The sequence below is a fragment of the Anser anser genome (genome assembly GCF_964211835.1).
Source record: "Anser anser genome assembly, chromosome: 28".
In the NCBI taxonomy this organism is placed as follows: Eukaryota; Metazoa; Chordata; class Aves; order Anseriformes; family Anatidae; genus Anser; species Anser anser.
Window position 1 is genome coordinate 2,382,653 of NC_139749.1, and position 134,627 is coordinate 2,517,279.

At 56.1% G+C, this 134,627-nt stretch overlaps 10 protein-coding genes across 19 annotated transcripts in view; 5 read left to right on the top strand and 5 right to left on the bottom strand.

The window, feature by feature from the left end:
- Nucleotides 1–4,446: 4,446 nt before the first annotated feature.
- On the bottom strand, nt 4,447–10,668 carry LOC310887661 (uncharacterized protein). 4 transcript variants are annotated; one of them, XM_083813820.1, is made up of 3 exons: nt 7,797–8,490; nt 6,550–6,862; nt 4,447–6,504 (listed from the first exon to the last, which is right to left on the bottom strand). In XM_083813820.1, exons 1-3 carry the CDS (start codon nt 7,819–7,821, stop codon nt 4,863–4,865), a joined length of 1,980 nt encoding a protein of 659 aa, XP_083669946.1. In that variant the 5' UTR covers nt 7,822–8,490; the 3' UTR covers nt 4,447–4,862. The 4 variants fall into 4 exon arrangements, with proteins under 4 accessions (XP_083669946.1, XP_083669944.1, XP_083669945.1 ...); XM_083813818.1 differs by lacking the exon at nt 7,797–8,490 and adding an exon at nt 10,529–10,668 and having other exon boundaries at nt 4,447–6,862; XM_083813819.1 differs by lacking the exon at nt 7,797–8,490 and adding an exon at nt 10,039–10,146 and having other exon boundaries at nt 4,447–6,862.
- A 10,282-nt stretch (nt 10,669–20,950) lies between these two features.
- On the top strand, nt 20,951–23,885 carry LOC310887662 (uncharacterized protein). The gene is made up of 3 exons (XM_083813821.1): nt 20,951–21,086; nt 21,567–21,726; nt 21,860–23,885. Exons 2-3 carry the CDS (start codon nt 21,589–21,591, stop codon nt 23,348–23,350), a joined length of 1,629 nt encoding a protein of 542 aa, XP_083669947.1. The 5' UTR covers nt 20,951–21,086; nt 21,567–21,588; the 3' UTR covers nt 23,351–23,885.
- An 18,949-nt stretch (nt 23,886–42,834) lies between these two features.
- On the top strand, nt 42,835–45,481 carry S100A11 (S100 calcium binding protein A11). Its single transcript, XM_083813849.1, has 4 exons — nt 42,835–42,938; nt 43,224–43,635; nt 44,765–44,914; nt 45,193–45,481. Exons 2-4 carry the CDS (start codon nt 43,633–43,635, stop codon nt 45,343–45,345), a joined length of 306 nt encoding a protein of 101 aa, XP_083669975.1. The 5' UTR covers nt 42,835–42,938; nt 43,224–43,632; the 3' UTR covers nt 45,346–45,481.
- A 462-nt stretch (nt 45,482–45,943) lies between these two features.
- On the bottom strand, nt 45,944–66,990 carry COPA (COPI coat complex subunit alpha). Its single transcript, XM_083813846.1, has 33 exons — nt 66,849–66,990; nt 65,951–66,064; nt 65,408–65,481; nt 65,051–65,131; nt 64,688–64,764; nt 64,032–64,141; nt 59,876–59,985; nt 59,260–59,359; nt 58,544–58,679; nt 58,023–58,105; nt 57,758–57,908; nt 57,360–57,426; nt 57,178–57,253; nt 55,012–55,094; nt 53,901–54,040; nt 52,903–52,988; nt 52,328–52,466; nt 51,826–51,988; nt 51,574–51,720; nt 51,088–51,277; nt 50,879–50,974; nt 50,415–50,503; nt 50,059–50,182; nt 49,670–49,759; nt 49,476–49,585; nt 49,196–49,273; nt 48,923–48,991; nt 48,565–48,701; nt 47,811–47,997; nt 47,613–47,723; nt 47,231–47,392; nt 46,936–47,130; nt 45,944–46,627 (listed from the first exon to the last, which is right to left on the bottom strand). Exons 1-33 carry the CDS (start codon nt 66,886–66,888, stop codon nt 46,568–46,570), a joined length of 3,675 nt encoding a protein of 1,224 aa, XP_083669972.1. The 5' UTR covers nt 66,889–66,990; the 3' UTR covers nt 45,944–46,567.
- Nucleotides 66,991–67,018: 28 nt separating this feature from the next.
- On the top strand, nt 67,019–80,549 carry NCSTN (nicastrin). The gene is made up of 17 exons (XM_083813847.1): nt 67,019–67,179; nt 67,684–67,788; nt 69,249–69,372; nt 69,881–69,999; nt 71,074–71,219; nt 71,407–71,557; nt 72,019–72,128; nt 72,963–73,115; nt 74,498–74,602; nt 74,792–74,869; nt 75,019–75,188; nt 76,430–76,532; nt 76,806–76,901; nt 77,399–77,486; nt 77,621–77,772; nt 78,092–78,304; nt 79,845–80,549. Exons 1-17 carry the CDS (start codon nt 67,053–67,055, stop codon nt 79,965–79,967), a joined length of 2,163 nt encoding a protein of 720 aa, XP_083669973.1. The 5' UTR covers nt 67,019–67,052; the 3' UTR covers nt 79,968–80,549.
- A 14,900-nt stretch (nt 80,550–95,449) lies between these two features.
- NHLH1 (nescient helix-loop-helix 1) lies at nt 95,450–96,130 on the top strand. Its single transcript, XM_083813848.1, has one exon. The coding sequence runs from the start codon at nt 95,594–95,596 to the stop codon at nt 95,990–95,992; it is 399 nt and encodes a 132-aa protein (XP_083669974.1). The 5' UTR covers nt 95,450–95,593; the 3' UTR covers nt 95,993–96,130.
- A 6,936-nt stretch (nt 96,131–103,066) lies between these two features.
- VANGL2 (VANGL planar cell polarity protein 2) lies at nt 103,067–118,868 on the top strand. 2 transcript variants are annotated; one of them, XM_083813050.1, is made up of 9 exons: nt 103,067–103,184; nt 109,765–109,923; nt 111,522–111,789; nt 111,873–111,993; nt 114,022–114,629; nt 115,047–115,183; nt 115,508–115,643; nt 116,108–116,339; nt 116,653–118,868. In XM_083813050.1, the coding sequence occupies exons 3-9, from the start codon at nt 111,719–111,721 to the stop codon at nt 116,911–116,913; spliced, it is 1,566 nt and encodes a 521-aa protein (XP_083669176.1). In that variant the 5' UTR covers nt 103,067–103,184; nt 109,765–109,923; nt 111,522–111,718; the 3' UTR covers nt 116,914–118,868. The 2 variants fall into 2 exon arrangements, with proteins under 2 accessions (XP_083669176.1, XP_083669177.1); XM_083813051.1 differs by lacking the exons at nt 103,067–103,184; nt 109,765–109,923; nt 111,522–111,789; nt 111,873–111,993 and adding an exon at nt 112,005–113,934.
- Nucleotides 118,869–120,124: 1,256 nt separating this feature from the next.
- On the bottom strand, nt 120,125–123,412 carry LOC310887283 (uncharacterized protein). 3 transcript variants are annotated; one of them, XM_083813053.1, is made up of 7 exons: nt 122,864–123,412; nt 121,851–122,057; nt 121,611–121,712; nt 121,203–121,241; nt 121,056–121,105; nt 120,825–120,923; nt 120,125–120,645 (listed from the first exon to the last, which is right to left on the bottom strand). In XM_083813053.1, exons 1-7 carry the CDS (start codon nt 122,922–122,924, stop codon nt 120,586–120,588), a joined length of 618 nt encoding a protein of 205 aa, XP_083669179.1. In that variant the 5' UTR covers nt 122,925–123,412; the 3' UTR covers nt 120,125–120,585. The 3 variants fall into 3 exon arrangements, with proteins under 3 accessions (XP_083669179.1, XP_083669178.1, XP_083669180.1); XM_083813052.1 differs by having other exon boundaries at nt 120,125–120,648; nt 122,864–123,410; XM_083813054.1 differs by lacking the exon at nt 121,611–121,712 and having other exon boundaries at nt 120,125–120,648.
- A 45-nt stretch (nt 123,413–123,457) lies between these two features.
- On the bottom strand, nt 123,458–131,090 carry LOC310887289 (SLAM family member 5-like). 4 transcript variants are annotated; one of them, XM_083813072.1, is made up of 9 exons: nt 130,176–131,090; nt 128,155–128,448; nt 127,800–128,063; nt 127,574–127,600; nt 126,938–127,033; nt 126,804–126,848; nt 125,429–125,481; nt 125,002–125,100; nt 123,458–124,712 (listed from the first exon to the last, which is right to left on the bottom strand). In XM_083813072.1, the coding sequence occupies exons 1-9, from the start codon at nt 130,222–130,224 to the stop codon at nt 124,671–124,673; spliced, it is 969 nt and encodes a 322-aa protein (XP_083669198.1). In that variant the 5' UTR covers nt 130,225–131,090; the 3' UTR covers nt 123,458–124,670. The 4 variants fall into 4 exon arrangements, 2 of the variants coding, with proteins under 2 accessions (XP_083669198.1, XP_083669199.1); XR_014575707.1 differs by lacking the exon at nt 123,458–124,712 and adding an exon at nt 125,583–126,426 and having other exon boundaries at nt 125,044–125,100; XM_083813073.1 differs by lacking the exon at nt 127,574–127,600.
- A 134-nt stretch (nt 131,091–131,224) lies between these two features.
- The window catches only part of LOC310887288 (signaling lymphocytic activation molecule-like), an 8,950-nt gene continuing 5,547 nt past the window's right edge, over nt 131,225–134,627 (bottom strand). The window contains exons 5-7 of the mRNA XM_083813071.1: nt 134,254–134,330; nt 133,617–133,784; nt 131,225–133,539 (exon numbers count right to left, since the gene is read on the bottom strand). Of these exons, the coding sequence (XP_083669197.1) occupies nt 133,483–133,539; nt 133,617–133,784; nt 134,254–134,330 (302 nt within the window). The 3' untranslated portion in view covers nt 131,225–133,482. The remainder of the gene's footprint in view (nt 133,540–133,616; nt 133,785–134,253; nt 134,331–134,627) is intronic.

Consider the following 134,627-nt stretch of genomic DNA (forward strand, 5'->3'; position numbering starts at 1 on the left):
TCCTCTCCATACTGCTGCCCTATTAACAGCATTCATGCTTGGCAATGCCAATGGTGACACAACTCCAGTCACCCTGAGGACCTCTTCAAGCCATTCGGGGCAAAACAGAGGGGCACACGTTTTAAAGGCCTATTTTTTCATTGCCAGAGCACTGTAAAGTGCTTCAGTTTAAGTGGATTTTAGGCCCAGAACTCCATGTTAGCTATTGAAATATTTTCCTAGTTGTGATATGTCACTCAGCTTCACAGCACAGAAAATCTTTATTTCTCCAAGATATTCCAATCACAGAGGTGGAATATGATCACTGGGCTACATTTAGGTGGCCAAATTCCCCAACTAGATCACTTACAAAACTGCTGAATGGGCGGAAAAAAACAGCAACAATCCATTCAACATGAGCAGTGCATCCTGTTTATACTAGACATCAGGAGTTCTGCTGGAGAATGACAGGCATCGGCGCCAATTCCTTTCTAGTGTTTACATGGGGGAACTGGAGTTCCTGACCTAAACTCATGTGAGCAGATTTGCATTGCTCTTGGCATCTTCCTGGGAGCACTTCATGGTTTGTTCATTCTTTCCACTCCTCTCTTCATTTGCAGCATAGACGTGCTGCATCATGTGCCTTTTTTCCCCCCAGACTTGCACCAGCAGCTTTTCTGGATGACAGGAATAGGGACTTGTAGAGTGGGTCTTGCTCATGTTACGTATCTGCTTCAGGGTGAGGAGGAAGAGCCATGACTGCAACAAATAGGCCCCACAGATGATAAAACATACTGAGAGCAACCAGATGAGATTTATGTGTCTAGTATTTTGATGGATAAACATCTCCCCATCTTCTCCACCTAGCACTAACCCTGCTATGCAATACCAGCAATTGCCCTCCAGCTCCTCTAGGTCCCCTCGCAGCAGCTACCTCCATCGCTTATCCTGCTGGGGGGGTTCTCTTGGCCTGGTTTGTACCGTTCATGCTTTCCTGGGGCTCCAGGCTCATTTCTGAAACCAATGGTGATGACTGGTTCTACGTCTCCCTTTCTATAGTGTGTTATTGTGAACCCTATTGTTATATTTGATTAGCAAGAAATTGTAACAACTTCCAGGAGAAATAGATATTTTAGGAGATATAAATTGATCTGCATTTGTAATATGTGGGAACACCAGAGGGATGGATTATTATTTTTAATTGACACTTATTTGTGGATCTCTATTATATTTATGAGCAATTTGGCTATTTGACTAGTCACATTAAGTTCAGTGAGTCAGGACTCCACAGCGACATCCGTTTACGGCCATCATCCTTTGGCAAAAGAACTGGAAAGAAATGATTTTCCAAAGCTGCAGCTCCTGGGATCTACTTAATTAAATGGTAGACATTAAGCTCACTTGCAGAAGCAGAGGCTGGTGCAATGAGTAGCTATTTGATGAAAAGAGGACAGCAGAGAGCAACCTGAACAAGAAGAGGTTCCTGGATCCCAGAAGGAGTCAGAGTGACACTTCTTCTACCCAGAGGTTTGGCTGGTGCTGCAGAAGAGGAGCCCCTTGGGCAAAGTACTCTGGTGTTCAGAAAAATGTTTATGAAGAAATCAGTAAAAAAAAAAAAAAAAAAAGGCGTAGTCAACACACTTGGTTCCCAATAATCCAAGAGAGACCTCATATCTCACCACCAAGAGCTACCAAAGATGGTGGCACATCCAGACTGGAGATCTCTTCCTATACCTATAAAAATTTTGCCTGCAGATGTGAAACACACCATGGTCACAGAGATGTGATTGTTAACACAAATACACAACTTCAATATCTGTAGATGTCGTAATTTTTGATGGAAACCTCCTAAACTGAAATTCTTCCCTGTGCAACTATTTCAGTATGCACTGCTTTGGGCTGTTAGCTGGATTTCTGCTAATGTAAAATAACTATTTCAAAAACTCCTAAACATGTCAAAAGTATGACACCTGTGGCTTTCTTTGAATCCTTTGGTTTACCCAAAAACTTCGTAAGTAAGATTTGTTCCTCTGTTGCATCCAGCACCGGCTGGCATTGGGGATTTCATATGAGACCCTGTACTAGAAGAAGCTTTGTGTATGCGCAACATCCCATATAGTACACTACCCACATTTGAGTGAACAAAGCATTTTCATAGAAATCAAAGATTCTCCCCCTGTTCTCAACATGGCAAGGCCTTCCCAGGACATTCCTGCACTTTGCTGCAATTAAATCTTAAAGTCCTTGGCGTCATTACACCTGACTTTCCCCTCTCATCATTCCCTACCACAACTGGGAACATGCACGGCACAGAGGGCAGCTTCCAGGGCGGGCCGGTCCCAGGCTGCCCGACCTCGCTCCAGCTTTGGAAATCCTCGCATAGCTGAGATGCCAGGAGTCTGAGTGCAGAATGCAATTAGCCTCACATGAAAACAAGTGGCTTGTCTAGTCCATGCCCTCGGGACTATTTGATCAAGTAATTACATCATTACTTCTGGGGCTGAGAGGATCCCAAACTGCACTATCCGCCTCTTTTCCTGTTTACTCAGGAAGGTGAGTGCTCCATGAAGAATGACAAGTGAGCATCTGAATGCAATTAAATCTGAAAAAGAGGAACTAGCTGTGGTTGACAAAAAATAACTCATCCATTGTATCTTTTGCCTTCCGACTACTGCAGGTATTTGCTCTGATTTCCCAACACTTTGGAATGGGAATCTGGATTTCTTTAGGACTTTTATTTTACTGAACAAAGCAGTGTCCTGATCTCTGAGGAATACATGTTAGAGCTCAGAGCATGTTGCCTGAGAGCAAAAACTGCAGGCCTTCTGTAGTTGTTCATGCTGAACTTCACTTTTCTCCCAAACGTTTATGATACTTTCATAGAGGTAGTGTAAATTTTCAGTGGTTCAGGAAGAAGGGTCTCTGTTCCTCGTCCTATGGCATAAACTTGCTATGCCCACCTAGCAATGAAGTGTCTGCTCTCTGCTACAAAGGCCCCATCCTTTTAAAACACTGAGTTTCCAAGTTCATATGTAGGATTAAAGATAATGCAAGATTCAGGCAATCAGAAGGATGCCTTAGAGAAAGATTTTAAGGAATAATCTTTTCTGAATGTTATTTTTTTCCATCTACAGTTTCTTATTTCCCAGAAGAGTGTTCCATTGGATTTGGGAGCAGGAGCAAAAGTAATATTTGCTTGCACAGAACATTTAAGTGAGTTTTAGAGGAGCCTTGGAGTCAAACCAGACCTCCACAGAGGGGTGATTAGGAAGCCTCAATTGCTTTGGTGTTTCTGTTGGGCAGCATTTGTGCTTAGGCAATGCCTTAGCCCTTGGCAAGGACCCTGCGCCCACAAGTGCTGCACAATCAGCAGGGAGAGCTGGGCTCTTCCACGACCCACTGGGAGGGGAGGATGGAAACAGGAGAGCCACGAGGGTGGGGTGATTTGCGCGAGGCCGGATCTCCCCAGCCGCGTGCAATGCCACGTCCGCCAGGTATGAGTTATCACGTCCCACTATTGGTCCATCTCCTCTACTAGAAAAAGCGAGACGGTGATAATTGCAGGTTAGTCACCAGCCTCGTGCCTCTGGGGCATCTTTAAAAAGAAGGCAGTGGGTGCTTGCAGACAGAGATGTGCCCACGTTGCTGCTTCAGCAGCTGGGCTGGCTGCCCCACACCTGCCTCCCCATCTTTCCTCCCTGCAGCAGCTGCTGCTGGCTCTGAGCCCACCCTGCACCATCTCCACTCGGGGAACCCACAGAACACAACCTTGGCACGCAGAACAGCATGACTTTGAGTCCTTGGGGACGTTGCTCATGCCTGGAGGAGAGCTTTGCAAGCAAATACAGTGCTAAGGAGGAAGCACTCAGATCCTTGTCAATAAATGTTCATGGAGGGCTACTAAAATTGTCCAAGATACCCTGCTAATACTGCTATCCTTTCTGCAGAATTCAGTGGTGAGCAAATCCATGTTGCTCTCCCCAGCTGATGAGACTTGCCCAATTGCCACCAGAGACAAGGAAGTGCAAGTCGATTGCAAAAGGCTGAGACAGAACCTCCTGCGCACAGGTGACAATGTCATAAGGCACAAGCAGTCTCCCAGCCCTGCTTGTCTTCCCCTCATTAGTGGCTCTTTTACCCATTGCTAGTAAGGGAATATTTTGTTTCTGCCTGTGGGACGCAAACACAGCTGGCCCTAAGCTCCTCCAGCTTCAGGAGCACTTCAGCTGCATTTTCAATGTCTTTCAGAACCATGGCAGAGCTGTGTTTCCTCGACACACACAACAAACACCCCCATCCCCAGGCATCATCTGGGGAACCCTGGCTATTGCCTTAGACCTTGCTATGTGTTCTAGCAAGAGCTGCCACTCTGCAGAGATCAGACTTTTAGGAATAAATTAAAAGGAGGAAGTGTGAGTCTGGGGGTGTGCAAAAGGGAAGGAAAACTTGCAGCCAGCTGTTGCCAAGATTAATTGTTTTTATTGCTTCATACAAGAAAAGGAGAAGATGGTGAGGAAGAACAAACAGGGAAATTCCTCCATCCACATCAATGCAGAAAAGAATTACAGAATCCCTCTCCCAGGCAATAATCCTGGGGGCACAAAATCAAGTGGTTCTGTGTTACAAGGAAAGGCATTGTGCTTTAGATAAATACATTAGAAACGATGCAGAATGCAAGGAAAACCATGTGTGGTTCTACCCTTCCTAGGGGAGGAAGGGCAGTAGGAAAGCCGAGAGGTGAGGAAGACGTCAACGGGTTCAGGGGTCTGCAAACCGTTTTCATTCCGTAGCTGTTGGGGACACCACAGAGCAGAGGAACCTCAGGGGGTCCCCTGGTGGCTCCCGCTGCAGGAGCCCCCTGCTCACAGCCGCTCAGGGAGCCATCACTTACGCAAACAGATATCGGCACAGCTGATGGAGTACTGCTGGCCGCAGACACTGGCGCACAGGGGGGTGGGCTGCATAAAGCAGGGCGCGCAGCAGGGATCCACACACGTGGTGGTGCATCTGGTCACATCCTGACAGCATGGATCTACACACGTGGTGGTGCACTTGGTCACATCCTGACAGCAGGGATCCACACATGTGGTGGTGCACTTGGTCACTTCCTCACAGCAGGGATCTACACATCTGGTGGTGCATCTGGTCACACCTCCACAGCAGGGATCTGCACACCTGGTGGTGCACCTTGTCACCTCCCCACAGCAGGGATCCCCACACGTGGTGGTGCACTTGGTCACTTCCTTGCAGCATGGATCCACACATCTAGTGGTACACTTGGTCACTTCCTTGCAACAGGGATCTACACATCTTGTGGTGCATCTGGTCACACCTCCACAGCAGGGATCCACACACCTGGTGGTGCACTTGGTAAACCTGCCACAGCATGGATCCACACACCTGGTGATACACTTGGTCACTTCCTTGCAGCACGGATCCACACATCTGGTGGTGCACTTGGTCACTTCCTCACAGCAGGGATCCACACATCTGGTGGTGCACTTGGTTACTTCCTCGCAGCATGGGTCCACACATCTAGTGGTACACTTGGTCACTTCCTTGCAGCAGGGATCCACACATCTGGTGGTACACCTGGTAAACCTGCCGCAGCATGGATCCACGCATGTGGTGGTACATTTGGTCACCGGTCTACAGCAGGGATCCACACACCTGGTGGTACACTTGGTCACTTCCTTGCAACAGGGATCCACACATCTGGTGGTGCACTTGGTCACTTCCTCACAGCACGGATCCACACATGTGGTGGTGCACTTGGTCACTTCCTTGCAGCACGGATCCACACATCTGGTGGTGCACTTGGTTACTTCCTCACAGCACGGATCCACACATCTAGTGGTACACTTGGTCACTTCCTTGCAGCAGGGATCCACACATCTGGTGGTGCACTTGGTTACTTCCTCACAGCATGGGTCCACACATCTAGTGGTACACTTGGTCACTTCCTTGCAGCAGGGATCCACACATCTGGTGGTACACCTGGTAAACCTGCCGCAGCATGGGTCCACATATGTGGTGGCACATTTGGTCACCGGTCTACAGCAGGGATCCACACACCTGGTGGTACACTTGGTCACTTCCTTGCAGCATGGATCCACACATCTGGTGGTGCACTTGGTCACTTCCTCACAGCAGGGATCTACACATCTAGTGGTGCACTTGGTCACTTCCTCACAGCACGGATCCACACAAGTGGTGGTGCACTTGGTCACTTCCTTGCAGCATGGATCCACACATGTGGTGGTGCACTTGGTCACATCCTCACAGCAGGGATCTACACATCTGGTGGTGCACTTGGTCACATCCTGACAGCATGGATCTACACACGTGGTGGTGCACTTGGTCACATCCTGACAGCAGGGATCCACACACGTGGTGGTGCACTTGGTCACGTCCTGACAGCAGGGATCCACACACGTGGTGGTGCACTTGGTCACGTCCTGACAGCAGGGATCCACACATGTGGTGGTGCACTTGGTCACGTCCTGACAGCAGGGATCCACACACCTGGTAGTGCACCTGTTCTGGTCCTGGCAGCAGGGATCCACACACCTGGTAGTGCACCTGTTCTGGTCCTGGCAGCAGGGATCCACACACGTGGGGATCCCGAACCAGCACGGATCCAGCGCAATGTGTCTCCTGCCAAGATTAGACAGGTTTATGTACGTGGTGGTGCCCCGAGGAACCCTGGCATAGTAGCAGGGATCCACACAGGGCGGCAAGCGCTCGATGTTACAGACGCCGCTGGAGGGACCAACGCTTCTATTCATGGGTAAGTTCCTCAAGAAGACGACGTGAGGAGGGAGGCAGGGCTGTCTGCGCTGGCAGTCATTTTGGCAAAGCATCTTTGAGGGAGGGAGAATGTCTGAAAGAGGGAAAGGAATACACTGTGTGGAAAACAGAGGCGTTCAGCTTTCCCAAGGCTATTTCACAGACTGAGTTAATCCGCACTTTTTCCAGTGGAACTCTGAGCCACATACTGGGGAAACAAACTGAAACCCATAGCAGGGCACTAACACCACATGAAAGCGTTTTAGGTTGTAGCCACCAGCTGCACGTATGTCACAAACAACTTCTCAAAAGAGGCGTGAGAAGCAGTGCCACTCGGACTTTGGTAGATTACGTGACGGGGTCTGAAGGCGCGACTGCCTCCACCTTCCCAGGGCTCCCCTCGGTTTAGGTTTACTTCTCTGCCACTACCTCCTGGTATCCGCCCAAGAGGGATACTTCCAGCCTCTGAAGGCTCCCTGTCCGCACACAGGCTGGAGGCCGAGCGGCGAGGCCCCGTGCTGGGATCCTCCCCCAGGACAGGGCCTGGCCCTCATGCGCCGCGGCTTCGCCGGCTCTCCCACAGAGCTCCTCGCAGCTCTCCCCACCCAGACACCCTTCCAGGCGCCGCTTACCCCTGCAGCCTGCCAGGCTCCACTTCTTATCTTCCCTCCCACTTTTTTGCCTTTGAAGTCCTTGCCTTGCCTTTTGATCTCTCTCAAACCCAACAATTTCCTGGTTAAAACCGGGCAACAGTGTCACTGGGGAAGGAGAGAGGCTGGGCCACTCTCGCCTACCCTGAGACGCACCTTGATGGAGAGCACGCAGCAATTGCAAAACATAAAGCAAACACAGGTTGGAAGAAGACGGAATGACCAGTCACCCTTAACTTAGCTGCTTGATAAGTACCACATACAAATCTCGCTAAGCAGAAGCACTTGTAAGTCTTCTAGCTTGCTTCTGCAGATAATATTTAAAACTAAATAACCCCAGCCCTTACATTACTTCCCAGTCAGCCAAGAGAGACTTACCCAATTCACCACCGGGAACTAGCATACGAAACCAAAATGGTTTGAGAAACACCACGATATGAACCCTTTTATACGATTTCAGTGTCCGTGTCCCCGGAAGTGAGACACCTCAGGGGTATGGAAATAAAATTTGTAATAATCCAGACCTGCTCCACCTCCAATCCTTAAATTACCTGCTTACATTATAATTTTTAATGAAACCTCTCCATTGAGGTGGTACATGCAACCTATGACATCTGCCTGCAAGCCTGAATTCCTCATCTACGTATTTCGTATGGGGGGTGGGGAGCAAAGAACAGGTGATACAGCATGGAAACAGTCCCCTTGGGATTAAATTGATCCTTCAATAAAAGTTAATTTAGTACATTTTCTTGCACCTTCTGCTGTGACACCCCGACCTGTACGTGGGATAGGACTCAGAACAGTTTTGTTCTGCTTTAGTGTCAGTTTCCATGCTCTTCCTTGTATACACTATCCCTCACACCAAAAAAATATTTTATTTTTTACAAAAATTATGTATTCCAGGTAACCTGGCCTTTCCTTTGTTGCCACATGCAGTCATTCTCTCCCACCCTGTCTCTGGGTGCCTCTGAGAAGAGCCTGTCTTCAACATTAATACCCTATGGATAGCTGCAGGGAACACAAGGATCTCCCCTAAGCCTCTTCCTCCCCAGGCTGAGCAGGTCCTTTGGCCTCCTCCCCACCCACCACCTGCTCCAGCCCCTGGACACCTTGGGGGTCCCTGCAGGACTTGCTCCAGTTTGTTGGAAGCCTTCTTGTACTGTGAGCCCCAGACTGGAGCACAGACATGTCTCAGGAGAGGAGCACTCAGACCCTGCACCTGAGGGTGAGCTCCTGAAAGAGCAGCAGAGCAATGGGAGGACCCACATCTTCTGGGTGGCTCCATAACATCAGCGCTCCTCAATCAAACTCAGTATTCCAGAAAAAATACATATATATATGTATATATATATGTGTGTATATATATATGTAGTCCCAAAGCTGGGAAAAAGACAAAGAAACCTTGAAGAAAATAGGGAGGCCTGTAGCTTGTGTAGTGTATAGTCTTTCTATAGCTTGTGTAGTCTTTTAGCTGAGAAAATAAGGAAAGAATGAAATTAATTTTTTAATTAAAAGGCCTTTGAGTGGATTCTGATTCTGTGGGCACTGCACACCGGGCACGAATCTATGGACAACATATATACATATATGTATATATATATATTCAGTATTCCAACATAAATTTGTTATGATTTTGGCAGCAAGCCAGCCAGGGAAGACTTCACTGTGCTAAGACCTTTAATGTCATTTAGGTTCCTCCTGCAGTCGCTATGGTAGGGCCCCTGTTTGATTTGCTGTGCTCACAATGTGGGCTAAAATGAGACCGAGATGCACCCTTCACAAGATAGCAAATGGTGTGTGACTGCAACAGCATGGAGCAGCTGGGTTCTGCCTGCCACAATTGTGGTCAAGTAACGAAATTCTCATTTGAAATCCCCTCACTATAAGGGAGAAGGGAGAGCCAGCGAGTGCATTGCCTCTGAGAGATCAAAGAGGCTGAGACTTCCTTCTCTACTCACTCCGAACTAGCCCTAAGTCACTCAGTGACACAAACATCGAACCAGTATTACTTGCGTGCAGAGACGAGCTCATACATCATCCAGAGACAAAGGTGCATGCTTGTGTCTGCGCTCTGACCTCCCTCTAAGTGTGTGGTGTACATGCTGCTGAGCATGGTGATGCCCCACATAGTGGCTTTTGGTTATTTAAATTGAAAGAAATAAATTCAGGATGCGTGACCACTTGGGTTGCCAATGTTCTTCCGACCACAGCGATTTGAGTAAACCTTTGGCGTAATTCATCTGCCTTTGGTAAACCAGTGGGCTGAAGGGGAAAGGGTGGTGGTCAATCCTCTTGTCAGCCCTCTGCTCTTGAGGGGTGCAACTGCACGGGGATAAAGGCAAAAACCTGGTGAAGGAATATTGTTTTGCTACCTGAGTCAGAGTTCTAGGAGAAAATGCAAAACATCACGAGACCGGCGATGATATAAGAGTTTCCAGAAGCACACCAGGACCCTACAACCAGTAGTGCCACATCCAAACAGGACAGGGGCAGTGACAGAAGCAGGTCAGATATGGCTAAAAGTAAAGGAATCTCCCACATCCCACATCCCACCCAGTCTCTAATGGCCCTCAATGATGTGTTGGGCTGGAGGATGTTTTACCGTCACAGAAAAACTGACCATGACAGGCTGACTATTTGACAGCAAGCCCTGAATCCATTCATTTCCCAAATTCTTCTCTGACGTCAGCCCTGCTGGAAGGACACGTGAATTCGCAAGCTATCTGGGCTCACTCGAGGTTATGCTGCAGCCACGGAAATAGATGGTTTCCATTAAAAATAATTAGGCAGGGCAGAGGCGGAGCAGGTCCATGTTAGCAAAGGGTTGCTTGTCTGTGTGCCTGAGGCACCTCATCTCCGGAGGCCAGGCTCTTGAATATACAAGGCAGATCCCAGGTTAAAGTTGCTGGGTCTGCTTGCTGGCTTTATTTGCTGATACTGAGCCGGGTAAGTATCTTCAGGATTTACAGATCTAAGCCTACTACTGGCGTGAAACTTCTGCTGAGATAGATTACTGCTACCCGCTGTGTAAGGAAAATTGTTTATTAGCTCTCACATCTCATTGGTGATAAGAGTCTGAAAGAGTAATAATCTTCTCCCTTCATGCTTACTTTGCTGTAACTCCCATGGATGCTCTGCAAAATGATTTCTGGCGTCCCAGCACTGGATTTAGAGGGCTAACACACCATCCTGCTCACCAAGGAGACGAAACTGCTGTGCATGTGGCTGTCATCTAAGCGGTGAAGTGACTACAGCATCGGTACGGCAGCGGCCAAGGTAAGAGCACCTGGCCCCATGGTAGGCAGCACGTCCTGGCTTTTTCCTGTTGAGCCTGTTGCTGCCTTTAGCAATGGCAAAGACAGGATGGTGACAGCTGCTCCTCTTGCAGCGGCTGCAAGATGGGTGTTCTGCAAGGGCAAACAGGGCAATTAGAAAATACCTGCAAAAGAGAGGAGAATATCTTGAAGTTTACAGCTCTGCTGAAAACGTTAATTAAATCCATCGCTATCTGTGCAAGGAAATACTACTAGGGTGGAATTGTTTGGCTGAAAACCAATTTTAAATAGAAAAGTTGAGTTTGGATGTTCATAAAGAAAAACAGCATGACCAAAGTTCTCTTTGTAAGGAATGGTTGCAGAATTTGAAATAACAAACAGCCAATTTTCTCTCTATTCCTTATGTCATGCCCACATTGTGGCACGAGCAGCAAGTACCTTGCTGAAGAATTCACCAGCCAAGAAAGCAAACAGTATGAAGTTTTGTGTTGCTGGACACCAAACTGATCTGTTTTCTTTCAGGCTTGCCTGCAGTGGTGAAAGATGTCTCACCCTCCTGCCTGCATGGGGGCGGCTGCGCTCACTGACGCGTGCCCATCGTGCTGTGCCGCAGTGGACCAAGACACCTGCCCCAAACAGGATATGCATCCCTGTCCGGAGCAGAGTTTTGAGGTGGATCCCTGCCAATGCCAGGGTGCAGCCCCGTGCCTGGATGTGTGCCTTCAGCTGGGTCCTGCCTGCGCACCCCCCACTGTCCCTGTGCCTGGGGACGCCTGCTGCCCCGAGCTGCCACCTGCCTGCAACTCTTGCACGTCTCCGTGTGTCACCGCCTGTGTGTGTCCAGCGGTTGTCCCCTGTGACCTCCAGCAAAGCCAGGGAGGGACCAGCTTCCCCCTGAAGCCCACAGCCTTGCCAATAGAATCCTGCAGCCCTGAGATCGTGGGGACATGCGGGGAGACCTTCCCTCACCAGCACCCCGTGTCACCGATGGAACCCTGCACCATCGAAGTGCTTGAGACCGGCATGGAGACCTTCCCCGTCGGTTGCACAGCCTTGCCGGTGGAGCCCTGCTATGCTCAGGCTGCGATCAGCAGTGATCCTTGCCCCGATCAGTGCCCAGTTACACACGTGGATCCCTGTACGCCTCTAAGCGTGGTTTGTGCAGAGCCGTGCATGCCCCAGAGCACTGCGGGACCCTGCGCACCCCAGAGCACCGGGGAACCTGCGGCCACCGACTCCACCAAGGGCACAAGCAAAGGTGCTGGTGCCTGCCCGTCCCCACGAGCACCTTTCCGCCTCAACACCCGCACCGCGGCCATCGTGGAGCGGTGCCTGTCCCGGTGTCAGAACTGGCTGCGAGGCAAGAACTGAGTGGCATCAGCAGCAGGCGCACCAGATAGGAAAGGATCCACTGCATCAACGAGACCTCTGCTGGTGAGTCTCTTAGTTTCTTGTGTATCAGCAGGAGAGAAAATTGCTTCACATTAAATAAAAAATACTTTTCAATCATCTGATAATTACAGCCCTTATTTTTATTGCCTAATATTAACTGCAATAATAATGGCAAAAGTGCAATGCACATATTAACTGAATTCACAGAGACCCGTTTCATCATCTTCAACCTTTTTACTTCCCACATATAAATAACTACTTTCACAATCTGCCTTAAATTCAGTTAGGATTTTGCCTTTGGGTTTTCTATCTTCTTTTTTAATGGTCTCTTAGATTGAAATTGTTATGAGAATATTGAGAAAAGTAGCTCAAAGGCATGATTTTAACATAGCTCGAGAAAGGTCTTTTAAGGAGATATAAAATGACAGAAGGTATTTCAGGTGAAGAAAGAGCAAATGCTGAATAGGAAGAACTTGCAGAAAACACCAGGCAAAGAATAATGCTGAGAAATGCAAGTTTTGTTGCACAACGTCCAGTTAAGACTGAGTAAAATGCTGCGTAATTAAAAGTTCCCCGCACGTAACATTCCCCAGAAATGGAGCTATATCTCTGAATACTAGCAGCAGCCTGATGCAGTAGATGGATAAAGCCTTAAAAAAATGAGTAATAGAAAGGCCAGGGGGAGAAGGATCCGCCAGTCGTTCTGCAGCTGCCCGCCGTGCAGATGGGGTACCACAGCCTGATGTCTCTTGCAGCCCCCTCCGGCTCAGCGCTGGCACCCCGGGCTCTCTGTGCTCCCAGGGGCACTCGCTCGCAGGCTTCTGCTTGCTGGCATGGCTGCTCACTGCAATCAAGCCCGCTCCCGGCTCAGGGCAGCCTGGAAAAATGATGGGAACAAGCTCAGGCATCCAAAACAGCTGCTCGATGAAAGCCGGTTTTATTGGATTATGGCTGGGTCTTTAATGTCTTCTGTTAGGAAGGATTTTTCTGCCTCCATATGCACATCAAATAAAACATCCCTACGTGTTAGTGCACTGCGTGCATTTGCAAAGAGATTAAATGAGTTCCTCATATTGTAGCAATAATTGCAGCTTACTGGATTGAGGGAATAAATTTTCATGAATCTGAAAAGTTTGTCAGCTATTTCCTCACCCACCCCACCTCCCTCCCATTAAATAAATCAACAGATTTCATTCTCAAGACACCGTGCCAGATTATCGTGCCTGGAACTATATATATTACCCATTATGTTGTAATACAATTCTTTTACGAGTTAGATTAGATCTGCAGTATCAGACTTCGGAAACAATTATAAATCAAACATTAGTGAAGATAGCCTATAGTAATGTAAAAATAACTAGGATGAACCAGAGGAATACTGTTTACTGTAGTCCCAAATGTGCGCTTGCAAAGTCAGATAAGCTCAGCTCATTGTTACAAGATAGATATTCCTTTGACACGGTATTAGTAAGCTGTCCTTTACAAATTGTTGTGCTCTCCAACATGATCTCAATTACCAAAATAACTTCTCATTACACACTCTCATCGTCCCGGTTGGCACTTCTCGTCGCAACCCCAGCATTTATGGCTATGCCAACAGAGCCTGCTCCGTGCCGGCGGGTTTGACACGCAAACACCCATCCTCTGATGCTCAGAGCTTGCTGGCATCATCCTGGGTGCTTCTGAGCACAAAACAACGACAACAAAACAAAATCTGGAGGCAGAGCCATTGCCCTCAGGAAGCTGGAGGAGTTCATCAAGACAAGCAAAGTTTTCTTTAGCTCTTCAGTTGGTGAGTCTACCCAGGGCCACAAGTATCGATAGTTTGTCATGTTTTATATGAAAATTAAGCCTGAAAAAAAAAAATCTCCTTTTTTGTTGTGCTCGACAGTTGTAACTTCAGTGAATATTTATTCATTCAAACAATCTGTGGCAGAGGGAGGCTTTGAGCATGGGCTGCAGTGCTGATGGCAAAGCAAGAAATCAAGAAGAGGACAAGATCCAGCTAGATCCTTTCACTGGTCCATGTTTTCTGGCAACGTGCTGCGTTTGCATCTCAGCACTCATGAACAGCCCTTTCATTGCCTTCCCCAGCTCTCTGTTCCTTTAGCAGTTCTCATGTTCCCCTCGCCATGATCTCCTCCCCTCACTTGTCTGTCATTATTCTGCCTTGTGACAGCTCATCATCATCAGGGTGGAGCGTAATTGGTACAGCTGGAAAAGAGGCATTAGGTGTGATTGTGGCATTCCGAACATATCAGCTAGCCATTTATCGCTTCCCTGCAGAGAGGAAGGAAAAGACAAAATGCCAGCTAGCCTGGCTTTGGCCGAACTTTGTTTGCAAACCCCAGGCAAAGGCCTCATTTCTCAGGCACAGCCAGTGCCGCTGAGAGCTGTCATACAGACCTCCCAGCTGCTCTCATTTTCACGGGGTGGGAGCTCAGCATTCTCGGGACATCTCTTAAATCCCATTTCCCAAAGCATCCAACAGGCAAGAGAGAAGCCTGGCACCAAATCCAGAACCCACAGCTGCCATAAGAAACCCCTGGGGGACGCACTGTTTTCAGGGAGCATGAGCCACTTGGTGGCAAGCTCCAACATCCTTCTCTTGGCCTTTCGGAGGGCAAATGTTTTTAATTCCCCAAATCAACTTCAGCCTGTGGGAACAGCAAGCATGAGCCGGGCTGCTACAAGTCCTCCCTGCCCACGATTCTCAAGCCAGAGGCAGGAGCATCGCTGTAATGACAGCTCTGCTGTCCCCAAGGCTGGGACTGCGTATCCCATGGAGCTAGGTGAGTCATTTGAGGAAGCCGATCCTTCAGAGCCGGTCAGCCGCTGCACGTCTGAACCTGAGCGGTGCCAGCCTGGAGTCCTCATTCCCCTGGCCTGAGTCACCAGCTCCGGAGGGGCTTCCAGGCACAGGGAGACCAGGAAGCAGGGCTACGAGGAGCATCTCCCAGCCGCTGCTGAAAGCAGAGAGCTCAGCACCCCGTTAGCATGCTTGGGAAACTCTTCACAGCACACCCAAGCTGCACAAAGTGAAGCATTTAACACAAATAGCATTCGGCCACCATCAGATTGGATCTGGATTCACCTTTTTTTTTTTTTTTTTTTTTAAAATCCTATTTTTCCCCTCTGGTTTTCAGGCTTCAGCTCAGCATCTCAGTGGATTCAGGGCCAGGTGGCTTTTGCCCATAGGCTGTGACCGGCTCCATTGCCATACAGCACAGCTCTGAACTTCAGCAGAAACATACAGCATGGGGAGAAGTTCCTGAGACTGGCTGGGAGCCTGCCAGAGCCCAGCTTCTTCCTCCGTGTTCATCTTCGCAGCGTAAACAAACAGAAACATGTCTCTGGAACAAGGCAGCCCACAGGCAGAACTGGTAGAGCCTGGTTTCCACCGTCTCTCCTGTGTCCAACTGCCCGACAAAGGGAGAACTGGCCCATCCTTTCTGCGGCGGCAGCATTAGCCAAAGCTATACTGCCTTTTTTTTTTTTTTTTTTGTAAAACTAGTAGAAGTTTAGCGTTTGTTTGAACCACACCGCTGTGTCAAATTTGTTTGCAAATAACAGGTTAGGGTATAAAAATTGGGAGCGTAGAAGTTGTCCTTCTTGGGAAAGTCAGGCTAAAGGAAGATCAATCCCAATGTTTAAGAGAAAGCTCGTGATTTCGCTGTCTATCCATCTCCTGGGAAAACAGGAGTGGAGTGGGCAGGGCAGTCAGGGATTGCCGTGCTGAAAGTGGCATGGGTAATGCAGCCAGGATGAGGGGCACCAGCCTGGCTTTACCCCCTGTGCCCCACTATCCCTCCTGACTTGTGCAGGCAGCTGCCTGCCCCACTCCTGCCACCGCACACGGGTCCCTGCCAGGTGAGCGCTGTCGTGCCCCAGAGCACCCGCTCCAGTGCTCGGCTGCCAGCCCAGCGCAATGCCTTGCTCCTCCCTGGCGCACCTCATCCAGCCAGCTCCTCCACCCCGCCGGCCTGCCCTTGGTGGGGTTTCCATCAGGTCGAGTTTCCCAACACGTCCTCGCTGCCCCCCCTCCCACCCCCTGCTGCAGACACGCTCCCATCCCTGCAGCACGGCTGCCTCCCAGCCCTTCCCCATCGCTTCCTCCCCACCCGCCCTGGATGCTCCCGCAGTCACTCCTTGGAGCTGCTGTTTGGGGCAGCAGAAAGCATCTTTCCACCCCAGCTAGAGAAAATCCATTCCCTGAAATCGCACCTTCCTTCTAAAACCAGCTAGCAAAAAAGAACCAAAACTCTCCCGCTGAAGTGCCGGGCAGCGAGGAAGGTAACGGGGAAAGGCACCGAAATCGTCCCCACCACCAAGGGGAGCAGCCCGAAGGAGCGCAGCAGTGACTCACTTCCACCGCGGCCGCAGGAGGTGACTCAGGTCTGCACCCAACCCTCAGCCTTCTCAGACAGAGCCAGGAGGGACCACAAGGGAGCTGCTGCCCCATCCCACCTGCCCCGCAGACAGCGTGAGGACAGCTTGCGGACAGGTGGGGACAAGCTGCTGCCGCCTCCATCCTGAGCCCAGCAGAAGCGCCGAGCTCAGCCGTGTGCAGCAGGGGAAGAAGAGCACAGAGGAGAGTTCCAGCCTTCTGCGCACTGCCACGAAAACCTGGTTAATGCTTAGAAGAGGATTTTCCAAAAATCCCCGTAGCTGGACGTGTCCAAGCAAGGTCTGGGGGTGGGCAGCAGACCCGGCGGGAGGGCTGGAGTCCTGGCTGACCACCCAAGCACACACAGCTGTGGTCGTGTGTGCACACACATTGCTGCACCTGCATCCTCCTGCAGGCAGGGAAAGGCAGGTGCCTGCAGAGGGAGGGGAGATTATCCCACATTTTCTGCTGTGAAGAATTATCTCATCTCACCTCTGCTTCCCTTAGCTTTATTCTTGATCTCTAATTACTAAAGGTTTGCTTAACATGAAATACAGAAATTCATATGTGCTCTCCATATAACACCATGCATGGCAGTGCACCTATCATCATTTACTTAAACAGCTCTGGGTATGGAAGAGGAAAGAAACTTAGGAGTCCCTTTGCCCCTTCAGAAAATAATTTACTTGAAGATGGCTTCTATATTTTGCATTAAAACAGCCATCTGGATAAGCCATGAGCAAATGAAGCACAGAAAAATCCTGCTGTCACAAGAAGGATCAAGGGGAATAAAATAATCTGAAATACCTGTGCCCCTTTGTGAGATCTGGGGTAGAAATGCAAAAGAAGGTTTTAATTAACTTCTCCGTAACTATGGTTAACATATGTATTAAAACTGCCTCAAAACAAAGTATCCTCGAAAGCTTTGTTTCAGCCAAGAGATTAATTCCTAATTTTAATTGTGGGATTATTCAAATGCAGAAAGTCTTTTAGATATTAAAGGCACTGCTAGCTGGCTTTCAGTGCATTACCACAGGGAGCCTCGGAATCCAATTATCTCTGAAGAAATGTTAAATATGCTCATTAACATGTAAGAAAGTAGAAATGTGTATTAGAGAAAAGCTGATGTATTACACTCCTTAATGTCACAATGAATTAGCAGTAAAGAAGGCAGCAACAGAAATAACTTGCTGAAATGCCTAGGCAGCATAGGAAAATAAAGCATTTTATTGCAATTAGCTTAATTCCTGATAATGACATAGATGTAGTGATAAAGCTCTCTGCATAATGGGCTCCAGCTCTGGGAAAGTTTGGGAATTGCGCTTTGTGTGTGCAATGAGGCAAGAAAAGGGAACCTCAGCATCAACTGCTCTCAGCAGACGAAAGAAAAAAAGGGGGAAAAACCAGGCAGAAAGTACAATAACTGCGGACAAACCTCTGGATCCTGTTGCTGCATACAGTGAAGACACTACAGCAGGCTTTTGCTTTTTCTTCTAACGTCCCAAAGCAAACCCCAACTCTTTCAAGCCCCCAAAACCTGCATTTAAACACTTTATCAGGTTAAACCTTCAGTGTAACACTTTCCCTCCTTCCTCAGCGCTAACCTACACCTCTGCTCTTCCCTGCCGAGCAGGAACAATCCCACTGACTCATGCAGGAACAAACAATAATTTCCTGCTCCTTTTTGTTGAGAAACCTGACCGCTGTGACCGAACCCGCACCCCCAGGCACCCCCGGTCCCAACACCAGCTCAACACCGGTCCCTGCTGTTACCGCCCAACGCCTGCTCGTTGCAACCCCAGAGCTAACAGCTGCTAAATTATTTAAAGCCTCTTGTGCAACCGTGCACACTTAGATTTTCCACGCCTTTCTTTTTTCCTGCCCACCTGACGAGAATCACGCTCCAAACGGCCACGCCAAGGTCACAGCATCGCCCCCAGCCCCCTGTGGCTGTGCAGGTCCCCAGCCCGGAGAACCCACAGCAGAAAGAAAGGCAGACTGGATGGATGAGGATAAAATTAGCGTCCAAACTCTTTAAAGAAAGCAACCAGAGTATTTTACAAACAGACCAAGTTTGAGTGCACACTGCCTAGCCAGAGGAGCTGGTTTGCCCATTGCCCCAGCACATTTTCTACCGGTGAGCTCAGGAGACAGAGCTCCTTTGGCAAACACGCCTCCAAAATCTGCGATTATCACTGCAGCTCAGTTGCCAAGCAAACAAGGCTGCAGCCTCGCTCACTGCCCCGCCACACCTTGCCCCGTCCCTCCGCGCCTCCCTGGCAAACCAGCCTCGGGAAGCCAGCCCAGATTAACGTGCATTTTGGCTGCTTCAAACGCAAGCTCCCAAAATATTTGCTGTTCTCATGAGCACGGGTGGCATCACAAGGGAAGGAGCAATCGCTCATGTTAAAGCAAGATCCTGCCCTGACATCAGAACTGTGGTGCGAACGCCTTCCCAGCACCGGCCTCTCACACACGGGGCACAGCCTCGAAGGCTGCCAGCCTCTTCTGATACTGGGGGAAAAACACAGAAACTGCAGCTCGTGCTTCACCTGAGCCAAATTGCACAAAAAGTTTAGGCTCTGCAGGCTGGCAGAGCAATTTTCCTGGCGAAGAGCAGCCGAAACACTGCTCCTGTGCTGCAGGAAGAGCTGTCGGAAAGCTCAGCTCCTTTCCAGCCACCAACCTCACCCCAGCCCTGTTTGAACCCCCCCCCAGGATTATTAGAAACCAGCTGCAAGCTCGTGCAAAGCCTCCCCCACACCTCTCACCGCAGCACCGCTGAGTTCCCGGGGATTTTGTTAACCAGAAGGACCTGCCCTCTGGGTTCCTCCTCATTTAGCTCCAGCTCTCCTGCAAGCAGTGCCTCCTGTTATGCCGTTCTCACTTCATTCTTTCAACTTCTTCACGTCCCATTTGACCCCCTGACCTTTTCTGCTTTGTAAAGCACGTATGAGGTCCTGCACAACCTAAACCTCTTATTGTCTATGGTTGTCTATGAGGGAGAAACGGCCCTGCCCAGGGTCTGGGTGATTTGGCCAGAAATAACTTCTGCAAGAACACCCTGAGCAATTCTGCCTCTCCAAGGCAACCCCAGTAATTGCCCCCCACCCTCCCTGCATCTTAATGGGATTAGCAGCAAATGTGCCCCGCCAGAGGAGAAGTGGTGTGCCCCCGCGCACATACAACAGACAGGTCGATAGATTAATAGAGAGGAATAAAAGCAGAATTATTGCTTCCAAGATTCAAATTCCCTTCCTTCATTCAGGTTCAAGCTGACTCTTTGTTCAGAGCCGAAGCTTGAGCATGGGAGAAGAACCAGAAGCCATCAGAAGAGGCTCCCAAAGGCCCCGAGCCTGCAGCTGGCAGCGCCTCGGGAACCGGGGGCAGCCGGTGCCCCTGCATGAGGGATGGAAGCGGGGATGGATCAGAAAATTCCCGGTTTAAGGAAAAGGCACGGCTTCAGACAGAGCTTGCTGGAGTAACAGGAACCAAGGCACAGGACAGCCACAAAGCCCTCCAGCTCTGCAGCACCCCCATTGCATTAGTGGGGCTCCTTGGCCCCCCAGTTTATCCTCTCCCAGTGCCCCTGCCCACCTGCCAGTATTTCACCCAAAATCACTGGTTCCCATTAACCCTCCCCATGCCAGGCACGGAGCAAGCTGGGGCACTTCCTGAAAGTCCTTTTCCTTACACAAAATTGGCTGTGTTTTATTGTCTGTGCCCGAAACACCTTGTACCTTACAAGCTACGTGCATTTCCAGCTGTATTTTTTTTCAGACTCTCTTACCGCCAAGAAAAGGACTTTTAAAAGCAGACAGCTAAAGCGAGGACACTTAAAAGTCTTGCACGAAACTGCCTAGGAAATAACTTCCATATCACACTGCAGCTGTAGCAGCAGGGGGGATATGGCAGTGCAAGGACATACAAAGGTGGAGCAGAAGCCCCTTCCTCGCACCGTGCCTCAGTTTCCCTGCCCGGTACCGCAGTGACTGCAGCCCCTGGCCACGCCGTGTCACCCCTCTGTCCCACCCCAAGTGCCACTTGGTGGCACTGTTGGAAAAGGTTTCTTCACTGGGTGCCTGCCTCCCTGTCGGGTTCCAGAAGTGGGAGTTTCTGGAAGGAATCACTTTAATCTTGGCATCACTATATCCTTATTTTTTCTACCTTTGTTTTATTTTCTCTTTATCCACCATGCAAGCGCCCCCGGGCAGCCTCCTCCCTGGTGTCAGTCACTCGGATCGCTTGCTCACCAAACACATTCGCCAAAGACAAGAGTCCCGGGCGTTGCTTGGGCATCACCTTAAACTAAATCCTGCAGCACTAAAAATAGCCTTTTCTACTTAATTCCTCTAAAATGCGTCTGCAGGTGGGGCGAGCTTAGGAAGGATCATGGCTTAACTCCAGAGAACAGCATCAGAGCCGAAGTTAATGAGAAAGAGACAAATGAAGACAGGGGGATGACAGTGTAATTGGGCGCGAGATGCGGCACCCTGCTGATGGGGTGTCTCCTCTGCGAGGTGCGGGCCGTGATTGACGACTGTATATAAGGCTGCTGAGAGCGGGGCCGCTCCAGATCGCGCTCCCGAGGCCAGCGCTCCTGCTCCTGCCCAGGTAAGCCTGGACAGACGCTGCTGGACTTCGCCACCACACTCACGCAAGAGCTTCTTCCTGGAGCTGAGCTCCTCTAGAGAAAAAATATGGAAAGGGGTTGGGAGTTATGCTGTTCTCTGGTTCTTTAGAGACACCCTGCATTCACGGCTCTGCTCCGGAGAAAGCCAAGTGGGATTTATTTTTTTTCTCCTCTCTCTGAGCCCCCAGCAGCTTGGCTCTTGCTGTCCCTCATCTCTCCGGCCACTGCTCGCCCATCCTTGCACCCAGCCGTCTCCATGGCGAGCTTCATTTTTTCAGGGATTTGCTTTCCTGCAAGTCTCTTCTTGCTCTCTCCTTTCCCTCCCTTATTCTGTATCATTTTATCTGTGTCCTTCTGGCTCGTCCTCCTCTCTGCCTGTCCAGCTGCATTGTTCAAGTGTAATTTACCTGAAAACCAAGCAAACAGACAAAAGCCCCTTTTTGCCCGTGTTTCTCTCGCAGGCTGCCTCAACTTTGTGGGGAGATGGCCCAGCTCCAGGAAAACATCAACGGCATCATCGCTGTTTTCTACAACTACGCCAGGAGGGACGGCGACTGCAGCGCCCTGAGCAGGGGGGAGCTGAGGCAGCTCATCGAGCAGGAGTTTGCGGACGTGATAGTGGTGAGGATCCAGCAAGGCGAGCCACAGGGAGGGGGGCACGGGGGTTGGCTCTGCCCCAAGACTGCTCAAGTAGTCCCAGAGAGATGTAGCAAAGGGCTCACGGGCTTTGCCAATGCTGTTTGTCTCCATGCAGAACCCCCGGGACCCCAACACCGTCGAGAAGGTGCTGCGCTTCTTGGATGAAGACAGCAATGGCAAGGTTGAGTTCAGTGAGTTTCTCAGCCTGGTTTTCCGGGTGGCCAAGGCTTGCTACAGGCAGCTCCAGCAGTGCCAGGCACCAGAAGATGGTCAGGAGACAACGGTGCAAGAGGAGGCAGGCAGGGAGCAGACGCCAGAGCCGCGCGTGGCAGGGCCGGTGTCCCCCCAACAGCAGGACCCTGAGCAGCGGGTGAGCAAACAGGTGCAGGAGGGTGCAGCAACCAAGCTGGAACGGGACACCCAACATACCCAGAAGACTGAGACACCGAAAAAGGATCAGGATGCTCAGGAGACCAAGAAGGGTGAGACACCAAAGAAGGACCAGGGCACCAATCAGGATACCAAGAAGGGTGAGACACCAAAGGACCAGAACACCAATCAGGATACCAAGAAGGGTGAGACACCAAAGAAGGACCAGGACACCAATCAGGATACCAAGAAGGGTGAGACACCAAAGAAGGACCAGGACACCAGTCAGGATACCAAGAAGGGTGAGACACCAAAGAAGGACCAGGACACCAATCAGGATACCAAGAAGGGTGAGACACCAAAGAAGGACCAGAACACCAATCAGGATACCAAGAAGGGTGAGACACCAAAGAAGGACCAGGACACCAGTCAGGATACCAAGAAGGGTGAGACACCAAAGAAGGACCAGGACACCAGTCAGGATACCAAGAAGGGTGAGACACCAAAGAAGGACCAGAACACCAATCAAGACAACAAGAAGGGTGAGACACCGAAGAAAGACCAGGACAACCATCAGGATACCAAGAGGACACCAAAGAAAGACCAGGATGACCATCAGGACACCAAGAAGGACGAGACACCAAAAAAGGGCCAGGACACCAATCAGGACACCAAGAAGGGAGAGACACCAAAGAAGGGCCAGGACACCCATCAGGATGACAAGACTAAGGCACCAGAAGGGGATCCAAAGAGAGGTGAGACCCGGTATACTGAGACCCCAGAGCAGGACAGAAATACGCATAAAGCTGCAAAGACACCAAAACAGAACCCAAAAAGTCACCAGGCCCAAGACACGAAGGCATCAAAGCTGGGTCCAAACCCCAATCAGAGCCCGCAGACAGAGCAAGCAGAGCAGAACCTGAGCTGTTCCTCTGAGACAGCAGGGAGAGACACAAACAAGACCCAGGTCTGCAAGACCTCTTGGCAGGATCCCAACCCAGGTGAGACCCAGAAGCTGCTGCCCCCAGGATGGGGTGGGAGCCCCCAGCCAGACCCCAGGCCCTGGGAAACGCACGACAACCAGGCTCGACCTGCATTCCCCGAACCCAAGGTGCAGGACAACAGGGGGGCCGAGGCTCAGCCTTTTCTGGGACAGCAGCAACAGGGCAGTCACGGCAAAGGACAACACCCTGTGGAGCAGCAGCACTTGCAGCCTCAGTGGCCACCACAGCAGTGAAGGCTGAAACCCTGTGTGACCAAGGCTGTTGCCCCCTGCAAGGTGGGACTTTTTGTCCAATGCCACCCTGATTTTACATTCCTATTTGTTATGTCTTGTCCCACTCTTTATTAACCCTGGGCTTCACACCCCTGGTTTGTATAGAATTATTCGAGGCTTGAGACCTTTTCTCTTATCCTGTATTAGACTGCCTCTGCCTGTGTAAGCAAATCAATAAAACTGAAGGCAAAACAGCACAGTGTCCCGGTGTTTTGCTGCAAGTGTGCCCTTGGCCCAGCTCTGAGCAGGCTGATGCGGTGCAGAGGACCCGGGCACCTGTCCCTTGCATGCCACACGGCCACATTGCCCCAGGGTGGCTGCAGGGAGGCAGCGTGCTTCGGGGACAAGCAGCCTGAAGGAGCTGCTGTTCACCTTTGCAATTTAGCCAAGGTGAACTGATCACTTCTCATGGGCAGGGATGTGACATCCTGGCTAGAGATGTCTTCAGAGAGGGTAGGTGTCTGGATTAATACAATGGCATGACCAGCCTCTGAACAGATCCCCTGCAGCATCCATCTGCTCTGGGCGTTGATCATGTCTGCTGTGAAAAGAATAAACAGCTGCTTAACACTCCATGGGAGGGATTTGTCCTATTTAACCTCATTTATTAATAATCTCAGAAGCAAGGGGAATGTGGAGCATGGTATGAAGATCAAAAAAACCTTGTTAGCTACAGAAGGTTACAAAGGAAGGAGTTGAGATATACTAAACAACAGAAAAAAATATTATTCAGGTACATGCAGTCCCAGCAACACCTGGGAGGCCAGCGACAAAAAGCTGACACGCAAACCAAGCACACGTGGAGTGGAGCCAACCTCAGACTCAGGTGGCTTGGGGTACCGGGTCCTGGGCACTCGTCCAGACGTGCATGTAGGAATGTGGGTAACTCTGCAGGCACGAGCAGCCCGGTGAAGTCAGTGGGGATTATTAGAGGGTTCGGACGTGCTGGACCACCAGGCAGGCCCAGGACTCCGCATCCCGCAGGGAGGGTGATGCTCAGCCTGTTTTTCCCCATACTATCTTTCACTTGCGACCTATCAGCCAAATCAGCAGACGACAAATGCACCCGCACCTCCTGCTCTGTGGCCGGTGACAAGCAGCACACAGAGACCTCACGAGGAAATAAAACGTCACTCCTCTGGGACACCCCAGAGTTTCACAATTTGCTGCACGCTGAATCAGAACTGAAAAACCAGCGTTTCAAAATGATCCCTAGAACACATGTTGCAAAAATGATTTGGCCTAAAAGTGCTGATGTCAAAGTTAAATGTGTTAGACACAAAATACACCAGTCTGCTCTACCGCTGATAAAACACCTTAGCAAAAACAGGTTCTGACCTACCTTAATGACAGCTGTGGACATTGTCAAAACGAAATGAGACAGTCAAGACTTAAATTTCATCACCTATCCATCAAAACTCCCAATCCGACTGATTCATTCCTTGAAACATTTCATTTTCCAGAAAAAAGAAAAAACAAAAACATTTTCCTTACAAAATAGATCGCAGCTGGAGGACTGTCAAATAGCTCTTTGCTACTTCTTAGCTCTGGGTGAGGGTCTAAAACCTCCAGACCCAGCCAGCCCCCTGTCCATCTGCCCATCCAGCAGCTGCTGCCTTTTGTAACTTCAATAAAAAACTGACCTCCCAGTTCAGCAGGCATTGAGCCCTGTTAGTGACGGGCTAATTATATGCTCTATTCTGAATATCGCTACTTTTGCCATCAGGAGTGTTGTATTTGAAGTTGGGGTGGATTATTTTTTTTGGTTCATTTTAAGGAGAACATTACAGCCCAATGAATATTATCCCACTGACACAAATACCTATTTAAGAAACCTGCAAGGCTGGGAGGTGTCAGAAGAGAAAAGGTCTTTTATATGTCTTGTGGGGAGCCCAGTTCCACCTTGATTAAATGCAACAGAGGTTTGGCCACCCTATAGAAATGGCAACGGGGATGGGCACAGAACTGGGTAGGAAGCAAGTGCCCACCCTGTTGGGTAACAGCTTTGAAAAACCAACTCGAGTCCCTGCTTTTGAGAGTGTCCTAGAGGAAAGCCAAGCCCTTAGAGACCTGGGGTGCTGGTGCTGCCCTGATGTACCTCTCCCGAAATCTGCCCAGTGTCTCCTGACGTCCCCAGCGCCCGCAGGGGATTGCAAACTGTTATAGGACACCGTGCGTACAAGCTCCAGCCGCACTGTAATGTTCTAATTTTAATAATAACTCCAATCTACCATAAAATTACAGTTTCCCAAGGGTATCATTATCCCACAGGTGGGGTATAATTTACACAAGTATAATTTAATCTTGAAAAAAAGCTCAAAAATGAAGTATGGTTAGTAACAATCCTCTGTGCGCACTTATATGAGTATCCCCAAGCTGTTACCAGCACTAATTAATTAGGCTCCTACACCCAGTATGATCTTACCTTACAGATGGGCCAGATCAGCAACTCACCCAAGGCTGCGTGACAGGTTCATGCTCCGGAGGCTCTCCGCAATGTCTCCAGCACGCTTGTCAAGGCAGCAGCCCAGCTCCAAAACCAAACGCAGGAGCCCAAGTGGCATGGCTGATGTCTCTCTTATTTGCTCCCTGCACACGGAAAGTTCAGAATGAATAAAGAAATCTGTTGGTCTCTAATTAATTTACACTTAAAAGATTTTAAAAAAAGAAAAAAAGAAGAAGATTGTACAGGTAATTACAGGAAAAGCTGCCTAGAGCAACCAGATGAAGCTTCAACATGAATTGACCTCCCAGCCAAAAGGTTTCTGCTTTCATTTTTAATTAAAGATCAAGCAAAGTGAAAATAGAAGTCATTCACAGAAGACAGTTAACATAAAAAATGCTTTATCACAATTTTTCTCAATGAAAAGTCATTGCTTATTTAATAGGCATTTTCTTGTAAATATATATATATATATTTTTGCAAACTTTACCATTTACAAATGTTTCGATTTGTTGCGGTTTTTTTTGTTTGTTTCATCAAAAACCTGCATAATACAATGAAAAGGCTCCTTAATAAGAAGTTATCAAAAAAAAAAAAGGATATTTTTGAGTACGTGCTACAAGGACACCACACAAGCCTAGACCTCCTGGAAGATTTTGGGATCTCTCTGCTGTGCACCTGCATTTCAACACGTTCAGAATGGTTAGGTCTTCATCTGTCCTTTCTCTATGAGCAAAAACCAGCCCCAAAGCCAAAGCACAAGGAAAAAGGAAGCACAAGTCACCTCTGGTGGTGCAACACCAAGCTGGAGGGCCATGCAGATCCCCTCTGTCCCCAGGGTGCTTACAACAACTCTGCAAACGTCAGCACTTCTATCGACATCCTCCAAATCTGGTACTACTTTTATGGGTGTGTATTACACATGTATAAGTGCATACCTATAAAAACGGGCATTCATAAAAAATACACCCTCCCATTAATACATATATATCTGCTTCATAGCTATTCTAGATATTTTTTTAAAAAAATCTGAAATACAATCACCTGTAAAATAACTTTACAGTCCGGATTAGGTGGAACCAGCTGATGCCTGAATTGCCACATGGCACCTGCTATTTCTGGGTTAAAATGATAGGTAAGGGGATGATAAGTTAAATAACCCGTTTGAGGACATGAAGGTGCAGCTGGGCTTGGCCAAAGATGAATCAGGACAACGTCCACAAAGGGTGGCTCCTTTCTGCTCCTCTGTCGGGGACCCTATATAAGCACCCAGGTCCTCTGATCACTCCGCACGGCTTCACAGGAATCCCACTTGATCCCGCTGGTGATTTGGGTAAGTCATTCCTTCTGAAATGCATACTTTGCTGGGTGAAAATGAGTTATTTCTATAGGATTCATCTTGGGTGACAATGGCATTCCTGCTTCAATATTTTCTGGGAGCCTTTCGGGTTTATCTGCAATTAAGTGCTATTTTGTGCAATTTGGCCACCTGCATGCTCTCCTTTGTTGGTGTGGCAAGGCGGCTTTCCTCCAAACAGAAAAGAGAGTGGGAGCCAGATTTGGTGCCTTACTTTGGTCTGCACTCATCTCCCAGCCAGGATGGACAGATTGCCGAAATTTTCAGTTTTCTACAGAAATGCCAAGAAACAGGGTTTCGTACACAGAGGTGCACACGCTCGCTCCTGCTTTGAGCTCATTACGGCGGCAGCGAGGCAGGCAGGGCACAGCTTCCCTGGCTGTGAGCTGAGATCCCAGCACTGATGTACCCGATAACAGGGTCAGGGATCCTGCGAGAAGGACAGAGGTAGCTTTCGAGGTTTCCAGACACAAAACTCGATCAGGAGCAGTGCTTTCTGCCCAGCAGATTGCAGTAAAATTAAATAAGTTTCTCTGACCTAGGTGATATGACAGGTCCCTCTTGGCCAAAATCTAGTTGTCAAGGATTCAGTGGTGTAAGGAAAGATTCATCAATTCATTTGCGTTACTACTGGCCACAGGAGGACTGGCCACAGGGCTTGTTTTACCTCTCTATGAGCACTCTAACTAACTGCCTCTGCCCTAGCATGGTCCTGTCTCAGGCCATGCCAGCGCTGTGTTAGACAACCTCTGACATGCTCCAGAGTAGCTGCTGTGTCTTGGCACCAACCAGAGATAGAAGCATGGAGCCTGGCGACTGAATGCCTGGGTAGAGCCCACGGAGACTGGTTCTTGGGGTGTCTCTTGAGTCACCACCCCCAGACCCCTCCCTGCGACCCACAAACACGGGCATCCTGCCATCCCATATCAAACATCATTCAAATACGTCAGCAGACAAGCTGGAGGACACTCCCCATCCCACCAAAACCCCTAAGCATTTGAATATCTTCCCAGTGCTCTGGTGAAGCCGAGCTCGCCATGGCAGACGAGTGGACACAGAGCTCACGGCACTCCGCATCTTGTTAGCTGGCCCCAGTGATTCTTCCCCCAGTTCCCACTCTCAGAGGCAAGCTAAGCTCCCATCCTTAGGTCTGCTACTTTTCTTGCAGGCTTCGTGAATCTGCAGGAAGATGTCTCGCTTCTTAGACAGCGTTTCCATCATCATTAGCACTTTTTGCAAACACGCAAAGGAAGATGGAGACCAGTCCAAACTCAGTCGAAGGAGGATGAAAGAGTTCATCCAGAAGGAGTTTGCAGATGCCATAGCGGTGAGTGCTGCAGCAATGGGGAGGGCTTGAGGCTGAGACTGGAGGTCGGGATCACAAAATGTCCTGGAGAGGGGGTAATTCATATGATCAGATCGAATAGGGATGGAGAGGCTTTTACCAAGGGTGAGCAGCAGATGTGTGCTTTTGCACTGTCCACGACAGCTCTTTTTTATCAATTTTGTAAAGAGCAAATGGGAAAAAAATGGAGAATGGACTGTGGAGAGGTGTGGTTACCTTCAAGGAGTGGAAGGAAATGTATCCAGTGGAGCAGTACAGCATCTCCCAAAAAGAGAGCTTGTTAGTTGTGGCCATCAGGAAAAAGGAGAACACAGACACGGAGGAGATGCAGAGCTATAAAAGAGAACCTGAGAGATGCAAGGAGAAAAGATGGCCATTATCCCTGAGTTTGCATTTCTCTGACGAGGAGCAGGAAGGCTAAAATCCCTTTTTTGTTTGCCTGTGTGTTTTTTTCCTGCAGAACCCACATGACCCTCAGACGATTGACAAGATTCTACAGTTTCTGGAGTGGGATGGGGATGGGGAAATAGATTTTAATGAGTTCCTGCTTTTGGTATTCAGAGTGGCTAAGGCCTGCTACTGGTACCTGCAGAAGGGACCATGCCTTCTGCAAAAAACAAAGCTGGTAACCAGTGGCAAGACACTGCAAGAGCCTGAAATTAAGAATAGAGGAAGCCGTCGGCAGCTGCAGGAAGAGGAACCACGAACCCGTGAGACCAATCGCCATCCCCCCTGCGAACCTGAGCCACAGCGAGACACCAGGATCCAGGAGCTTGAAACGCTAGAGGAGACGGAGAGTCATCACCAGCAACGGACCACACAAAGCAGAGACGATGCAAAACGAAGCACAAGGACAAGAGAGCTGATCCCTCAGGTACATGAAGAGAGAAGCCAAGAGCCATGCGACCAACATAACAGCCAGAGAAGACGTCAGCCACCTGAGCAGGACAGGCTAGAAGATTTACAACACCGCAAGTGCGGCAGCTCGAAGGCACGTCAGCCTGGACCACAGGCGGATGAGAGACAAAACCGAGAGGGGCCACAACCAGAACAACTGGCAGACGTGAAGAGTCACAGACATCCCTGTGAACCAAAACCACTGCCAGACCAGTGGAGTGGCCACCAGCCACGTGAGCCGGCACTACCAGCATATGATCAAAGAAACCATCAGCTACAACACCAACAAGCAGTGGCAAATGGAGGAAGAAGTCGTTGGCCACATGAACCAGAAGAAGCAGATAGGGGAAGTCACAAATGGCCACGTAAGCATGAATTACTCACAGATGAGAGAAGCCGCTACCACCTACGTGAGCTGGAACAAAAAGCACTTGAACAAAGCAGCCGCCAGCCATGTGAGTCTGAATGCCTGGATTCAGAAAGGCCCCATCAGTCATATATCCAGGAACCGCTAGAACTGGACAAAAGATACTTTGAGAAATGTGGGCAAAAAGAAACTGTCTATGAAGAAGAAAAGCAACAAGAAGATGAGAATGAATACAGACATACTCAGAGACGCAGCTATCAGGTGCACAAGTGTGAAGAACAAGATGATGCTAAGAGAAAGGATCAGCCAAGAAGACACCAAAGAGAAGAATATGAAACAGAAAGTAGTCTGCCACAAGAATATGAAAGAGATGGAACGAGAAACCGTGAAGCCGTGAGGTACGAAAGGACGCAGGAGACCACCGAGGTCTCCGCAGAAGCGGACGTGAAGGTCCACCGCGTGTCCCGGGAACTGCAGCCTCGTGACGAGGGAGAACGGAGGGACCGCTCCCGGGAGTGCGAGGAACCAGAGGACGAGACGAGGATTTGCCGCGCACGAGACAGGGAAGAGCCCGTGGTGCGCGAGAGGAGGCTCGAGCGCCAACGGGACCTGGAGGTGGAGGTCCACGAGCGCCGAAGCCGCCTCACTCGCGAGAGGGAAGAGCGAGGCGCCCCCAGAGAAGAACGGGAGGCCCACGATGGTCGTGAGTGTCGCACCCGGGAGCCCGAAGACGATGCCAGCAGACGCCGTGAAGCCGTGAGGTACGAAAGGACGCGGGAGACCACCGAGGTCTCCGCAGAAGCGGACGTGAAGGTCCACCGCGTGTCCCGGGAACTGCAGCCTCGTGACGAGGGAGAACGGAGGGACCGCTCCCGGGAGTGCGAGGAACCAGAGGACGAGACGAGGATTTGCCGCGCACGAGACAGGGAAGAGCCCGTGGTGCGCGAGAGGAGGCTCGAGCGCCAACGGGACCTGGAGGTGGAGGTCCACGAGCGCCGAAGCCGCCTCACTCGCGAGAGGGAAGAGCGAGGCGCCCCCAGAGAAGAACGGGAGGCCCACGATGGTCGTGAGTGTCGCACCCGGGAGCCCGAAGACGATGCCAGCAGACGCCGTGAAGCCGTGAGGTACGAAAGGACGCGGGAGACCACCGAGGTCTCCGCAGAAGCGGACGTGAAGGTCCACCGCGTGTCCCGGGAACTGCAGCCTCGTGACGAGGGAGAACGGAGGGACCCCTCCCGGGAGTGCGAGGAACCAGAGGACGAGATGAGGATTTGCCGCGCACGAGACAGGGAAGAGCCCGTGGTGCGCGAGAGGAGGCTCGAGCGCCAACGGGACCTGGAGGTGGAGGTCCACGAGCGCCGAAGCCGCCTCACTCGCGAGAGGGAAGAGCGAGGCGCCCCCAGAGAAGAACGGGAGGCCCACGATGGTCGTGAGTGTCGCACCCGGGAGCCCGAAGACGATGCCAGCAGACGCCGTGAAGCCGTGAGGTACGAAAGGACGCGGGAGACCACCGAGGTCTCCGCAGAAGCGGACGTGAAGGTCCACCGCGTGTCCCGGGAACTGCAGCCTCGTGACGAGGGAGAACGGAGGGACCGCTCCCGGGAGTGCGAGGAACCAGAGGACAAGACGAGGATTTGCCGCGCACGAGACAGGGAAGAGCCCGTGGTGCGCGAGAGGAGGCTCGAGCGCCAACGGGACCTGGAGGTGGAGGTCCACGAGCGCCGAAGCCGCCTCACTCGCGAGAGGGAAGAGCGAGGCGCCCCCAGAGAAGAACGGGAGGCCCACGATGGTCGTGAGTGTCGCACCCGGGAGCCCGAAGACGATGCCAGCAGACGCCGTGAAGCCGTGAGGTACGAAAGGACGCGGGAGACCACCGAGGTCTCCGCAGAAGCGGACGTGAAGGTCCACCGCGTGTCCCGGGAACTGCAGCCTCGTGACGAGGGAGAACGGAGGGACCGCTCCCGGGAGTGCGAGGAACCAGAGGACGAGACGAGGATTTGCCGCGCACGAGACAGGGAAGAGCCCGTGGTGCGCGAGAGGAGGCTCGAGCGCCAACGGGACCTGGAGGTGGAGGTCCACGAGCGCCGAAGCCGCCTCACTCGCGAGAGGGAAGAGCGAGGCGCCCCCAGAGAAGAACGGGAGGCCTACGATGGTCGTGAGTGTCGCACCCGAGAGCCCGAAGACGGTGCCAGCAGACGCCGTGAAGCCGTGAGGTACGAAAGGACGCGGGAGACCACCGAGGTCTCCGCAGAAGCGGACGTGAAGGTCCACCGCGTGTCCCGGGAACTGCAGCCTCGTGACGAGGGAGAACGGAGGGACCGCTCCCGGGAGTGCGAGGAACCAGAGGACGAGACGAGGATTTGCCGCGCACGAGACAGGGAAGAGCCCGTGGTGCGCGAGAGGAGGCTCGAGCGCCAACGGGACCTGGAGGTGGAGGTCCACGAGCGCCGAAGCCGCCTCACTCGCGAGAGGGAAGAGCGAGGCGCCCCCAGAGAAGAACGGGAGGCCCACGATGGTCGTGAGTGTCGCACCCGGGAGCCCGAAGACGATGCCAGCAGACGCCGTGAAGCCGTGAGGTACGAAAGGACGCGGGAGACCAGCGAGGTCTCCGCAGAAGCGGACGTGAAGGTCCACCGCGTGTCCCGGGAACTGCAGCCTCGTGACGAGGGAGAACGGAGGGACCGCTCCCGGGAGTGCGAGGAACCAGAGGACGAGACGAGGATTTGCCGCGCACGAGACAGGGAAGAGCCCGTGGTGCGCGAGAGGAGGCTCGAGCGCCAACGGGACCTGGAGGTGGAGGTCCACGAGCGCCGAAGCCGCCTCACTCGCGAGAGGGAAGAGCGAGGCGCCCCCAGAGAAGAACGGGAGGCCCACGATGGTCGTGAGTGTCGCACCCGGGAGCCCGAAGACGATGCCAGCAGACGCCGTGAAGCCGTGAGGTACGAAAGGACGCGGGAGACCACCGAGGTCTCCGCAGAAGCGGACGTGAAGGTCCACCGCGTGTCCCGGGAACTGCAGCCTCGTGACGAGGGAGAACGGAGGGACCGCTCCCGGGAGTGCGAGGAACCAGAGGACGAGACGAGGATTTGCCGCGCACGAGACAGGGAAGAGCCCGTGGTGCGCGAGAGGAGGCTCGAGCGCCAACGGGACCTGGAGGTGGAGGTCCACGAGCGCCGAAGCCGCCTCACTCGCGAGAGGGAAGAGCGAGGCGCCCCCAGAGAAGAACGGGAGGCTCACGATGGTCGTGAGTGTCGCACCCGAGAGCCCGAAGACGGTGCCAGCAGACGCCGTGAAGCCGTGAGGTACGAAAGGACGCGGGAGACCACCGAGGTCTCCGCAGAAGCGGACGTGAAGGTCCACCGCGTGTCCCGGGAACTGCAGCCTCGTGACGAGGGAGAACGGAGGGACCGCTCCCGGGAGTGCGAGGAACCAGAGGACGAGACGAGGATTTGCCGCGCACGAGACAGGGAAGAGCCCGTGGTGCGCGAGAGGAGGCTCGAGCGCCAACGGGACCTGGAGGTGGAGGTCCACGAGCGCCGAAGCCGCCTCACTCGCGAGAGGGAAGAGCGAGGCGCCCCCAGAGAAGAACGGGAGGCCCACGATGGTCGTGAGTGTCGCACCCGGGAGCCCGAAGACGATGCCAGCAGACGCCGTGAAGCCGTGAGGTACGAAAGGACGCGGGAGACCAGCGAGGTCTCCGCAGAAGCGGACGTGAAGGTCCACCGCGTGTCCCGGGAACTGCAGCCTCGTGACGAGGGAGAACGGAGGGACCGCTCCCGGGAGTGCGAGGAACCAGAGGACGAGACGAGGATTTGCCGCGCACGAGACAGGGAAGAGCCCGTGGTGCGCGAGAGGAGGCTCGAGCGCCAACGGGACCTGGAGGTGGAGGTCCACGAGCGCCGAAGCCGCCTCACTCGCGAGAGGGAAGAGCGAGGCGCCCCCAGAGAAGAACGGGAGGCCCACGATGGTCGTGAGTGTCGCACCCGGGAGCCCGAAGACGATGCCAGCAGACGCCGTGAAGCCGTGAGGTACGAAAGGACGCGGGAGACCACCGAGGTCTCCGCAGAAGCGGACGTGAAGGTCCACCGCGTGTCCCGGGAACTGCAGCCTCGTGACGAGGGAGAACGGAGGGACCGCTCCCGGGAGTGCGAGGAACCAGAGGACAAGACGAGGATTTGCCGCGCACGAGACAGGGAAGAGCCCGTGGTGCGCGAGAGGAGGCTCGAGCGCCAACGGGACATGGAGGTGGAGGTCCACGAGCGCCGAAGCCGCCTCACTCGCGAGAGGGAAGAGCGAGGCGCCCCCAGAGAAGAACGGGAGGCCCACGATGGTCGTGAGTGTCGCACCCGGGAGCCCGAAGACGATGCCAGCAGACGCCGTGAAGCCGTGAGGTACGAAAGGACGCGGGAGACCACCGAGGTCTCCGCAGAAGCGGACGTGAAGGTCCACCGCGTGTCCCGGGAACTGCAGCCTCGTGACGAGGGAGAACGGAGGGACCGCTCCCGGGAGTGCGAGGAACCAGAGGACGAGACGAGGATTTGCCGCGCACGAGACAGGGAAGAGCCCGTGGTGCGCGAGAGGAGGCTCGAGCGCCAACGGGACCTGGAGGTGGAGGTCCACGAGCGCCGATGCCGCCTCACTCGCGAGAGGGAAGAGCGAGGCGCCCCCAGAGAAGAACGGGAGGCCCACGATGGTCGTGAGTGTCGCACCCGAGAGCCCGAAGACGGTGCCAGCAGACGCCGTGAAGCCGTGAGGTACGAAAGGACGCGGGAGACCACCGAGGTCTCCGCAGAAGCGGACGTGAAGGTCCACCGCGTGTCCCGGGAACTGCAGCCTCGTGACGAGGGAGAACGGAGGGACCGCTCCCGGGAGTGCGAGGAACCAGAGGACGAGACGAGGATTTGCCGCGCACGAGACAGGGAAGAGCCCGTGGTGCGCGAGAGGAGGCTCGAGCGCCAACGGGACCTGGAGGTGGAGGTCCACGAGCGCCGAAGCCGCCTCACTCGCGAGAGGGAAGAGCGAGGCGCCCCCAGAGAAGAACGGGAGGCCCACGATGGTCGTGAGTGTCGCACCCGGGAGCCCGAAGACGATGCCAGCAGACGCCGTGAAGCCGTGAGGTACGAAAGGACGCGGGAGACCAGCGAGGTCTCCGCAGAAGCGGACGTGAAGGTCCACCGCGTGTCCCGGGAACTGCAGCCTCGTGACGAGGGAGAACGGAGGGACCGCTCCCGGGAGTGCGAGGAACCAGAGGACGAGACGAGGATTTGCCGCGCACGAGACAGGGAAGAGCCCGTGGTGCGCGAGAGGAGGCTCGAGCGCCAACGGGACCTGGAGGTGGAGGTCCACGAGCGCCGAAGCCGCCTCACTCGCGAGAGGGAAGAGCGAGGCGCCCCCAGAGAAGAACGGGAGGCCCACGATGGTCGTGAGTGTCGCACCCGGGAGCCCGAAGACGATGCCAGCAGACGCCGTGAAGCCGTGAGGTACGAAAGGACGCGGGAGACCACCGAGGTCTCCGCAGAAGCGGACGTGAAGGTCCACCGCGTGTCCCGGGAACTGCAGCCTCGTGACGAGGGAGAACGGAGGGACCGCTCCCGGGAGTGCGAGGAACCAGAGGACGAGACGAGGATTTGCCGCGCACGAGACAGGGAAGAGCCCGTGGTGCGCGAGAGGAGGCTCGAGCGCCAACGGGACCTGGAGGTGGAGGTCCACGAGCGCCGAAGCCGCCTCACTCGCGAGAGGGAAGAGCGAGGCGCCCCCAGAGAAGAACGGGAGGCCCACGATGGTCGTGAGTGTCGCACCCGGGAGCCCGAAGACGATGCCAGCAGACGCCGTGAAGCCGTGAGGTACGAAAGGACGCGGGAGACCACCGAGGTCTCCGCAGAAGCGGACGTGAAGGTCCATCGCGTGTCCCGGGAACTGCAGCCTCGTGACGAGGGAGAACGGAGGGACCCCTCCCGGGAGTGCGAGGAACCAGAGGACGAGACGAGGATTTGCCGCGCACGAGACAGGGAAGAGCCCGTGGTGCGCGAGAGGAGGCTCGAGCGCCAACGGGACCTGGAGGTGGAGGTCCACGAGCGCCGAAGCCGCCTCACTCGCGAGAGGGAAGAGCGAGGCGCCCCCAGAGAAGAACGGGAGGCCCACGATGGTCGTGAGTGTCGCACCCGGGAGCCCGAAGACGATGCCAGCAGACGCCGTGAAGCCGTGAGGTACGAAAGGACGCGGGAGACCACCGAGGTCTCCGCAGAAGCGGACGTGAAGGTCCACCGCGTGTCCCGGGAACTGCAGCCTCGTGACGAGGGAGAACGGAGGGACCGCTCCCGGGAGTGCGAGGAACCAGAGGACGAGACGAGGATTTGCCGCGCACGAGACAGGGAAGAGCCCGTGGTGCGCGAGAGGAGGCTCGAGCGCCAACGGGACCTGGAGGTGGAGGTCCACGAGCGCCGAAGCCGCCTCACTCGCAAGAGGGAAGAGCGAGGCGCCCCCAGAGAAGAACGGGAGGCCCACGATGGTCGTGAGTGTCGCACCCGGGAGCCCGAAGACGATGCCAGCAGACGCCGTGAAGCCGTGAGGTACGAAAGGACGCGGGAGACCACCGAGGTCTCCGCAGAAGCGGACGTGAAGGTCCACCGCGTGTCCCGGGAACTGCAGCCTCGTGACGAGGGAGAACGGAGGGACCGCTCCCGGGAGTGCGAGGAACCAGAGGACGAGACGAGGATTTGCCGCGCACGAGACAGGGAAGAGCCCGTGGTGCGCGAGAGGAGGCTCGAGCGCCAACGGGACCTGGAGGTGGAGGTCCACGAGCGCCGAAGCCGCCTCACTCGCGAGAGGGAAGAGCGAGGCGCCCCCAGAGAAGAACGGGAGGCCCACGATGGTCGTGAGTGTCGCACCCGGGAGCCCGAAGACGATGCCAGCAGACGCCGTGAAGCCGTGAGGTACGAAAGGACGCGGGAGACCACCGAGGTCTCCGCAGAAGCGGACGTGAAGGTCCACCGCGTGTCCCGGGTACTGCAGCCTCGTGACGAGGGAGAACGGAGGGACCGCTCCCGGGAGTGCGAGGAACCAGAGGACGAGACGAGGATTTGCCGCGCACGAGACAGGGAAGAGCCCGTGGTGCGCGAGAGGAGGCTCGAGTGCCAACGGGACCTGGAGGTGGAGGTCCACGAGCGCCGAAGCCGCCTCACTCGTGAGAGGGAAGAGCGAGGCGCCCCCAGAGAAGAACAGGAGGCCCACGATGGTCGTGAGTGTCGCACCCGGGAGCCCGAAGACGATGCCAGCAGACGCCGTGAAGCTGTGAGGTACGAAAGGACGCGGGAGACCACCGAGGTCTCCGCAGAAGCGGACGTGAAGGTCCACCGCGTGTCCCGGGAACTGCAGCCTCGTGACGAGGGAGAACGGAGGGACCGCTCCCGGGAGTGCGAGGAACCAGAGGACGAGACGAGGATTTGCCGCGCACGAGACAGGGAAGAGCCCGTGGTGCGCGAGAGGAGGCTCGAGCGCCAACGGGACCTGGAGGTGGAGGTCCACGAGCGCCGAAGCCGCCTCACTCGCGAGAGGGAAGAGCGAGGCGCCCCCAGAGAAGAACGGGAGGCCCACGATGGTCGTGAGTGTCGCACCCGGGAGCCCGAAGACGATGCCAGCAGACGCCGTGAAGCCGTGAGGTACGAAAGGACGCGGGAGACCACCGAGGTCTCCGCAGAAGCGGACGTGAAGGTCCACCGCGTGTCCCGGGAACTGCAGCCTCGTGATGAGGGAGAACGGAGGGACCGCTCCCGGGAGTGCGAGGAACCAGAGGACGAGACGAGGATTTGCCGCGCACGAGACAGGGAAGAGCCCGTGGTGCGCGAGAGGAGGCTCGAGCGCCAACGGGACCTGGAGGTGGAGGTCCACGAGCGCCGAAGCCGCCTCACTCGCGAGAGGGAAGAGCGAGGCGCCCCCAGAGAAGAACGGGAGGCCCACGATGGTCGTGAGTGTCGCACCCGGGAGCCCGAAGACGATGCCAGCAGACGCCGTGAAGCCGTGAGGTACGAAAGGACGCGGGAGACCACCGAGGTCTCCGCAGAAGCGGACGTGAAGGTCCACCGCGTGTCCCGGGAACTGCAGCCTCGTGACGAGGGAGAACGGAGGGACCGCTCCCGGGAGTGCGAGGAACCAGAGGACGAGACGAGGATTTGCCGCGCACGAGACAGGGAAGAGCCCGTGGTGCGCGAGAGGAGGCTCGAGCGCCAACGGGACCTGGAGGTGGAGGTCCACGAGCGCCGAAGCCGCCTCACTCGCGAGAGGGAAGAGCGAGGCGCCCCCAGAGAAGAACGGGAGGCCCACGATGGTCGTGAGTGTCGCACCCGGGAGCCCGAAGACGATGCCAGCAGACGCCGTGAAGCCGTGAGGTACGAAAGGACGCGGGAGACCACCGAGGTCTCCGCAGAAGCGGACGTGAAGGTCCACCGCGTGTCCCGGGAACTGCAGCCTCGTGACGAGGGAGAACGGAGGGACCCCTCCCGGGAGTGCGAGGAACCAGAGGACGAGACGAGGATTTGCCGCGCACGAGACAGGGAAGAGCCCGTGGTGCGCGAGAGGAGGCTCGAGCGCCAACGGGACCTGGAGGTGGAGGTCCACGAGCGCCGAAGCCGCCTCACTCGCGAGAGGGAAGAGCGAGGCGCCCCCAGAGAAGAACGGGAGGCCCACGATGGTCGTGAGTGTCGCACCCGGGAGCCCGAAGACGATGCCAGCAGACGCCGTGAAGCCGTGAGGTACGAAAGGACGCGGGAGACCACCGAGGTCTCCGCAGAAGCGGACGTGAAGGTCCACCGCGTGTCCCGGGAACTGCAGCCTCGTGACGAGGGAGAACGGAGGGACCGCTCCCGGGAGTGCGAGGAACCAGAGGACGAGACGAGGATTTGCCGCGCACGAGACAGGGAAGAGCCCGTGGTGCGCGAGAGGAGGCTCGAGCGCCAACGGGACCTGGAGGTGGAGGTCCACGAGCGCCGAAGCCGCCTCACTCGCGAGAGGGAAGAGCGAGGCGCCCCCAGAGAAGAACGGGAGGCCCACGATGGTCGTGAGTGTCGCACCCGGGAGCCCGAAGACGATGCCAGCAGACGCCGTGAAGCCGTGAGGTACGAAAGGACGCGGGAGACCACCGAGGTCTCCGCAGAAGCGGACGTGAAGGTCCACCGCGTGTCCCGGGAACTGCAGCCTCGTGACGAGGGAGAACGGAGGGACCGCTCCCGGGAGTGCGAGGAACCAGAGGACGAGACGAGGATTTGCCGCGCACGAGACAGGGAAGAGCCCGTGGTGCGCGAGAGGAGGCTCGAGCGCCAACGGGACCTGGAGGTGGAGGTCCACGAGCGCCGAAGCCGCCTCACTCGCGAGAGGGAAGAGCGAGGCGCCCCCAGAGAAGAACGGGAGGCCTACGATGGTCGTGAGTGTCGCACCCGGGAGCCCGAAGACGGTGCCAGCAGACGCCGTGAAGCCGTGAGGTACGAAAGGACGCGGGAGACCAGCGAGGTCTCCGCAGAAGCGGACGTGAAGGTCCACCGCGTGTCCCGGGAACTGCAGCCTCGTGACGAGGGAGAACGGAGGGACCGCTCCCGGGAGTGCGAGGAACCAGAGGACGAGACGAGGATTTGCCGCGCACGAGACAGGGAAGAGCCCGTGGTGCGCGAGAGGAGGCTCGAGCGCCAACGGGACCTGGAGGTGGAGGTCCACGAGCGCCGAAGCCGCCTCACTCGCGAGAGGGAAGAGCGAGGCGCCCCCAGAGAAGAACGGGAGACCCACAAAGAGGAGGAAAGGAAGAGCCTCTATCAAACAGTTGATGTTGATAGTGGAGACCTCTGTCCCCCTGGGGAAATTTCATCTGTTACCGACATGAGGGTCCGTTATATACCTGCTGACCCTGACATACAGCCAGAGGTTCAGGTCCTCCCTGGTCCCTGCGAGCCTCAGACCATCGCGTACCTGATCCATGTAATCCAGAACCTGAATGATCCCAATGCTACCACTTATGAGATTGTCTGTCATCAGCCCCACAACCTGGAGCAGCCTATCTATGTGCGAAAATGCTATGTGTCACCCCAGGCACCAGCTGTGCCATGCGTAGAGAGCAGTGTCCCAAAGGCAGAATCCTGTAAGGACGATGGCAAAACACGCGAGGCTGAAGAGCCACAGCACAAGGACATGTGCAGGATGAAACTAGGTATGGATGAGTGTCAAAAACGGCAGCTGCCAGCTTCCAGCTCCCAGGAAAACTCAGAGGAGCTTGATGAGCCTCAGAAAGCTGAATTGAAAGACGGGTCTGCAGTAGGGGTGAAGGTAGCATCTCAGCAGGCTTCTGCCCCCGAATCAGATGGTGTGAAGAGTGATAATCACCAGGTTGAGCCCAGGGAGGATGGGAGTGACAACCAGCACCCCAGAATGCCCGATGCAGAAGAAAAGAAGTACCAGTGCCAGGGTGATGGATCAAAAGCCAACAGGGAGAAGGTCCCACAGGAGTCTGAATCCAGCTGCCAGGTGAGCAAAGACAGGGAGGCCAAGAGCTGCCTGCCTCTATCACAGGCTCCAGAGCCACAGAAAGCTCATGAGCCAGGCCAGCGAGCTGTAGAAGAGCAATGTCCCCAGCCACCCCGAAGGGATGAAGCTGACTGCTGCCAAGAGGATGAAGAGCTTCCCCCACCAGAGAGGAGCTGCCAGCCACGAGAGGAGGAAAACATCAAGAAGAGCCCACAGCAAGAAAGCAGTGACCAGCCTCAACAGGAAGAGGAACCCCGTCTTCGCACCAAGCAGAGCCAGGGCTCCCCCGGCCCCGTGGCTTCACAGAAGGCAACGAGCCAACCTGCTAGGGATGAGGCCAAGGCATCTTAAGGGGTCATCCCCTCTGTGGCATTGGTGAGGTTTCTCCAAGCCTCTTTGAGGATCATTTCTGCTCTCTGCTTTCAGCTTAGGATGCCACCGTGCAGTGGCACAGAAGTGTTCAATTCAAAGGGTTAACGGGGCTCTGCGAGGTGTCAAGTGGCTTTGGGGGGTTTCCAGCTAACACATCCTCAGCAACCAGGGAAGGCAGAGAGCTATGCCAGGATCCGCAGCTCCTGCCTTCCTGCATCATATCTATCAACCCCAATGCAGTATTTAGTCACTTTTCTGCTCTAATTGGATTCCTTGGGTCTCTCAGTCCTTTGTGTCCCTGTCATCTCTTTTACCCTGGGGCATGACAGTTCTGCATCTCAGTGCACTCACATCTCCCTAGCCCCATGGCTGGCTCTCCTGCTTGTTAGCTTCTGCTGTGCAATGCAAAAAATAATAATAATAATAATCCCAGGAGCTTAACCATACTCTTTCTGGGGCCCGAAAATTGTTGAGACTGGGATAAACACCTTTGTAGGCTCATAGCTTTTGGTTACACCTTTCTGCTCTCCTGGAAACTGAGCAGAATCCCAGTTCCAGCATCACGGACGCTTTGAAGCATCTGAGTTCTGCTGTGGTTACTGCAGGGTAATGGTGGTGGTGGGTGTGGGGGGGTCATTCTCTACTTCACAATGATGTATTGCATGAAAAATCACAATAAATAGCTGATGACTGCACTGACTGCTGCCATCCTTCATCCTTCCTTCTAATTTCTACAAGGGCTTCAGCCCACTGGGAGGGTGTCCCAGTTCAGATCACCCATCCCTCCTGATTCTAGGCACTTAATCCAGATAGGGGCTGCTGAAAATTACAAATGTCCCCTACTGTATGTCTTGGAGCCCATACACTTCTAACCTTGTGGTCCTCACTATAGATCTGCATAATTCCAAGGGCTCCCAGTGTACACTGTGATCCCAGATCCATGCAGAGATGGGCAGGTAGGAGCCACCCAGGTGCAGTTTCCCGGCCTCAGGTATCCACTTGCCTTTTCCCCTGAATTACCCCACAAGCAGGCCCATTCATGGGTCCTCAGGCAGTAGAGAGGCAACAGCACAGCATGCAAAATGCTCCAGATCCCACATACGGTGCACTTGGCCATGGATGGAGACATTCATGACCCCTCCCTGGAGAAAACCTGATTTAATTCACTTTCCTTTCTCTCGAGCAAGAGAGAATCAATTCTCTCAGCAGCAGATGGGGCTGCAGTTTTGCAAGAAGAGCGAGAAGCGAGGATGACCCCAGCAGTGGCTGAGACTTGCGCCTAGGTGCAACCAGAGCTCTCTGGCTGGTGCTGGGGCTGGCCAGGAGGAACAAGGGCAGCTCAGGTCCACCAGAGCCTGACGCAGCACTCAGGCCTTCTCTCTTGGCCAGCCACAGTCATTTTCCTGGCATGGTTTGGACGTGGTGCTAGGGGTACTCAGAGGGGTCTGTCCCAGCTGGGGCAGACGGATGCACTGGCACTGCTCTCTGCCACCCCTCTCTCATGCACGTGACCGTTGCATGTCCCGGTGACAAACATATGGCAGCACAGATGGTGCGTCTGCAAACGGTGCCAGCGCCTTGATCGCAAACACACACAGCAGCAGCAGCAAGAAATAGAAATCTCCCCAAATCCCACACCGCAGCCAGGCTGGGGCCAGGCCACAGCCCCTCCGGGATTTGCTCTTGCAAAGGGGGAGATAAAAGCTAGGGGGAGATAAAAGCCGGGCGGAGGAGCGAGCATTGCTGCAGCGCTCAGGAAACACAAAGAGGAGGCTGCAAACCGCAGGTGGAAGCGCAGACCAAAGAGCAGAAGCCTTCCTGCCCTCAGCGCCCCGCATCAGAAAATCTTTTTGATTCATTTGCAATGAACTATTTATGGGATTTAGGGTGGTGGTGGAGAAGGTATTTTTCCCCAATACACAGATAAAAATATGGGAAGGGAATTGGGGAAAGAAAGGAAGGAAATGAGATTGAGGATGTTTGCCCCCCAACCTCTCCACTCCACGCCTCCCCCTTCCTCCCCTCAAAGCTTTTGGGCAAAAATCGGGGCCAGGGCGGGCGGCTCCGTATCCACACTGAGTGCCAAGGACGTCACCACACGGCGGTTGCAGCGATGGCGTGGGCAAGGCCAGGCTGACGTGTCTGAGCAGCCTCCCAGGTGCCGCAGGATGGGGAGGGGCAGGGCAGGGCTGGTGAGGACACCCCCGGGGCAGAGGCACCCAGCAGGACAGTTTCTGCCCCCGTAGCCCCCCAGCCGGGAGAGAGGTGGGCCCAAAACTTTGCCTTTTGGTGTTTCCTCTCCCTCTTCTGCTTCTCCCTGTCTTCAGCCTTCCAGCGGCACAGGGACTGAGGCTGCTTGGGACAAATCCTGCCTGCAGCAGGACCCCATGGGGCTGCCTTCACCCCTAGAGAGCAGCTGCCCCCTTTTTTACAGCAGGTTGAGCTTGTAACACGTTATTGGCAAATAATAACAGGTTATTGGCAAAGCTCTGCCGGTGGTGAGCACAGGAAGGGGCAGGGACACGGGGGGGGGGGGGGGTCTGCCCTCAGGGGTGCCCAAAGCTCGCTGGAGGAAGAGGAAGGCCCGAGGGTACTGTGGGGAGCAGCGAGGCAGCTCCAGGGCTCAGCCCTGAGAAGACTGGGTTTAAAAAAAAAAAAAAAGGCATAAAGAGACAAGTAGACAAAACTAAGGGAAAAAAAAATGGACAAAAGAGGAAATAGAAGCATGAAAAAATGAAACGCAGGAGGGAAGAGGATGGAGGGCCCGGAGGAGGGGCCCAGGCCGAGGTGGGGACCGCAGGCACGTCGGGATCTGCCGTTAGCGCCGCCGATTGCCCAACGTGGCCCAGGGGGCTGAGCCGGGGCTGGGCGCTGGCAGGGCGGTGGCGGACGAGGCTCACACCCGTCTCGATTCTACCTCGCACCGAACCGCGGTCCTGCCGAGCCCGGAGCCCCAGCCATGGTGAGTGAGCACGACCCCGGGCCTGGGGGAGAGGGCGTTGGAGCGTTTCCCTCAGGGAAGAGGCCCCAAGCTGGAAGCGAGCCGGGTCTTGGCACTGGGAAGAGGGAACGGGGCCAAGGGCTGAGCTCAGCCTCCTCAGGGAAGGGGGGGTTGGAAGGGGGCTCAGAGTGGGAGAGCAGAGGGTCCCGAGGCTGCCGGAAAACAGCAAGGGGACATTTGCCCCCTATTTATCCCCCCTCAGTCCCTTCCCTCCCTTCACCTTCCTCTTTCCAGTGCTGCTCCCCCTGCCCAGCACTGGGCCCAGGGCTGTGGCTTTGCCTCCACTGAGCTCACAGCACCAGGGCTGGGGGCTCAGGGGGACCAGCAGATGAAAAAACGAGGTTCAGGAAGGAAGCAACTCGGTTCCACTTCACTTTAACCAAAAAAGGCTGAATTCAGCCTCAGGCGGGGCAGGATGTGGCAGGGAGTCCCCAGGATGCTGAGGTTAGGGAGGGAAGGGCGGACTCCACCCAGCCCTGCCTGCGAGGTCCCTTTTCCCAAAAACTGGAGCCCTGGGGAGGGGGAAGAGCCCCATGTTCCCGGTGCCCCCTCGCTTTTAGGGCCTGGCTGGCCCTGCTGGAGGCTCAGGAGCCACCCCAGCTCCCCCAGCCCAGGCAGCAGCAGTTTGGGGAGCCAACTCCGCTGCTGCTCCGCTCACATTTTTCTCTGGTGACTCAGAGTTTCTCCTCTGGCCAGGCAGGGCAGGGGGAGGGAAAGGAAGGTTTATCTTCCAGCCCAGCCATGCTGGAGAGCGCTGAGTAAGCCAGAGGGAGCAGCCCTCCTCCCTCCGCCTGCTGGTGTCTCCCCAGGGAATTTTCCATGCTCCCAAGGCACCCAGGTGCTGCCCAAACCACTCCCTGCCCCTCCCCTGGGTCCCTCCTCACCGAAGAGCTGTGCAGGTCACCAAAAAAAAAGGAATACCGAGGAAAAAATGCACCTGGACAGGTTGGGCACAGCAGGCTCCCTAAAGGGGATGGCAGGAGGTCTCTCTCAGCCCAGCCTCCCTGTAGAAGCTGTCTGTGCTCTTCTGCAAGCACAGAGCTCGCTGCAAGCACGGGCCTGAGCTTCTGCTTTTGCTCCACTCCTGCAGTCCAAGGTGTCCCCCACCGAGACCGAACGCTGCATCGAGTCCCTGCTGGCCGTCTTCCAGCGGTACGCAGGGCGCGAAGGGGACAACTGCAAGCTCTCCAAGAGGGAGTTCCTGGCTTTCATGAACACTGAGCTGGCTTCCTTCACAAAGGTGAGTGAAATCCAGGCCAGGAGTCGCCCGTGGCAGTTAACGACTTCAGCCACATGAGCATGGGGGGGGGGGGGGGGGGGGGATAGGGGAAAGACCTCACTTCTACCAGAAGCCAGAGCAGAGCCTGATTGGAGTTGCCCCAGCTAAATTCTGCTTCCCTCTGCCAAACCCTTGCTGCTGGTGATGAACTCAGCAGCTGCAGGTTTGTACCTGGGTGTGTACAGCAAAGGACAGCTTTGCCTCGAGGCAGACATTGATCCCAATCTCTTTTTTTGCAGAATCAGAAGGACCCAGCTGTCCTGGACAGGATGATGAAGAAACTCGATTTGAACAGTGACGGGCAGCTGGACTTCCAGGAGTTCCTGAACCTCATTGGAGGCATCGCAGTGGCCTGCCACGACGCCTTGCTTATTCAGGCCCCTAACCACTAGTCCCAGCAACTTTCATCTGCCCCACCACTACCAACATTCCTCAAACAAAACCCATGCAAAACTGGAAGGAGCGCCCTTAAGATTGGGACATTCCCACTCCCCCTTTTTATGAATAAAATAAAGGTTTAAAATCCTAGCGTATGGCATGGTTTTATTTCAGAGAAAGAACTAGGCAACTAGTCCAGCCACAGAGGGAGCAGGAACTCTAGGTTTTCTGCTTCTCCACTGGTGCAAGAACATAGGGTTCAACTTGTCACTCCTGGAAACTACAATCTGCCTGGCTCTGAAGACCCTCCAGGCTGCTAAGTACCACATGGAAAGCCACAGTAATACCAACCAGTACAACTAGACATGGGAAGGTGAGGACAATTTGAGCACAGGCCAACAGCAGTTCCACACTAATAATTAGCAGAAGCAGCCCCTGCTGGCATGATTCGTTATTTCATTACTGCTGCCTCCATTTTCTGGAAACTTCAGAACTCTTCAGATCTGGCAGCTCAACAGCACAAAGGAGGGGGAGGTGGGACGTGAAAAGAGGAAATGTAATGTGGTATCTGCTGTAAATCAGTAAGAACAACTAAGCTGCAGAACAGGAAGATCTAGACAGTCAATTTACTTTATTCATGTAGTAAGAGGCAGATCATGTTGAGAAATGCTACTAGGACAACAAAACAGTCAACACTAGCACTTGGTTGCCTAGCTGCTCTCCAGCCACTTCTGAGGGCAGCAGTGCCTCGGTACCGGTTCCAGACAGTGCCAGCCTCTTTTTGAGACCCAGGCTTGACTCCTCCTGCTGCCCAGGTTGCAGCAGGATCTTTGAGCACTTCTTTTAGGAGCCCAACACTAAAGGACGTGAGAGGCAGTCCTTGCCTCTTGAGCAGTTTCTATTGAGCGCACTGTACTATACCCAGGTCTCAGCAAGAACCACACTTTATCCTCTGGATAAAAATGCCTGGAAGCAATGGTACACAAAACATCACATCAGCTGGATCAGATGCGAAAACAGGATCCCAAGTTAGAAACAGGATCCCTACTTAGAAGCAGCAGAGAGCCTCGCTACAGCATTCCTGGGTGGGGAAGAGCAGTTATGACACAGCACAGGTTAGCTACGGTGAAAAGACAACTAGAAGCTGGAATGGTGGGAGGTGAAAGTTTCCACACTGTGCTGTGAAACGGGACCATTTCCCTCTGATCCCACACCTCCCTGGGATGGGCACGTGCCTTAGCGGAACTGGAGTGGGCTGATCCGCAGCCCAATGACATCCTTGCCGATCTCTGTCACCTGAAGGATAAAAGGGAGATAATTAACGTTCAAAAGTAACAAAACAGCCTGACCCTGTATGCTGCGCTGACAGCCTAGATGGTTCTGAAGAACACACATTGCCAATCGCTGCAATGTCAGTCCCTGAAGGGGACTTTTAACCTACACTGTATTTCACAATTCCCAATCTGCTCCACCCCAAACGCCAAGTTCCCTGCCACTGACTCAAAACCCATGCTGACTCAAGATAGGGGGCACAAGGGGGAAGCTGCTGGAATCCATTCCAGCAGAAAACATCACAGACTGGGTCGCAACAGAGACTCCCTTACTGTTGTGACACGGCAGATCTGCCCCTGGAACTCAGGGCAGTAGCAGGCTCCGCTAAGTGGACACTTCTCCACGGGCTTGCCACGATAGATGGGTCGGTAAGAGGCGGCACAGATGTCAAAGGGGTTGTGCATGTCGTAGTTAAGCTGGTAGGTGTCAGTGGGATTCTTCTCGCACGCTGACAAGATCTTGCGGGTCTGCAAAAAGCAACCACATCAACCAGAGGTGCAGCTAAGAGGCAGTCCAAATACGGTCTGCCACAGCAAATATTTCTGGCAGTGCACCTCACAGACATACCTGCTGGGCCACCTCAGGCTTCGGACCCAGCTCTAGCAGCCGACGAGCAAAAGTAGCAGCTGTCTTGAAGTTTTTGAGTTTGAAGAAGAGGTTAAGTGCAGTGCGCAGTACCAAGATCATGTGGACAGGCTGCAGGTTGGAGTGGGTGAAATAGGCAGCCATCTGCAGCGGGGGCAAGGAGGAAAAGTGGGGATGCAATCATTACCTAGGACGTGAGAAACTGGATGCCCTGAAAATGCTCCAAGAAACACACCGACCCCTCCCAGGTAATCACTGCCACATCTGCTTTGAAGGCAGGAAATAGAATTCAGGATTCCTGACGCTTTTTTAAACCCAAAGGCTTCTCCCAGGCACTCAGCATGGAAATTCAGAGTTATTGTACCTCACAGATTCGCTTCTGGTGCTCCAGGGTCTCCTTGGGCAGCTTCTTCCGTTCAATCTCCATTGAGAGTCCTACGATATACTCCCGGCAAATGGCTATCAGCTGCTGGGCCTTTGGGAGAGGAAGACGGAGTCAAGCATTTGGCCTCCTGCCCCAGAGGCATGCAGACAATACGGACAGAAGAGATCTGCCCCTCACCTCAGCAATCTCCTGCTTGTTGTCTACCACCAGCAAGGGCACACTGAGCAAGATGGAGCGGAACTTCTCCACAGCCTCCTCAAACTTGCCAGCTGTAGTGAGCTGGTAGCACAGCTGCAAGCGCTGGATCAGGTCATTAAGCTTCAGTCCCACAGCAGGGAGAGCATTCTTCAAGCCAGCTTCTTTCCTGGGGGCAGAGAGGGGATGGGGGTACAAGCAGGACTAATACAGGGGCCAGCAAGAACACACCTGCATTACACAGTCAGCTCAGCTGCAAATACCAGCAACGTTTTGACCCAGGGCCATGCTGTTTTTCTTGGCCATTAGCTTAGCATAAAAGACACCTGTGCTTCCATTAGTTGTCACATTCAGTGCCCAGCTCTCTTTGCATTAACACACTAGAAAAATCTGGCTCATTTTTCTACAGCAGTTTCCAGCCACCACTAAAAATACACATCTGTGTTTCTCTAGACATCCCAAGCTTTAGCCTAGCTTTGTCAGAGGCAGGGCATTAGTGACAGAAAAGACAACACCCGACTGCCTCACTCTGTCTTCACCAAAAAAAATAAAAATAGCTCTTCAACATCTTAACATCTAACCATCAGCAGAAAAATCCCACTAAAGATGGAACACGCTTCCTATTAACGTCCAGCAAACAGGAAGGCTCCTCCCTTCAGAACTGAGAGTGAAAGACTCAGGGAGGTATACGGCACCAGGAAAAAAGCACAGAAGAGGAACTAACCCAGCTGCTTACCAGTTGCGATGTGGGTATCCATACATGGTAGGGAGACATGGCAGGGCTTGGTAGGTCGTACGGCCACGGGCATAGGTCTGCAGGAACAGCTGCTTGTAGGGTCCAAAGTTTGTTACTCCTACCTGGTCATGAAGGAGCTGGAAAGAATACATTGATGTGCTGAATAAAAGCTGTCCAAGGCCATACAGAAGCCACAGTCATCACTCAGGCTCACAGAACTTCTTACTTTACATCCAGAGAAAACAATGCATAAAATGATTCACAGTAGAACACAAAACAAAGCTTCAGACTGGATCAGAAATAAAAATACATGGGAAAAGGGCATTTTTTTCCCCCAGGAACTCCAAGTGTAACTTACTCTCATTGCTGTCTCAAAGGAGCCTGCCAGAATGTGGTCAACAGGAAGCTGTGAATTGTTACACCACACCTACAAGATGGGAAAAAAACATACAAGAGGAGTTGTGCATACGCACATGTTTTTCTGATCTTACCCTCATCACCCCCCGTTCCCCTTAACAAGTTCCTGTGTTGTGCTCACAGATGAAATGTTAGTAAGGTCTAAACCTGAAAAAAGCACCAAAGCAGAAAGAAAGCAGAAAGGTTCTCAAAAATCAAAGACGTGTGCTGTTACCTGAGCTGGGCTCGTGCCCTTGGTGGGTGGCACAAAGAATCCATCCTCTGCTCCTCCTGCTGGACCAGCAGGAACATCCTGGGGGAACACACAGAGCAGCAATTAGCGTGCAAGTTTCCAGCACCCAGATGAAATCAGAGGTAGCCAAGCCTCTGATGAAGCCCATAATGCTTTTCCCCCGTCCCCACCCCACCATGACTTGTCATTGCTTTCCTAAGTAACTACAACTGGGATAAGTGAGAAGCCTCCCAAAAGCATCGTCGTCTCAACAGCCCCTTACCAGTTCAGGGGGAAGATCCAAATCTTCTTCAACTTCCCATCCACCTCCTTCTTCCTGTCCTTTACCTAGACCTTCCTCTCCAAAGCCTTCTCCAGCATCCACAAAGCCATCTGCATGGGGAGGTGGAAAAACAGTTAGAGCTCCTACACAGACACATTTTCACTTCCGTAAGACACACTCTTCAATTTACCTACCTTCGTCCAGCTGCAATTCTGCATCTTCTCCCCAGCCCTCGGTGCCAACGTTGTCAATATCAATGTCAGCAGCTAAGGCACCCCCTTTGCCTAAAAAAGAAGGACAGGATTATTCGTTTACTCATCTCTGAGTCGGCCAGGTGTTAAGAAAAGAATTAAGTTAGGCCAGCATTCTCCCCTCCAATTGCCAAATCCTATCTTGTGTTAAAAGAACAAAGATTTTTAGAAGATTTGCCGAGGATGATGTAAATACCAAGCTGCAGTCCAGCCTCTACTAGTAACACACAGCAAATCCGGGATTTAACAGCAACAGACCAGGAGCCATGGGAACAAATATCTCTGTTCTCCATATCCCAACTTAACACGACCTTCCAAGTATAAAGCAATACCTTTGCTAGCAATTGTTCCTTCAAAGAACCCCTTGGAAACAGTCAGCAGTGGCCAGTTGGTATCCAGAGGCATGACAGGAGCAGGAGGCTGCAGCAGTTTTGCATTAGGATCAATGTCTGGAATCTGAGCAGAAAGGAGCAAAAAACAGCTAAAGGCCGTATAAGGAAAATCCCGTTCTTTGACCTACCCACCTCCATGCAACACAGTCTCAAGGTTTTGTGAGTAGTGACAGAAAAGGAATATGGTGTCTCCCTCTCAGAAAGGAGCTGTCACGCCAGTCACACTAACACCATGTCCCACTGCCATCTTCTTCCCAAAACTCTAGGGTTCTTGTTATGAAGCATCAGTCACTAACCGTTTCCTTTTCGGGATCAAAGGTTTCCTTCAGGTTTTCAGCTTCCTCATCCAGACCATGAGTTGCAGCCGTGAGATAGGCCAGGGACTCTGGAATTAAGTATAACAAACACGAGTGTGTGTTCTTTGTATTCTGGAGAAAGAAAACCTCTCATACCAACAAGCATGGCCGCACTGTCAAAAGGAAAGATTAGCAGCATACTAAAGTGTACAATTACACTTCTAGGGGCGCCACTGGATTTAGGACTAGTGTGAGCAGGCAACGACTGACCACCTGAATACGCTCCAAGGTGGTTTCACATCTCCTGGATTGTATTGTGACTCTTGGGTTACTTTCTCTGTCCATCCAGTTCAGTTTCTCAGTAAGAGATTATGCTCATCTCTCTCCAGAAATTACTGTTCACCCCCAAAACCTCTCCAGCTGCTCCTCAGTCCAGACAAACACATTAGACTAACATTACTCACTTTGCCCACAGTTCTTCAGGATCCTCACTCTCTCTGCCACATCTCCTAGGTATAAGGCATTCTGGTAGTGGCCACTCATATCCTTACGGATCTCAGCTAGACAGAAACAAAAAAAAGTCACGATAGCTCTGCTGTTCTTGGCCTTCTCTGGGATGCTGCTCATTCTCTCTGGGAGCTCAGCACCTCTTAATTCATTCTCCTGCACTCACCTATCTTCATCATCTTCCGAAGCTTCTCCAGATTGCCAGTGATAAGGTAGAGAAAGGAGAGCCTATCAAAGTTCTTGGTGCGCTGGTAGCACATCTCCACAATCTGGTGATTTCCCTGCAGTAATGCCACTTCTCCCAGTTTCTCCCAGCAATTCTTGTCATCCAGAGCCTTGGCTGCTTCCAGAGCAATCTAACAAGACAATTGATGCGGTTACAAGGTCAGATCTGAAAAAAAACCGCTCAACACACAAGACTTGAGCTTGATTCTCTGCCCCACCAAAAATACTGTGAGGGTTTGCAGAAGCAGGTTTCTCTACAGGCCTCTGTTGATAATGCCCCTTATGAAAAGCCGGAGATTACAAAGTTCACTGCACTAAATCATGCCTCCACATGAGGGCCTGCACCTTAGTAGGGCAGCTATCATCCCCAAAGTGACGACCCAAAAGACCCAAAATGCCCTTCTCACGGCACCATCCGCCACCTCACCTCAATGTTGCCACACTCCAGTGCCAGGCTGAAACGGGTCTTCTCATCTTTGACAAAGTGCAGGGCCACCTCAGGGTAGCCCTTTTTCTGCAGGTAGGCAATGATGGACTGGCCCACAAGCTTAGCATTCCTCACCATGTGCAGTACCTGCAAAGAAAAGGCCCAGGCAGTGAAGCTGACGTCACTTGCAAGGCATGCTCCTGAACCCCCAGGCCATGACCAAGAAATAGCGCAGAGTTTCTCATGCCTCACCTCATCGTACTTTCTGTTAATCAATGCCAGCTTGAATTTGAACTCTGTGGGATCAATGGTGAGGACCCTGGGGCGGCATTCTCTGTCCAGGCAGTACACGTTGTTCCCCTTCACACGGGTGACATAGATAGGAAGGTCCAGGGTGCGGATGATTCCATGATCCCTATGCCAACACACAGCACATGTGCACACCAACATTTCTGTATGGCCACATCCCTTACCTCAGAGGAGGCTCACTATGCTATTTTAGCCTGCAAGCCCCAGTCAGACGAATAGAGCAGCCACCCAACCCAGCAATAAAACACTAGCGCATAGGGTAAGCGCCCAAACATGAGCCAAGCGCATCTATTTAGCTCTAACTGTCTTGGGGTACATCCACACTGTAAAAGTGGAGTTGCACCAGCACTAACTTTGGCATCTGCCAAACAAACAAAAAATAAAAACACTGGTAGTCTGCACGAGGCCGGCCAGTTCAAGGACTCTGTTTGACTCTCAGACTTACCCTGTGGTGACAGCATATTTGATGTGGTTGCTGGTGGTATAGATGAAAACACCGCTTTCATCCCAGGCACCGCTCTTGACACGGATGTTTTCGTGGATGTTACACAGGGATTCTAGCTTTCTGTTGCAGATCATGATGGCTGGAGACAAAAGCAGAAAGGAGGAGGATCAGGTAACTCTACTCTTAAATATCTGACTCTGACTTAGAGCTTCTCTCTTCCACAGTCCCAGAAATAGGGACTATATTCAGATTTAGACATTAAGGAGATGATAGTAACCACAACAAAATTGTCACCATCTGCCCTTTTTTTTTTTTTTTTTTAAGAAAGACAAAATAGCTGATCCTTTTTGAGGAATATAGCAAATCATCTGTTCTATAAGCTTGCAAAAAGGTTTTACTAAAGAGAAAAAGCAGCAGGGCTCACACTGAATCCGTCTGCAGCTGCACCTTCACCACTAGACACAGCACTGAGCAGTTACTCTAGCAGATCACAAAAACAGGAACACGCTCCCAGCCAAGGAACGACCTAGCATGCACTGGAATCCAGGTGAAACACTGCAGCCTCCCCTGCTTACCATGCTTGGCCAGCAGAGCTACGTGGGACATGTCAGCCGACCAGATGACGTATTTCACCTTGGAGATCTTCACCGAGGCCAGAGTCCTGGAAAAGGACAGCACTGACGTTAGAGAGTTGAACAATATGCCTCCACAGCAAGCTCTATAATCAGCTACCAGTCTCCAATACACTGAGCCCAATTTGCAGATGCTCTGAATCCTCTTGATGCAATTCTGAAGCTACAAAATCACGCAACAAAATTCAGTGTCTCTCTAGTTCAACAAAACAAAGCTTTCTCCATGCCTGTGCAGTAACAAACACATCTGAGGTGACAACTGACTTGAAAAATATGGAGATGATTAAGGATGGTTTTAACAGAACAAAGGAAATAAGGTATTTACAAGTAAAATTTGCTTTAATAAATTTATCCATAACTTTCCCAACAACACTAGAAAGACAAAGACACAGAAATAAGGAAATGAAACTCCAAGCAAATTCTGGGACATAAGCTATCAAGACACACCGCATTTATCTGCTCCTAATCCAGAACCTTCTCAAACTGACAAAGATGGCCAAAAGCACCAGCTACTTGTCTGTTTCTTTGTGGCTAGCAACACATAACCAGCACAAACTTGCTATCATGCTCCAATTTAAAAGCATTTTGAACAGATAGAAAACCTAAGGGACAAGGCATCGGGCAAGCTTAGCTTGACTGAGTATAGGGTTTTTGATTTCTTTCCACTTTTATAGTACCCGATTCTGTAGTCACAGAATTTATAAGGATATGGCACACATCTCCCTATGATCAATGGCACAATGCCTGCAGCATAAACTGCACCTTGGCTATGTTTACACTCTGCTCTCCCTAACAGTTGTTAGCCGTGGTTTGGATCAGTCTGACGCAGCCTGCAGCTGATGCTGAATTCTGGAGTGCATTAATAGCTATTACTTGTCCCTAGAGGGCACACGCCAACAGGATTACAATATTAAAACTTCCCCCAGCAGACTGGATCTTACCGCTTCTGCTGCACGTCAAAGAGGGTGATGGAGTCTGCATCTCTCAGTAACAGGTTCCCTGTGCCAGCATAGAAAATCTCATCACAGTTCGGCACCTGCACCTTCTTCGTGATCTCATTCTTCAAGTTTTTGATTAGGATCTGCCATTCGATGAGAGGAAAACAAAACACAGCAACACAGGGCAGTCAGATAGAATATACAAAGAAATTTAGGATCGTTTTAGCTCAGAATTTTTGTATAACTGAACCTCAAGAGCCCAAGTTAAATACAAAGCCTTTCACAAGACAGGATCAGATATTATCCTTCTGGAAAACCCAACAACTTAAGTTTACCAGGGCGCAGACATAGGAGTGCGAGCTTTCCCTTTAACCCCACTGCTGTCGTTGTCAGCTAGCTGGTATAATTTTCAAGCTCTCCCTGCACTGAGTATATGAACAAAGTAAACATGAAGGGAAGGAGGGTGGGCGAACACAGGGTAAATAAAGGAGATGAGGAAGTTGTAAGGGGAGAACTGCAAGGAGAGAAAGGGAAGGCAGGGAGGAGTAACAAAACAGGTACAAGAAACTGTAATATACTAGGCAAAAAAAATACTGAATCAGATACAAAATAAATAGATAAATACTCTGCATTGGGCAAAGAGTAAGACTTTTCTTTCCCTTTCCACCAAGTAAACTGAAGTGGGGAGAACTTTCCATGACTTTCTTTCCCCCTTCTTTCTATTTCACTCCACAAGTGAGATCAAAGACCTTTATAAAAAACTAACCTGCTTTTTCAGCATTTCCTCATTACTTGCATGCTATGAAAGCAACCTGGGTGGCTTCACAGCCCTGTTCTGGTCAGCTGTCATTTCTGAACTCACCTGCAGTAGCAGGCTTCCAGCAACTGAGCCAGCGTTTACCATAAATTAAATAATATTTCAACTCCCTACATTTTCATTGTATTATATTTCTTCATGTGTTATCTGCAGCTCACTTTCTATTGAGAATGCCTTGCCAGTCTATGTGGATCTCCAATAATTCTGTTAACCCAATCTCCCACTATTCCATTTGCACGTTTCCAAATGACAATATTCCCCGTTAAAAAGATGACCCTATTAAGCCTGTCCCCTTACCGAATGCATTCGATCCAGGACTGCAAAGCGGTTACGAGCTACCCACACAGCTGTTAGCCCGGAGGAACGTTTCCCTTCAGGGGCTAGGGAGAGAAAGACGCAGGCAGTGAATAAAACCTCTGGCAGGCTCTTATGGCAACACATTAGTCAGTCTTGTTTGATCCCATCTTGGCTGTTGTAGCTGCTTCCTACTAATTCATGTTTAACCTGAGGCTATTCGCAAGACTCATTTCCTCCCCCGATGTCCTTTCAGATCGCAGCATGGCCAGCGCCAGCCCTTCTCTCCAGCCAAGGCACAAGACAAGTGGCTGTCTGTACCGCCAACGCCACTGCTTGGCGCTGAAGCGGGCCATCCTGGGCGACAGCACAGTCTGTCAAGCTAACGAGCGGAGCCTTGCTGGCCAAACAAACCGAGCAGCGAGGGTCCCGGCTTCAATGTAAGCCCCCCTCCCTCTCCCCCCTGCAAACTGACATAACGAGCTGGAGGAGAAAGGCTGCACTCTCCGCAGCACGCAGCTGTTCTCTCAGTTTTAAAATGCTAATACAAACACAGCGCTCTGCACGTCAGACACGCATAAAGAACCATGCTGCAGGATTTTTCAGATGCAGAGAAGGTTTTGAAACAGGAGAAGGGAACAAACAAGCGAGGCGAGAGAGTTGCTACTGCTCTGGTAAAACAAAATTTCTCCTTCTTTAGTTCGCAATCCCCCTTCTCTCTGGTCCTCCCGCTGCTCAACACGAATGTTTTTGCAGACCCACCCACCAGACTGGGGACTATTTCACCACGCACAGTACTGTTTGTGGCAGATCTACAGCCGAACAAATGACTTAAACCTGACTGCCTCAGCCCTCAGTTACTACCCTACGCAAGAAAGACTGGTCTAAATTCTATTTCCAGCTCTGCTTAGGGTTTTCTGATGGCAACTTCACCTGTTTTTCTGAACTGCCACAACGCAGCATTTTTACTGGCTTTAGATCTTTAACACTGGCTGTACCTCATTCAGAAAACGACTGAAGTATTTTACCCAAAAGATGATTAAGGGGTGATAAGGAAGTTTAGCTTCCCTTGTAGGTCAGGTAAATAAACTGAAGGGCACGAGGATGAGAAATCCAGTGCACGTGTTAAATATCTACATTACAGACCAGGGAAATCACGAGAACTCTGCATACACGGCAGTTTGTTAAAGAAAATATTTATCAGCTAGTAGAATTACACGCTGTTCTTGAAAATGCATTAAAGGTGCTTAGTTTTCATGAGGCCTTGACACCTCCTCCTCCAGAAGAGGATAAAACCTCTTCTGGAATAAACCCTTTCCTCTCTAAAAGGGTGACAAGCCAGGTGTCCCCAGACAAGTCAGCTTTGAATGACTCAATCAAAATTAATATTTATAATATCCTCAGTAGCATTTCACCTATATAAAGTTACCAAAAAGCTCCCTTTCTCTGTCTCTCCAAATATACCTGCTGACTGTACTCAGCAAAGAAACCTTCCCTTCATTAGATCTGCAGAAATCAATAGATGTGAGAACAAGCGAGCTGGATTCCAGTCTAACACATTCATCACTCCCACTCATTTCGAAATCTTTACTGCCATGACGACAGAGGCAGGAGAAACCAGCTGGAGTTTCAGATCCCAAATGGAATTCACAGTTAGGAGAAAGATTTTTTTTCTTTTCCTAAATCATGTTTTGACTTGTAAATTGCACAAAACTGATCTGGAATTTGCCGAGAGGAAGAATGAACACTGGCACCCTGGCACTGTCACTTTTACAGCCACTTTTCAGAGTATAAAACCTCTTCGAACAAAATATATATGGTTAAAATCCATCTCTGTTGACAAGCCAGGAATGCTGCCTGCTGCGTCGAAAGGGAAAATGGAAAGTTACTAATAACAAAATTATAAAATATATATTTGTAGCAGTAAAAGTTTGGGATGAACATGAATTTTTCAAGTCAGTGTCGTGTGATATAGTAAGCAGGAAGCCTGCCAAATGATGTGTGCTGCAGGGACATTGGGAAACATGAAGAAAAAAAATCCACTGAGAGGCTTACAAAAATGAAACTTTTTTATATATAACACACACATAGTTGGAGAGAGGAGGAGGAGGAGACAGCTATACAACAATAAACGCTCACAGGAATAATGTGAAATAAGAAAGTGCCTACCATCCGGATTTTGGGAATCTGCATCCTTGGGAATGGTGTACAGATCATAGGTACTGTTCTCCAAGTTGCTGGCTCTCTGCGCAAAGATGGGGGGAAAATTTCCAGGGTGGGATTTCAAAGAACTGCCATTCACAGCCTCATGCAAAGTTCTTTAGCACGTTACATAGCAAAACTTGACTTACTGTGCAGAGAAGGACAGCGTTCTCAGCTGGGTTGTATGACATGTTGAACACAGGGAACTTGGAACCGCTGAACAGAAGTCATAAATAAAAGAAAGTTACAGTGAAACAAGATTATTTCTAACACTCATCTTCACTTTTTTTTTTTAAATAAACTGAGTGCCAAAAAATGCTGTTTTGATGAATTTCCTGAACCACCTGGAAACACTGTAAGAACACCAGCATTTTATAAATGAAAGCTGGCATTTCAGTCTGAATTACTGCAAACTTAAAGCCAGTTACAAAAAAAAGTTACATCTATGCAGAATGTGACAATCTGACCTATCTGTACGTGAGGAACTAACAAGGGATTAAAGATGCTAGCAACGCCTTTCATAATATGCTAAGTACTCATCTCTTACCTTCGCAGCTGCATGACAGCAACATCTTTGGAACTGTTAAAATCAAGCTGGCGGAGGAAACGGTCCTTCACATAATACAGCATGTTCCCATGCACAGCATAAGCAGGCCGCTCACGCTCCAATTTGAACACAATCATGCCACCGTCATGGCCTGGGAAAAGGCATGCAAGAATTCAAACGTGAATTGAATCCTGTGGGTTTTCTCATCATGGAGATGCCAAGACCAAGCCCTTCAATGCTTTTTTTGTTTTGTTTTGTTTTTTACCTGCAGCAAAGAGGTTGAGGTTGGGATGAGCTGCCAATACCCAAAAGCGATCGTGATCACGGCGAAAGGTCTGAACACCCGTGCTAAACACGCAACATAAGAAATAAGGAGTATAAACAAAATGGAAACTCTGCCGTATGCTCCGGGTCCCCAAATAAAGATCCCAAACTTCAGACTAATCTCTAGCATTCAGCATGGGGAGTCCACACAGAGTTCAAAACACTGTATTCATAACCTTCTGCCAAATAATATATTCTCATTTAAAACATTTGCAGCAGCAACATCACTAGACAAGTCAGTCTTCTTCCACTTGCTTTCAGACAATTGCAAGCCTTGCCCATAACACGCATCTCAAAGGGACAGCAAACATGAAAAACATTTCTTTCTCAGTAATTATCAAACACTAGAACTAATGTTTTAAGAAGTTCTGGTCTTCAGTTTCTCTAAGAATAATTGCAGGCCTCTCACATGTGTAAAAACTTCCACGATGAGGTTGAGGCAGACGCCTGACATGCACTAACCGTTTCGACATATCCCAGACACGGATGCTTTTGTCTTCTGAATTGCTGAGGATCAGTTCCTGCCGGGGGTGGAAGACGGCACACGAGACATTGTTGTAATGTCCTCGGCAAGTGTCAACCTCCCAGGCCTTGGATTCTAACCAGAAGTGGAAAAGAAAGAGGAAACTAATGCTTGAACAGGTTAAGTTATTCCACAGGAGAAAACACAGCAAACACCTTAATGAAGTGGGCTCTATCAGCCTATTACTAAACCATTCCCTGCAATTTATTTTTGTGACGTTTAACTGCTAGCACAGTTTGCCTGAGAAACAGATAAACCAGGTTTCCAAAAAGGTGCAAAGAATTTTATATAGCTTAGCTGGACTGAGCTGGCAAAAGGGCATCCATTCCTGGTGAAGTGCTTCTCATTCTAGAATCATCTCCCTTTCTTATTCCATTGGCGCATATTCAAAAAAACTTTAGAGGCAATCTTTTCTGTTCCTACAAACCTCTGCTCAGCAGTGCATGCAAATCAAAAGCAGCTAGAAGTGTTTGCTCGGGAACTGAGCCCTCTTCAGACTGCAAAAGCCAACGCTGTTTGGGATTATTTACCACTGCATCCTACATACATGCTTGCAAAATGTAAATTACCTTCAGGTTCAGCCTACAAACGTTCAAACAAACTTCAGTTCTTAACACCCTTCTCCCCAGGGGTTCCCCCTGGAGAATCCACTTACCATTCATCCGCCAGATCTTCACTTGTCGATCATCAGCTCCTGACACAATAAGCGGCATTGTGGGATGGAAGGCAGCCCAGTTCACTCCACGATCGTGGCCCTACAGGGCAAAAAGAAAACAGTCACTTGAAGCAGGTTAGTGACTGAACGTAACGAGCAAAGGAAAAACGAAGTGACAAGACTGCAGACGGGCTTGCCAAGACGCAGCTCTCGCTATTTTTTGTACGCCATGCTGCTCATACCAAATGCTTAGACACACTTTGCCCACAGTAACGAGCTTTGCAGATACCATCCTTCACCAGCAGAGCAGCACCACTTCCCAGCTTTAACAAGCCATTACAGAATGCTGCTTCCAGTAACACAAGGCAATAATGTCCGCTATTTAATGGAGCTTTTAGCCATACAGAGAGAACGGTACTCGTTAGGTTTCAGTGCAAACGTCTCCAGATTTCAATTTACGGAATTCTTGGAGCACGTTACTCCACTGAGCCGGGGCTGGTATTTTAACTCTTTTCCCTCTGCTATTTTTCTGGCCTTTTAGAGCGTCATTTGGGTCACAAGGATTTCAACTAAACAAATTTGAAAAGGTTGTAGAGCACACACACTGACACTGTACCTCAAGAACGTGCTTCACAACTGCATCTGTTGTCCCAAACAAATCCACCCCTGTTATTCCTCTGACATCCGATTCCACAGCTCCGGGGGACAGGTTCTTCTTCCTTAGGCCTTGCAGAACAAAGGGGAAGGAGAAACAGGGTGGAGGAAGCAGAAATTATATAATCAAGGCAACAATCCTTATCCAGAAACTAGTTGAGCGCTCTCCCATGTTGTTTACATACATCTTCAGGTGGAAAGTGAGAACTTGAAGGAGTGGAAGAGGGTGAGACATATCCAGGACTCCCTTCCACTTCCTCCAAAAGCACAAGCTAAGATTAGACATACCAAAAAGAAAAGTCTGCAATGCAGTGCACCACTGAAAGGATCACCTCAGCTCACTGGGACACAGACAGTGGCACTTCAGCAAAGGGCTGAGGCATTCTGATTTCTCTTCCTCTCATTCCTCCTTCACTGAATTGAGCTTGCAGCTTTCAGGGGACTTTTCAACCATGCCACTCTGCCCAAATCCATAATCCTGAGGTCATCAATCTGCCTGGGCACAGGATATTTTGGGGGAGCTAAAACTATAGGAAAAAAAAGCCTGTTCCTGATTCTGAAGAACACTAAGTTTTCCCAATTAAAACAGACGTACTTCAAGCCATTCCTCATTAAAACGCAATGTAACACAGTATGGAAAGAAATGAAAAGAGACTCTCATCTGACAGTGCACAGGGAAAGACTGTACATAAAACACTAAAACAGAACTTAGAAAATACCCTTTTAGATTCAAAAGTACTTGGCCCAAGAAAGCTATCATGGAGTTCATAGAGTAAGAAAAATCTGTCTAGGATAAATGAAGAATTGCACTTCTGTGGAGACCAACAGAGAGGGAAGTACAAGAAGAGAATAAACGATACAGAAGGCAAAAATTATTTTCTAGTTGCAATTCTCATTCCCACACTCCTCATAGATTAGCAGCTCAGCATCTCAACAAACCCTCCTGCGAAGTTAGGCTGATGAAATGACCGTGACAAGCAGCGCCTCAGAGCAAAGCACAAACGCTCAGCACACCGAGTGAGGTGCACACACAGATGGTCCAAGTAACGATGATGATGAACTTGAACGGCTGAGTGGAAACTTCTACAAAGCTGGCACAAACCACCCCAGAAAGGAGGAGTAAAACATACATAACCCAGAGGAGGCGAGGGAAGAAACGTAGGATTTTCAGAAGAGAAAATACTTGAGCCTTTGACAAGCCAGTGAAACAGGACTGGAACACAAGTGGAAAATTTCTGGCATAACTGCACAAATCTAAGGAAAGGCAGAACACTCGCAGAACATAGCAGCTTCCTGTGTTGCTCTGGGGAGAGAGCAGGGACAGAGAGGGGACTGGCAGCAGAAAGGCAGATATTAGGCACTCTAGGGACAGCTGTTTAGAAGAACAAAAAAAACCTGAAGAGCAGACTCAGATGGACATGCACACAAGCACTCAGAAGAGCAGGTATTAGAACAACCAGAGGAAAAGGGGCAACATACTGCCGGTGAATCACACGTTGGAAGTTAGGAAAGAAGGAGAAAGAGACCAGTGAAGCATCAGGACACTCCTGGCACCCATTTTCTGGAACACCTGGCTGATGTGTTAGAGACAGCACTGACCTACATGTACGTGGTCCTTTACAAATTCTTTTCTTCTATCATCTTCCTCACAATTCGGGCCCCATACCTGAGGTCAGCAACCTACCCAAGGCGGAAACTAAAGAGGGCTCTTGGGTACTGACTACACCCCTGCTGGGCTTAGGTTCCTTCTGGCCCCTCCAATCCACCCGCGTTCAGTGGATGAGCAGAGAAGCGAAGTGGGGGCTGAAGTTGTACCAAAGGTTTTGCCAGCCATCACCACACATGCACAGAAGGTGGTGCTCAAGGAGAGGCAGCCCAGGTCTACGGGTGCCACGTGGGGACTTTCAGCCGAGATCCTCCCAGTCCCAGGGCGTCTCGGCACCACCAGCCCAAACCCTCAGGTGATCCTCACTTAAGCACGTCACCCAGATCAACTAAACGGAGTCCTGACGGAACAAGGGTGTTTTTTGCCAAGCAACAGACATCAGTTATTTGCCAACCAAGAGGAAGGTTAAACAGGAGTTGGTGTGTGGTGGGTGTTAAAGCGCAGACAGAAAGCACTCTGATCAGAGTAAGACCACCAGCATCCTCCTCACTGGTTAATACTTGAAAAGAAACAAGAGAAAAACAGATTATTTTGTAGATTTTGCAGGTTAATATCAGCCACATGAGCAAGGACTTCATTCCACAGCACAGGTGAACAGTACAACACAAATGTTCATGCATTTTAATATATAAACAAGCTTATTCTGACTGTATTCACACTCTCTCTCAGCAGATTAGCAGGAAATAGACCCTTCAACCTCCAGCTTATTTGTTTTATGCTGAAGATCCTTTATCAGCAGGTTTCAAACCAAAGACCAGTAAATTTGTGGGAGTTCAGAACTACAAGGCAATCTTCACCCTGGTCTGGTCTGGGTCATGCTCCTCATCCCTCACACTCTGCCACAGCCACCAACAAAGCTGAGTTTTGGGAGGGAGAATTTGGAATACGACCTTTAAATTCATTTAACTGGGGGCATCAAAGATCCAGTACTAAAAACCCCAAAGCCTGGTGAAAAATAATCCCACTGATGTCAGCAGAAGCTGCAAGTTATAAGCAGCACTCAGAAATGGAGTTAAAGCTCAACATCACATGATGCTCTCTCTGATTAGGATTATGTGGATAACAGGAATCAGACAAAATGTGGAAATAACCATTTCCAGCAGGCTGCTAGAGCCAGAACAGAGTCCTGCTGAGGACGGAAGCCATTTGGGGGAAAAACTTTTTTGGGGGAGAAAAAAAAAAAAAAGTACTATTTTCAATCTGTTTAACATCTACCCGTGTTTTTCTCCACACGCTAATATTCCTGCAGTGTCGTGTCTGACTGGAGCGACAGCTGAGTCAATAATTCAGCATGTCTCTAAAACCCCTCATCACATATCAGCTGAGGAAAAAAAAAAAGCCCTGTACCATCTCCAAACCAATTTGGCAGCTGGAACTCTGCTGAGAGAGAGCGTCTGTGGGAGAACGCAGCAGCAAAGCTTCCTAGCAGAATAGCTGTTAAACTCCCCGTGCTGGCAGTACGGAGAGGGGGACAGGTTTTAAATAACCAGGATATCCTGTCCCCGGCCCCTACTGTTGACACAGCTGGCCATGTCTGAGCGTGTACTACAAATAACGCAGCATGCCCAACCAAAACTGCAATGGCGAGAGCGGCAGATCAGATGAAGGGCCTCGGTCTGTCTCTAGAATAGTTTAAGTTGTGTCCTTAGTCCTCCCACCGGCCCCTTCTCCACCTATTTTCTTGGCTTTTAGCTTTTTGTTTACGGATCCTACGCGATTCCACTGAATCACCTCGTGGCCTTAGGTATAACCTAAGGAACACCTCAGACATCAGCAAAGGACTTTGGACTTTTGACTTGCAACTCCTGCTCTGATCTCCAGGCCACGCCTTGCTTTATGAAAGACAAGCAGACCGGACGACGAAGAAATTCCTAACGTTATCGTCCTGTCACTACCCACAATTAAGCCACCAAAAAGATCCCCTGCCCATAGTGCGATGAGCAGAGAGGCCTTTTTATCTTTATCTCAGAACAAATGACTTGCTGCTGCCTCCAAGAGATCTTGAAAGGGATCAAGGTGACCCAGAATGTTTAGAATTTTTCCTACAAGTCTTGCACATTGGCAAAGCTGATCAGCCGACAGCGCCGTTGCCCATTCTGACAGCAATACTTGTTGCCTGTGTTGGCTATAAAAATCAAACTCTTAAGAGTTTGTTGGGCTGCACAAACCTACAGCTCACATCTACTGCTGCAGAAGGCTGCTTCAAGCATAAAGTTGGACTAGATGAGCCCCAGAAGTCCCTTTCAGCCAACAATCTACAGCTTCTTGAAAAATGAGGGGGACTAGATCCCTGCCAAACACCTAACGTTCTTCCTGAGGCTCCTCGAGCTGACAGGCTACTCTTCCTGCTCTCGGGTCGGAACCAACTTTTGCCTGCCTCGTTTGGCTTTCAGCAATTGCAGTTTTGAAGTGGGCCTTGCCACCGGACACCCCCTCGATCTGGGCAGCTCACCAGAAATATCCCAAACGCGCACAGTCTGATCCAAGCTGGCTGACACTACCAGGTCCTCAGAGGGGTGAAACTGGGCACACATCACATAGTGGTTGTGTCCTGTCAGCACGCTACAACAAAAAGGACAGAAAACGCCATTTAAACATAAGATACATTAGCACGCACTCTGATTTGCACCAACAGCAATAAGCTCAGTCTCAGAAGGGACAAAGAGGAATATGGTTGATAATACTTGGAAGGGAAATACAAGAATTCAAGAATTCTTCTTGAAGAATTGAATTCTTCTTGAAGAACTCTTCAAGAATTATCACAGCTACTCAACACAGCTGTTCTCAATGAGAACATTCAGGGGCTGGCTCACTGATATCAGTAACTTCACCGGTATCAACACCGCTGCATCTTATTTTAACTTCGAAAAATTTTCAACCAAACACCACAGGAATTTACAAACGTGTTTAGTAGTATCAACGTAAGTGAGCAAAAGTCACAACTGACAGAAATCTTCATTACTAATCTGTTGGGGTTTTTTTGTCAGTTCTGTTCCCTCAACTATGCACAGTTTGAAATATCGATATCACCTCCCACTCGAAAACAACAAACGAGGATAGCTCGCACCCAAGCCCTACAGTTATTTTTAAAGCATCCACTGATTTTACCAGACACAAGTTCTGGACTGCCAGTTCCAAACCCGAATGGTCTGATCATCAGAAGCACTCAAAATCCACGGATATTCCTAAAAAGACAAAGCAGTTTGCACATGAAATAATACACCCCCACACACATTCCCTCCCTCCAGCATTTTTCAGTTGCCGCCCAAAATTACCCTCTTTTATTTTATTTCACTTAAGATCTAGGAGGCAGAATTTATGCCTCTCACATCTCTAAAAAGGACCACGCCTCTACTTTTTCCTTTGGCAGAGCTTCCTTAGCAAAGATTCCCATCCAAGGAAGCAAAAGAGATTTCCACTCACACAGGAGGAACACGGGCACGCACCGGGGTAAGTACTAGAGGAGCTTACGTGGTGGAAGAAGGTGGTGCGGATGTAATCCAGGTGTCCGAGCAGAGTGAAAAGGCAGCGGCGCAGTTTGTAATTCCACACCTGAGCAACACAAAAGCAGCGCAATGAGGGTACGTGCCCCAGCCAGCTAGATTTTTTTGTGCTTTTTTGCAATAGGCTAAAGATTTTAGTCTTTTCATTCACCTACAAGCCTCTCCCTCTTCCAGTTTAAGATATTTCTAATGCAAGCCATAAAAAGACTTCAACTTGCTGCAATTACCACTAATTCCTCTGAAACAGCAGAATCATAATTCCTGAAAAATTCCCTCCCCGGGCAATGCCTTTTAAAGAAAAATTGTAAAAGGAGTAAAAGGTTACCTTTATTTTATAGTCATCGCCTCCAGAAACAAACAGAGGCTGCTGTTTGTGGAAATCAATCCCTCGAACGGGTCCTATGAAAAGGAAGAGAAGGTTGGACGAGGCAGGCTGACTGACAGCTGGAACAGTCCCTTACATCCCATGAGGGGGGCGTTTTGCACTCCCCATTGCATTTTTTACTACAGATAAGTTGAAAGGTTCAAAGCAACAAGAGGCCACTTTAGAGGATGGTATCCCACTCCTAAACACCTTCCTTTTCATCGGCACGCTTGCAGAAAAACGTCGCAAAGCACCCAAACCCTTTGTACTTATACCCACATATCTATTTTTCCACCAGAAACGAATCCTGCCCCACTTTATTTGCGGGGAAGCGGTGCTCAGAAAGCACCAAGCCGGCCACTACGAACAGCAGGGTGCAACACCCACCGCCGGCAGCCCCGCAGAGCCGTTCAGCCCTGCTCCTGCCCCGCACGCCGCCCCCCTCGGCCCCCAGTCCTGCTCCTGCCCCGCACGCCGCCGCCCTCCCCTCACCCCCCCGCTGACCGTCGTGCTCGTCGAACTTGTCGATGAGGGTGCACATCCGATAGTCCCACAGCTGGATGACGCCGTTGTGCAGGCTGGTGAGGATCCAGGGCCGCTTCGGGTGGAAGCTGAGCCCTGCCGAGGCACGGAAAGGGGGGATGAAGGGGCCAGGCCGGGACAAAGCACCCAGTGCAGCCTCAGGAACCCCCCTCATGACCCCCCCGGACCTCCCAGGAGCCCCCTCAGGAGCCCCCGAAGGCCCCCCAGGACCCCCCCAGAGCCCCCTCCCGGACCACCCCTTAGGACCCCCCGGGAGCCCCCCTCAGGAGCACCCCCAGGACCCCCCCCGGAGCCCCTCCCCAGACCCCCAGGAGTCCTCTCAGGAACCCCCGGAGCTCCCCTCAGGACCCCCCAGGGACCCCCTCAGGAACCCCCGGAGCTCCCCTCAGGACCCCCCCGGAGCCCCCTCAGGACCCCCCCAGACCTCCCAGGAGCCCCCTCAGGAGCCCCCGAAGGCCCCCCAGGACCCTCCCGGAGCCCCTCTCAGAAGCACCCCCAGGACCCCCCAGGACCCCTCAGGACCCCCCCGGAGCCCCCCCCCAGACCTCCAAGAGTCCCCTCAGGACCCCCCCGGATACCCCCTCAGGACCCCCCCGGAGCCCCCCTCAGGACCCCCCCGGAGCCCCCCTCAGGACCCCTCAGGACCCCTCAGGACCCCCCCGGAGCCCCCCCCCAGACCTCCAAGAGTCCCCTCAGGACCCCCCCGGATACCCCCTCAGGACCCCTCAGGACCCCCCCGGAGCCCCCCTCAGGACCCCCCCGGAGCCCCCCTCAGGACCCCCCCGGGGCTCCCCCCGCGGCCCAGTCCCACGACTCCCAGGCCCCCTCTGGTTCCCCCGAGCCCCCCCTCCCCCGCTACCTTTCACCCGGGCCGATTTGGTCTCGAACTTGGTCAGCATCGCGCCCCCACCGCCGGCCGCCTCCGCCGCCCCGACCCCTCCACGTCGGCGTCCCGGAAGCGGCCTCGCCTTCCGCTTCCGCCTCCCGGACCAGCGAGACGCGGTCCTCCCGGCGGCACAGAGCGGCTTCCGGCCGCGCCGCAGGAAGCGGAAGAGCCGGGAAGATGGCGGCGGCGGCGGCGGCGGGGAGGGCTCGGGGCAGGCGGGGGATGGCGGCAGCTGCGGGGAGCCCTCGGCTCCCGGCCTGGTGCGGGCCGCTGCGGGGGCTGCTCCTCGCCGTGCTGGCGGCGGGTGAGACGGGCTGGGCCGGGCTGGGTCTCCCCCCCCCCCCCGATCTGGGGTCCCCCCTCTCCCAAAGGGCTCTGGGGTTCCCGCTCCGCCCCCCCCCCCGGGATCTGGGACCCCCCCCCCCCCCCGTGTCTCCCCGTCCGGGATCTGGGGTCCCGTCCGTCCTCCCGTTCCCTCCCCGGGGATCTGGGGGTCCCCTCCCTCGGTCGTGTCCCCCTCCCTCCCTGGGATCTGGGGTTCCCCCCCCCCCCAAAGGATCTGGGGTTCCCCCCCCCTCCAAGGATCTGGGGTTCCCACCCCCCCAGGGATCTGCAGTTCCCCCTCCCCCGGGATCTGGGGTCCTCCCGCAGGAGATGGGGCCCTGGGAGCCCCTGGCCGTTCCCTCCAAGCTGGGCAGGGGTTCATCTCCCCCCCTGCCCCCCCCTTTTAGCTGGGGGGAGCACCTGGAGGTGCAGGGAGCACCCCGGTTTGTCCCTCTCTGAGGCTGGGCCCTGCCTTCTTCCCCAGGCTCCTGCCAGGGGAACTCCGTGGAGAGGAAGATCTACATCCCCCTGAACAAGACGGCGCCGTGTGTTCGCCTCCTGAACGCCACCCACCAGATCGGCTGCCAGTGTGAGTACAGCCCCGGAGCCGCTCCTGGGGGGGAGCCGTGCCCTGAGGAACGGGGTACGGCGCTGCTGGCCCGCCTAGTTCAGCACTGTCCGCGTTCCTAGCGCTCCTTGCTGGCTTTTCCGGTCCCACTCCGCTAACGCTGACCTGCTTCGGCCAAATTGAGGGGTAGAGACCTTAGAAAGTCCGCGTTTCCTAGACCCCGCAAACCTGTGGCTGGGCAGAGAGTGACGTTTTCAGCACGCGCGGCTGGTCGTGTGCAGGACAAAGCCAGTTCACCACGCAGGATGGTCCTTGCCCAGCCAGCACCCTGGGTAGGAGGCAAAGCCGCAAGCCCTGCCGAATTCACAGGCTCCTAGAGAAACAGGCAGGGAGTAAAGAACCAACAAAGCGGCGTGCGGAGGGCCCAGAGGGTTCGGTTTAGCTGCTTGTGCAACGCTTGTTGCTTTCGTGCGGTTTTTGTGCCGCGAAGATGCAGGAGGTAGGGCCGCTTGGCTGCTGGGGACAAGGGGGAAGGTAAGGGGGCCCGATTCAAACGGCGCTCCTTGCTGAAGAAGAGCAGCTGTTTCCCTCGCAGAAAGGGCAAGCCCCGAGTCAGGGATTTGTTAATTTGTGCTTGAATTTCGCTTCCTTAGCAAGCCGCTCCCTGCAGCGAAGGTTGTGGCAGCTGCCAGGGCAGGGCAGCACAGCGCGGCTGCGCTCAGTCCGCCCGATAACAGCGCGGGGTGCGGGCTCCCCGGCCCTTCTGCCCTCTGACGTGAGCCTGGCGGTAGTGCAGACACCAGCACACGATCCTGCTGTCCCGGCCCAGGGCAGTGAGTAACGACGACCGCTTTTTCGAGCTGTGGGGGTTGTTTTTTATCCGCAGAGGCTTAGGAAAGGGCTTCGTTTTTTTGGGATGGGGTGAAATGACAAGCAGGCGGGCCTGCTCGGCTGCTAGTCCCCTGCGCTGCCCTGATCTTTTGCCTCTGTCACCTCGTGCTCCTCTGAGCTGCCTCTGAGTGCTCCGTTTCGGAATTTGCAGCCTTCGATGATGGTCAGCACGAAGCTGCTTCTGTCACTGTGGTCCTCAACTCAGGTCCTGTCTTCTCTGCGCGATTTTCTGTCCCTGGGCCTCAGTTTCCTCCCGGGCCATGCCTAATTTCTTCCAGTCCCAGGAGACTTGTAATGCTTAGATAGCTGAAGTTCCTTCGGTGCTTTAGGGGACTTAAACAAAAGATGCTTTCAAGGCTTGGGTGCTTATTTCTGTTACTTTTTGAACTGTGCTTTTCACTTTCGTTTTTCTTCTTCTAAAAGCCGTTCCTTTGTCTGTCCTGTTCCAGCGAAATGGTGCCGCTTTACCACATTGCTTCCTCCCGTCCTCTTCTGAAAGCTCTCTTAGCCGTGCAGCCCCTCCTGGTTTGGGGTCGTTGGGGTGTGAAGGGATCACGGTGAGACACCAAGGGCGCTTTCTCTTTCCGCAGCATCCATCAGCGGGGACACGGGAGTGATCCACGTGGTTGAGAAGGAGGAGGACCTCAACTGGGTTCTCGCTGACGGCCCGCACCCACCCTACATGATATTGCTGGACGGGAACCTTTTCAACAGGTCAGCGCTTCTTATCTTCCCCGGGCGTGCCCAGAAGACCGACGGGGGGCCCTGATTTGGGGACGAGCAATCTGATTTTTTCAAGTGAGAGGTGGCAAAACCAGCCCTGACTGCACTGCTCCAAAGCACAGCGAGGGTGGAACGCGCATGTTTTGGCTGTGTTTTACTGCCTGGAATTATTTCTTCGTAAATAGCTAGTTTGGTCGTCGTTAGAGCTCTGCACTGTGCGTTTTCTTACGCCACGTTCATTGCTCTAGCCGCGCCTGAAGTTCATTAAACGAGGCGGCTAACGTTTGCCGCGTCTCCGGGGCAGAGCAGGAAAGAAGTGGTTGAAATTTTCTGTTTCTTGCCATTTTGCATGCTTCGGGGAAGGCGAGCAGGAAGGAACGCGTTGATTATTCTGATCACAAGCATAACCACGTGCTTGCGTAGTATGTCAGCAACGGCATTTCTTGGATTGTAACCCTTCGTGAGCGAATTCACAGTTTCATTCCTTTCTCTGCTCCAGGAAGGTGCTGATGCAGCTGAAGGGAACCTCCCGAGTGTCAGGCCTTGCCGTGTCCATTGCCAAACCTAACCCTCCCCAGGGGTTCTCTCCTGGTTTGAAGTGCCCCAATGACGGGTTTGGTAAGGAAATGTGAAGTCTTTTCTTCTTGCTGGGAGGAGGAGGAGGAGGAGGAGGAGGAGTTCCTTTCCGTTGTAAGGTCAAAGCAAGAACTGTAAAGGCCACGTGAAATTGCAGCTTCGCTTTCGTGTCAAAATTGTGCCCGAGATAACGTGCTCGATAATTCCTTTCGAAGTAACTGGTCTGATCTGGAATCTCATCAGTTCTGAGCAAGGGCTGGTACTGATGTTTGGGGGGGAGGACTGTTGGATGAGCTGGCTAAAACAGCGTTAAGTCACTGAAGCGTTAAGCCTGGCCAAGGTTTGCTGCAACATCTTTTTCTTTCAGGTCTGAAACTTGTACTTTTTCCCCACCTGCTCATTAAAGCTTCCATTTCCGTAGATTGCGTGGGGCATGTGTTAACCTCTCTTTTTGGGCCAGTTACTTTTTTCATTCCGTTCTGCCTCCCTGAATTCCCCGGGAGGTTTCAGTTAGGTTTTCACTTCGCTGGTTTTTTCATGCAGCGAGTTTACTATCTTTCAGTTTGTGGGGAGAAACTACCTTCTGGGGTTTGCACAAAGCTTCCTTCTCGGCCGTGAAGGGTGCCGTGTAAACTCCTGAGATACGAGTGGTGTGCTGGCGTTTGTTGCCTCTCTGCCTTCGTGTCCTTTGCGCAGTATCTAGGCGTTAAAACAATTGGCACGTTGTGGATGCCTTAGGGGTACTTCCAGCACATGATGAGCTCAGAAAATGCTGGTTTGTGCGTTCCCCCTTTTGAAGTGTAATGTTTCTCTGTGTGCCTCCTCCGCTCTCTCAGCATGTGATAAATGCTCGCTGAGTGCTCCTGCCAGCCGCCTGGCATGTGATGGCTTTGAGCACGCACGTTTCTTATTCTCCCTGCTCGGCACGGTGCTCGGTCTCTGCCACTCTGCCGCATGCAGTGACCAGCTCCATCTCTCTAAGCTTTGTCAGCTGGTTCCCTAGCCCATAATGGTGCTCATTCGGTATTTGCTGCTATTTTCCCAGCAGGCCCTACCTTTCCCGCAGGCTGTTATTCTCTCACAGGCTCGGATTTGCCCATTTCTTTCTGTTTCCAGGTGTCTATTCCAAAGATTACGGCCCTCAATATGCACACTGCAATACGACTGTGTGGAATCCTGTGGGGAGTGGGCTTTCATATGAGGATTTTGACTTCCCTATTTTTCTACTTGAAGATGCCAACGAGACTCAAGTTATTAAGCAGGTACTTAACTTCTTCAACAACTGGGAGAGGGGGAACTGCCACCCAGCTCAGGAAGGAGGGCAGAGGTTGAGGTAACTCAGCTTAGATGTCAAAATCTACAGGAAAAATGTATGGTCCAATTTTATAGGCAGCACACCACGCTGTTAGAGAAACGCTAAGTTTTGTGATAATTTTTATTTCTGTCCAGTGTTATCAAGACCATAATGTCCCTCGTGATGGATCTGGCCCTGAGTACCCGCTATGTGCCATGCAGCTTTTTTCCCACATGCATGCTGTCACCAGCACGGTTACATGCATGAGACGCAACTCCATCCAAAACACGTTCAGCATTAATCCAGGTGAGCAGATTCGTCTCTCCTTGTCTTGATAAGTCTGGTGGTAAAAATCCTAGCAAAATACAGTTTTGCAAAAGAGAGAAAATTATAAAGTTTCCTCGAAGGCTTGCTTCCCGGCTGAGCCTTTTCAAAATAAACAATTCAAGTGGTAAGGAATTTGGGGGTGTGTTTGCCATCGGTTTGGAAAATACGTAGAGATGCTGGCTGAGAAAGACGCCTAATACATAGATCATCAAGAATGGCTCTGATATTACTACTACATTAGGCTGTGTGTACCTGAATGGAAATCCTGGTCCTGGTGAATGTTTTGTCAGTGACTTCCCTGGAGCCAAGACTTTACCCCAGCTGGGCACAAGTTTGCTCTTGTGATAGGACCGCTGGTGAGCTTCAGCTGACCAGAAAGATCATTTCTCACTTACCTCTGCTGTAATCTCAACTCAAGCAATGTTGTTTCTGCTTCCTAGAGACCGTATGTGATCCGCTTCTTGATTACAATGTGTGGAGCACCTTGCAACCTATCAATTCCTCTGGAAAAGTCGATCGCGAGCAGGAAGTGATCATTGTCGCTACACGAGTAGGTATCTCCTTAATACTGCTTTGCAGAGAGGGTGGCTGGAAGGACTCCGGGAAGATACGAGCTTTGAGTCTTATGAGAATATACTCCTCTTATATATTTTCATTTCTTCCCATGTTCCAGACCTTTTAGATTTGACTGGCTATTGTGGTTCTACTGGTAGGAGCCTTTTAGTTGGTGGGTTTGCGTATTGTTTCAATAAAAGGACATGTGGGTTTTGTTTCTGTCTGTATTACTATGTGAGACTTTTTTCAGCATTTTTCTCAGGGATGGGAAATCTTTACGGAACCAGACAAGTAGAAATAATTAGGGTGTGTGACATGCTTTCCTAAAATACTTCACATGCTTGAAACATGTTGAAGAGGGAGAGAGGGCATGGTTCACTTGTCTATATCGATGGGAGAGGATGAATCACATGGAGATTTTGGTGTGTGTCAAGCGGTGAGTCAATGTCAGAGCTGAGAAAGAAGTTCACTTCCCTGTCTAGCAGTCTGTTTTACAGTCATTTTCCACCCTCCAGAGATACGAGTTCAAAACTCCATTTTGTGACCCGCACGGAGGCACACGCTGCATGTTGGTGCTAACAGTGAAACTGCAGCACGCCTGATAGCGTTAGTTTTCAGGTCAGGGCTGAGGGGTGTTGGCAGTGCTCTGAGGCCTCAGGACTACAAAAATTACTCATCTGGTATTTGAAGTTCCATTAGGCAGGATGCTTTGGTTCTTCCCTTATCAGTAGGGTGAGTGGGATAAGAGAGGGGTGACAGATTTGCTTTCCCAGCGCAGTATTCGTCTGTCTGTTTGCAAAATTCTTATGCCTGCTGTTCATGCTTACAGATTGACAGCCATTCCTTCTTCTGGAACATTGCACCCGGGGCAGAGAGTGCCGTCTCCTCTTTTGTGACCCACTTGGCTGCTGCTGAAGCTCTTCATAAAGCGTCAGATGTTCATTTGCTACAAAGAAATGTAATGTTCACCTTCTTCCAAGGGGTAAGAGCAGCAGCATCACTCCACCATTTGGCTTGTTCCAAGACAGCAAATCAGCCCTTGGCTCTGTGCAAATGAACTTTTTCCTAGTCTTTGTGCAGTCGTTTATCTGCATCCCCACACCATAGTTCTCTCCGCTCCCCCAGTGAGAACAGGATCTTAATTGCACTGGGATAACAACAGCAGATGGGGCTTCCAGTGGGGCAGCCCATGTTCTGCCCCACCGTTCATTCTGGTCGAATAACTCAAACTTTGCTTTCCCTCCTGTCTCTTCCCAGTGTTCCTCTCTGTCTGTCTGTTCTCTGCCTCCCCGCCCCGTTCAGGATGAACTGCAATGGCTAGGCTTTAAATCCTGAAATGAAGCCCAGAAAAAGCTAGATTAAAAATATATGTGTTGACAGCAGCGAAATGTAGTTCATTTCTGAGAGCCCAGCACTGGAGCTGGCAGCTGTGGAAAAGCAGAACAAGCTTGTGGAGGAGGGACTGATGGCCAACAGCTGATGTTCCCCTGAAGGCATCTACATTGATGGCTTCTTTTGTGCAGCTTTGTGAAACTGGCTCCCACAGCCCCATGCTGTGGCCATGTGATTCCCTTCATTCACCCTCCCCAGCACATACATCCCTACTCAGAATTTCCCTGGGGAGGCGAGCATACAGCACGATGGAACGGACACTCTCTGTCGTGCTCCCAGGATGTAAGAGGAGTGATAAGACTTGGCTGTAAATTAGCCAAGAGGAAAGTCTGGTGGCTGGCTGACTTCACTGTCCTTTTCTGTCACGGAAATTCTCTTCTTCAGGGCATCTATTCATGCCCAAGCAAAGCTCAGCCTCTTGCAGTTCTCTTGACAAACTCGTTTCTGTCATCTTGCCTTCAATCCCGCTTTTTCCGGAGAAACAGATACCCCTCCTTTTGGGAGAGCTTCATGTCTTTAACTCCTGGAATGGAGGATTGCCCTCTTCCCTGACCTCCTATTCTGCTCTCCCGAAAACAAAGAGGAAGGTGTGTGCCAGAGTGGAGGGTGGAGTAACGTCCCTCTGCTGTTACTCACTTGCAGTACCTTGCGACTTGTAGGTACTCACATAAGCTGACTTTGTGCCTTTCTTGCTTGTGGAATCCAATAGCCGTCCCCTGAGTTTTTGCTGTTTGCCTTCATTTTTGTCCTTTGCCATGTCCCTGCCTGCAATACTTTTGTCCCTGGGTCCAGGCACAATGTAACAGTTCCTTTGGTGCGTGCAAGGCTACGCAGACCTTCAGAAATACTTGGTGCAGTAGCTGGCCCTTGAATTCTAGTTTTTTTTCCACCTCAGCTTCTCAAATAGTGCTGCTGGTTGTGCCAGGCAGCTATCCATATGCGGTTCATGTGTTTTATTTTTTTCTGTTGCAGGAGACCTTTGATTATATTGGCAGTTCACGAATGGTGTATGATATGGAAAAAGACAAGTTTCCTCTCCGTTTGGACAACATTCATTCATTTGTGGAGTTGAATCAGGTGAGAGAGAAGTTAGGGGACCTTTTTATTCCTTATTTTTCTGTGATAATTTTAGCTGTAGTTTTCCTAGCCAGCCTTCTACTACTTCTGTTGTTTCTTTCCTCATCTGGACTTCCCTGCTCCAGAAGATTCAGTGCTGTCCTAGTATGTGTTTAAGATGGTGGTTTGGTTTTTATTTTTCCCTTGCAGGTGGCTCTAAGGAACGGCTCCGTTTTATGGATGCATACAGACCCCGTCTCCTGGATGAATGAATCTGTTCAAACACAGGTGATTGAAAGCAATCTGTAGTTGCTCACCTACCCAAAATGCTGTGGGATCTTTGGCATGCTACAAATGATCAGGATGTTAAACTTCCCAGACAAATTGCACATCCAAAAGAAGAGCGGAACAGTGCTGTTTTCTCTTCTCGTTTCCAGGTTAGAAACCTGCTCGATATTCTGAGTAATAGCAGCGTGGGAGCAAACGTAACTTTGCAGGAAGCTGGATATTCGCAGCCTCTTCCCCCATCTTCCTTCCAGCGCTTCCTTCGGGCCCGGCACATCCCCGGAGTGGTCCTAACTGACCACCAGGCTGCCTTCCAGAACAGGTACTCCTCCGAGGTGGACAGCACAGGCTGGCCCTTGGCCAAAGGCAGCAGAGCCAGCAGAGGGCAGCCCGAGCTCCTGCAACGCCTCTGCCAGGAGCGTGCTGCCGAACATACATGTAGAGCGGCAGTCCGGGGGGAGCGGAGGAGCAAACGTGTGCCATGTAATTGAACAAGCGCAACATAATTATTCTGACAACCGAAAGAAATCCAGTTTTGTACAGAAAATGTTCCCCACAGCTGGCTGGGAGCCAGAGGTGAGCAAATGGCAACTGAGCGTGCCTAAGCCTCATCTGTTCTTCCAGAAGCTAGCTGCCTTTTTTTTTTTTTTTTTTAATATAGCTTTCTGTTTGTGATGGCAGAAAGCCCCAGGCATTGGAAAAGGGCACTTTGGTTCACCCTACATGACCCTAATACAGCATGTTCCGTGGGGAACCCCTGTTCCTCTTCAACTTTGGAAATGGGGATGTGGGGTAGAGGACAGACATCCCCTTTTCACTTTCTCTTTTTGCCTCCCCCTTCATCCAAACTCTTCAAATTGTCTCCTTGCCTTCATCTTCTACCGTTGCTTACTGTTACTGAGAATCTGTGGCATAATAAAGGGGAAGTAGCTTCCCTTTTTTCCCCTTTCAGCTCTGTCTGCGCTGCTTTGAAGGTGCAGGAAAAGCTGAGGTGAAGGCAAGCACGCCTCCTGGGTGCGTGACCATCTTCAGACTGGGGGGATCAGTCCCACATTGTCTGGGAATATCAGATGCGTAGCCCATGCAGTGGGCTTTCAGCCCAATCCCCAGTGCAGCTGTGTGCGCTACAGACACTTGGGTGTAAATCTCTCGTAGAGTTCGTTTGGAATTCTTCACTGCCTTCAAGATAAGGCATTAATAAAATCCACTAGCATGATGTGCGTTAAAAGCTCTCTTCCCAAGAGACCTTCTGCATGGGTTGTCCTTGCCTCAGTTTCTCTACCCATTTAATAGATTGGGCAGTTGCCCACTGGAAAGCTAATCACAGCTTGTAAATTGCTTGGAGATCCTCAGATGGGAGAAGCTGTGGAAGGGCCAAGTTAATTATAAAGCCTCATTAAATGGTTTAAGGAGCGTGTGGCAGGGCAGTGCTTTGGCAGGGCTATATCTCTGCTCCCAGGAGACTGCTCCCACTGTTTGCTTTAGGCACACTCTGAATTGAATTCCATGCCCTGTGGTTTCTTTCTGCCCCTCCCCAACCTCTGTTTGACTTCTTCTTTTCAGATACTACCAGAGCATGTACGACACTCCAGAGAACATCCGGATGCAATACCCTGAGGGGCTTAGCCCCGAGGAGACCTTGGAGTATGTCACAGACACAGCCAAGGTTCCTACCCCACATTTTCTTTAGCTGCTGTATCTGGGATGGGTGGGGATTTGGGCAGGGACAGATCGCAAGTGGGATCACGGGGAGAGGGGGAAAGCCGTTTTCAAAGAAGGCAGAAAGAAATGAGAGTACTTCGTACAGTTACAATGGCAAAAGGCACTCAGATGTTAGCACGATGTAAGCGTTTCGATGGATGTGTAGGTTCTGGCTTGCTCTTCCTTGTTTTGCTGTGTCTGCCTATCTTGATTAACACCGAGCGCTCTTCCTTTGCAGTCCCTGGCAGAAGTTGCCACAGTGGTCGCCCGTGCTCTCTACCGGCTTGCAGGGGGAGCCAACAACACCTCTGCTATTCAGGCAGATCCAAAAACGGTACGAGCAGATGGAATTGTGTCCCTGGCATCTATGATGAGCCCTCACGTACTTCCCTTCTGTCTCTGTTTGTGTGTTTACACAGCATGCTGTCCTGTCTGTCTCCATGAGGGCTTCGCCTCTCCCCCCTTCTCCCATTCCCCACCAAGGCTGAATGAAAAACTTTTCACCCTTCTCTAGTTCCTTGCCTCTCAATCTCAAGGCAGACGTTAAGCTCCATGAGCCTTCTGCAAACAGAGCTCCTTTATCCTTGTTCCACAAAGCAGAAGAGGAAACAGGTGAAATGGCAATCAGTGCCACAGGGATCAGTCAACAGATGTGGAATCAAACCCAGCTTTCACAGCTCAGCCCTGTATTATATAAAGTTGTGACTGCTTTCCTGTGCTCTTGGTCCCTGGAGTAGAAAACATCCACCAGCCAAATAATCTTGAGAGGTGTAGCTATTAAGATGCTTTGCTCTCTCTTCTTTGTATAAACCAATTTCCATCTCTTCTCAGGTCACTCGAATGCTGTACGGGTTTCTGATTAAAATGAACAATTCCTGGTTTCAGTCCATCATTAAGCCTGACCTAAAAGGGATTCTTGGTAAGAGCAACACAGGGAAGAACGTGGGGATGGGTTTGACCCCATATGTTACCTGGCAGCTTTCTAAAGCTCCACAGCAACACTGTCTGCTTCTGGCAATCTCCCCGTCAATCCCATTTCTCTGACTGTTCCAGGTGATGTTCCCCAGCACTACGTCGCTGTTTCCAGCCCTGTGAACACCACCTATCTTGTGCACTATGTTCTGGCCAACCTCACAGGCACTGTTGTTAACCTCACCAAGGAAGAGTGTTTGAACCCTGATAAAACACCAAACGCTGAGAAAGAAGTAAGTGCCGTCAGAGTGGGGTGGGACAAGAACACAGCTGTTGTCTAGTTTGCCGGTTTTCTGCTTTTGAGGGAAGCTGGTTAGGAATGTTTACTACTCCCCATAATCACACATGGGAGAATTCATTCAACTCCTTCAATAAGGAAGCATTTTAAAGCCCAAGGGCAGCGGAGGGTTGTGTGAAAGGATCCCCTTGCAGTGAGAACCCTCAGTAAAACCCTCTATCTCCTTCCAAAGAGAGGCAAGATTCCAGAACAAGGGCACAGTCTGGTTGTTTGCTCGTGCTCTGCTGGGTCTTACTGCCCTGTTTTCATTGCAGCTGTATGATTATGCCTGGGTGCAGGGTTCTCTGGACCCTAACTCAACAACGCGAGTCCCCTACTGCGTTCGGTCAACTGTTCGCCTAAGCAAAGCGCTCTCTCCTGCCTTTGAGCTGAGGCAATGGGGATCTACAGAGTATTCCACGTGGACAGAGAGTCGGTGGAAGGAGATCCGCGCCCGGATATTTCTGGTAGCCAGCAAGGAGCTAGAGGTGAGTTTGTGCTTGTGTGAAAAAGAAAGAGGAAAAAAATATGACGAGGCCAAACCCAAAGGTCTTTGAATAACATCTGAAAGCTGGAGAAACAGTTCAGAGTTTGTTAGATCGTGTGCTGTTATCATAGGTGAGCTTCCCAGTCAAGAAGGCAGGCTCTGGGCCTTGTGAATGGGATAACCAAGAGTGTATCGCTGGTGATAACCCTGCCACCTCCTGCCATTTGGGGGGCAATAACCTAGTCGCTGAGGCTGAGACAGAACAGAATAATCAAGAATCCCATGAGCAGGCTGAGGTCTGTGAATAAAAGATTGAAGTGGCAGGAGTCTCAACCCTCTCCCCACGTACAGGAGGCCAGACCAGTGAATCGGGCTGTTGGGGTGGCTTGCCTGCTGTGCAGCCCGGGTCTGCCTTGCTGCTGTTTGAATCCCCTCTTGCCAGCACAGAAATAACCTTTGTAAAAGCCTTCACAAGTGAGAGCTGTTGCTGGTTCAGTGTCTCAGATTCGAAGCAGCCTTTAGCTGGGTGTGATGCAGCTGAAGTGCCAGCAAAATACGTGTTAAGTGTGCGGTCCCTTTGGGCCTGGCTGCCCTCTGGTTAGCTGTTAATGAAGTTGTGCGCCCTGCCATGACAGCTCCAGAGCCTTCTTGTCATCATTTCCAGCGGTAAGCCACCCAAAGGCCATGCAAGCCCAGGTAATTGTTGCATCTTTCTGATGGTTATTTGCACTATGAGTAACTGATTTGTGTGGCACTGGACCTTTTTAGCTCTGTCAGGCAAGCACAGTGTCCTGCCCGTGTCTCTTGCCCCGTGTCACAACCTGGTGGGTAGTGGTACCCTTGAGATGCACGTTTTGAGCCCAGCCATCCCTGAAGTGCCGATGGAAAACGTGTCATGGGAGCTGTAGCAGCACAGGAGTGCCTGGCCAGTGGATGGAGGCTGTTCTGTGATAACCAGGGGAAATTGGGAACGATAGTCCTACGTGCAAGAAGGGTTGACAGCAAGGAACCCAGTGAGGCCTTAGACTGGTCAGGCACTTAAGCTTCTGGAAACACGATGAGCAGGAGGTAATCTCAGTTATGCAAAGGTTATCGACAGATGTTGATTCTGCTAGCAGCTGTGCTTGTTGAAGGCATTTACAGTTCCTTATGGGGGGATGTGACAGTTCATTCAGGAGTAGCCAAAGCGTCCCATTAAATGCTTGCTAAAATTCTTTGCAAACTATGTGGACTACTCCAGTGACTTTGACACGTGATATATTCTCTTTTATCAGTCATATAGTTTTCTTGCCTTTTCTCTTAAACATCTGCGTGCACTGTTGATAACTGCAGAGAAAGCTGCACTGATCCTGCTTGGCAGTCACTGTTCCTTTTGTCTAAGACTGTACGGTCCTCGGGGTTTGTTTTTATTTTAATGTGCATAGTGCCTGAGGAGTGAGAGCTGGTCTCTGTGACAGAGACCCCACCGGGGACAAATTCTGTGAGATGCTGCAGGTCCGTCTTTGTTACGACAATGCTAAGTATTTCTCATCCCTCCCTAGATAATCACTTTGGTTGTGGGCATTGCCATTCTGGTCTTCTCCCTCCTCGCCACGCATTTTATCAACGCCAAAGCGGATGTACTTTTTAGCATCCCTCGGGACCCTGGGGCTGTGGCTTACTGAAGACGCTCTCAGGGGTTGAGAAGTCTTAGTCCTTGGATTGCAATTGTCAAAGAAGAAACTACACTGGAATGCCCCTCTCTCTGGATAGGGACACAAATGGTTCGCTCCAGAGCTTCCACGCTCGGGTTCTGGGGACTGAGCCCCAACACGTAAGAGACTTTCCCAGAAAACTGTGCCGACCAAGCCCAAAAGAAATCATGACTGAGAAGCTCCCAAAGCCTTTTGTTTTTAATTTGTCCTTACATCTGTGCAGCTTGAGATGATTGGTCCTGAATGCCACCGAGACGACAACGTGATGGATACGTTCCCTAAAGGAGGGCAAGGGTGGAAAGGGTAAAGGTGTTTTCTCTGGGATGTGTGGACCAGCAGATTTCCGTGGTGTCTGATAGCACGGGTTGCCTGTTCATGTCCAACAGTTGCTGTGAATCTGTATATATACTACAATGCAGGGAGGGCAAGGTGTGTTTAACAGATGATTAGATGTAAAATGTCCTTTTTTTAATGGTGCAATATTTTCTGGGTTTTGTATATATATAAATAGTTCCGTTTAATTAAAAAAAAAAATCTCCGCTTACAAATTAACCCATTGCCTGCATTGTCTTCAGTTGCTGCCAAAAGGACCAAAACTGCTGGGTGTTGCAATGTGTTTTGATCTTGGGAGGAACAGCGTTTGTCTGATTCAGTTTTTGACTCTCAAAATTCTTTCTACAACTGGATGAACGAAAGCCACGGTGCCCTCTGACAGGACAGGGAGTTAACTCACCGCTGCTCAGACCGTAAGCTCTCCAAGGCAGGGATGGCTGGACGCTCCATACAGTGCCTTGATCTTGATTGATCTCTAGGTGCTGGTATAATAAATATCTTTTCTAAATTGCATGCTCACGCACTTTGTTCCCTTTGATGGTATTGCTTAGCACGCAGCAAGACCGGACTCTGAGGGCCAGCAGTCACGACTGACCGGGCTCTCAGATATTCCCAGTTGTTCACCTGTTCTTCGGCAGTCTTGATTCAGAGGTGCGATAGTGCTGTTGTCTAAAGCAAGGAGCTCAAAAACAGGTAGAGAGGATTAATCACAGAAATCAGAGCTGACTAGCACTAAAGCAGGCATCATTTTCCCTTCCCTAGAGGACCATGCAGCCTTATTGTGTTTAAGTCTTTTCTCAACTAGACATAAACTGTGGAGTTTTAAAGTAATTCAGACCTTGTACTTTCGGTGCTTCCCTGAGGGGAGACTTTTTCCACTTGCTAATACATCTTAGTATCAGGAAACTGTTCCTGATACTTGGTGGAATGTTTCTGTGCCTGATTTATTTTCATTTCTTCTAGCCATTCCGAAGAAACTCATATCTCAGTTTAAACTGAGATATCTTTTCTTTATAGTAAGGATTTTCATGGCCTCTAACTCCTAATCTTTGGGCAGAAAATATCAGTTCCCTCAGGTTATCCAAGTAGACTATTTCTGTGCTAGAAAGTGCTTTAGTTGAGAAAGAGGACCACAAAACAGCAAGTGATCTGACAATTTTTCGAAATATATTTTTCCCTTCATAAGGTAAGTTTATTATATTTTTTTTATGTATCAAAATGCAAATGCAGAGTTCTGGGTGCAGCAGTGCCATGTGAAGAGGTGGTGGGATGAGAGATGGCTAATCAGCAAAGTGGGTCTATATACACAAGGTTCTTGATAATTTTAAAATTATAAATGCTTCTTTAATGCTTCCCTCTCTCTCTCTCCTTTCAAATCTAGGTTCTTTGGGGCTTTTTTTTTTCCTGAAGGCTTCTGGTTGGAATTTTTTTTTCCCCCTCTCCTTGCTCATTTTCCCCGTACAAACAGAAATAAACCCTTTTACCACTCCCAGCCCCATTTTCCACTCCCAGCTTTTTGTTCGGAGCCGCTCTCTGGCGAGGCGAACAAACAGCTGCCTCCGTTGTCTGTGCCTACGCCGCTCCTCGGATGGCCAACAGGTCTCCCCTGTGGACAGTGCAATGAGCAACCCTCCTATCAGTGGCTGACAAGAGGAAGGGAGAAGCAAGGGGGCTAGGCTGGCAGGCGCTGCAGCAGAAGCACATTTTCCCTACCGCTGCCAGTGCTGGAGAACACCAAAAGTCTTCGCTTGACTCTCAGCCCAAAATTTACCCCGAGCTGGGGATTTGCGTGTCCTTCAAACTCCTGGTGCCAGCAGTGTCGCTGAGCGGAGGGGTAGGAGGAGAGGCAGTAGCCATCGGTGTTTCCAGCCCTCCTCATTGTGTTTTGCCATGGTCAGTAAATTCATTTTGCTCAGCTGGCTTTTGATGATCAGGCTTGCGCTGCTCGGATCTGAGCCTTCCCTCCTCTGGGGAATTGGGCCTGAGTGTAGGATGAAAGGGGGTGGGGAAGAAATAGGATTGCTGGATTCATCTGGGGAGTAAATGAGCTACAAGAGTGAGTCGCTCTCCCCGTGTTTCTCTTCCCTGTCCTTCCCCTCGCGGTGCCCGTTCTCACTGGTGACACAAACTCAGCTCCTGGCCTCTTTGACAGGGGCGAGGGGATGCTCTTGAGACCTCGAGGTGAACAGTACTTGAAATACAAAGATGTTTTGTTGAAGTAGAGCTAATGTTGGTGAAAGGAGCTGCTTTGTGTGTCGCGGAGAATGAAATCGCATTTTATACAGAAACAGCACCATGCAAAAAGGTCTTACGTTCACCTGCATCCCTCTCCAGATCATAAATGGGGCAGGCCGGGAGGAATTGGGATCTCTGACCTGTTCAGTCATTTATTCTCACTCCTGATCTTCAAACAAAGAGCCGACAGTGGATTTGGGAGTGCTCGTTCCCCTCCGCTGGGACCGGGAAGGCCTTTGCTGCTTTTGTGTATGGCTGCTAAACCGCTGCCCCTTAGGGAATTGCTGTCTGCTGGTTTAAGCCCAGAGACAGTGTCTTAGCCCTGAAAAGCCTCACTCTAAAGCCATCCTTTCCATGCCTTCAGTCTGAGCAAAGTTATCCGCAGTAGGTGCATTTTCCCACTTTAAAAATGAAACAGCCCTGACCCCCTGTTTATCTTCCTTTATAACGTACGGTAGCAGCCTTTGGGGCTGGGTTGCACATCTCTGGTTCCTCCTGCCCGCCCTGATGTAACAGCAGCTGTCCTCAGCTGCACGAACCTTAAAGTTGATAACTCCCCCGATACGCTTGTCTCCATCACTCCTGAGATTATGTGCATTAATTAGAGCATCCCTAATGCTAATAAGCAACGGGGAATAAGTGTTTTCTCAGGACGCGGAAAGTAGTTTGAGCGTTGCCTTAAATGTCGGTTTTTCTTTGCAACAGCGACAAAATTACTGAGTTTGGAGGTGCCACCGCGTGTGTTTTGATGGGTGCTGGCTGAATCGGGTGGAGTCGAGGTGGCAGCCTTTTCCAGGCAGCGATGGCAGAAGAGCCATCCTTTCCCTCTCCCCCTTTCGTGCTGGTGGCTGCTGTGCTTCAGACGGCTGTGCAGGGCGACGGCGCAAAGCTGGCGGTGTGGCCTTCTTTGAGGTGGGCTGATGCAAGCAAGATAATGCCCCTTGTTCAAAGCCTGCTTTCTGTGATAATTAGATAAGTTTGCATGGGAAATTATGCAAAGCATATGGGAAGCAAACAACTTGTCTGGTCATCTTTTGAAGCGAAGGCTTTGAGCTGCCTCTTGGTCTAGGGAAGGGAGCAAACACCGCGTGTCTGCTGCAGCTGGTCCAGGAGGACATAGTCCAGTGGGGAAATGATTCACAGGAACACTCCAGAAATAGCTGTTTTCTAGCCTTGACAGACTTCTTCTAGCAAATGACTTACGATACGCTCCCAGCTGAGTAGCAGAGCCAGCAGAGGGGACAAAAGCTCACTCCGGTGCAGCTGCTGCATACCAATCAAGTTCAGGTGCTGGGGAAAATGCTTTCTTCTGCCTCTCAGACTGGCTTGTTGCTCCAAAGCACGAGGACTTGACTTTCTTCCAGTACTGCATTTTGAGGTTGTTTTACATCATTCCTGGTCTAACCTGTTCTTCCTGCTGCTTATAGATGCTGGGTAGCTTTGAGTTCTGTCCAAGCACTTGGCATCCTTGGCATTTTTTAGGCACTGAGTTCAGCAGGTCACTTATTCTGCTGGTTTAGTGGGATTGGGGAGTCTACAAGCTCACTCCTTTGCTCAACGCTTGACCAAAGGAACAGGAGAAGAAGGAGAAAGCAGCTGAGCAGCCCAAGAGCAAATTCACCCTCAAGGGATGGAGCCTGGGAGAAGCAAGTTCTGCGGCCTTCTGCCGGGGGAAAAAGAAGTGATGCAACTTCTAGCAAGTGTTGCCGAACTGCTCTTCAAAATAAACAGGCTGACGCCGGTGAGGGCTGGGGCAGCTGCTCCCAGGGGCAATCTCCTGTCTGCACCTTGCGCTCTTCTGTTGAAGGTGAAGGCTGCAGCTCTGCGCCTCTTCCCATCTCCTCCCCGCGTCCAGCCCTGGCGAGCCTGGTGGTGGCGGAGCAGCCCTGGAGAAGACGGAGGACGCTGGAACCAGCTTTCCTGTTGTGCTTGGAGAGGAGCGATTTGCTGCCTGTCGTTCTGCTACAAAGTGCTGAGCCTGGAACAGAAACGCAGGCAGCTCTGCCTTGCTTTTCTCCTGCCAGTCCTCGACTGTCCTCCAAAATCTACTTTGTCCCTTTGCCTTGCCCAGCTCAGAAGTCCTGTCCTTACTGATATCCCCCCCACAGACTCTCCATGCAACTCCAGCGCTGCCTCTGGTACCAAGATTGGTCGATAATCCAGGCAGTAATCTGAAGAAACTCTCCCCACACCACCTCCAGCTACATCAAAGCCTAGACTAGGTTTTTTTGGGCAGCCCCTCGCTCCTCTTGCTGAGGAGGGCAGCTGGCACATGCTGTCTCTGCCGCAGAGCCCCCAGGCATCTTGCTGAGACACTCCCCCGCCACGCACACACACAATCTGCAAGCATCAATTTCCTCTCCTCTCTCCCCACGCAACTCTACCAGGGATTTCTGCACAAAAAGAAGATGCCACTGACTCTCTTGACCTCTGAACTCAGCTGCCTCCCAGGAGGCAGAGGGCTGGGGCTGAGCCCAGAGAGGAGGGTTTGCAGCTGCCCTCGTGCCCGGAGGGGGGAGACATATGGGGGTGACAGTCAATGAGACAAGGAGAAAGGAGAGGAAATGTGTGTTTTCTTAGCGCCCGGCCTCCCAGCTCCTGGGAACTTTATGGCTCTGGAATATTAAGAGGCAGGAAAGTTAATTAATACCCAGAACAAAGCCAGGGCTGTTTGGCTTCTGGGAGAAGGAAGTAGTGGAGACAGGAAGATAAAAATCGGTGTCTTCCCAAATAATTTTTCTATGTTTTATCAGCAGCTAAAATAGAGATGAAGCTGATCTGAGGATGAAGGGTTTGGTTTTTGGGGACCAAAGAAAGGCTTTCTGACAAAGGGCAGGAAAGTTTGCTCTGGTGGGAGATGAGTGAGCTGTAGGAACAGCTACCGGTGCCTTATTCACGCTGGGGACTGAACCTGGGACTTTGCAGAGAACCGTTCATGGTATCATACTCTCCATCGCTTCTTCAGGAAGTCACCATTTCTTCTGCGTGAGCTGAAACTTCTGCTCTCCACATTGCGTCCTTCCTCTCCAGGCTGCCCAGCTTCTGCCGCCTCTCCTCTTCCCAGCGCTGGAGCCCAGCATCTGCGCTTTGGGCACCAGCGGCTGCTGCTGGCCAGCGTCGAGCTCCCCGCAGATGGCCCTGCTGGGGATGTCATTCCCCCCCTTTGCTTGCCCATGATGGGCAGCATTGCAGTGGGGTTGGGTCCAGCTCCCAGTTCAGCTATTGCCAGCTTTGACACCTTGCTCAGCATTTAGAGATACCGAGGCATTGTTCTGCGCGCTGCTTTGAGGTGTATTTGGGCAGCCGGGCTCTGTTTTCACAAGTGACAGTTGCTTAGGTGGGGACTAGTGAAGGGAGAGCATTTAGCCTTAACTCCCAGATAAATAGGTAGAGAAAATCTGCCACCCACTTGCTTCGTGAACAAGTTCTACCCCTCTGCCTGCCTTTGAAGTTGCTCCAGATCTCTCTGGAGTGGGCCTGAGCCCATCCTTTGCCTACACAGACTGGTCCGTGGACCGCTAAAGCGGCTGTGGATGTAACGGAGCCTTTGTGCGATGCTGCTGTCTAAAGGACACATCCGGGACTGCTAAGGAATCATTTCGGTTACAAGAAGCCACCCTGGGGAAGTGTTTGCTTGGACAAAAATAAGCAGGTGGGAAATGCAAACCAGAAACCTCTGTCTGCACGTCCCTCACCCCCTTCGTGCAAGGATCACGGGGTGCCGTGTGATGATGGTGGGGGCCGCCTGTCCTTGTCCAGGACACTCTGATGTGATGGTGGAGTCAGGTGTGCAGCCTGATCTGGCTCTAAAGCTCGAGGAAACTGACGCAAAGAGACTGCACGGTCTTTTTTCCTGAGTCAATGAAAGCTGTAAGAGAACCCAGGGGTCCTGTGTCGCTGCCTCGTGTTCTACCCAGCAGCCTGCAGTTGCTCTCCAGGGCTCCTGCTGCCACAGTGGTTGACAACTGTTTTCTGTGTTGTACCCACGAGCAGCAGTGAGTCCAGCTGAAGGAGCGAAGGCAGCTTAGCTCAGGACAACCATCGCAGCAAGCAGAGGTCGTTGGCTGGTGCCCAGCAGGCATCTGAGTCTAACGCGTTTAAAATCGGGGTCTGAATACTGCAAATAGCAGTGAGGTTATTGCCAGGCTGGATCATGCCCAGGGTCCGTATCTGCTGTTGCCCTTGTCTCCGACAGAGACCAGCAACTGCTGCTATTGGGAAAGGCACAAAAGAACCTGGAGTGACCCCGCATCCCAGCTCCCAACCGTGCAAGACCTGGGCGCCTGATCCCCGTGCTCAGTACCGTCGAAGCAGCCCACCCCAGCTCTGCTCAGCCTCGTCCTCTCTCTGTGTGCAGCAAGAAGACCCGGTCAGATTTTCCTACTGCAAGCCTGTGCCTCTGTCTGTCTGTCTGTCTGTCTGTCCATCAACCAGCCAGTTGCGTGCATTCCTGGAGAAAAATGCTGGGGCTAGAGGAAACGTGAGGTAGTTTGGAGAGATGGTGCTAGGAGGAGATGATGGTGCTAGGAGGAGATGATGGTGCTAGGAGGAGGTTTTGCCACCACCTCCCGTTTAGTGACTCAAGCTTGCTCCTTCACAGCCTGCCCTGTGCTCCTGGGGCCCTGTCCTTTCATCTCCGTGCTTTGTGCAGCCTCTTTCACCTGCCTGTCCAGCCCCTGCATGGTGCAATTACTCGGAGGAAGCAGAGGATGAGGCAGGGACGGAGGATGCTGCTTAGGACCTACAGCGCTCTGCTACCCAGGTGATCTTTCCCCAGCGCCAGCACAGCTCTAGCAGCGAGGTTTCTGGGGCTAATCAAGATCGACGTACAAACAGAGCAGCATCTCTGCATCTCGCAGCCAGCAGAAAGGGAGAAGCAGATGGGCTAGAGGAGGCAGGGAGCTGCTGCTAAATGGATTGATGGAGAGGCCTTTAAGAGAGATGGATTGGAGAGGGAGCCGCTGGAGGAAAGGGCCGGGGCGGCCACGCTGCGAATGGGGCAGGGGCCCAGGGAGATGATGGGAAGGGAGAAAGGCCTGCAGATAACAGATGGATGGACACAAAGACTGGAAGGGAAGAGAGGGACAGATGGACAGGCAATAGAGAGAGTCAGGAGAAGAGAGGGATCTGAACGTAATTAGATTGGATCCGATTATGACAGACTCGATTAGAGCAATATTATGATCAGGAGCTTCTGTCGCTATTTGGCTTTTAGGGGGGAACAAAGCCAGAGAGCACGTGTGGAAGGGGGACAAGCAGAGGCGAAGGGAGCTGGGAAGGATGAAAGGAAAGGGGCTCCTTGTGAAAGCTGTCAGTGGTGGTGGTGACAGATTGTCTAGTTATCGAGCACCGGGGCCGTCTGTCACCGACCGCTCACAAAACCTGCACTCAATAAAAGCCAGGGAGACAAAGGCGAAGAGAGGAGAGGGGCTATCGGAGACGAGAGCTTCTGTCACGAGCCAGGCAAGCGTGCCCAGGGCGTGGGGTGTGCTGAGCAGAGCAGGGCCCTGCTGTTATTAGCTGGGCGCATGCACAAGGAAACACGGGGGTGCGCACAAACGTGTGTGCTGAGAGGTGCTGGGCCGTGCCCTGCCACCTACCCACGCTCACACGTGCCCTGCAGCCCAAGTTTGCACACTCACTTGTGCACACACAGCTCGCACGGACAACCTGCAGTTGTGTGCTCTACCACGCTCAGCCAAAAAAGGTTTCGAGCCCGGTGTTGCGAGGGCGGCATCACCCCGAGCTGCCCGGGTGTTCCTGGGGTGCCGCTTCCCACCGACTGCCTGCGAGGTGGCCGGAGCACCACCCGGCGGTGTCACGGGGTGGTCGGCGAGGCCGTGCACCGGCTGCACGGAGCAGCCCGAGCCCCGCAGCCAGCCCGGCTGCAGCAGTTGGTCGTAACGGAGCGCTGCAGCCCAGCCCTGATGGGGACGGCAGCTGCAGCCTCTACGACCCGCGCGTCTGCACAGCTGGAAGAAGGGTAACAGCACCGAACTGTCGCCACGGGTGCTGGAGGACCTCTTCTGCAGGGGATGGCCCAAAAACACCGGAGAAGGCTTTGGTGGGAGTGAGCAGCTGGGTCACGGCAGGAACACGGGGGAGCTCGGCAGGTTTTGTTCTGCAGAGGGTCCTTGCTGGGCGGACGGGACGTGGTCCTGCCATGTGCGTGAAGATGCCAGTCCTCGGGGGCAGAAGTGGTCATGTCCTGGCAGCGATTCTCTTTCCTGCATCCGCGAGTCGTGGCAGGGATCTCCCTCGCGCTCTCCCACCCATCGCTGGGGCGCGCAGCCCCTCTCTGTATAAAAGTCCTCAAAACTCCAGCTGGGTCTGCTCCAGCAGCCCAAGGGTTAAAGCTGCCTGTTTTCCCTGACAAGCAGAGGCCAGCGTGGTCCCCGGTGGCTTTGTACAATATGTCGCCTCATCTCCTGCCAAATGCTGCCTCTTGGAGCCTCTTTTCATACCTCCCCGTGCCCTCCCTGCACGCAGGCGGGAGGCCGGGAGCGGCGTCCCCCCGTGGGGGTCCCCGGCCGTGCCTCCTCCCGCAGCTCATCCCCAAAAACCCCTGGCTCGAGGTGGGCAAAGCCTGGGGGGCTCCGTCCCCTGGGGTGGGAGCACCACGACGGACCCACCTCGACCTCACCCTCGCAGGTCACGGCGAAGCTAGCGAGAGGTTTTTGAAAGTTGGCCGCGCTCCCGCCGCCGTTCACCAGCTGCGTTTGCCGCTTGAATGCCGTGTTGAAAGGGAGGCCCAGGAATTCGGAGGGAAGGAGGGCTTTCTGCAGGCTCCGGCTTGTGGGCTCCTGCGGTTAAGAAACCCGGTTGGGTTTGGTGAGGGATACCAGTTTCTGCCCGTCAGGAAGTTGGGAAACTGAGAAGGGAAGAACAAAGCCAAAGGGTCTCTTGTTCTCCCTCCCCCGAACCTCATCAGTTTTTGGCCAGCCTTAGGATACCTGAAGCTCCCAAGTTCTTGCTGAGGAGGCAGAGGAGGAGGCAGCAGCCGAACTCCCGGGGACCACAGCTGCTCCCGTGGGCTCTGAGCAAGGGAAGGTCGCAGCCGAGGGGGGAACTTCGGCTTGGATTGCAGGAGAAAGGTCTTGAGTTTCTCGCTGTGCCGTCACCCTCCCACGAGACCCGTGGCCATGGCTTCATCTTGGCGCGGCGGGGAGGCGCGGCCCTGCCGGTGCTCATCGAGCCCCTGCGAGCACGAGGGCTGCGTCCTGCCCGCAGGCACATCTCACGGACGAGGAGCGGCCGAGCTGAGGGACGTCCCCAGGTGAAGTCCTCCCTCCCGGCAGCGAAGGGGCCTTTGCGATCTCAGCTCCTGCCTGTGGAAGGAGGAAGGCTGGGAGGCAGCCGAGGGCAGAGTTAAGGTGATGGCAGGCTGGGACGGGGACCGTCTGCCGTGCTTGTGTCACTGGGGCCACGCAGAGGGCTGTCCTGGCTGATGTCCCCCACCTCGGGGCTGAGCCAGGCAGCCTGCGCCCTTTGCAGGGGGAGGATGGAGCTGCCTGAGCCTGGAGAGAAAAACTTGAGTGGGGGCCTGCTGAAAGGAGCAGGAACCTGCCCCCTCGCCTGGACGCTGCGGTGGCCACGAGGCCGGCACAGCCTGGGCCTGGCGTCCCTGCGGGGAGGCTCCAGCAGCCAGCTTCGCTCCTTCCCTCCCCTCCTCCCCGAGCCCAGCCCGGCAGGATGCCCGGAGCAGCCCAGCATCAGCTGCAGAGAGAGGTGGGGCCCTGCTGGCGTCCTGGCAGGGGGAGAGGAGCTGGCCCTGGGGGTGGGCAGGCGAGACGGAGCAGAGGAGGGAGCAAGAAATAAATGCGAACAGCCCATCGGGCTCTCGGGGGAGACGGGGGCCCAGGCGGAGCGCTGCCGCGCGTGCGGAGAGAGGAGGGGGACGCAGGGGGATGTGGGGCTGGTGAGCGGTGCCCGTGCCCCTGTGGACGTGCGTGCGCTGCTCGTTTTCGCGTGCAAGAGGAGTGATTTGTGCGTGTCGTGTGTGAGAAGCGTGCGTGGGGCAGGCGTGCGCTGGGTGCGTGACGCGCGTTGCATCCAGTGCCTTCTCCAGGCGCGCTGCGCCTCGCGCGCGCGTTCGTCTCGGGGCGGATGTGGCTACTGCCACGAGCTCATTAGGCGAATATTGTTTTATAATCGGTGCCATAGCAATGGTGAGGCAGGCTCCTCGCTGCCACCTGATCCCTCCGCCTCGTCCGCCGCACGCCCTGCAAACTCCGAGACCATCTGCTGATCCGTGCCACGGGCTGGAGCCTGCCCAGGTGCCGATGCCCATCACCTGGGCTTCGCCCGCCGTGCGGGGAGGGGAAGCAGCCCCCGGGGACTGGGAGTGGGGCAAGAATCCAGCACCTGGGGGAGGGATGGAGGGGGTGACGGCGGGATGCTCCAGCAAGCAAACTGCAGGGAGGTCTGGGAGGATGCACACAAGTACGTATGTATGTGTGGGACGGGGGATGCACGGGTTTCCGAGCCGGGAGTTTACCGGTAAGGGAGACAAACTAGAGCAGATTTTTTCAAGACGGAGTTTAATGCAAGAATCTTAAATCTAGGAAGGGTGAGAGGCAGAGACGGTTTAACCCACAAAAGAGATCATTGCTTTGTGGTTGGCAGGGCTTCGGCGCAGTACCCGTGTGGTCTGGGTACCTCTTCCTTTCACTTTCTTTCTCTCTCCTCACCAAACTTTACTCCAGGTGAATTTCACAGCAGCTCACAGGCAGCACCTACGGGACAGTTGTTGCTGCTGCTGCTGCTGGAGCCTGTCTGGGAGAGGCTCCCAGTGGTCCAGGCACCCACGGGTGCTCACCTGCCCCACGCGCAGACCCACGGCCGGGTGGTGCCCGCTCCCGGCTGCTTGCACGCGGACACACGTGCGTGCCAGCAGTGCACAGACACGCAGCCCGCCTCGCACACACACCCACGCCGCGGCGGGGAGAGCCGCGCCGTCGGTCCCGCTGCTTCTGCAGCCGCCTCTCCTCGTCCCACCCCAGCGCAGAGCCTCGCCTGCCCATCGCTCTCTCGCCACGCTCACTCCCCATCTCTCCATTTCTCCTTTATGAAATATGCATGGAGAACAGATGTCGCCTTCTCCCGGAGCACCCCCACCCCTCCTCCCTCCCTCCCTCCCAGCCCACCACCTCCATCCACCCTCCAGGACCACATCCAACCTCCACCTCCCTCCTCTCCCGGGGGCTCCAACCTCCCGCACAGCCAATGGCATCCCCCTCTCTTGGCTTTAATATTTATGAGGGGGGGAGCAGCGGAGCGGCCAATGAGGCTGCCGGGGTCGGACCCGGCGTGCGAGGCCGGGGTGTATATATAGCGTGCGGGGCACATGCCTCCTCGGGGTGTCCATCTCAACGCGCGGTGGCCCGCCGGCGCTCCTGCCCAAGGAGTGAGATGCCAGGGCCCCGAGGCCACCGGGGCTCCCCCTGAGCCCCGGCTCCATCCCGCCGAGCAAGACGCCAACTTTCCGCCTCCTCGATGGACGGATGAGCCGAGCGGCTCCTGGCTCCCTGGATTATTTGAGCTTCTGGAAGGGAAAAGCTGGAGCCCGGGAATGGTCGGCGGCTTGGCGGTAAGGGGCCTCTCCTCGGGGTGGGATAGCAACCGTGCCCGGCCGCTGCCGGGAGCTTTGATGCTGCTGAAATGCGAGTGGGATAGGTGGGGAGGTGCGGGGTCAGCGGCGTCACGTGCTCCAGGTGCTCTCGGAAGGGGTGCCTGACCCGCTCACGCTTTGGGGCCACCTTTAGGGCACGAGCACGCACTCGTGTCCTTCACTTTGGGCTTGGCGGTGACCTGGGGGATTCTGTTCAGAAACAAGGGAAGGAGCCTCCGCTCAAATGGCCTGAAAGTGGGGTCCCAGGCACAGCCTGCGCCCTCTTTGCGTGGCCAGGGAGCCTTCAGAAATTGTTGCTCTGCTGGTCTGGAGTGCAAAGGAAAGGGCGAGGGGGAAGAGCAAGGGGCTGGGGAGCTTTGCTTCCCCTCGGGGCCATCCCTGGGGCTTTGCTGGAGGCAGGGCTGGGACAAGCAGGGGTTTACAGGAGGTTCTTGCAGCAGATGGCTTTAGGAAGGTGTCAGGTTATGGTTCATCCAAAGGAAAGAGCCCCTCAGAGCACGCGTTTCAGAGGAAAGCTTGTTGAGGCTGGACTAAGCCTGCAAAGTAGGAGCAGGGTAAGGAGTACTGGGGTCCAGTTCTGAAACTTGTCCTGCTGACATCCTCCTGCGACCAAGAGCAGAGAGAGGCCCCGGGCAGGACTCCTGCCTCCCGTTGCTCGATAACCCCTAAAATTCACTCGCGAGGATGTTGAGACGGTGACAGCACAACGCGTCCCACAGCCCTCTGCACCGGCACGCTGGTGCGCGGTGCTCGGGCTGGTCCCGAGCCTGCTCCCCATCCGTCTGCCCGAGGAGAGGAGTTTTTGCAGCCTGTCCTCCCCCAGGATGGCAGTGACGGTGTCACAGGAGGCCGGGGGGAGGCTGGGGCTGGAGGCTATCGTTCCTCTCCTCCCCTGCCCCGTGCCGATGGGGCCGGGGGGCAGCGCCGCGGCTTCTTGCCACGGGGCAGCCCCGGGCTGGATGCGGCAGCGCCTGAGTTTGCGGAGCGAGAGGAGAGCGGGCCCCTTGAATTCAGGGCAGCAGCGCTGGGATAACGGAGGCAGAAGAGGTCACGAGCGTGGCCCCGGGAGCAAGGGGGAGTGTTTAAAGAGGAGCCGCACACCTGAGCGCCACCCTGGGTGTCCGCACGCTGACTCCTCACCGCACCCCAGGTCCGGCACCGGGCACAGGGCTGCTGTGGCACGTGTCCGGCCCCAGAGCTGACGTCCCCCCTTCTCCCAGCCCCACTGCAGCCTCCCCGGAGCTCGGGCTCCCGGCTGGAGCCGCAGCAGCTGGGAGCGATGCTCCAGGGAACCATATAACGAGCAGGAATGGCGTGACCACGCAGGAACACGGCCGTGGTGACAAGGTGGCCAGGCAGAGCAGCGGCAGAAGGGATGCTCAGCTCGGGCACGGCTTGCTTGGAGCTGTTTGCACCCTGACACGCTGCTCCCAAGCAGCCGGCAGGGAGGGACAGAGCACGAGGAAGGAGGTCCTGGCTCTGCGGGAAGGGGACAAGAGAAACAAGGGGCTGGGGAAACGAAAGCAAGACGGGAACGGAGGAGGTTGAACGGGGTGCAGGAGGCACGGCCGTCGTACACAGCTACAGCAGCTGTGGCTGATGTGGGAACTTCAGGTGCACGCGTCTGTGTGGGTCCGGCTTCGCTGTCCGCAGGCAGAGCAAGTCAAACACGAAGCCAAAGTCGGGCTCGCCCTAAGGACAGCGTAGTTTATGTCATGCTGAAAGCCCTGAGGATATCTCCCGAGAGCCACCTTTCTATCAGCCCTTACTTAAAGCAGCTCCAGGCTAAGGGCTTCACGGGAATAACTTTTTGTTCAGGGTTTGGGTGCGTTACTTGTGCTGCCGCACTGTTCTGTGTTCCAGAAAAAAAAAAAAAAGAAAAAGAAAAAAAAGAGTCCATCTGTTTTTGGTTTTTTTAGTGAAATCTGAATATTCCAGTGCAAGGGTGAGTGTGTAGATGCCTGGCGGGGCAAATATATGAGCCTGGGTTTAAATTACTGTGAGTAAATGGATGTGGGATTCTCACAGAGGAGTTTTTGACTGGGACCACTCGCATGTATCTGCTGGGATGTGTGTGTGTAAGCACACAGGAACAGCCACGTATGTTAGTGTGGGGACAGGAGGACCGTGCAGTCCCTTCTGTGCATGCTTAGGGGGTTCCTTGCGCTTCCTGGGCAGCGTTTCTGTAAATGCACATCAAGGCTCTGTCCACCAGCCGCCTTTTAAAATGGGATGTGGGCTATTTCTCCCCAGTCATCGCCTGTCCATATTCGTTTAGGTTCCATTTCTCAGTCATATGGCTCATTACGAGCTTGTCAGGCCTGAGCGATGTAATATGTTGTACATCTCTGCCTGGCTGCCTTCCCAGCCCCGCTGCCATCTCTTCGCGCAGCAGCGTTTCTCCTTCTGAAGTTTGTTCCCTGGCCCCTGCTCCACCCCAGCACATTCCCCTGCCCGGGGACAACGTCCGTGCAGCAAGCCCTTATCTCTCCCCGTGCTGGGGCTCGGGGTCCCCAAGCATCAGCGCCGAGCAGCAGAGGCAGCAGGCAGGGGAGAGGAGCGAGGACAGGAGGCAGCCTCCCCGGCCGGCGGCACAGCATCCCGGAGGGAGCGGGCAGCCAGCTTCTATTTGGACACATCAAGCAAAGCAGCTGTGTTGGGTTCCATATGTCTGGGGTGCCAGGATCCATGACATACGGGCTCATTTAGTATACAATAAGCCCCCCTTCCCCTCGCCCCCGCAGTCTGTTTTTCCCCTTCACTCATCCACCACCTGTCATCCCTCCGGAGAGCCAGGAGAGGCGGCTTCCACCTTCTCCCAGCGCTGCTCCGCGGGCTCCTTCTCCGCCACCGGAGCCCCGTCCCAGCCCGACAGGGACAGGCTTTCCCCCGGCCACCGCCGCAGGGCAGCCGGAGCAAACCATCACGCCTCCAGCATCCCCTTTCCGTCCTGCCCAGCGGCTCTGAGAGCCCCTCTGCTTCTTTTTTTCCAGAGCGCGCCGGAGGAGCTCGGCTCTGACACCTGACGGCTCCAAACCTGGGTCCTGCCGCGGCTGCACGGGGGAGCCCCCGGTCTCTGTGCACCTGCACGGTGCCAGCACCGAGGATACTTATTTATTTTTTGTGTTTCTATGCATCCTGCCCTTTTATTTACACGGTTTATTGTTGAAGTCGTCGCCCACCCAGCGAGGAAAAGGGAAAAATTTTGAAATTCCCTTGCAGGGACGGTGTGTGATGAGGAGGAGGAGGAGGAGAATAAGCAGGGGTTCGCTGTGAGCCGGGGACCTCATTCAAGCCGAGCAGCTTTGCTTCGACGTGGTGCCCGCGTCAGTCTGTCCTGCAGTGCCTCCTGCCCGAAGCGTCCGTCCGTCTGCCTGCCCGCCCCTCCTCTGCGAAGATGATGCTCAACTCGGACCAGACGGAGATCGACCTGCCCCCGACGCACTCCGAGTCCGAGTCCGTCTTCAGCGACTGCGGCCGCGTGGGCAGCGTGGAGGACGCCGGCGGCGTCGGTCTGTGCGCCCCGTCCCGCATGGCCGAGCAGGGTGAGGCCGTGAAGAAAGACCTGCAGCACCTGAGCCGGGAGGAGCGCCGGCGCCGGCGGCGTGCCACGGCCAAATACCGGACAGCCCACGCCACGCGGGAGCGCATCCGCGTCGAGGCCTTCAACATGGCCTTCGCCGAGCTGCGGAAGCTGCTGCCCACCCTGCCGCCGGACAAGAAGCTCTCCAAGATTGAGATCCTCCGCCTGGCCATCTGCTACATCTCCTACCTGAACCACGTGCTGGACGTCTGAGCCGCCCAGCCTGCGTGCGTCCGTCCGTCCGTCTGTCTGTCTGCCACATCTCCTACCTGGGCGTGTGCTGGGCATCCGAGCCAAGAGCTCAAGTCCGTCTGTCCGTCTGCGACCTGCGCCACATGTTGGGCACCCGAAATGCTGTGCCTGCATCCACCCGTCTGTCCGAATGGACCGAGTCCCCGTCCGTCCGCTCTGCCCCCTCTCTGAACTACGGTCTGTATTCCCCTACCACCAAGCCCACGTCCGTCCGTCTGTCTGTCCTGAGCCAGGCTGGCCGTTCGGTCCTTCGGCCGTCCGTCTGTCCTGCTGGATCTGCTGCCTCAAGGCCGTGCTGGCCGTGTGTGCTCCCAGCTCCTGTCCGTCCTCCTGCTGCACGTCCCGCTGAGAGCGCTGATGGGATCCTGAGCCCGCATCCGTCCTTCTGTCCGCCACGTCCACTGCCTGACCCACAGCGGGAGCCTCCAAGCCCGAGTTTCTCTGCGTCACCCCTTTTATACCAGCCACAAACCAGCCCCGTGCAGCCCCAAGCAGCCCTGGGGGCTTGTCCATCTGTCCGTCCGCACCTTCGGCCACCGGGCACCCCACCAGCGCAGCCGCTCGGGGCGCTGGGGCTTTTGCTGCCGTTCTGCTCCTGGCGTTGTGCTGGGCACCTGATGGTCCACACGGGGACCTTCCTGCCACCCCAGCCTGCTCTGCCCAGCAGCATCCACGGGCACAAAGCAGCTCCTTGGGGTTTAGTCCTGGCTTGTCAGGAAGCACAGCGCATGCTGCTCCGTCACAAGGTGTCCCTGATCCCATCGCAGTGGAGCTGCCTCCACCCGGGGTCTGGCCAAGCCCCTCCATTGCACGTCTGCCCCAAAACCTCCTGCTTTGGGAGCATCAAACCCCAAACCCATGCATCTCCGGCTTCACCGCCCTGGACTCTAGTGCAAAATGAGCAAGGAGCCCCCCCGGCCCTTTACTCGCTCTCTTTGCACCAACATCCGTGACCACCCGGAGCAATCTTCATCCCCCCCCCCCCCCCCCCCAGCACTTCCTCTGCCTCCCCAGTTTTTGTGTTTTATTTTAAGAGTTAATTTTGCACTGGCAGCAGCAAGAGCACAAGCAGAGCCCTGCAGGGACCAGGACCGAGCCGAACCCCCCCAGCACACCAAAAGGCAGTGCTCTGCTGGCTGCAGGACAGGCAGGGGCCGGGCCCTTAGCGTGGGACCGGGGAGATGGAGTCGGGGGGCTGGAGGGGAAATGTTCTTGGCGAGGGTTGGTGCCAGGTCCTGCAAACACCAGGGGGGCGGCCAAGCGGGGGCTCCTCCTCCTCCCTCCTCACTGTCTGTCCCGCTGCCCGCTCCCCGCAGCCCCTGCCCTCCTGGGGTCCTGCACTCTGCTTTTTGCCCCCCTGAGATGGTCACAGCCACCCGAGCCCCAGCTCAGGAGCTCGCCAGCCTCCCAGCTCCATCCCTCTCCTGTCACCGCCGCCAGCTCCCACCATCACCTCGCTCCTGACCTCATCTCCCCGCTCCCCGCAGAGGCAGGGGACCCGCCGCTACCTCTGTGCCACCAGGTACCTCCATGCCACCGGGTACATCCGTGCCACCGGGTACCTCCGTGCCACCAGGACGTGCCAGGGGCTGTGGCATCCCCAAGGGCCGGAGCAGGGCCCCCATCACCACGGCGCTCAGCGGCCGAGCAAAGCAGAGCAGGGCAGCCCACCCTTCCCCTCCACTCGCAGACCACGTCCCTGTGCCACGAGGATATTTATTGAATTAATTTATTGATAAATGTTATTATTTATTTGCTGTGTTGTGCACTTTTTGGAAAGGAAACCTAGAAAGCAAGCAAGCAAACAAACAATGACCATGGCAGAAAACAAACCGACCCACCCTTGTACACGGTGTGCCCCAGCGTGTGTTTGTCTTGGCTGTTCAGACTGTGCAAGGATTTATTATTTATGAGTTCACGAGGAAGTCTGGGAGGGGGAAATGAATTAAACCAACAGCAAAAGAGAGATCTTGAACTTGGAGTGCCCGGCTTCCCTTTTTCTTTCTTTCTAACCTTGCTTTTGACCATCTCCTCCCGGCAGCTGTGGGATTCCCCACGCCTGTGGCCGGAGGCGGTGGCAGCAAGACCTCAGGACCGGGAAGCATCGTCCTGGCTGGGCTGGGGCTCGCGCCGAGTCCTGGGCTTTTCCCCAGCTCTGCAGGCAGCGAGCACACGGGTGCTTGCAGGGTGGGGTGTAGCAATGAATCCGGGCAGGGAACGGGCACCCCAGTGATGTTCCTCCTGGAGATGGGGAAGGAACAAAGCCACAGGGCTTATGCTGAACGTCCTCGTCTGGATCGCTGCTTCAGCCAGGCTGGAAAGCTTCCTTCTAGTCCTTAGAGTTACCCGAGCCCATCTTGGGCACCACAGCCACTGTTTTAGCCAGGACAAGCAGCCCGCGAGCGGTGCCGTCCCTCTGGTCACAGCAGAGGGCTGAGGACACCTGGTCCAGGCACCAGCGTCTCCGAACGCGCCCAATAAATCCTCCTTCACCCCCCTGGGAAATCAGCGCAGCCTCGGCTCCAAAGCCACCCGTCACTCGCCCGTGCCCCTCTGCCCAGCAGAGCCCCCTCGGTCCCCTTCCCAACATATCCCCACCCTGTCCCCGGTCCCCCTTGTCCCCGCGAGCCCCCGGTGCTCTCCCCGCTTCCTCGGCCCACCCCGCGCCGTGCGGGGAAGCAAGTTTGCGGCTCCTCTCCTTTGTCTGCGCCGATCCCGCGCATCCCTGGGGGCAGGTTGCAGCTGTTCACCGACTTGCTCCAAATTTCTTCATATAATCAATTGGCCTCGGCTGCAGCTCGGCTCAGCGGAGATGCGTCAAAGGGGAAATAATAAAGATGGGGAGGGAGCGGGGGAAGGACGCGGGGAGGCTGCAGAGCCCCCGCACCGGCAGCAGGAAAAGGTGGGGAGGTGCAGGAGCAGCTGATGGAGAACTGGAGCCCCCAGCTCTGCTCCCAGCACCTCCAGGTCTCACCGGGGACGTCTCCATTCCACCCCATCCAGCCCGGAGGTGGGAATCGGGTTAGGGAATCTCGAGCCCCACCTCGGCTCCCGAACCTCTGCTGTCCCCGGCTGCCAGCCCCGGCCCTGACATATGGTCCTCATTGTGCCTCACACAATGGCAACACTTCATGCTAATTCAGACGCTGGTCCTGGCCTCGCTGTCATCTCCAACAGATTGGGTCCCTCGCCTGCTCTTTGTGCTCGCAAGGTAACGGGCAGCTCTGCTTCCCCTCTGCCTCCCCGAGCACTTCCCTAGATGCTTCCCTGCTCCCGCAGCCATTCCCCCCTCTCCCCGTGCACATCTCCATCTCTCCATCCACGCCGGTGACGCTGGTCCCGGTGCACACGCGGGTGCGTGCCCGAGGGAGGCTTCACACAACATTTGGAAAAGAACCACGGAAAATTGTCACGAACGTGCCGATGAGCGGGCGTGCATGAAACTGCTCGGCTGCTTCTGCCCGGCATCGAGCACGAGGACGAGGAGGTTGCCTCCTTTCCTGCTGCTCTTCCTCCCCCCAAGAGGAGCAGGGGGCAGGACGGGCCACCCCGCTTCGGGAAGGGGGAAGGACCCCGCTTGTCTCAGCAGCAGCGGGGCCAGGCGTGCCCTGGAGCGGGTGGCCGGGAGGCTGCGTCCCCGGGGATGTCACCACGGGCAGCAGCTGTGTCCCCAGCTCGTCTGGATGAGGCGGCAGTGCCATCTGCTGGGTCCCCAGAACGGGGTCCCGTACACCGACGTCAGCTTCTGTCACCCCAGGCTGGGGACCCCAGGGCCCTGCAGCAGCCTTGTCCCCAGGCAGAGCGCCAGCCACCAGCGGGTGCGAGGGAAAACGGGAAGCAGCACCCGTGCGCTCAGGTGGGACCTTCCCAAAGCGCCCTCAGCGAGCCAGTGTTCAAAATGCTGCTGTCGATGCTTCTTTAGGCCACGGGGGTACCCCCAGCTGCTGGGAACGGTGAGCCCAGACCCTAAAGGGCCGATGCCCTAAGAGCCAGGGAGCAGATCCCCTGCTTCCAGACAAGGCAGCGGGCTGCCTCGCCGATCTCCCAGCAGAGATAAGCGGCAGCAAGGCAAGAGCCGGGCGGGAGGGCACACGGCCGGTGCTGTTTGGGACCTGCTGTCCCCCCCGGCAGGGTCACAGCACGTGGGGCAGGGGCAGGAGGGTGGCCGGGACTCTGCCGCCCCAGGGTTTGCAGACAAACATGTGCGGGGAGGGCGCAGACGCTGCTGATCCCGCCTGGGGCAGGGCCGCTGCTTTCTAGGACTCCTAATCTCCTGAGCTATCTGGCTGGAGCCTTCGCCCCGTCCCGGTGGTGGAGCAACAAACCCAGCCGTGCCGCCCGGGGAACGCCTCGGGGTCAGACCTGCCGGGGCTGGAAGGGGCAGCAAGGGTCCTTCGCAAGAGGATTTTGGGGTCAAGGCAACACGGAGCTGGTGCTGGGGAAGCTTTTGTCGCTGGGAGATGGGAGCACGGTGCCCAGCACCCCCGTGCTGCTGAGCCCCGGTGCCCCTCGCGGTGCTTTGCAGGTCGGGGCTTTTCGCCTGCTGCCCTGAGCAGGGTGCGGAGGGAGGGAGGGGACCGTCCCTGTAAATCACAAGGTGGAACAATGCGGCCCTTCCCAGATGGCGGGGAGGCTCCGGCAGCCCCAGCTGGCCAGGAATGAGCTCCCAGGGCCCATTAATCACTCCTGGAGCCGGAGCTGGAGCGAGAGGACAGCCCCGGGGCAGCTGGCTGCAGGGGGAAGGGGGGAGCAGAGGGGCCCCCACCCAGCAGCGATCCCCAAAGCCCCGCGGGGCCACGAGGGCCCGAACCCAGCCGGGGTTCCTGCACCCCCCAGGGCTGCACCTTGAGGCCAGCCTCAGAGGCTCGCGGGGCCTGTTTCACCGCGTGAAAACGGGGGGGCAGCGACCCCCCCAGCTCCGGGCCTGGAGCCAGGGGAGCAGCACGGGCTGGGATCTGCCTCCGGCACAGCATCGCCTCGCCATTTCGCGGGTGGAGGCCGAGAGCCACCCGCAGCAGCCCCAGGGGCCAAGGCTGAGGCTGAGGCTGAGCTCCTGCAGGATCCGGCCCAGCCGGCAGGCAGGAAAAGCTCAGGGGGGCCCCGCTCAGCCTCCACCAGAGCCAGAAAGGAGGAAAGGAGCCGTGCGGGCCCGGGGGGAGGTGGGGGGCCCCCAGCTCAACCCAACAGCCTCGGCTGCCTCCTTTGCCCCACGGCTGGGGAGGCGAGGCCTCGAGCCCCCGAGAGCAGCGGGGAGGCTGCCGCCGGCCTCCGCCTGCCCGCGCCTCTACTTGGGGAGGGACTTGGGGGGACCCTGGGGGGGTCGGGGAGAATCGTGGGGAGGATGCTGGGGGGGAACCCTGTGGGGCTGGGGGCAGATCCCGGGGTGCTACGGGGCACCGAGGCCGAATCGGGCGGAGGCTACGGAGCCTCCCCCGCCCGCAAACAAGCCATTTAAATCCCACCAATGGGGAGGCGGCGGGAGGGGAGCTCGGCACGCCATTGGTCAGCTCGGGGGGGGGCGGGGCCGGCCTTTTCCCAGCCCCGCTCATTGAGAGAAAAGCGCCCGGCGCTGTTCCGCGCACAGCGCCCCCCCCCGCCCCCCCCCCGGCACCCGCTATGGGGGTGCCCCCCCCCGGCCTGGGGACGTTGGGGGGGGCAGAGCCCGGCCACGGGACGGGGTGCGCAGGGGGCACCGCGTGGGTGTCCCCTGCTGACCGTGGGGAGGGGCTGCCCCCCTCCCCCCCCAGCACCCTGGGGTGCAAAGAGGCGGTGGGAGCACAGCCCTTGAGAATTTGGGGGGGGGGGGGGCTGCTCCTGAATGCTTGTCCCCAGTTGCCCCAGTGGGGACCCCCGCTCCTGGCATTGGGGCTCCTGTAGGGCTCGGCTCTGTCCCTGCTGTCCCCCCCCCCCCGCCCCCCAGCGCTGCAGGGGCTCCCACGGGGCCTGGCTCCATCCCTGTTGGTCCCCCCAGGTTCCCTCTCCCGAAACGTGCGGTCTGCGGGTGTGTGCCACCCTGCCCTACCCCTTCCTCTGTCCCCCTTCGTCCCTCTTGGTGTCCCCCCCCTGCATCCATCCGTGTGCACCCCTCATCCCTGGGGCTGCCGGGAACGGGGCTGGGGGGCTCCCAGGTGCTCCCCCCCAGCTTAGGGCTGCCCCCCCCCGACACCACGACCCGTGGCTGGGATGCCCCAGCTGCGACGGGCACGGCCAGACCCAGGCATCCCGGGGACCGTGCTGGAGGTGGGTGACAGACCCGGCTTTCACGGGGGGGGGACATGTTCAAGGACGGGGGGGAGACGTTTGTTCACACGCACGTCCTCACCCCAAAGCGCCCAGGCCTGGCACAAAGGGTGGGAGCAGGAGTGCGGCCCCGATGGGCCGGTGCCCTTGCAGGGTCACCTCTCCCTGGGGGAATCCTAAATTCATTAGGGTCGGAAAAGAGCTCCAAGCTCATCTGGTCCAGCCGTCCCCCTACCCACTAAATAACACCCCACTAAATAGTATCACACCCTAACCCACGTCCCCAAGCACCGCGTCCAACCTCTCCGTAACCCCCCCCAGGGACGGCAATGCCACCACCTCCCTGGGCAACCCGTCCCAATGCCTGACCCCCCCTTCCTGAGAAGCAATTTCCCCAAATTTCCAACCTGAACCTCCCCCGGGTTGGTCCCACCCTAAAAGGGGGGGACCCTTGGCGACACGCACACCCCCGGCACAAGCTCCTGGTGGGCTCCAGGGGCCCGATGGCGACCTGCACCCCAAAACCCCCAGCTGGGGGGGTGGGGGGGGCAGCACCAGGACCCCCCCCCGCCCTCCCCATCCCCGCAGCAAGCGATGCCGGGGAGGGGGGGGGACACAATGGGGCGGACAATGGGGTCCCCAAGCCCCGGAGGGGCGCCGGGAGCGCGGATGGGAGACAATGGGAGGGCGGGGGGGGGCCGGGAACAGCGGCCGGGGGGGGGCCCGGGGAGCGGCGGGGCCTTGGGGGCCGCTCCGCTGGGAGCCGGGGCTTCCTCCGCCTCCTCCTCCTCCTCCTCCTCCTCCTCTTCCTCCTCCTCCTCCTCCTCGGCCGCCGCCGCCGCCGCAGCAGCCCCGGGATTTTCGTGGCGCTGGGCGCGGGGGGGGGGGGGGCGCGCACAAAGGTGCCCAAATGGTGAGTGGGGGGGGGTCCGGGGGGGGTCCCGGGCTTGGGAAGGGGGGGGGGAACGGGGAGGGGGGAGCCGCCTTGGGGCCGGGCCTGCCCGAGGGCCTGGGAAGCCGGGGACTTTCCTGGGGCCGCGGCCGGGCGGGGGAAGGCGCTGCTGGGCGAGTGGGGGCGAGCGGGGGGCGAGTGGGGGGCGAGCGGGGGGCCAGGGGCGGGCGGCTGCTGGGAGCCCACGGGCGGGGGGGGAGCAGCGGCAGCCACCACCCCACCACCCCCCCCCAGCCCCGCTGCTGCTCGCTCGCTTCGCCCCGGACCCCCCCCCCCCCCAGCTGCGTGCCCCCGCTGCCCCCCGCTCCCCAGCACCGGGGGGCCGCATCGCGGGGCTCGGAGCCCCTTGGTGGGCAGCAAAAGCAGCCGGCACCCCCGCACCCCCCTCCCCTGGCACCCCTGCCCGGGGAGCAGAAGGGTGCCGGGGAGGTGGGCGAGGGCTCGGCCCCCTCCCGCGGTGCCGGGTGCGCGGCGGGGAGCAGAAAGGTGCTGAGCCGCTCCCCGCCGCCACGCTCACCTGCTCCCGGCAGAGACCCGGCCGGATCCTGATCCGGTTTATCTTGGTCCTGGCCCTGGCGCAGCGCCCTGAGCCGCCTGGGAGTTCCCTGCGATCGGCGGGCGCAGACACCGGCCCTGCTGCCCCGGCTGGGGCGAGAGGCTTCATTTCCCTTGCGAGAGGGAGTAGAGCCTGTTCCCCCCCCCCCCCCTCCCGCTGCGGGCCACGGTATAATAAGTGAGGCGGAGGTTTTAAAAAAAAAAAGAAGGAGAGAAGAATTAAATATTATCTGCACGGAGCCTCTGGGGACGGCTCTTGCTTAATCACAGCAATTCGGGATCGTGCTGGGGCTGAGCCGGGCTCGGAGGCAGCCTGAGTCAGATGCGATCTCCGGGCTTCTCCTGGGGATTTGGGCTGCCTTTGTGCTGGGGGCGAGCGCGGGACCCGAGCAGATGATTTAATTAGCAGATGACTCCGTCGGAGGCAGGGGTAGCTCCGAGCCCGGTTGGTAGACCCGGGGGTGCCCGTCGCCACGGGGGGGTTTGGCCTTGCTGCTCTCCTCCGGAGCGAGGCAGAGGCACGGATCCAGCCATCGGCCCCGCGAGGGCTCTGCCCGACCAGCGAGCGCTTCCCAGAACGTCAGGCCTAGGATTTGGGGTCGGTTCGGTTCCTTGCAGAGTCCGGAGGGGGTCCCTTCCCGCAGCTTGGGGTGCTTTGTGCTGCTGGTCCCGTTTCTGCCGTGGGTTCCTGGGGAATTTGGCCACCTCGGGGCAGCCAGGAGAGGGGGAAGGTGGGGTCTCATGCTGGCAGTGGGGGACATTCGGCAGCCAGGGCTGCCTGTGCTGAGCCCCACGCCGTGATGTGGGGTGCTGGAGCCTCCTGCTCGCCCCCGGGCACCCTGTCCCACGGGGCAGAGGGTGCGAGGAGCTAACGGGGTGGCACAGCCCCACGGACGGGCGCAGCCGGCTGCCATTCCCACTGCTCCTTTAACAGCACTCATCGTTCCTACAGGGACCTGGGGCCTTGGGGGCAGCCGCAGGTTCCCATTAGGCGCACAGCGGGGCTCCCAGGAACTTTCCTGGGATGTGGCGTGCTCCAGGAATGCTTCTCCGCGGCTGGCAGCGTGCGCCAGCATTTGGATGCTGAGCAGGGACCCGGTGCTGGCCATGCTGGAGGAAAGCTGCTCCGTCCCGGGGCATTCCCTGCTGGAAAGGGTGACCCGGAGGAGGGGGGCTTCTGGCGCGATTTGCCTGGTGTTTGTCGGCTCTTCCAGGCTGGCTTCAGCCGTTTGAATGGTAAAATGTTTCTTGTTTGGATCAGATCGCAGACAATGGGGCCGGAGGGGACATGGGGGAAGGCAGGGAGCCCATCTCCCCGGCTTCAGACACGGCTGAAGCAGCCCCAGGTCTTTGGGCTGAGCTAATCTGAGATTTCAGGTCTGCTTCCCGAGGGCCGGCGTGGCTGGCAGATGCTTTATGGCTTTATTGTCCGGCCAGGATGCTGGGCAGAGGGCCTGGGAGAAGCGTGCGGCGAGGGCACCGCCGTCCTTGCCTGGCTGCCCCCGTGCTCCTGCAAGCACCGGGGTCGGAGCCGTGGCGTCGTGGCCCGCCAACGGGCACGGGGTGACGGCACGGCGCCGAAGTCCCCGCAGGGCCAGCTGCCGACGTGCCCGGCCCCGGACAGCCCCCGTCTCTGCTCTGTTTCTCGGGGCTCCGAGGCACGGACCACACCGTCTGCCCGCCACAGCCTTGCGGGATTTAGCGCCAGGCACTCGAGCGGATTAAGCAGAGCTGGAAAACATCCACAAGTGGGGTTGTTTACACGGCCAGCGTCACTTTGGGTCGGGGCTGGTCCTTCAGGACATCGCTGCAGCACGCTGGGGGACAGGGCTTCCCGCGGCGCTGTCGGAGAGGCCGCTGAAGTGAAAGTGCCGTCCCGAACCACGCGTGCTGTGGGAGAGCTCTCACCCCGCCCGAGCACCCTGCAGCCCCGCTCGGACCCCGCGCCCACCAGCGAAGGAGCCCGGGACCGCGGCATTCGAGTCCTCCTGCGCGCCAGGACCTTGGGGTGGCCGCGGGGTTGTCGCCCCGCGCCCGCGTCCCCGCGGGAGGCACCGCCGGGGGAGCTGCTGCGAGGCCGTGGGTGCAGGGCTGAGCCCCCCGCGTGGGGATCTGAGCCCAGGAGGGCAGAGCAGGAGCAGCTGAGGGGCCGTGGGGTACGCGCGGCGCCACCGCAGTTAGGCTCCCTTGGTGCTGCGGCGTTTTGCAATGCAAATGGCTTTCTCTTTGCAGCCAGCCCTTCTCATGCAAATCCCCTGGGTTTGGTACATTTTCTCCCTCTGGTTCTGGACCTGCTGCAGCCATTTTTACCTGTGCATCCCGGCACGGCCACCACCGCCTTCACCCCGTGAAGCAGACCCGGTGCCGGGGAGAGGCTGGGCTTTGTCCCGGAGCTGCGCAGTGGGAATCCCCGGGCGCTCGGACGTTCCTGTGGATATTGTAACAATCCCGTGTGACCGTAATTAAAGCTGACAGTTGGGAAGGGATATTAAACGTTCTGCATCCAAGCTGACGCTGAGCAATTTGAGATCAGAATGGGACCCCATGGGGGAATTGGATTAAGCTGCTCGGGCTTCCCATGGGCCTTTTGCGCGTCCCTCTGAAGCGCCTGCTTGTGCCGACGGACCGGGGACCTCTTCCAGCGTGGAAGTTTGCAGATTCCTCCTTGGGAGCGTGGTGGTGGCATCTCCAGAGCCTTGTGGGGCTGGGGCTGGACCAGCTGAAACATCTCCAAAGCGCATGAGGAGGACTGGGGCTGCTCCTGCAAGCCCATCTCGGGGGACTTCAGCATCCGACGGAGCCGAGCAGCCCCTGGCTTCTTCCCCGGCACGAGACTCCCCAGAGGCAGCAGGAGAGACGCGGCGTGGACGCAGCTCAGCGAGGAGGTGCCAGGCTGGATGTGGCCCAGAGGGCTCGGGGAGAAGAGGGTTTGAATTTGCGTTTCTGGAGGGAGCGTGCAGACGAAGGGAGCCGGGCGAATTCCCCCCAGCCCCTCGGCAGGCTTGGCTAGACGTGGCTGTGCTGTAGCAGGGGGAATGCTTCGCCGACCGGTCCCCCAGCTCCTGCCTGGGGAAGGCTGGAGCCCTTCTCCCCTTTCCACGCAGAGGACTTCAGACGGCACCCACAAAGCTTCCTGCACCTTGCGCATCACCCGCGGACACCCAGCGCCGCGGTGCCGGCAGCCTCCTCCGTCCCTGTGGATGCAACCACGGCATTTGGTGCGTGGGGGAGCCACAGCCACCGCTCCGTCCCCTCCCTGTCCCCATCACCTCCCGCTTCCCCGATGGCCTTGGGGCTCCGCCGGGACGGTGGCGGCTGGCCCGGCAGGGGACCGAGGCGGTGGCTGGCCGGGGACGGCGTCCATTGTGCGGAGCCAGCAAGGCGTGTTTGTGCAGCCAAGCGAGCAGACGCGCGGGGCGCTGGGCTCGGCAGACCCCAGCACCAGGGCCGGGAGCTGCCTCCGATCCCAGGCTGTGGCAGAGCTGGGGCTGGTTTTGGAGGTGTGATGGGGGCTGGACAGTCTGTGCCCCCCGGCTCCTCCGCGGAGGGATGCTCGCTGCGCTGCTCCCTGGATCGAGCTCCCTGGTGTCAGCTCCGACGGCCCAAAAGTCACGGTGTGAAGCAGAGCTGAGGCTCACGTTAGGCTTTCTGCCTGTCCTTAAGCGTTTACAGACACCAGCTTGCGGTGTGCCTCGGTTTCCCCATCTCTGTGGCGGGCAGAGGTGTGCTGCCAGCCCTCGGGGCCCCTTGAGAGCATGAACAGCGTTGGAGCCGTGTGCCAGGATCCAGGACCCCGGCGTCCTCCCCACGGTGCCCAGCACGACGCTGCCCACCGCCTGACTCAGTTTCCCAACCGTTCCCCAGGCCTGGGAGGAAAATGCTCGCCTCGATGTGCCGGTATTCCCTGCCGCTATTCCTGCTTGGCTTCGCCGGTGGGAAGCCAGCTCTCGTCGGCATGCAGAGGGTTGCGTTCACACCCCTTCTGGAACCACATGAGAGCATCGTCATCTCGCGCCGCTATCTCGGTGATCGATCTGGATTTGCAGATGCTTTACACCAGCGGTGTAAAGAGCACCACCTCGGCGCGGTGGTGGTGTAAAGGCACGCGGTGGTGTAAAGGCACGGCCGTACGGGCATTTAGCAACCAGGCGGAGCAGTTCAGTAGCTGGCCGGGCCGGTCCCGGTGACCCCATGGGGTTTGGGTTCTGGGTCTCGGTGGGCACCCTCCAACCTGCCCCAGGGCAAAGCAGCCCTGGGCTGGTTCAAATCCTCCTTGGCAGGGACGAGGGGAGTGGTGCCGCCGGGCTGCGTCCCTCGGGAAGAGCTGCCTGCTGCCAGCAAATGTCCTCTCTGGCTCTTGGAAGCTCGTGGTCTCGGGGATGGAGTGGATGGGGAGAAGGTCGGTGCCCCGGCGTGTGGTTTTGAGCTGCCTGGCTGGAAGGGGAGGAGTGGGTTTGCCTCTCGGGCTCCTCCCTGGAGCTGTTTAAAGCGAGAAAGGTTTCTCGTGGAGGAGCACTTGGGTCTTTTTTGGGGCATTTGGAGGCAAGCGATAGTTGAGGTTTGAGATTCGTGGACTCAAAGGCAGGGGAGGTGGCGGCAGCTTCTTTCTGACCGCCCGCAGGACGTGCGCCCCGGAGCCCCAGCCGAGCTCTCTCTGCTTTGAAGCCCGAGATGTGCTTCAGCAGCATCCCGAGAAGCCATCCAGTCTGGACTTGAAGATGTCAAGAGATGGCAAATCCTCTCCTCCCCTGGGGAGTTTGTTCTAATGGTTAATCACCTCGCTATTAAAAAACTGAGTTTTCCTCCTCATTTGCCTGTGTCTGGCTTCTGCTCCCAGCCCTCGGCGGTTGCTCTGCTGGCTCGCAGAGGCTGGGTAAGGCGAAGCCGCTTCTCCTCCCGCAGACGAGGCAACCATTTCCAGCTCCACCTGAGCCCCCGTGCTGCCGAACCGGCTCCTCGCTCTGCCAGGCAAACTCTTCTTTTTGAACACCACCGACAATAAAAAAAAAAAAAAAAAAATCCCTTTCTTCCCCGCCGGAGCGGCCAAGCCCCTCGCTCCTCCAGCTGCCGTGAGAAACGCCGCGCTGCTTTGTACTTGGAGCTGGGCACCGCGGCAGCTGCCTCCGCCTTCTCCGGGGACATCGCGAGGCGCCAGGGAAAGCTGGAAGAGCCCCCGGGGTGCTCGGGCTGGCCGGGGGCCGCGGAGGCGCTGGGGGTGCCGGGCTCGGCGCTGCGCCTCTGGGGAAGCCGGTGCTTGGGGCGGGAGGAAGAGGAGCTCCGCGGGGAGCCCGTAACCGCTGCTTGTGATCGAAGGGCCTGAGCCGTTCCCGTGGCTAATTGCTCGCTCCCGTTAGAAACGCCTGCCTGGATTTTGTCCTGGTTCGCTGAGGGATGGTCCTGCGTGGGGTGTTTGGGCAGCGTTGAACCCGCGGGGCTGCTGGAGGGCTGCGGTCCCTCGGGTGGCGGGGACGCGCCGAAACCCCCTCCTGATTTTGGCTGAGTTTTGAGGGACTGGGTCTGGATGGGGCCAGGACCCCGAGGGGATGCCGGAGGGGGGGCTTTGCCCCTTCTGTAGGGTCACGGCGAGGGGCAGCAGGGAGGTGGCAGCCGGCTGCGTGATGCCGGAGCGTGGGGCTGGGGGCGCAGAGGGCGCGGGGGCCGCGCCGTTCCCTCCGCCCCGGGGGGCGTTCTGCAGCGCGATGCCACCAGAGCTGCCTAATGCCACCACGGCTCTGCCGGGGCTCTCGTAACCGGCGACACCCTCGGTGAGCCCCGTCCCTCGCTGGTGGCTGGGCAGTGACGTGTGGGGACAAGGACACCGGCTCGTGGTGGACACGTGCTGGGGCGCAGGACGCTCGTGGTCCTCTTTGGCGTGACAATCTGGGGGCGACGCGCCCGCAGGGGAGGGGACACCGCTCCTGCCGGCCGCTGCCAGGGACGGAGACGCTTCTCTGCTCATCCCCTTTCCCTTTTTCCCCCCCCCCAGCTCGGAGCCCCGGCGCGGACGCCCGACCCGTGAGCGGCCCCCATGCCGCGGCGGCCGCCAGCTGGATGCCGTCCCCGCCGCCCGCTGAGGATGCCCCGAGCGCCCCGGTGACCGCCCGCGGGGGGGACAGTGCCCGTCTCCAGCCCCAGCGCCCCTCCGGTGAGTCCCCGAGCTGTCCCCCACCGCCCCGCGGGGACCCAGCTGTCCCCTCGGGCGGGAACAGCCAGCGGTGGCAAGGCCCCTTCGTCATGGCGCTAATGAATAGGGTCGGGGGGGGGGGGGAAAGCCCAGCCGTGACCCCCCTGCGCCGGCCCTCGCATTGTTCCTGCCAGAAACCCGATGCCGGCCTCCCAACAAAGCCCAGAAGAAGGGGGGGGGGGTGTGGGGGGGGGGTGCTGGCAGGGGGGCCGGGGGGGGTCCCTTTCTCCCTGCCCCTTCCCCCATCGCTCGCTGGGGACGCCGGGACGAGCTCCGGGCCCCCGTTGCCATCTCCTAGACAACCGGCGTGGGGGGGCTTTTGTCTCCATAGTGATAAACGTGCGAGCATCCAGCATCTGGGACAAAAGGGTGTCCCCCCCCTTGTCCGTCCGTCCCCCCCCCCCGTCCCCAGCCTCGCTTCTTTTTCCCCTCCTCGACTCCCCCCCCCGAGGCCTCGGAAAAGAGGCCAGAAGACATTTGGGTTTTATTTGGGCAAAATGGCATTGCCCTGGTAACGCGCCCACCCCGAACGCAGCCGGCTCGGCCCCCACCGCCGGCACCCCCCCCCCCCCCGGCACGCACCGGGGTGGCCGGGTGCTCACTCGGGGTGCTGGGGGTCCCTTACACCCCCCCCACCCCACCCCCCAGACATCATCTGGGTGCTGACAGGGGGCTGCGACCCCCCTCAGTGGGGTTTGGGATGCCCCCGCAGGGGTGTCACCGTTCGGGGGGACACCGCGGTGGCCGCCGTCTCGGTCCAGGTCCCTTCCTGGTGGAAATGCTCCGGGGGGGGGCTGCGAGCAGCTCCCGTGCTGCCGATGGGCTGGGGGTGTAACGCAGCCATAAAGCCCCCGTCATTTTCCCAATGCAGCGGAGACGCGGCCCTATAAGCAAGCGCGGGTGGGCGTAAGGCGCGCGTCCGGGCGGATTTACGCAGCAGCGGCGCGCAGGGAGACGTTGGGCGCCGCTGGACCGGGCTGCGGGCTCGTCCTGGGGGCTCCTGACCCCGTCCTCGAAGCCGCCCCCCCCTCCCAGCCCCGCCGTGCCCACGGGGGCTGCGGGGCCCGCATTGATCCGGGTGTGAGATGCCGAATCCGTGCCGGGAAACTTGTTCGGGCAGAGCCCCAGACTGCGAGCCGGGCCTGCAAGCTTGCCTGCGCCAAGTTATTCATTCTTTTTTTTTGTTGTTGTTGTTGGTTTTTTTGGGTTTTAAGTTTGGCCCCCACCCCAGGCACTCTCCTGGCAATTAAAATAACGATGGCGATGTTCATTAAAGGGCAAATCACCCGAAACAGCGCAGTTAGAAGCTAATCGCTAATAAAGGGAAAGGAGGTGGCCCTGGACCCAACTTGGGTTTAAAATAGAAAATGCCCCAAAACGACCCAAATTCCTTCATCCTTTCCCCGCTGAAGTCCTGTCGCCGCTTTAAACCTGGATCCGCAGGGACGGGGCGGGCGGTGGTGGCGTCCTGGTGGTGGCGGCGGGGACACCCTGGGGTCCCCGGGCACGGCTCTGGGGGCCGCGGCGGTGCCACCGACCCTTCCCCGTCCCCTCCGCAGGCGGGCGCACCGATTTCTCCTGAGACGAGCCCAGCCCAGTGTTCAAAATAGAGTCCCTCAAGGTGACGGTCGACTTCCTGAAGGTGCCCCTCGGCCTGAAGAAGCCCCCTCTGAAGGAGGCCTTGGCGGCCATCCCGGGGCCGGGGAGACCCAAGCCCCTCGGCGTGGAGCGGCACAAGCCCCGGCGCGCCGACACCATGGACAATGAGTCGCAGTACTCGGGCTACTCCTACAAATCCGGGCACTCCCGCAGCTCCCGCAAGCACAGGTGAGAAGGGCTGGCGTGTCCCCGGGGGTCCCCTGTCCCCACCGTGGGCGCGCACCCACCCTGCTCCCCTCTCTGCCCCCCAGGGACCGGCGGGACCGGCACCGCTCCAAGAGCCGGGACGGGAGCCGCGGGGACAAGTCGGTGACCATCCAAGCGCCGGGCGAGCCCTTGCTGGACAACGAGTCGACGCGGGGGGACGAGAGGGTGAGGATGGGCAGGGGGCTGCCGTGGGGCCTGCCGGGCTTTGCATCGCCTCCATCCCTGCTCCAGAAAGGGGGCAGGAGCCGGCCCTGCACTTAGAGCAGCCCCAAATCCGGAGCCAACCTCGGCGGCGCGGGCCCAGCCCACGTCGGGGCTGGGAATTGGGGAAGGGGACGGCTCCAAGAGCCCCGGCGGGCGCTGCCGAGGGTGGGAGCTGCGGGGGGGGGGGTCCCGGCGTGCCTTGCCCGCCCCCGGGGAGCGGTGGAGCCGGTCGGGCTGGCCCTGGGCGGGCTGACAGCACCTCGGGGCGCTGCCTCGGTGTGCCCGCGGCGAGGGCGGGGGGCCAGACGGAAGGGGACGACGGGGCTGTCGCGGTGTGGGCATGCAGCTGGGGTGGGCACGGGGTGCCCGCAGCTCCCTGCCGGCTGCCCAGGGTGGAAAACGCCTTTGGGATCGGCTCCCTCGGGATCTGCTCCCTCCGGATCCGCTCCTGCTCCTCGCTCAGCGCCTGCAGGGCGACGCCGGCTCGGCCCTGCCAAGGTTTAATAACCCCAGCCCCGTCCCTGGGAGGATCAAACGGATGAGCGGGTTTGTGCAGCCGGTCGAGCTCTCTGCTGCCGGTGCGGGACCTGCAGCCCGCGGGAGGGTTCCTGGAGCCCAAATCATTGCAGCAAAATCCAACCCCCCCCCCGGGATCAGAGATGCTCTGGACAGGGCACTGCAGCGACGAGGGGGACCAGGCTGGGCGCCAGCTCCTCCGGCCACCGCAGAGCCCAGACCCTGGCTTTAATCATCTCCCAGCCACCTACACGGGCACCTCTGGCTCTTTCATCTTCCCCCAGCACGGAGCCGGTGCCGCCGGTGCTGCCTGAGCTGCTCGCGGCCGCCCGCGCGCTCCTGCAGTGGCCGGAGCAAAGGACTTGAAAGACGGACTGGAAATACGGAGCGGTCCTGCGGGGGCGGCCAGCACCTCTCCGCTCCTCCTGCCTCCAGCAAGCCCCCGGCTCGGGGGTTATTTCTCTGCTCCGGTTCGGGGCGAAGTTGCCAGCCTGCGGAAATTCCGGGAGGAAAAATCCCGGCTTTGTCACGTACAAGGAAACCCCCGGCTTCAGGAACGCCGAGGTGCTGGGGAGCAGGACGCGAGGATGGACAGACGGACGGACAGACCCTGGGTGCGGGGGAGCGCCGCCGGCGGCGTCACCGCCTCCCTTTGCTGAAACTCCACGTTTTAACTGGGAAGGGATCAAAAAGGGACGACTCACTCCCACACCTGCGTGGCTTTGGTGAAAAAAAGAAACGAACGGGGCCAGGTCGGCCACGCTGCGGGTTTGTGTCCGCTCCCGGTCCTGCTTTTATATGGGACGGGCTGTGCTGGCTGCTGGGGAGCTGCTGGGGCCTGGCGCCTGCCTGGGATCGTGCTGGTGAAGCTGGAGGTTGCATGGAGAGGTTTTACAAGCAGGGAATACATCTGAAAACAGAAAACAAACAAACAAACAAAAAAAGCAAAAAAAAAAAGACAAAAAAAAAAAACAGACTAAGGTTTAAGAAACTGCCCCGTCCCCCCAGCAGAGACGCGTACCCCAAAACGGAGTGATGGCGAGCCGGCACGCGGCCACGAGCCCCGATCGCCGGCGATCTCGCCCTGCCCCGGCGCTGGAGCAGGCAGCGGCAGCCGGCGCGGAGGAGGCGGCAGCGAGGGTGTGTTGGGACGGCGGCCGGGCATGTTGGCTCTGGCCCCGCTAATGAGGGGATTTGCCTGGAAACAGGATGCCTTCCACTTGCAAAGCCGCTCTCGCCCGCGTCGTGCGCGGCGGGGCGGAGAGGTGGAGCGCGGCGCGGAGCCTGCGACGGGGATTTCCTAGAGGGTCCTGGTCGATTCGCCGTCCCCCCGACCCCGGCCGCTAAATGGGGGTGATGGCACCGGTCAGCACGCCGGGCTTGGAGGTTTGGGGGCCGGGGGGGGATGCCGGGCTGGGTTGGGGTCTCGGGGTGGCAGGGCCCTCCTCCACGTGACCCTCTCCCCTTCCCCAGGACGACAACTGGGGCGAGACCACCACGGTGGTGACAGGGACGTCGGAGCACAGCATCTCGCACGATGACATTACGCGCATCACCAAGGACATGGAGGACAGCGCCCACCTGGACTGCTCCCGGCACCTGGGCGTCGCGCTGGCCGGGGCGCTGGCGCTGCTCGCCTTCCTCACGCCCCTCGCCTTCATGCTCCTGCCCCAGCTGCTGTGGCGGGAGGAGCTGGAGCCCTGCGGGACGCCCTGCGAGGGGCTCTTCATCTCGGTGGCCTTCAAACTCCTCATCCTCCTGCTGGGCAGCTGGGCGCTCTTCTTCCGCCGCCCCAAGGCTTTCTTCCCGCGCGTCTTCGTCTTCCGGGCGCTGCTCATGGTGCTCGTCTTCCTCCTCGTCGTCTCCTACTGGCTCTTCTACGGCGTGCGCATCCTGGACTCGCGGGACCGCAACTACCAGGGCATCGTGCAGTACGCCGTCTCGCTGGTGGACGCGCTGCTCTTCGTGCACTACCTGGCCGTGGTGCTGCTGGAGCTGCGCCAGCTCCAGCCCCAGTTCACGCTCAAGGCCGTGCGCTCCACCGACGGGGCCAGCCGCTTCTACAACGTCGGGCACCTCAGGTAAAAGGGGGGGACGGGGACAGGGAAGGGATGGGGGGGGCGCCTGTGGGTCTGGGTGAGCTCCCGTGTCGGCGCGGGCTCCGGTGTGTGCAGGACCGCGGTGCAGTCGTGGTGCTTGTGCGTTCCCGTGTGTGTTTTGTGTGTTTGCACGTGTGTGTGTGCATCTGCATGCAGGTGTTTGTGTGCTCGCACGCGTGTTTTTGTGTCTCTGTGTGTGCATCTGCATTCGTGCGTGTGTATTTGTGCTTGGGCGTTTGCACCCGGGTGTGCACACGCTGCGTCCCGCTGCATCCCGGCACCGGAGGAGCCGTGCGCGTGCCCGCAGTGAGAGCCCTGTGCTCCCTCCCCGTCCTGTCCCGGCCGTGTGCGTGCCCCCGATGGGTGCTAACCTGCTCTTTGTGCCCCGTGCCCCTGCAGCATCCAGCGAGCGGCCGTCTGGATCCTGGAGAACTATTACCACGATTTCCCAGTCTACAATCCTGCCCTCCTCAACCTGCCAAAATCCGTCCTGTCCAAGAAAATGTCCGGGTTTAAAGTCTATTCCCTTGGCGAGGGTGAGCTCCCCCCGTTCCCTTGGCTTCTCCTCTCGTTCTCCCTCCTCCCATCCCGGTGTTTTCCCCTCCGAAGGCAGCTTTCCGGGCCGGGCTCCGGGCGCCGAGCCGGTCCCTCTGGATTTGCGTGCGTTTGTCCCGGCCGGCGCGGGCGAGTCGGGTGCCGGTTCCCAGCCCACACCAGTAACGCCCTGCTGCAAGCAGGAGCAAGTCGAGCGCGGCCGCGGGACGGGGCCGTGCCAGCAGCACTGGGAGGCGGGGGGGTGGGGGGGGGGACGACCCGGAGTGCCCGCTCCCCCAGCTCTGAGCTTGCCCCTTTCCCTGCAGAAAACAGCACGAACAACTCCACGGGGCAGTCCCGGGCCGTCATCGCCGCGGCTGCCCGCAGGCGCGACAACAGCCATAACGAGTACTACTACGAGGAGGCAGAGCACGAGCGCAGGGTGCGGAAACGCCGTGCCAGGTACGGGGCCACCAGCGGGGACCGGGCCCTGGGGAAGCCCAGGAACCATCCCAGGACCCCCCTGGGGTGCCAGGAGGGAGGGAGCAGCCCCGGGGCCACCTCCAAGAGCTGGAGCTGCTTTTGGAGCAGCACATCGCAGGGTGCTGGGTGATGTCCCCGTAAAATTGCTTTCGGGGTATGGGGCACGGGGTGGAGCTGTGGGGCGGAGGGGTGGCGAACGGCTCCATCAACCCCCAGGGTTCTGGGGGACCTCAGGACCGGGTTCTGCTGCCCCGACTGCCCCGCTGCACCCGTGGGCTGTGGAGTCACGGAGACCCCGAGTGGCAGCGGCTGGGGGCACTGCGGGGTCCTTTGGGCCCGAGCTGAGCCCCATCGGGGTCACCCGAAGCAGGGCCTCAGCACCACGTCCGGAAGCTTTCGAATTGCTCCGAGGAGGAGGCTCCACAGGGTCTTTCTCCCGGCAGGCTCGTGGTGGCGGTGGAAGAGGCCTTCACCCACATCAAGCGGCTGCAGGAGGAGGACCAGAAGAACCCGCGGGAGATCATGGACCCGCGGGAGGCGGCCCAGGCCATTTTCGCCTCCATGGCCCGGGCCATGCAGAAGTACCTGCGCACCACCAAGCAGCAGCCCTACCACACCATGGAGAGCATCCTGCAGCACCTCGAGTTCTGCATCACCCACGACATGACGCCCAAGGTGCGCGGGGGCGCAACGGGACGGGACCCAGCCGCCAGGGCAGGGGGCTCGGGGGGGCTTTGCCCGCGGCGTGAGAGCCCCCCCCGGCAGGTCGAGGGGTGGGGGGAGGCTTTTTGTGGTGCGGCGCAGCCGGAGAAGCAGGCGTGCCAGGCGGCGATGGATGGGGGCAGGTTCCCAGCTGCTGGACCTGCCGCGCGGGGATGCTTTTCCTGCAGGACCTGCCGAGCAGCTTGAGGCTGCAAAAAAAAAAAAATTTAAAAATAATAATAAAAAAAAAAAAGGCCGACGTTCACTCGTCCGTTCCTTCCTGCAGGCGTTCCTGGAGCGGTACCTGAGCGCCGGGCCCACCATCCAGTACCACAAGGACCGCTGGCTGGCCAAGCAGTGGACGCTGGTCAGCGAGGAGCCGGTGACGAACGGCCTGAAGGACGGGGTGGTCTTCGTGCTGAAGCGCCAGGACTTCAGCCTGGTGGTGAGCACCAAGAAGATCCCGTTCTTCAAGCTCTCGGAGGAGTTCGTGGACCCCAAGTCGCACAAGTTCGTCATGAGGCTGCAGTCGGAGACCTCCGTGTGAGCTGACGAGGGGTGGAGAGGGGCCGGGGGGGCCACCCCGCCTCGTCCTCCCCGCCTCTGCCGAGGCTCAGCGAGGCCGCGGCCGGAGGGCAGGACTGCGGCAGGCACCTGGAAGCAGTGCCCGCGCCTGGCCCCGCCACCAACCTGTGGCCACCGCTCGCCCTCCGGCTCGGGTCCCCGTCAGGCGAGCCGAGCCCCTTCCTCCTCGTCCCCGCGCTCCCCGAAACCCAGGTCCTTGTAGCGATCCCCCAGGAGGCGCATCCAGCGCAGGACGGTGTCGCGGCCGGGAAGGCGACGGCGTCCCTCGGTGCCATAACTCAAGGGCTAACCCTCCGTTTGAATTTCCTTCACCAGCGTCTTTCCAGCGCGGCCGGGTCTGGCGGACCCCCTGCGCTTTCCCGTTTTCTACCTGGCGACTGTCCTGCCTCTGGCCTTAAAACACCGCCCGGCGTCCGGGGCTGGTTTTTAATAATCGAGACTTTTGGAGTATTTTGCAAACACCTCTGCGATCTGTGGCTGCTATGAACCCCTCCCCGGCCTCCGGGGAAGGACCCGAAGCGGCGATGCGGCCGCGGGCAGGTCCTCGCCTCCCCGCCGTTTTCCACACTCAGCTCTTAACAAAAGCAAGAGAAAGTTGGGGTTTTAAGGCAAAAAGCGGCTTTTCGACGGCGGTGCGTGTGCCCCCGAGGAGATCGGCGTCCCCGCAGCCTACCCTGCCAGCTCCGAGCACGGGGAGGCTTTGCACCGTTCCTGCAGCGTGGTGAGAGCCCGAGTTGTGCTGGCTGCTGGAGCGGGGCAAAAATCATCCCAGCCTCGTCCGTGGTGCCGGGCTGGCCGGTGAGGGCGAGGGGTTGCGGGATTTGGGGGGCACAGCACCCTATAGTTTGCTGCAGAACGGCCCTAAGCACCCCTTGGGCTCCGGTGCTGGCCCCAGGTGGCTTCTTTGCAAAGGGTCTTGGTTCAGCAGGGTCTGAAATCTGTGCCCTGCGGTGGAGATGGGGACGTGGTGGCCCCCGGCGGGGCTGAGCGAGGGGACCCCGCAGCGCTCGGACCCGCGCTGCCCGCGCCGTGGGGCACCGAGCGCACGCAGGGTCCCCGTGCCTGCAGAAGCTTTTGCCTTCCCTTGGTTTTGTTAAGGTTGCAAATACCTCATGGGTTTTTTTTTGTTGTTGTTTTTTTTTACTATTTTTTTAATTTTTTTTTTCATCTGGCTTTTGTGCTGCGGGGTAGGGGGGGGCTCACGGGGGTGACCGCGGCATCCCGAGCTGAGTTTGGGCTCGCTCGGTGGCGAGACCTGCCAAATTCCCTCGCTGTGACGCACACGTCCCACCCCAGAGGGCCTGGGGGCTTCCCCAGTAAATACCAGTAGCAGAGAGAGGCTCCCCAGTGGATTTCAAGGGCTCTCCCAGCACAAGCTTGTGGGGGGATGCAGCGGGGGTGGGGGGCGGGCACCGCCTTTCCAAATTCCCAGGAAATCTCCATTTTTCCGGAGTTTCTGTGTCTTTATAGCCCCACCAGGTCCCCGCAGTGCCAGCGTCTGTCCCGCGCCAGCTTCCAGTCCCGTTTACACCAGCACCGCCGCGCCGGAGCCCCCCCGGGTGCCGGAGCCCCTTGGGGGGCTAGTGCCGCCGGGAGCCCGGTTTGGGGGTGTTTTACTGCAAAAAGACTTCAGTGAGTGAGAGTGGATGTTGTAGGCTGGGGGGGGGGGGGGATTTTCCACTTGGAGTTTAAGAAGAATTCACCTTTTTTCGTTCTTTTTTTTTTTTTTTTTTCCGCAGAGCCGAGCCCTTGTGCATGCGTGTAGAAAATTGTAAAATGTAAAATTGTTTTTTAATATATAAAAAGCTTGTTTTTACAGTTTGCAGTGGATCGAAGCATTATGGCAGTGTTAGGAAGTTGGTTTTTTGTCTTTTTTTTTTTTTCATAGAGGATCTAATTTTTTTTTTTTTAATAAAATAAACCCGTTGGACATTTTTTTTTTTTTTTTGGCTTTGTCTTCCCCCCCCCGCCCCCCCGGTGCTTTGCAGCACCCGCTCCAAGCCCTGCTTGGTGTGGGGTTGGGGCCGGATCCGGATGCGTGCCCTGCAGCAGCAGGAGGCGGCCTCCAGAGAGCGCTCGGGGAAACCGGTCCCTGCCCTCAAAGGATGCTCGGGGCTCATGGGGCCAAGGTTTGGGGTTTGGGGGGGCAAGGTTTGGGGTTAACGGAGCCAAGGGTTTGGGGTTTTAGGGGTTTTACGGAGCCAAGGGTTTGGGTTAACAGAGAAAAGTTTTGGGGGGTTATGGAGCCCTCGGTTTGGGGTTAATAGAGGAAAGATTTGGAGGTTTTTGGAGCCATGGGTTTGGGGTTAACAGGAAAGATTTGGGGGTTATGGAGCCCTCATTTTGGGGTTTCTGGAGCCAAGGGTTTGGGTTTTATGGGGCTAAGGACTGTGGATTTATGGGACTGAAGATTTGGGGATTGTGGAACCAAGGATTTGGGGTTTACATGGCCAGCAGTTTGGGGTTTATGTTTGGGTTTATCTTAGGGTTTTGGGGGGGACACAGGTTTGGGTTTATGGAGCCATGTGCCTGGGGTTTTATGGGGCCAAAGATTTGGAGCTACCGGGGATTCGGGGTTTGCACGACGAAGGCCCTGGGGTGCGACTGGAGAAATTCCCAAACCCTCCGGGGCGCAGCCCCCACCTCGCCCCCCTCGCAGGATGCGCGCTCCGAGCACAGAGGCAGCGGATGTGCCGGCACCTGCGCCCCCCCACACACACCCCTGGCCCCCCGCTGATTCACCGGGCCCGGGCGTCAGCGTTTCCTTTGGCTTTAGCACCTTCTCCCCCCGCTCTCAGCCTCCCCAAGCATCGCCCCCCCGCGCCTCCCTCCCTGCGCCTTACGTGGGGCTGTGCGTTGGCACCACGGGGAGCAGAAAAAGGAGAAGCCGAGGCAGGGACCAGGTTAACCCAGGGACCCGGGGATGTCACAGTGTCACCGGCCGTGGGGACAGCATCCGTCCAGCTGCACGCCATCGGGAGCTGCTCGCTTCCCCGCGATGGTTTTTTTTTTGCTTCTCTGCCCTCCCCGGCTTCCACCCACAGGGTGCCCCCATGGTTATTTCCAGCCCTTGCCGCCTTCCCTTTTCTCTCAACCCGCCTTTGCCCCGTGATGACTTCCAGCGCTCAGCAAATGAGCTGCCGGCACGGTAGCTGCGTGGTTTTTTTCCCCCCCCCCCCCTTCCTGCGAGTAATTAATCAGCCAAGAAACCTCCTGTCCCCGCAGCCCCCACTTTTCCCTCCGCGTGGGCCTGCGGCCGCCTCCGCTCCTTCCTAGGGCCAGGAAAAACTGACAGCTCGGCTGCGTGGGGTGGAGAAAATCCAGGCTTTCCGGGGTGAAACCCGGCTTTATTGGCTCGGCCGTGCCCCCCCACCCCGAGCCCTATCTTTGGGGGCAGTGAAGGCACACGCGGCCACGCTGCGCCCAGCCCCGTCCCACGCGGGTCCCTGTCCCGCTGGGATTTGGCGACGCGCCGGAGCATCCCTCGGGCGGAGCGGGGCGGTACACGATGCTCTCATCCCCCAGCGTCCACGTGTCCCCCCCCCGCCGGGTGTCTTGTCAGAATTTGTCATCCTGGGGTGGCCTCGTGCTCCGTCAGGTTGTCCAAAAGCCGTCGGCTGCCCCCGGCCAGCCCTCAGTCAGCACCGGGCTCCCCGGAGCAGCGGGCACCGCCGGTGGCCTCAGGGACAGCGGGCTGCTGAGGTCAGGGAGAGGCAAAAGGAGATGCTGGGGGGGGGGGGGGCACAAACCCTCCCTGGGGGTCCAGGGCACATCAGGAGCATCCTAAAACCCTCCCCACGCAGCGCTTTGGGTGCACACCGTGCCCAGAATTGTGCCCTGGGCTGGCAGCTGCCAGGAGGGGGGGGGAAATACCTGGGAAGGCAGCAGCTGTCCTGGGGGGGGGTCTGGCTGGCAGAAGGTGGTCTCGGTCAGCTCCTGGGCTTGGGGTTTCTCTGCCCCCTTCCTGTCCCCCTGCAAGAGAGGAGCAGCAGCACAAGGAGGTGCTGAGCATCCTCGCCACGGCTGCGGCAGGTGGGGAAACTGAGGCACGGGCTGGGGGGGGGGGGAAGCGGCGTCGGAGCAGCCCCCACGTGCCCGGCTCACCTGGGCAGCGGGGAGGATCAGGGCGGTGTCGTGCTCTAGGACAAGCGCATCTGCAACGCAACGCGCGGGGCCGAGTCAAGGCACTGGGAGCGGGCAGAGGCTGCTCTAACGAGCGTTGCCCTAACGAGAAACCCGCTCGCGGCTCACCTGAGAAGTCGCTGATGGAGGTGGCTGGGTCCCGCGTCCCTGCGGGGCAGGGCAGACACACGCATGACATTAGAGAGGCTGAAAGCCCATTAATAAAACAACAACAACAACAGCACAGCAAGCTCCTGCTGGGATGAGGAGTGAGCAGGTTTGGGTTTTGCTTTGCGAGGCCACGAGCTCGGGTTTGTGTCAAAACAGAGGCTGAAGCTGGCACAGGGGAGTCCAAAAGGTGCAAAACTGAACAGAAGAAGCCTCCTCCAGCACGAAGCCCCGTCGAGCCATGCCAGGATGGGTGGCACTTTGCTGCTTTTCGTGGTGCTCTGAGGCTGGGAGGATTTGCCACCGCCTTTTGCTGCTAAACCCATCACGGGGCTGCCCCAAGCACGGGTGCCCCGGCGAGGAGCTCACCTTCGCCCTTGGTCCGCCGGTAGGTGAAGAAGAGCACGAGCAGAGCAAGGAGCACAAAGATCACAGGGGACCAGTACTTGACGGGAACTCCCGACCCATTTTCTATGGGGAGAGACCAGAGGTGGGGGCTTGCTGCCAGCAAAAGGGTCTCAGGGTCACTGGGAGGGGGCTGCAGGACCCTCCAGGGCATTTGGTGGCACAGCCCCAAGCCACATCTCGTCCTTTCCCCATGGGACTCACGGGTTTGGTTCCCCAGGCTGCCCGCTTGCGTTGGTGTGGTGATGGTGGGGGGGTCCCTGGTCAAAGGCGGGGTCGGGGAGGCCACAGGCCACGTCTGCATCCCATCCACGTCCCTGGTGGCCGCGGTGGGGTCTCCCATAGCCTCTGGGTTGTCATCGTGCTGGGTGATGTTCTGGTCCCACAGCTCCTCTCCTTTGAGGGCGAGTGCTGGGCGCAAGGTTCGTTAATTCCCGCTAGGGCCGGGCAGCCCCAGCGACACCAACACCGCACATCCAAATATTAGGAACTCAAGGTGAGACCTACTGAAACCTCACACCAAGCAGCGCGTGGCGTCGGGGCTGCACGAGCCCCACCGGGATCCCGCACCACGGCTGGGAGCCGAGGCAGCAGCAATGCCCCCCCACACCCTCCCCACCCCAAATCCTCGTCCCTCCATCCCTGGGTGCCCTGGGGCTGGGTGAGCATCAGTGGCCCGGTGCTCGCGGGCTCTGCCGGCAGGCTGAGCTCCTCCCGCACATCGCATCGCGGCCGCGCACCCCCGGCAGGAGGCTGGGCAGCTCGCCAGCGGTGCCAGCGCGGTGGCTGTGCCGGGGTGGCGCAAGGGGGACACGGCTCGGGGACACCCAACTGGCGCCAGGGCCGGGCAAGGGGCCGGGGGGGCAGCGAGCATCCCGGCTGCGGCGCTGGCAAAGAGCTGGGCTTGAAGCTCGGAGCCAGCAGCGCGGTGAGGTTGGGGTCCACAGCAGAGCCCTGGGTGCTGGGGGTGCTCAAAGCCTCCCCCTGTGCTCAACCCAAGCCATAAAGCAGGAGGCCAGAGCCGCCCTCCCCATAAAATATCAGGGCCAGCACCCTGCCCTGACGCAGGGGCCGCAGTGCCCTGGGGAGCCATCACGGCCTTGCACCCCCGGCCTTCACGCCGCCCCCTCTTCCTCTTCCTCCTCCTCTTCCTCCCCTCCCAGCCCCGCAGGTGGGGGCACCCCCAGGCCCCGTGTCGCCCCCCCGGCCCCACTCACCGGCCCCAGCGCCGAGCACGGCGACGCAGAGCCACCTCCAGCCGGCTCCGCTCGCCTCCATCCCCTCCGCCCCTCCGAGCCCTCCACCGCAGCTCCTCGCAGCCGAATTTGCAATGCCTTCCTTCCCCTTTCTGCCCAGCCAACGGCTTCCTGTGAGCACGAAGGTGTTGCCGACATAAAATGATGATTAATGGGCAGAGAGCATCCCGGGGGGCACCGCCGGGGCTGCGATGGGGTAAGGGACGGCGCCCCAGCCGTCACCGGCGTGGGCGAAGGAGGCGGCGATGCTCCAGAGCTGCCCCGGCTCCCTTTGGGCCCCTGCCCAGTGTCACCAGTGCTGCTTTGAGCCCTGGACATTGCCCGGCTGGGCCGGGTTTGGTGCCACAGGGGCAAATCCCTTGGCAAAGCGTTTGGCCCACTGAGGTTTTTTATTTTCTAATGGATCGGCAGAAATTCGAGAAACACAAAAACAAGTCTTATCTGGCTGCACCGTGAAAACGCGGAGAACAAAGTAACACCACGGGTTTGTCACTAATAAGACTGCTTCCCCCCCCCCCCCCCCAAAAAAAAAATACGCAGACAGAAAATGAGCTCAGATGTGTCTCGCATTTTTATTCCAGCAGCTCCTAGAGGGCTCTCCTGTGCCAGGCACTTCAAAGAAATCTCCGGTTTCATCCCTGAATAATTTACTATCCGCACAGACAAGACAAAGAGCAGGGGGAAGCAGCACGCACAGGAAGAGGCTTCCACGGCTGCGGTGTCTGTCTGGAAAACTGACGGCAAGGTGCACGTCCTGCTCAGCGCCATCTCTGCTGGGGACGAGGCGGACCTGGGCACCGTGTCCTCCCCGAGCATCCCGAGCTCACCCGGTCCCTGTGGCGATGAGCCCGGGCTGTGCAGCCGCTACCACCCCATGCAGCGTCTCGGAGAGCTGCTCTGCTCGGCACAGCTCCGCCTGGAAGCAGCCTAATGCTGCAGCTCCAGCACCTCACACGCGAGCACATCATGCAAGAATAAAACCTCGTGTATAAATACATCAAAGGAGGTGAGCACAGCAGCACCAGCCACGCTTCTTGTCCCATTTTCCCCCCCCGAGACCTTCTCCTGCCCCCCGACAACCTCAGACCACTTCCCACCCAGCGGTGTCTCACGCGGGGCTGCAAGCAGCTCGCTCGCGGCACAAAGAAACCCCACGAGTGGTGGGGGAGCTGCGAGGTCTCCACCAGCTCCCCACGAGCACTGGGGGAGCGAGCACAAGTGCTGAAACCACAGTGCACCTTCATCTCATTCTTTTACCGTGTTTTAAAAAGTGTTATTTTTACTTTCTCTTTGTCCCATAACCGAAGAAGTCGAAGTATTTGCACGGTTAAAAAGTGTAGTAAAAAATCGTGGCTTTAGGACTCTCCTCGGGGCTTCCCGCCCCTTTGCGCAGCCTCCTCGAGGCTCCTCGCTGCAGGAGCCTCCCAGGAGCAACGTCTCTGCGTGGCAGGGCCGGGTTGGCAGCCGCAGTTTTGTTCCGTGTTTCTCCGGCCAGAGAGTGCAGAAAGAGGAGCCCACGTCTCACCTGGATGCCAAAACACGGGCAGAGCTCCTGCGCCAGACGAGCGTCTCTGCCTGCGCCGCAGCCCCCAGGTGCTTATGTCCTCGTGCCGAGGCCAGGGTGACCGAGGCGGTGGTGCTGAGCCGGGAAGGGATGCCACAGCCCGGCGTGCTGGCACCACGAGCAGAGCGGGCTCACGGCTGTGCTGGGCTCTGCCTGTGCCGTGGCACCCAGCTCGCTGACCGGCCAGTAGAGGCTTATCCGCTCCTAGCACCCCGGCGTGCTGCCGCCCAGCTCGTTATCATCCACCTGCAGTTACAAACGAACACAGCTACACGAAGCTCCCAGCAGCCGATGCCGCTGGTGACATCCGAGGAGGCCCTCAGGCTTGCTTAGAAGTGCTGGGCCCCGAGAAAAAGCAGTGGCGACCCCCTCTGTCCTTGCCCCAAGCCCCTGCCCCCAGCACCACGGCGTTGCGATGCGCTCAAGGGACGAGCTGCCCCTTCCCGCTGCCTCCCCGCCCTGCTCAGGTCCCATTTCGCCCCCCGGGGTCTCGCCTCCCCCCCCCAGCGGGAGATGGCCACGAGCACCAACCCACCTGGGCCATGGCCTGGACGGTGGAATAAATGGTTTTGGAGGTCTCTGCCCCATGGGCTGGCGTCTTCTTTGCGTCATTTCTCTGTGCATGAGGGAAATCCTGCATTTGCGGAAAAAGTTTTTTACATGTTTCCAGGGCACAGAAGAAATGGCTCGGGGAGCCAAGGCCACCCGAATTTGGCGGGGCTGGGGACCAAGACCCAGCGCTGGTCCCTGGTGACACACGGGGAAGCACAGGCAGGTGGCTGTGGCTTTGCCGGCTTCTCTCGGCCGTCCCCTTTGCTGCCCCCGGGAGGAACCAGCAGATAAAAGCGGGGCCGTCCGGCTGCTGTCCTCCCTCCACATCCCCACCATGCGTCCCCCGCGCTGTCCCCAACCCACGCAGGGACCCCAAGGGGGTCGACGGGGGTGAGCCCGCAGGGACTCACCTGCTGGGCAATGCCGACCTCAGCGTACACCGTCAGGTATTCTGCTGCCACCTCTGCAAGGAGAAGAAGGGGCAGGTCAGCACCGGAGCCGGCTGCGGCATCCCCGGTGCGCACCCGGCTCCTCGCCGAGGGCTGGGGGGATCCAGGCACCAACCCTGCAGAGCCACGGCCGTGCGCTGGCAGCCAAAGACAGTCGAAGCAACTCGCTAGTGAAAATCAGCTTTTTATTTAAATAGAAGATGTTTTCATGTGCTAGCCTCTCCATTTTAAGCCGCAGCCATCGCAGCAAGAAGCGTTGTCAGTCTTTGTCTCGTCAAATAGAGGATGGGGGGATTTAAGTCCTTCATAACCCTGGCTTGGGGTCAACATTTCAGTGCCTGTCATTTGAAACGGCCACGGGGACTTGGGCCTGCACAGAGAGGAATTTTTAGGGGAAGAGCTTTGCTGTTGCTGGTGGAAGAGCTGGGTCCTGCTTCTGGAGAAAGCCTGGGTCCTGGTGCTGGGTGCGCCTGCACACCCGGCCCGGGCACACAGAAACGCGAAACAAAGGGCAGCGACTGCCCCGTTCACAACAGCTTTAGCTCAGCTTAGCGAAACAGCAAGATGCACACGTAAAAAAGGCGAGGGAGAGCTCTTCTGGGAAGGCACAGGCACATCCCACTGCCGATGCCGGGGGCGCAGACACCAGCAGGTGCTGCAGCTTCTCGCTGCACCCGGCCTCTCCGCTGCAATTGTGTCCTGAGCCCCGGACACGGACCCGAAAGCGATGCCACGCTCTTGGGAAAACCTCTGAGCTCTGCCCCCAAAGCCCCCCAGCCCCAAGGAATCCAGGCAGCGGCTCTTAGGGGCAGCGCAGGCAGGCAGGAGTCGCTCGGGCTGGGCACGGTGCTGCAGTGGGGCCGTTTCACTTCTCTGCACCCCCCTCTGCTGCCGCCTTCAGATTGTCCCCAAAGTCCCTCTCGTGCTTTGGCGCTGTCCTCATGGCTCCGCTTTCTTCCCTTGGGGAGGGCACAAAGGTCTCCAGTGAGGGACAAGGGCAGGGGATGGCTCCAGTGGCCGCAGCATCGCCCCGGGGGGGGGGGGGGGGGGTCAGGGATGCCTGTCCTGTCACCGTGCGTGCAGGATGGGGGCGCAGGGAGGTGCTGGGGGCTCGCCAGCCCCAGCCTCGAGCGCTACCTGGGCTCGAGGGAGGATGGACGGCGACCTCCAGCATGTCCTGGGGGGGTTAAAGCTTTTGGGGGGCTGTGAGAGCGGCTATGCTGCGGCGCCAAGCCCTGGCAGTGGCTGAATTCCCTCCTGATCTTGGTGACCAGCCTGTCCTCACCAAGAAAATCGAGGACGGAAGGAAACGCCTGGGGGAGCCTGAAAATCCTACCTGTAGCGGGAGCTCCGGGCGTGGAGGGGTTGCAGATCTTCCTGCCTGGGGGAGAAGCGACACCGGGCTCCGTCACCAGCAGCCCCCGCACGGGGCTGCGCTGCAGAGGCTGGGACCTGCAGGCAGAGCCTTACCTCGGAATATCAAGACGGCCAAGAGGGCAGCCAGGATTATTAGCGCTATGATCACCGTCGCGGCTACGGTGCCAGTAAAGCTGCTCCTGTAGCTGTCTGGAGAGAGAAGAGGGTCCGGTGATCACGGAGGAGTCGTTTGGGCACGTCCCGAGGCTCATCGGCCTCTTCCCAGCGTCAGACCCGGGGGTAAAGGAGCGCGGCTCTGCTGCTGACCCCTGCTCGGCCCTCCCCTGCTCGGCAGGAGCTCTTATTTCATGGGGACGTGGTGCAAGGCTGGCAGGAGCCGACGCGCTGTACTGGGACGAGCTGCTGCTCTTGCACCTCCCCAGCTCTGCCTCCCCACTGCATTAATAGTTCCCTGCTCTGATCCCAAGCTGGGACATTCGGGGACTGACCCAGGCCTCCCCCTCCAAATTTTCTCCGGTGGCAGAGACAGTGCACGGATGCTGAGGATGCCCAGAAAGCCTGGATATCCCCCCCCCTCTGCCCCCGAGCTGCAGGAAGAGATGAACTGCTCCGGCCTCAGGCTCCCCGGCCTCCAGCGCAGGGTCGGGGCAGCCCGGTGCCGGCAGCGCTGGCTCGGGCACCCTGTGACACTTGGGGACAGGACGTGGACGGGGCGGCACGGCTGCTCACCGGTGGCAGGAGAGCGGGTTGTGTTTTCTGGCGGCACGGCGTGGGGAAGAGAACAGGGACAGGGGAGAGAGGTGAGCGCTTCGGCAAAGCCCCCCACCCCGGGGGGGGGGCCACGCTCTCTCTGCTTTCTGAGAGCCTGAGGAGTGCCCGGCTGGGATCAGGATGCGTCCCGTCCCTGCCAGCATCCCCCCGGCCCCCCATCCGCGCATCCTTTGAGGGCTCTCACCTGCGCAGAGGGCGGCGGGCGAGACGGTGGCGTTGCTGCTGCTGACGGGGTTTCGCACTGTGCAGGTGTAGGACAGGACATCCAGCTCCCCCGGGGGGGGCGCCTCCACCACCACCTCGGGCCCCTCGGCATCCAGCTGCTCGCCGCGGCTCCAGGAGAAGGATTTGTCCCCGGGGGTGTGCACGGCGCAGCGCAGGGTGTAGCGGCAGCCCTCGGCCGAGCAGTTCCGCGACGCGCAGGTCACCGCCGGCTCCTGCAGCACGCCTGGGGAAAACGGGGCGGGGGGCGGGGGGCTCTCAGCACATCTCCCACCCTTCGCTCCTGGCACGAGGCCGAAACGTGAAAAGGCACTCACTGTACACCCGCAGGATGAAGTTGGCTTTAAACACGGCATTTTTTGCTGTGTAGTTGCCAGCATCTTTCTTCCCCAGCTGGGAGATGGTGAGCGCGCTGCCGTCCTCAGGGAAGGTCACGCGTGACTTGTAGGAGTCCTCATAAAACGAGGGATCGGGAGGCTCTCCCAGTTTGATGGTAAGTATGGTCTCTCCACGAAAGCTCCAGGCCAAATTTTCTCCTCTCAGGCCCTGGAGGTGAAACGTGACGGACCTGCCCTCGGCTCCATCCACTTCTAACGTGCTGCTGGCACACGCTGGGGAGAAAAACCAGGCTGAGCCCCGAGCACGAAACGAAGTGGGTTTGGGGGTGCCGTGCTCAAGGGGCAGGTTCAGTCCTGCGTGTGGAGCCCCCCCAACCTTAGGCCTTTGGGGTTCTTTGGGGTCCGGGCCCCGAATCGCCCTCCATGCCGCTCCCCGGCCAGCACAGCATGCGTGGCACGAGGACGGCCGGTGCATCGCCGCGGCTCTGGATGTGAGGGTGCTGAGAACCAGCCCCATCACGGGGCGCTCGCGGGAGCTGGGGGGGGGTCCCACGTGTTTTAGTCCGGGATGAGGTCCCGCAGCAGGACCGGTGCTTTCGCGTCCCGCAAGCGATCGGCACGTGGTTGTGGCTGCTCTCAGCTGCGAGACTCACGCTGCTTCGCAGGCCCCAGGAGCATGCAAGGGACAAAGCCCCAAGGTGCAAAGCAAAAAGCACAAGGCGGAATTTGTGACGGCTCCAAAAAAAAAAAAAAAGAATCAAGCAGGTTCCCTTTTCTTGCAAGAAAGATGACCAAGCTCATCCAAATGAGCAAGGAAGCAGGTGGCTGCTTCTCTGATTTTGTGACTTCTTCCCTCTTCTGAGGAGGAAGAAGACATATTGCTGTTGTTTTGGCTACTCCCCAGTTCAAATCTCTGCTGCCCCAGCCGGGCTGGGCTGGGAGGGGGGAGGTTTCCCCACCAGAGCCTGGAAAGTGTGGGTCCTGGCCCCGAGACGCTGCTCTCTTCCCAAGGGTGCTCTTCTTCGAGGCCAAGCAAAGGCACTCTTGCCCGCACCCCCCCGCCCCGGGGACCCCTCCGGGGACGCGCTTCCCCCGCTGCAGGGAGGGGAAAAAGCTGGCAGAGGAGATAGGGCTCGGGGAGGAAATGCTGCAGGCAGGGCGCGCTCGTCCTGGGGGCCGCGGGGGCTCCTGCGGCGTCTCTGCTGCTTTCCCCCTGCACCTGACAGTTTCTCTTTTGGCCACAGCCACCTGCAGACCCTGCCCAGAAGTCTTGGTTAGGAAGAGAGGAGGAGAAAAGCAGCATCTCCAGCCGGCGTGGGAGCAAAGCCCGTCCTGCACCAGTGCCTGCTTAAAGCCTGAGCCACCCCGCCAAGGCTTGGAGACATCTGGTTGCAAGAGCCAGATGGGAATCCACACGATTTTCCCTTCCAGACCTCCCTCGATATTACTTCTGTGCCCATGAGTTCATGAGACTCGTGGCGACAAGCGTCCCGGTGTCTGCAGCAGCCTGAAAACAACCAGAAAGCTCCTCGTTCCAAAAACAGACCTGAGCTCCCCGTAACGAAACCCTGGACAGGCAGCAGGCTCAGAAACAACACGCGGGCAGCCACGGGGAGCAGACCCCGTGGCCGCCGCCGGACAGGGAGCAGAAGGGCAAAAGTGCACATCTGGGGCACATCTGGCAGCAGCTGGACGGAGGCCGGGCTGGGGCTGAGGCCCAGCACATTCACCCGTTAGTTGGGGGGGGGCCGCGCGAGGATGGGGCCAGGAGCAGGTCTGGGATGTGCTGGGCGTGATTCACCCATCCCTTGTGGGACAGCGGAGCCGAGCCCTTGTAACGGGGTGAAAAAACAAGCCCTGTCCCCACGTAGGGCACTCGCACCGGCACACACCAGCTCGTCCCGGGCTCTCTGCTCTCGTGGGCATCCCCAAACTGCCTCCACCCGTGGGCTCCTTCCCTTCCTTCGTGGCACCCGGGGACAGGAGCATCCCACCCTTACCTGCTCGGTGCAGGAGGCAGGCGAGGAGCAGGCACACAAACACCTCCATCGGAGCACGGCGCGCTCTCTGCCCTCAGCTCTCGTGGTTTGTGGCGAGAGAAGGAAGAAGATCACACTACGCCTTTTTCTGTTTCTCACTTCCTCCAAAACAGCTCTTTAAGACCCCTGGGCTGGTTCGTTGGGGATGGGACTTCTGCAGATTTTTCCAACCTCAAGCAGCTTACCCAGGGCTGTGTCTGTGAGGTTTCAGAGTGCCCGGGCTGCCCCCCGGGACCCCGGATGCTCTCCCACACCGGGGACAGCTCTCCCCACCCTCTGCCCACCCTGCACCCCTGCGTCCCCCCTCTGTGACGCTGCAGCCGCAGGAGCCGTCCCCCCTCGCCTCCTAAGGGCAGCCCCACGGCCGCACGCTGATCTCTGACTCCTCGCATTCACTCCCCGTCCTGCGTGTGTAAATACTCCTAGGGAGACACCCCCCCCCCAGGACCTCAAGCACCCAGGAAGGGTTTGGGGGATTTCTCCGTAACGGGGCCTCGCAGGCACTTCCTTGCTTACCTGCTGGAGGTGACCCTGCTTTAGGCCCCGTTTTGTCGGTTTTGGGATGCTCCTCCATCCTCCATCACATCACCCCTCTTGCTCCTCAGAGGGGGCCCAGGGGTCCCCCGGTGGTCTCGGACCTTGGCCCCAGAAGGTTCGGAAGACGCTAAAGCAGAACCCAGAGGCCGCTGCATCTGTTGGCTGCTTGTGGCAGCTGTGCTCGGGCTGGCCCCAGGCCCCCGATGGAGCTGACACCGCCGCTGCAGCCCCCAGAGAACCCCCCCACCACCGCAGCCCCCTCCTGAAGGACTGCACCCTGCCAACTACCCGACCCTGGGGCAGTTCTTGAAGAAGCGCAGCCCGGGGGAAGGAGCCAGGCAGCTGGGGCAGGGTTGTACCCCGCGGGATATTCCCCCCCCGGGGCAGGGAGGAGCAAGGGGCAGCAGAGACAAAGTGTTACGTACGGACTGACCACGGAAAGGCTGGGAGTGAACCTGGGAGGAAGGGGAGGGTGAGAGGGAAACATTTTTATTTTGTTGCTCCTCACTATCCTACTCTGTTACCAACTGGAAATAAATTAATTTTCCCCAAGTCAAGTCTGTTTTGCCCGTGACAGTGACTGGCGAGTGCCCCCCTGTCCTTGTCTCAGCCCAGGAGATTTTTCCACGTATTTTCTCCCCCCGTTCTGTTGAGGAAAGGGTGTGAGAGAGCGGCTGGGTGGGCACCATGCAGCCGGCCGAGGGGATCCCGCTGACTGACATCACACAGCAGCGTCCGGCCCATCACGAGGAGGAGTAAGGTGCAAGAAAATCCCGTGGAATACCCAGAATGGAAACCAAAACAGAGAAACACCATTCCCAGGCAAAGTGTGGCAGCCGTGACAAAGTGCATGGTGGTGACAAGTGTCCCAACAGCCAGCCCCGAGGGAGCAGGGGGGGGCATCGCGGATTGGCGCTGATGGACCCACATCACCGGGGCATCCTTTGTAAGGGACGACGAGATCCAAACTCTCCATCCCCAAAACTGTCTGAGGAACGCCTCCGCCACCAGACCTTCCGGGGTGCAGCATGACCCCGGTGTCATACTGAAATTCAGGCGAAGGAAGCGAGCTGGCAATGTCTGGCTTTAAAATACCGCTGGTTCCTCTACCATGGCAAGGGGAGGGGTTTCAGCTGCTCGCAGGGGCTGCCGCAATCCTGCCCTGATGCGGTGCTGGGGGAGGCTGGGCGAGGAGGCCGAGCGAGAGCAGGGAAATGAGAGAAATCAGCCCTGTGGGGTAATTAGCCCCGCTGAACTGCAGTACAGCTGAGGCGGGAGGAAGTGCACATGGAGTAAGAAAATCACAAGCAATCCGTTAAAAACAGCTCCTCTCTTTCACAATGCCCTGGGATGGGACAAGAGCAGGGGCAGGAGGAGATGTCCCACGGGAAGAGTCACCCACAGCCCCCTTTGGTCATCCCACCGTCGCCAGCAGCCGTGTGGGTCTGCAGCACCAGCGCCGCTTCACCTGCAGTTACGCTGCCTTGGCTCTGGGACAACATCAGTTTGTTGTTTTGTTGGTTTTTTTTTTTACCATCCTGAGCATTTTGAGCCCCCCCGCGCTCCGCAGGTGGGCTGTGGTTGCACATCGCAGGGTCAGACCTGTATTTCTGCAAGGACGAACGAGAGAGCAGCGGGCTGCACCCTGCCAGGCACAGAAATCGGGGGTTTGGGCCCCGTTTTAGGGGCACAAAGTGGAGCACGACTTTGCCCTTCTCTGGACCTAGGCTCCTGGTGGAAGTGACAGCCTTGCAAGCAGATTTTTCCAAGGAAGCAGCTCAGCTGATCTGCTGACGTAACACAAGGAGGAAGCTCGGGACGTGCAAAACACCAATTCGTCTTCTCGCTGCCAGCACCTGATCCAGCGCATCCCTCCCCCAAACCTCTCCGAGAGGCGTTCCTGGAACTTTGTTTTTCCTGCAGCCGCACGCGAGATCCGTCGTGCCACTGGGGTTCGAGAACAGCTCGGGCTGGGAGCGTCGGTGGTCCTGGGGGGGCTCCCGGCCGCCCGCAGCACCCCGCTGCCGGATGCTGGCTCGGCCAGGAGTCCGGCTCTTGGAAGTCCACCTGGAGCAGCGGCCGTGGCAGGCGAGGGGGTGGCGGAGCGCAGCAGGATGCGGCCCCTTCCCACGCGTGGCCATGGGCGAGCGGCGCCGGGCGCCCTGCCCAGCGTTGTGCAACCCAAATTTCTGCAGCAGTCAGACCCAAACCCGCGCCTCGTGCAAGCTGCCACGGAGCAGAGCTCGAAACCCCGCTTGCGATTTGTTGGTTTTTTTTGGTGATTTGTCCTTCTTTTTCTTTTTTTTTTTTCTTTTTTTTTCTTTTTTCTTTTTACCCGGTGTCGCGGGCCGTGGGCTCCCTCTAGCGAAGCCGGGGCCGTGGGCTGCAGCCGTGGGGTCCCGCAGCCTCCCCCGGCCACGTCCTGCCTCGCCCCCGGGGGCTGCCGCCTGTGGGGTCGCATCCAGCTCCTCTCCCGGTGCTCAGCATCTCAACCGCTTGTCCCGCAGCCCCAGCCCGCAGCGAATCCTTTCCCCGCTCCGGTCCTGCGCTGGGCTCCACCGTTACTCGACGCCAGCTTTTTCGGGGCCGGGAGCAGCTTTTTTGGGTGCCGGAGGGGCCTGCCCTATTTGGCGGGGCTGAGCGGGATCCCCCCAGCCCGGGATGCGGGTGCTGGTCACGGGGCGTGGATGCCGGGGGTCTCGGGGCCAGGCTGCCGCCGCGCAGGGGGGGCTCAGATCATGGGCAGCGTCACGCTGGCGTAAACCGTCGTGGGCTCCGCGTCGGGGCTCTGCTGGCAAGGAAAGAAGGGGGTGAGTGAGGTGCCCAAATTGGGGTGCCCAAAGCGGGGAACCCGCGTTCCCTTACCTGCGAGAGGGGCGAGCGGCCCTGCGGGGTGGGCGGCTCTGCCCGGGGGCTGTGCCGGATCCAGCCGGGGGCCTGGGCTGTGTCCGGGGGCAAGCCGGTGGCTGCGGCGTAGATGGTGGTGCAGGAGGGGTGCTCCGTGCCGGGGGGGCTGCAGGGGATTTTCTGCTTCTGTGCGGAGAGCAAGGGGTGAGCGGTGCCAGACAGGTCGCTGCAGGGGCTCTTCCCTCCCTTCAGCCCTGCAGGACACCAATTTCATCCCGGAGCAGGATTTGGGAAGGGAATACTTTCCCCCAGAGCCACCTCCGGGATGTTAGGGGCTGGGGAAGCTGCAGCACCCAACTTTATTCCCAGAAAATCCCAAACTAAGGCCACCAGGATGGTTCTCGGGACCTCACCATGCTGGGGGGTGACACCCAGGGGCCCATGATGCCCCATTCCCACCACGGGCACGATCTCGCCACCTCCCCGGCTCAGCCCCCACCAGCCGCTTCGACACCCAGTGACCAAAGCCCACCGCACGCGGAGCCACGAGCGCGCACCCGGCACGGCTTCGGGGTGCCGCTGCCTTCCCCGCTGCTCGAACCCAGGCTGCAGCCCCCCGAGCATCAACCCCCGTGCCTGGGCTGGGCTCTCTCACCTCCACCCGCTGCACTTGGGAGTAGATGGTGTGCACCTCGCTGTCCTCGGCGAATGGCGCATGCTTCCGCAGCTGGCCTGCCCCGGGGGAGACGGACGAAGTCACCGTGGCGCCGCAGGACAGCAGCTGGGGACCACCCTCGCACTCTGCTCCCAACTCCGAAGCATTGCAAGGGATGGCCTCGGTGTTTCCCCAGCACTGCAGGGCGGTGGGCTCAGCGCCGCACGTCCCCAGCACGGTGAATTTGTCCCTTTGTGAATTTTGTCCCCCTTTGTGAATTTGTCCCTGCACAGGGGACAGGGGAGCGGGGCGGCCGTCGCCCTCGCCGAGGCGTCTGGGGAGATGATGCTCTCGCAAATTTGGGCTGGGATCAT

Excerpts from the sequence above, each read along its gene's own strand:
- LOC310887661 (XM_083813817.1), bottom strand. The coding sequence starts at position 7,821 with ATGCTAGTTCCCGGTGGTGAATTGG. Across the intron at positions 6,863-7,796 it reads AGTTCCCGGTGGTGAATTGG|ACATTCTCCCTCCCTCAAAG; the intron begins GTAAGTCTCTCT and ends TCCCTCTTTCAG.
- LOC310887662 (XM_083813821.1), top strand. The coding sequence starts at position 21,589 with ATGGCCCAGCTCCAGGAAAACATCAACGGCATCATCGCTGTTTTCTAC. Across the intron at positions 21,727-21,859 it reads AGTTTGCGGACGTGATAGTG|AACCCCCGGGACCCCAACAC; the intron begins GTGAGGATCCAG and ends GTCTCCATGCAG.
- S100A11 (XM_083813849.1), top strand. Across the intron at positions 44,915-45,192 it reads AGCTGGCTTCCTTCACAAAG|AATCAGAAGGACCCAGCTGT; the intron begins GTGAGTGAAATC and ends CTTTTTTTGCAG.
- COPA (XM_083813846.1), bottom strand. The coding sequence starts at position 66,888 with ATGCTGACCAAGTTCGAGACCAAATCGGCCCGGGTGAAAG. Across the intron at positions 65,482-65,950 it reads CAAGTTCGACGAGCACGACG|GACCCGTTCGAGGGATTGAT; the intron begins GTCAGCGGGGGG and ends TCCTTTTCATAG. Across the intron at positions 47,998-48,564 it reads GGATACCCACATCGCAACTG|GAAAGAAGCTGGCTTGAAGA; the intron begins GTAAGCAGCTGG and ends CTCTGCCCCCAG.
- NCSTN (XM_083813847.1), top strand. The coding sequence starts at position 67,053 with ATGGCGGCGGCGGCGGCGGCGGGGAGGGCTCGGGGCAGGCGGGGGATG. Across the intron at positions 71,558-72,018 it reads CACGTTCAGCATTAATCCAG|AGACCGTATGTGATCCGCTT; the intron begins GTGAGCAGATTC and ends TCTGCTTCCTAG. Across the intron at positions 77,487-77,620 it reads TGACCTAAAAGGGATTCTTG|GTGATGTTCCCCAGCACTAC; the intron begins GTAAGAGCAACA and ends TGACTGTTCCAG.
- NHLH1 (XM_083813848.1), top strand. The coding sequence starts at position 95,594 with ATGATGCTCAACTCGGACCAGACGGAGATCGACCTGCCCCCGACGCAC.
- VANGL2 (XM_083813050.1), top strand. The coding sequence starts at position 111,719 with ATGGACAATGAGTCGCAGTACTCGGGCTACTCCTACAAATCCGGGCAC. Across the intron at positions 115,184-115,507 it reads AGTCTATTCCCTTGGCGAGG|AAAACAGCACGAACAACTCC; the intron begins GTGAGCTCCCCC and ends CTTTCCCTGCAG. Across the intron at positions 115,644-116,107 it reads GTGCGGAAACGCCGTGCCAG|GCTCGTGGTGGCGGTGGAAG; the intron begins GTACGGGGCCAC and ends TTCTCCCGGCAG.
- LOC310887283 (XM_083813052.1), bottom strand. The coding sequence starts at position 122,924 with ATGGAGGCGAGCGGAGCCGGCTGGAGGTGGCTCTGCGTCGCCGTGCTC. Across the intron at positions 121,713-121,850 it reads CAGCCTGGGGAACCAAACCC|AAAATGGGTCGGGAGTTCCC; the intron begins GTGAGTCCCATG and ends CTCTCCCCATAG. Across the intron at positions 121,106-121,202 it reads CTCCATCAGCGACTTCTCAG|ATGCGCTTGTCCTAGAGCAC; the intron begins GTGAGCCGCGAG and ends GTTGCGTTGCAG.
- LOC310887289 (XM_083813072.1), bottom strand. The coding sequence starts at position 130,224 with ATGGAGGTGTTTGTGTGCCTGCTCCTCGCCTGCCTCCTGCACCGAGCA. Across the intron at positions 127,601-127,799 it reads GCCCGCCGCCCTCTGCGCAG|AAAACACAACCCGCTCTCCT; the intron begins GTGAGAGCCCTC and ends CCGTGCCGCCAG. Across the intron at positions 125,482-126,803 it reads GCCCGGAGCTCCCGCTACAG|AGGTGGCAGCAGAATACCTG; the intron begins GTAGGATTTTCA and ends TTCTCCTTGCAG.